The sequence below is a fragment of the Labrus bergylta genome, chromosome 17 (genome assembly GCF_963930695.1).
Source record: "Labrus bergylta chromosome 17, fLabBer1.1, whole genome shotgun sequence".
Classification (NCBI taxonomy): domain Eukaryota; kingdom Metazoa; phylum Chordata; class Actinopteri; order Labriformes; family Labridae; genus Labrus; species Labrus bergylta.
In genome coordinates, this window is record NC_089211.1 from 23,777,535 (window position 1) to 23,921,713 (window position 144,179).

The 144,179-nt window shown below is 41.2% G+C and overlaps 5 protein-coding genes across 7 annotated transcripts; 3 read left to right on the plus strand and 2 right to left on the minus strand.

Annotated features, from left to right (window-relative positions):
- Nucleotides 1–28,662: 28,662 nt before the first annotated feature.
- tor1 (torsin family 1) lies at nucleotides 28,663–34,630 on the plus strand. Of its 2 annotated transcripts, none has more exons than XM_020650914.3 (5): nucleotides 28,663–28,963; nucleotides 30,915–31,180; nucleotides 31,262–31,437; nucleotides 32,032–32,159; nucleotides 32,262–34,630. In XM_020650914.3, the coding sequence occupies exons 1-5, from the start codon at nucleotides 28,765–28,767 to the stop codon at nucleotides 32,504–32,506; spliced, it is 1,014 nt and encodes a 337-aa protein (XP_020506570.1). In that variant the 5' UTR covers nucleotides 28,663–28,764; the 3' UTR covers nucleotides 32,507–34,630. The 2 variants fall into 2 exon arrangements, with proteins under 2 accessions (XP_020506570.1, XP_020506571.1); XM_020650915.3 differs by lacking the exon at nucleotides 28,663–28,963 and adding an exon at nucleotides 29,685–29,983.
- A 2,152-nt stretch (nucleotides 34,631–36,782) lies between these two features.
- Nucleotides 36,783–39,914, minus strand: nsa2 (NSA2 ribosome biogenesis homolog (S. cerevisiae)). The gene is made up of 6 exons (XM_020650909.3): nucleotides 39,754–39,914; nucleotides 38,227–38,414; nucleotides 37,984–38,134; nucleotides 37,644–37,823; nucleotides 37,289–37,481; nucleotides 36,783–37,090 (listed from the first exon to the last, which is right to left on the minus strand). Exons 1-6 carry the CDS (start codon nucleotides 39,754–39,756, stop codon nucleotides 37,023–37,025), a joined length of 783 nt encoding a protein of 260 aa, XP_020506565.1. The 5' UTR covers nucleotides 39,757–39,914; the 3' UTR covers nucleotides 36,783–37,022.
- Nucleotides 39,915–40,347: 433 nt separating this feature from the next.
- gfm2 (GTP dependent ribosome recycling factor mitochondrial 2) lies at nucleotides 40,348–48,936 on the plus strand. Its single transcript, XM_020650903.3, has 20 exons — nucleotides 40,348–40,634; nucleotides 40,713–40,797; nucleotides 41,744–41,789; nucleotides 41,884–41,981; nucleotides 42,073–42,198; nucleotides 42,285–42,373; nucleotides 43,098–43,186; nucleotides 43,659–43,719; nucleotides 43,909–44,094; nucleotides 44,181–44,261; nucleotides 44,349–44,497; nucleotides 45,632–45,772; nucleotides 45,862–45,961; nucleotides 46,055–46,244; nucleotides 46,329–46,405; nucleotides 46,503–46,641; nucleotides 46,992–47,177; nucleotides 47,649–47,764; nucleotides 48,338–48,520; nucleotides 48,599–48,936. The coding sequence occupies exons 1-20, from the start codon at nucleotides 40,593–40,595 to the stop codon at nucleotides 48,725–48,727; spliced, it is 2,313 nt and encodes a 770-aa protein (XP_020506559.2). The 5' UTR covers nucleotides 40,348–40,592; the 3' UTR covers nucleotides 48,728–48,936.
- A 52-nt stretch (nucleotides 48,937–48,988) lies between these two features.
- Nucleotides 48,989–58,521, minus strand: hexb (hexosaminidase B (beta polypeptide)). 2 transcript variants are annotated; one of them, XM_065965869.1, is made up of 14 exons: nucleotides 58,213–58,521; nucleotides 57,899–58,050; nucleotides 56,422–56,487; nucleotides 56,190–56,236; nucleotides 54,705–54,815; nucleotides 54,509–54,610; nucleotides 54,284–54,416; nucleotides 53,908–54,088; nucleotides 53,728–53,814; nucleotides 53,092–53,164; nucleotides 50,524–50,704; nucleotides 50,047–50,137; nucleotides 49,416–49,520; nucleotides 48,989–49,286 (listed from the first exon to the last, which is right to left on the minus strand). In XM_065965869.1, the coding sequence occupies exons 1-14, from the start codon at nucleotides 58,479–58,481 to the stop codon at nucleotides 49,223–49,225; spliced, it is 1,662 nt and encodes a 553-aa protein (XP_065821941.1). In that variant the 5' UTR covers nucleotides 58,482–58,521; the 3' UTR covers nucleotides 48,989–49,222. The 2 variants fall into 2 exon arrangements, with proteins under 2 accessions (XP_065821941.1, XP_020506561.2); XM_020650905.3 differs by lacking the exon at nucleotides 50,524–50,704 and adding an exon at nucleotides 51,793–51,967 and having other exon boundaries at nucleotides 58,213–58,517.
- A 5,330-nt stretch (nucleotides 58,522–63,851) lies between these two features.
- enc1 (ectodermal-neural cortex 1) lies at nucleotides 63,852–82,374 on the plus strand. The gene is made up of 3 exons (XM_020650912.3): nucleotides 63,852–64,200; nucleotides 73,266–75,083; nucleotides 78,948–82,374. The coding sequence occupies exon 2, from the start codon at nucleotides 73,272–73,274 to the stop codon at nucleotides 75,045–75,047; it is 1,776 nt and encodes a 591-aa protein (XP_020506568.1). The 5' UTR covers nucleotides 63,852–64,200; nucleotides 73,266–73,271; the 3' UTR covers nucleotides 75,048–75,083; nucleotides 78,948–82,374.
- The last annotated feature ends 61,805 nt before the right edge of the window (nucleotides 82,375–144,179 follow it).

Genomic DNA, 144,179 nt, shown 5'->3' on the forward strand with positions numbered 1-144,179 from the left:
CATAGCAAGCCAAGAACCCAACATTCATTCAGTCGTTGTACTTTATGTGGGCTGTCAGAAACCTCTTGTGAGAAACCTTTTTTCACAAGCGTTCTGCAGGTTTTTCTTCAGACGGGGTCATGCCCGGGTTCAGACAGGGTCTTGAATGTGAGACTTAAAAGCTTTCTGACATCATGCATTTAAAGACAGACAGACTGCTCCTCCTCTGCCTTGAAGTTCAGCTTCACTGACGTCGGTCTGACAGCCAGGATTCATTTGTCACCCTAAGTGTGTGCAGAACAGGACCACATACTCACACAGACCAGTGTGCATGTATGTGCCCACACACTCACACACAGACAGACACACAGCTTGTTCAAGGTGTGGCTTGGTGGCTTAAACCAGAAAGCAGCTTGAATGGAAAAGTGCATGAACTGCTTCTCTGCATACTTTAATTGAAACGAATAAAGCTTCTGGAAATTTTGAATAAAAATTAATTTTAAACAGAGAGTCTCATTAAAGCTCCTGTGATGAACTCTCAGTGTGTGTTGATATTAGCGCCCCCTGTGGACAAAGCCATACCGGTTATCTCTTTTCAAACAGTCAAACATATCACCAGTTCATCTTTGCTTTGTAAAATGTTTTAAAAAGGATGTTTAAGCAGCGGGCTGTTAATCTTTTGTCTGACAACTACCGTGCTTTCAGGCATTAAAGGAGCAATATGTTACTCTGACACCTAGTGTTTAAAATTGGTACTGCAGTTCAAATTCTATCTCTCCCCCCACCCTCCTCTCTAGAGTCCATGCTCACTCAGGTCACCATGTGGTGGACTCTGAAGCTTCAGTGTTTATCCAGCTCTGCATGGGTCTGTAAACCTTTCTGTGTTCTAACCTCTCTCCATTTTTCAAAAGCATCTCCAATATTGATCCTAGTTTGAGCACGTTTCTGCTCGTGGAGCTTATTAGAAACATGCAGAGGCTTTTTAGGTTGGGTACAATCACTTCTATCTGAACCACTTCTCTTGACCCGCTTCCATCGCTGCAACACCTGTTGGTTTGCACTTTGAAAACTCTCGGCCAACTCTTCGTCCATGAGTGAAACCAACACACGGTTTACCCTCATTTTGGAACACAAGCTTATACACTTGACGTTTCGCCTCACTATGACTTTTTTCTGTTTCTTTGCTGCTACGTCCACGACTATCACGTTCGCATTAAAATCGCTGAATTGCATCCATTTCAAAAATCACCAGCGCGCTGTCATTGGCAGGGGGAAACACATTAACTCCCCGCCCAGAAACATCCAGAGTCAACCAAACATCAAAACCCAGTCAGAGGACCAGACACAGTCACCACCACACACGTATGGAGGCCCATCAGTGACTGTTGTATAAGTCTTTATTTAATTTTTTAGGAAAAAGCTACAGACTCTGTTGTTCACTAAATGAATGTATGCTGAATTTTAAGCGAAAATCTCACCTACATTAACACCATCATCCCAAAAGTTATTAGAAACTCACATAAGAATCTTCAGAATTTGTATAGTTTTAAACTCAAGTTAAGAAGACTATTATGATCTTTAGTCCCTGATTGCTTTAGCGTCTTTTTTCACGACGTTTCTCGTCATATGAAACAGCTGGATTAGATAAAGTGTTTGTTGTCGTGTCATTCTCCAGTATGAATGATCTGAACCCTCCCTGCACACAAAGAACTATTTTCCCTGCGATAACAAAGAGACTACGTGCTGAGGCACCATGGGAACGCTTCACTTCGAGTCGCAGGTTTAGCACACACCGACATGCATTTGATATGGGATGCAGAATCAGTGTGAGGTTGTTTGTGAATGCACCGGTGTGTGTGTGTGTGTTTGTGTGTGTGTGTATGTGTGTGTGCATTAAGCTTTTGTAAGTAACAGATCCAATCGTGGGAGTGTTTCTCTTTTTAACTATTTTCTTTCTTTGAAATCAAAACTTGGCCGGCACAAGCCAAGTCTCTGCAGTCCATGTTCCAGATTTGTCCCAGAGAAGATGCAGGAGGGGAGGGAGGGGGGTGTTTGAGGTGGTTGAGGACGAAGCAAAGCAGCTCTTCCTCTGCGAGAGGAAACAGGAAAAGGCTGGAGGAGAGAGATTCAGGAGCCAGCTCCCGTGGAACAATAAAAATCTCACTCTGACAGGAAAAGGATCTGCGTCAGAGAGGGCCCCGACAGATTCTGCTAAAAGGGCAGTCGCAGTGACCCTGGAGGGGGGCATGAACAAGAGGGCAGCTGACTGTGCCCGACAACAACTCTGAAAAGTCAAAACTCTAAAGCACAGAGGTGAAATGGTGGTTTAAATCTTACATGTTTGTCGACTAAGAAAGCAGTGATCATCAAACCACTCAGGTAGCCATTGTACCCTAAGAGACAGGAAGCATCTGCATTTATGATGCGTTCCCACTCATGTACTGCAGCTAACCCTTTAAGGTGACGCCCCTCTACATTATCTAAAGACAACTGTTTCATATATGTTTGAATGTTGCATAAAACCGCAAATCCAACCACAGCGAGTGCCGCTGTTTGCCTTCATACTGTACATACAGCTCAACCTCAGAAATCTCTAGAACTTTTGAAGGAATGCAAATGTTTGAAGAACTTTTGTATACGGGCGGCTGTGGCTCAGTTGGTAGAGTCGCTCGCCCCAGCTCCTGGTCTGGACAGAAGCAAGAGGTTAGCATATGCTAAGTTGCTAGCTTGGTTAGCAATGTGCACCGTGGGCAACCGTAGTCCAGTGATATAGACTCGGTCTGATAACTGGAAGGTCGAGGGTTCAATCCGCAGCTCCTGCAGCCACATGTCCAATGTGTCCTTGAGCAACCCCAAGTTCCTCCTGCTGTTTCGTCAGCCGGTGTATGAATGTGTTTATATGGGATTAGTGTGTTGAGAACCTGCATGCTTGCTAAAACACTTAAACAATGCATCTGGTTCATCCAATGTATCTGTGATGTCCATGCCAAATAAAGTCTATTATTATTATTACTTCTGATGGACTCTTTACTCAGCATCCTCTAACATCAGTGTGTGAATGTGTAGGTGTAACAGCACTTTGAGTAGTCAGAAGACAAGAAAAGCGCTCTACAAGCTGAAGTCCATTTATCATTTTTACGATTTGCTCAACTCCTCTGATTCAGTCGTGACCCAGTAAAAAGTCTGGAGATGTAGCGTTGGGGGTCTCTGCTGCTCTGTTGGATTTCCATGCTGAAAACAGGACATCCTGCTGTCCAAGGGCCTGCTGCAGATATACCGTCACTTCCTTTTTCAACCTCTGTGTTACACACAGCACATCCAGTAGACATTTGTGCTGGAGGTCCTGTGCTCCACTTCAGCAGCCAACTTAAAACAGACGAGGCAGAACTTCTTAAAGTGCTGAACAAACCAAAAAATATCCCTGACTAATTTTGTCCTTTTGTCTAATTTAGGATGCAAGTAATCTTCAAAACGTCCCTTTACACGGCCTCTCGGTCTCTGTTGTCTTGCGGCCAGCTCTCTTTGCCGGCCTGTCATCAACATTTTAGAGACATTAGAGAGTTTATACACTCTGGAAAACTCTGCGTCTCAGAAACACATGCGAGTCTGATTGGCTTATTTACCATAGTAATCAAATTCTCCAGTGTTTGGATCTGTTGCGAGTCGACTGTGGCCCGCCGTCTCCCTGAGATTTGTTCTTTGGGGTTGTGGAAGTGTGTACACCCACCACGCTGCGATGCTAATCCTCAAAATATTTTACTGTCGCAGAATGATTTAATTTTCTGTTTCTGAAATATGAATTACGGAGACGGCGATGAAGAACACTGTTTCATGAAGAGAAATGTAATATTTCTTGGCTATAAAATCCGTCCTTTCTTTGCCAACTTCCAGCATGGCCGTTTCTTGTGTCGTGAGGGGTATCTTTAGATCTCTGCTGTGGTTTATTATCCAGATGTTTGCAGAAACAGACTAAACAGGGGAAGTGATCCTGGCATGAGAACAGAACTCTTTTCAAAAACGGTTAGAAAGACATGAAACAAACTGCTTAGTTTCATAAAAAAACAACTGTGTTAACATGTAATCAAAGATGTTAGACACATAAAATCCGGCTCATAGATAAAGCTGATTGATTGCTGGAGAGTTTAAAAGAGTTCAAACTTCTTCTGATGCCAGACGACATGTCCAGGGGGATGCTAAAGACATAAGGATATATCATATTGGAACCATGAATGTAGAGTTCTTATTTTTTCAATACAGATTTGGAGATATTTCACCAGATAAGGATGAAACATTGAATTGTTTGTGTTGTTAAATGACACAAAGAGGGATGATTAAATCGATTGTTCATCATCTGGAGGGAATGAACGTCAGGTCAATCCATCTTGAAGTTGTTGCAACATGGCTCTCTTTGGTTGTTCTTAATTTTAACGATGCATTTACTTGTATGCTATAGCATGCCACTCACACTTTGTTAGGGGCCTCACTGCTAATGTATTTGACGTTAGAGAGCTTTATTTGTGGTTTAAGACGAGTAGTTATTACACAGGAACTTTTGGGGCAGCACAGGGGTCATTGATACACATCTTATTCAGTCGACCCAGATGTCTGGTGTAGGACTGGGTATCGAATTCGATACTTTTTTGGCAAGGATCGAATTGCTTTTCAAAATGGCTTTTCATTCGATCCCAAATTAAGATACCTATCATATCTACCATCAGCGTCAGTGAGCTAATATGCATGCAACATGCTTGTTGTACCAGGATTTAATAATGCTGGTGATTGGCTGCTTAACCAGATGGGGCACATGTGTGTGTTGTTGTGTTTTGAGAGGCTTGACTACATTGTGCATTGTGAAGTTTAGAAAAATGTCAACAAGATCAAAACAGACATAAAATGGTTTATATTTTCATGTTATGAAACTGCTTTGAATGTTTTAAAATGCCATGGAGCTGAAAAATAAAACTAAAGATTTGTATCATAATGTGTAATGTAATTTTGTTTTTGTTAAAATGGATTTTATAAAATTGGTATTGAAAAAAGTATCGCTTAGGAATCGGTATCGAAGTCAAGGTATCAGTTTCGGTATCGAAAATTTTTGAACGATACCCAGCCCTAGTCTGGTAATATGTAGCCACGCTGAGTTGATGTGCTTGTATTTCTGTATTTCCAGGTGAGCAACAGTGATGAAACGATGTATAAAAGAAGCGACACAGACGTATGTTGAATGTGAGAGAGAAACAGACTTCTGTCACTGCAAGAAAGTCAAATTATATCAAAGTTTTGCAAGCCACCTGATCGTCTTTGGAGTGCCGAACCTGCCACATGTGGCCTGCTTTAATATGAACTGTGTGAGTGTGCAGAATATTAACAAGATAAGAATCACAAGAAGAGATTGAGTGCATCGTGTTCGTTTGAGACATCTGGTAATATGCAGCCACGTTGAATCGATGAGCTTGTGTTTCTGTATTTCCAGAGAACAAAGTAAAAGTTGATTATAAAACTCATGCACGCTTGGAAGTGTGCAACATTTAAAGTCATCAATTTTCAATCTTTGTCTCTCAGAAGTGGACGAGAAGTTAGCTTACATTTGGGATATAATCCATTTATTTTAGACATGATTCCGCTCGTGTTCTCAGAGTTTGAACCAAGATCTGGAGACAATTATACCAAATGGTTTCCTTTCAACAAGATGACGCCTCATATCTCTTAACAAAACTATTCACTGCTCAGAGATCCTCAGACGACCCCTTTTACCCGCTCACTCATCTCGTCGATCTTTAAAAAACCGGACCGGTAAAAACTTGTCTGTCCTGTGAGGTCTTTGTTATTCAAAGTGTGCTTTAAACTCGGAGGCTCAACGTATAAGTGCAACTGAAGAAGCCAGGCCGGTCAATTTTATGGATCGTTGATGCATCCCAGTCTGCTCTCAAGTATGATGTTCACTGGGAGGGTACTACATCAAACGGGACTGAGTGACATGAGGGAGGAGCAGACAGGGTGGAGGTTTTCGTCTTCAGCCGGGCAGCCATCTGCTCCAGAGCTGTCCTCTGGGTCCATTAAGACCAAGACCACCCAAAACAGTGACAGCTTCTTCCCAAGGAGTACGACTAACTTATCCAAAAGTAATCAATGAAGGACGAGTATGAGGGGGAATACAAATAATCTTTTTATTGTAGATTCTTCCACCAATGTTTGGTTTGTCAAACCAGAGGTGGGATTCCAATTATTATTAACTGAAGTTAACCGGTGTTACGGTTTAAAGAGTGATCGTGTTAACTGGTGTCTTTCAGCTGGATGTGTCTGTGGTTGTCTTATAGTTAAGGTAGTTGTAATATGTATCATTTTTACACAAAATTATCTAAATTAATAAATAATTGCCTAAATGTGTTATATGTTTATTGTTGAGTACTTACATTACCTCAAATATTTCCATCAGTTACCAAAGCCTGAAAAAATCGTAACAAATAGTAACAGCCCGTGGTTTTTTCGCCGGCCGTGCCATGGCAGACACCACATGTTTATCGTTGCCGTGGAAACACCGTATGTTATGTCAAAGACCGCTGCACAAGGAAGCAGTAACTGCAACTGAAAGATTAAAAAAAACGTCATGTAGATTATACTCGGATACATTAGCCTCGTCGGTGAAACTATTCTCTTCCTCAGGTCTCCAGTTTCGCCCGGTCGTCTTGACTACGGTCAACTCGGAGTGTGTTTTCAACGAGGGGTGGGGCGGTGGGGTGTAGTCAAAGACAGAATCATTCCCATGATTCCCCGCCACCCTAAAAGTCATCTTTTGTCATGCAGTTTTGATTCAGAAATTTACTTACTGCGCGTTTATAGACAGATATGATCGGTATTTTTTGACATTCCAAAAAAAAAGAAAAAGAAAGCAGCATTTTTAGGGACACTTTTATTCTTCAACTTCAAGAAATCCACCACTCTTTATATGTGTTTCTTTTTTTCCTTCACATTGTCACTCCATAAAGAAGTACACTTCTGTTTGAATTGTTTTTACATGAAAAGGGAGTACCAGCTCAATGCCCTCTTTTCTTTTTGTTCATGCTTTTTCCTGCAGTCTTAATGACGGCTTCATTAAAGAGGCATCTACAGTAGCTCTCTAACTCAGCACAGATGGTAAAGAAGCCGCTCTGGTTTATCAGACAGCGACTCTGGCGGAGATTTATGCCAAAACCACAGCTGAACCCCTGGAATCCTTGTGCAACAGTCTCAACATTTCAGCTATTTGATCTCCTCGGGCTTTTCTACAGATCCAAAAGCTTCGCTGTCCTTGACGTCCATTTCATATAAATGCGATTATTGCGTGTAGTTAGGGAGAGTGAATCAAGGCAAATCGAAAGTGACAGCTTGTGCAGATTTTCTATAAACGGGTCTGTTGAACTGAAAAAGCACCATCAGACATTTTATCTCCCCCAGACTGGAAGCACTCACAGTATATACCTGTGGTTTTTGTTTCTCCTCAGTTGAGTGTCAATCATTCTAATGAGAGAGTCTGAAAACAGAGATGATGACCTCTTGATCTTTTGGTGAGCCTCGCATGCACCACGGCAATAAACAAGTCAGACAAACGGGCCCTCTCACTGACGGGGGCTATCAGCTACTGCACGCTGCTGCAGCTGCACAGGGAGCTCTCTAACGTCTAATACATTAGCAGTAAAGCCCTAACAAAGTGTGAGTGGCATTGCACCATCAGCAGGACCGATGGCACTGAGCGGACGAGCAAGGAGGAAATGTAATAGGACGGGACAGCATGTACAGAGAATCGGAGGCAAAGGAGGGTGATAAAAACAAAGGAAGGCCGGCTGAGCTTGATTGTGAGATAAACAAACCATCAGCAAAACAATTGTTAGGTTGAACGTGTTTATCTCTAAATGTACTCCAGATTTTTAGCTCCAGCCCATCATTAATCTTGGCAAACTAAAAGAAGCCACTTGAATTGTTGCGTGATGTATCTGAAGTTGTTTTTAAACTGTACCTCTTAAAATGAAGAAGCTTAAAGCTCAATAAACATGTGAACAAACCTCCTGAAAATGTCCCCAAATGTTCTGGGTGAGCTGCATGTGTGAACCCAAACTTTTGAATTTTAAACCCTGACTTTAATCTCAGACATTTCCCTGCCAGACGCTTAGTAAGAAGTCTGCAAATCCTGATTGTTCCTCGGGATTGTTGGTGAGAACGGCCTGCTGCTATGGACCCTGACACTGACAGTCATGCAACGTTCATTGACTGTAGCTTTAGTTTTGTTACATTTTCTCTCCCTTCTCCTCGTTTGTCATCATAGCTGTCCGTAATGACACTACATCTTCTCTTTTTTTTTTTAATAACAAATAACCAAATAAAAATGATAATGACTTACTATAATGTATTTTTTGACTTAATAATTTGACCCATGTACCATCTTTTAAAAGGAGGAGGCGGGGTTTAGGACCTATCCTGCAGCCAGCCAGCAGGGGGAGCTTTAAATCTTTTGGCTTCACTTTCAGGCAGCCGATGCTCCGTCCATCTTAATATACAGAATATGACCCTTATAAACAGGCCCCCCCAAAAAAATCATATCTTTATTTTGAACAAGAAGGAAAGTGTAAAAAGCCCTGGATCACTCACCCGTTTACAGCTTTACTCCCGTGCATGAACTGCGACTCTGATTTTTGACTTAATCTCCTCGTTTATTCTAAACAAAAAGAGAGTTAATATATTTATCTAGATATCATGATTTCTATGATTTGCTCATAGCACATTCACACTTGTGGTCCCAGATATTAGGGTCTTGAATGCATGCAATGATTGTGCTCCACTTTTTATGTTAAAGCTTTTCTTTGAAAACTCGATTCAGGGCCCTAAAGAAATTCAAATTAGTCAGATTATAGAACTGTAGCTGGGAAAATCCCCTCTTTGAATCATATATATATTAAATTGCTGGGGATTTCATGTATGCACTTTTGAGAGGGCGTCAGACGGCATTTGGAAAAAAAAAGAAAGTTTGCTGCTTTTCACTTCAAATCCCTCTGCTGCTGACTGTCGTTTCCTAGAGAGTCATTAGTGGGATTGAGGTCTTTGCTGGAGAAAAGTGGTGGATTTCCGGATGTCTGTGAGCAGAGAAGTGGGCATTATTGAGAGACGTCCCCGGAGAGATATGTACCAGCTTACTAATAAAAGCCTTCAGACGTACTGAGAGGAAGCACGGCACGACTAACATCCTGTCTTCACTGATGCAACACAATGGAAGTGCCAGGTGTTTGGAGCAGTGGAAACATTTTTGTAGAGCTAGACGGTGGTTCAAAAAACAAATACCTGACTTTTATGTAACGTGCCTAAAAGTTAAATGAGAGTTTAATGTGATAATTTAAAAGATTATCCATTTATTGAAACCCTAAAATAGGATAGGATAATACTTTATTGATCCCCAAAGGGCATTGCAGCAGCAAGACAGAGAAATAAGTAATACAAAATTCACAGGATGGATAAGATAAATACAGATAGAAACAACAGGATGTATATACAAAAGAATATAAATATAATTGAGCAATACAAGACAATTACAAATTATGTGTAGTGGATGACAAGTTAAAGTGACCAGTGATGATATAAAGTGACTTGTGTGATCAAAAAGTTTAGGTAAGTTTTAGTAAAATCAGAAAAAGCCTAAAATACTTACACCTGAAACTCACTTTTAAATCACATGACATGCTTTGAGACGGTTAAAATGCCAAAAGTGTGTTTATTTAAAAAAGTTTCTTTGTGCATTTTTGTTTGATTTTAATTGGAAATGGTTTTAATCTTAGACTGATTGCTTCTGTCTGTTATTTATCTCCATTTTTATTTAGGTATTATTTCATTTTTTCACAAAGTAGCTCAGCTGTAATACCTTGCTACCAAAGAGTTTCATAATAATGTGAAGGTATCATTTTAAGGAAGTCAAAATCAAGTTTAGCAGAAAATAGATAGCAGGCATTCATGCAAGAAGAGCCCCTGCTCTGTGGCCGAGGAGAACCTGTAGCTGTGTCAGATGCAGCCCATTTCTATTTCCAACCCCCCCACCCTCCCTCTCTATTCCAGAAGCCGAGGCCTTGTCCCGGCAGCAGAGGGCTCTCGAGTAGACGGGTTAGGGCCACCACCATCGGACTGTGTCGTCCCCACAACCACCGCCGTCCTCTTTCATGCACCGGCCTGCTCAGACCTCCACCGTCATGATACAGTTTGTATTGTAACGCACTGTATCATGAGTTACCCTGCCATTCCCACCCCTACTTTAAACATTTTTTGCACCTCAGTTATTGTTGAGAAAACGTCTCTTTTGACTCTTGTGATCATTTCTCACCATTTTGAAAGGGTGTAAAAAAAATCCTTGCCACATACACAGATGACAGTAGCCTCGTTTATGTCGCTGCATAGACATTTGAAAAACTCTGCAACTACACACACATACACAAAGCAAGTACACACAGACTTCCTTTTTCTGGCTCAGTGTTTATGTCAGAGTGCTGGGACTGCAGGGCTTTGGTATGTCTCTGGACCCCGGCCTGAGACACACACAAGGACAGGCCTGCCACAGGATGTGAGGAGGGTGTGGTGCTCGAGCTTTCTCATTCTCCCACAGACCCTGGGACACACACACACACACACACACACACACACACACACACACACACACACACACACACACACACACACACACACACACACACACACACTCGCCATACAACACACACATTTGTTAAGAAACCATTTGCACATGTGTCAATAATGTTAAAATGTAACAAAAAGCCAAAAGGGATAGAGAGGAAATCATGCACACTCCCCTCCAAATGCATGCATTCATTCACAATGACAAACACACAAATGCACACACACACCCTTTCCCACCTCCGCAGAGGTTAATGAACTTGTTTTGAATTCCTTCACCTCCCGACAGGAACGACATTCCGAGCCTTGAAAATAGCGGCTGCAAACAAAGAGAGGAAGTGATGTGAGAGCACTTCCTCTCGACTCCCCTCTGAATTTATCTCAATCCTGCAGACTCGCTATCGCCTCCCACCCTCGGCCCCACCCTGACAAACGCTAAGAAAAGCGCCCAGATTTTGCCGCCTTAGCCCTAAAATCCTCGCACTTCACTTCAGTTAACCCCGCCGTTTAACATCTAGCGGGGAAGATATTCCAATTGTTCCCCTTCTTTGATCCTCGTCGCCTTTAGAGCCTTCGCTCGTCCTTGCAGCCTGGATGTGATTATCCGTCCTGTTTGGCCCAAACTTCAATTTGTCCGTTCTTCCCTTTGACGTAAATGTAGATGTATCGGTGCTAGAGGAGTGGAGGATACATCTGTAACATGTGTCAGGGTGTGTTTTGGCGCTTGATTCAATGCAAACCTGCTGTGACCTCTGACCTCTCTGAGTCATACAGTAAGGCATTCTGCTGCAGGGACATCAGCGGGCAACGGCAGCATGCAGAATGTCTTTGGCAGAGCCGAACAAGGTTTGCTGTTCTTTCCTCTGAGCTGTTGATTTTGTCACGATTCATTTGGAAATGAGAAATTTTCATCATGCAAACGACTTTTTTTTTTTTTTTTTTAGGAAAATATGCAAACCTAAGCAGGTCCCAAAAAGGAAAATATCAGCGTTTCTTCCATGTACAGTCGGTTGACTGCATAATAAATGAGCTTGAGCATGAATGACGTGATTGTCTTTCCAATGCTGATTATTTAAAATGCTCTGGATTTAACAGCACATATTTGCAAGCTTGCAGTTTCTTCACACTAGAAGTTGAATGACTGTAAAGCTACACCAGGTTGAAATTTATTTTTTGATGACTCAAAGTACGTCACAAAAATAGTTTTAAAAACGTAACAAAAAAATGAAATTTGTAGCCTGATAGTGACATGTTGATATCTAAGGAGTCCTTTCTATTCGGGCATTTTCACACCTAACCTGTTCGGATGGGTTAACCAAAAAATGCTCTCTAATTGGTCAGAATTTCTTGCAGTAAAAATCCTGAAGTAAACAAAGACTAGCAAACTCCTGCCTGGATGTGGATGCTCCAAAGACACTTCACAATATTTTAAATAAATAGATGACTACACGGATTGATGTTGGCTCTGCTCATCGTTTTTTATATTGTTTATATTTGTCCCTGTAGGAAAATGATACAGTTACACATAATACGCACAACTGTGGAAAGAATAAAATATGTTGATGTAATGGAGTGGCCAGGGGCGCTTTTCAAGGCAATTTGGAAAAAGGAGCACGATAATCCTCCTGAACCAGGATCTGCTCATCCACTGAGATTGTCATAAAGATCTGTCAGGTCTGCCTGTGGTCTTTAACACATGTTCAGCAAGGATGAACAGAGAGGCCCACAGTGGTTGCTTCCTGTAGTTATGTCTGACTGGGGTTGGTTCATGTTTTTACAACAACTGAACCGCACCAGTGTGCAAAAAAAAAGTGGGCCGAGATCCACCTTCTCAAGTGGTCTCTGTACGGTTGTTTGGTCCACACCAGGGTTTGATTGACAGCTCAACACCAGCACAAATTAATCACACTAACTCGGCAAACAGACTCCAGTTAACCGAACCAAACGAGTTAGCTGTGAGTTTTGTGTCAATACTGTTCATTTACAACTCGGTTGTGTTAAGTCCTGGATATATATATTTCTTCTCATTCTTAGTTTTGATATTTTTTGTGCTTATTTACTTTGTATTTAATATTATATTGTGTTTATTTGCTTATATTGTGTGTTTGATAACCTGCTGCTGTAATGCCACAATTTCCCAGCTTGGGCTCAATAAAGTAATTATTTTCTATTGTATTCTATTCAATTCTAATCTAAAAAACAACAATACAGTATGGTAACAAAAGAAACTATAGATACGATTACCCAATGAAGTTGAAAACATGGATCCTGAAAAACAAATCATGTGTGAATGAATCTTGCTTGATACTGGATTTGGTATCCATTCCTCATTGTCATGATTTCTTACTGAACATAGAAGATCATTTTCGGGTGTGTGTGCATTTGTGTAGGTGTGTTTGTGTGTGGCTTCGGAGGGTGGTAGGTTTTAAGTTAGGAAATGTAGCTTTGATGTTATCTGGTTTTATTAGCTCTTAATCACATTGTGATGAATAGTAGTGTATTTGTTTTTGTAACATCTGTGTGTTTGTTCCTCTCGGAGTACTGTCGTTTGATTCCAGACAGCTCTGCATGCTCCCAAACACTTAGCATTAATCTAAAGTTTTAATGGATGCATTTGTTTAAAAAGGCTTTAGTATGAAGTTTTGTTAATGTTGCTCTAATGGCTCTGCAGGCCGCATTAGAAGAAGGGGAATAAGGGTTGGGAGACAGGAAGCGTCATTTAGCTACCGCCTCAATCTCCAGAAGCAGATCTTCCGGGTTGACGGGTGCTTCCCTGCGTTAACGCTACAATAATACATGAGTCACAGTGCAGGCTGATGGATGGGGAGATGCACAGGAGGGAAGGGCGGACTGAGACTGGGATAAAAAGGCGTTAAAAAGCACGCTGGGGCAGCAGCAGTGGCATTAGAAAATATGTGATTTCAAAGAGCAGATAGGCAGAGAGGGTGGTAACATTTCATCGTGATCTACAGCTGCTCTGATAACAGTGAGAAAGTATAAAATAGAGTCTTTTTGTTGTGATTTCTGCAGGGGGGGGGGATCTTTGGATTGTGTGGTGCAAAGCCTCATGGAGAGTGAAAAGAGAGATTACATGTACAACACTGTCTATATTTCACTACAGGAGGTACGTGGACATGCCGTCAGTTTATTTTAGAAAATAACTCAACAAAAATAAATCAAATTCTTCCGCGACCACACTGCGTCCGGATTAGGTTGCACTCAAGGACACAAAACAAGCCTGATGACTTGGTTTCCTGCTTCGCGGATGCAGATATTCATGTTTCTGTCCTTCCACCTCTTTAATCGTCCTCTTGGGTCTCTTGTCATTGACACCATCTGCATCATTTCCCAGCATGTAATGCATACACTGAAAAACACGTCTCCCAAACAGCAAAATGTCTCAATGAAAAAACATAATGACGTGCTTTACAGGGAACCCCCTGCAAACATGCACTCATGTGAACACATTAATTTAAGTTTGCGTTTACCTTGGAGAAACCATTCGAGTGCATGTTGCGTTTTGAGCCTGGTGGGAAGGTTTAAAGGCGGCTAATTTGTGGGATATTGACCTCCTGAGCGAACTCCCTCCCTTTTAGGAGCACCATGAGGTCCCCCCCCCCCTTTTAAGAAGTCTCTGCAGGCCCATCCGTCTTCCCAGAGAGCCTGTTAGTCTGCGCTCAGGGATTTATCTGGTTGAAAAATGAACCAGCTCTCACATGAAAAGGCTACAGGGCACTGAGGGACCCAACAGGGTTTTTCGAATGCTGCTGGCAAAGAGGTGCTACTTAACTGTGTGAAAACTCTGTTACAATTGATTTGAACCATAAACATACCTACAGCAATGCCTGAACGAGTTCTTATTCCTATTGTTCACTAGAGTGACCGTACGTCAAGGTTTTGAGTCCCACTAATCTTCGAACAGTCCCTGTCCCGGTTTTTATCCATGCAACACTGATTTTTCTATATTTATGTCAATCAATGTCGTTTCCAAGGCTGCTGCTGTTTTAACCAATAGAGAAACATCACTAGTGCAAGACTAGTCAAAGTTCAATTCTGATTTGTCTGTACATGTCAATCAATCTCAGGGTTGCAGCTGTTGCTTAGCTAGCCTAGCTTATACGAACAGGACTTGCTCTGTGACAACAGGTAGGCTAGCTGTCATGACAAAAGATGAAGTCAGAGTTTTCCAAAGAGCTCCAGGAGAGTTACAGCTTCATTTGAAAAGTACCAGGCGATGAATATTCTGCATTTTGCTCGTAATGCAAGAGTCCATTTTCAATTGCCCACAGTGGAAATGTTGACGTACTAAGCCATATTAAAAACAAGCAAACACAAAGGGTGGATACAGGCTAGAAGTAAGACTGTTAAGATCTACTACAGTGAGGCAAACGTAGATCACAACCAAATTAAAGAACTACTCAAGAGGGCACCTTTGCCTACCACCATGTTTGACCAGTGGATGTTACCTATCTGTGGATCTAAACATGGGGGTTTGCGGTACAATTATAGTGTCATGAGCTATTTGGAGGTTCAAAAGTATGGTCACCCTGTTTTTACTCATGTAGCTTTATTTAGCTTCTGGGTAAGTACAGGGCTACGCTAACCTACAGTGTAGATTAAACTGTCAGATTTAAGATGTTTGCACAGTACTGGAAGAAAGCTAGGATGCTAACTTTAGCCGTTGCCTAGCTAACAGGCTATCAAACATGTTGTTCTACCTTGAAATAAACCTACAGACTTGTGTCATACATGCTTTTGTATTTACATGATGTTGTTTGGGGTTATTCACAGTTGTAAAGACGATGGTGAGTTTAAACAGGAGCAGGAAAACATCCAGACACTCACTTGTTACTCACACAGTCCATTGATCACTGGCTTCTCTTACAGCTCTTATCAGCGTCTCGCTCCATCAGCTGTCTGCACCGGGTCACTTTCACGGTTCAATCAGCACTCCGAGATTGTGACTCCCTCTCTCTCTCTCTCTGCAACATCATTTATTATCCTCGTTTGTGTTTGTGTGTTTGCAATGTGTGTCTGAAGAGGGGGTCAAAGAGCAAACGAGGGAGACTAAATGAAAAGGATTCCCAGAGTTGCGAGGTGTAAAGGTTACAGATGGCTTTAGAGACCTCGTGCTCTCCGTCTTCGTCAAGAAACTTGAAGCAATTAAGTCTTATCTCACAGCTGAGCCTTTGGTGCCGTCCATCCAATCCCCCAGTGTCACCTCACAGCTTTTAGTTGGGAGAGTGACGCTCTGTGTGTGTGTCTGTGCAGAGACGTCTTATCTCGTTGAGACAGTTCCTGACTGGACAGCGTGAAAGTTCTCCTTGGTTTTGGTTTTGGTCTTGATTTCATGGATTTTCCCCACTCGATTGTAAGAAATGAAAGCATACAGGAGGAGAATAAAAACTGGGATTTTCACAACTTGCAAACCGAAGAGTAGATCTTATGAACGCAGCATTGCCATTCTGTTCTGTATTAATAAGTGCAATGATTGAAATTCATAAGAGCTGGAAATAAAAAACGATGTAGTCAGAGAATAAAAACGGCAGGTTACCGTAAGGGATTCATGTGATCCAGAGAGTATGCCTGTGTGACATTATTAAAGGACGATTATTTTTTCCTTTACTTTGAGTTACGTTTTAGGCGTTCTGTAGCACATCAACCGACAGGTACAAATAAAGTAACCCCTCTGCCAGTTGTCAAACTCTCTGTCAGTAGCTGATAGAGGACGGTCAGTGGAGCAGGTGGGTGTGAAACAAGCCCTGTGTTTGTTTGTTTCTCTCCCCCCCTCCCCACCTGCTGCTGCGTCTTCCTCCTTTCATTTATTTTGGGTTTCTTCGTTTCATCTGACACTTTTCTGTCTAGTGGCAGGTTGTTCCCAAGACCCCTCTCACAGCAGGGATTCACAGATGGTGGACAGATAATCCACTCCAGCTTCTGTTTCTGGTTCAGCATTGGGTCCGGTCACATCTACAATTGTACAATTGTACAATTCTACAATTCACTTAGCAGACGCTTTTATCCAAAGCGACGTACATCAGAGAGTAAGAACAACACAAGCAAGGATCTAGAAAAAAGGGAACAATGTCAGTAAGAGCAAACGATCAGCTTTGAGTCCAATTGGACACACAGGTGCTGACAGGAAGTGACCAGAGGCAAAGCACAACATTGAGGGCAGTTCTTGAGAGCTCTAATCAGTATAGAAACCATCTTATAAGTCGTCGTTATCAAACAAAAACCATCGTCATTACCATCATCATCATCATCAATAATATGGAGACCTTCATCATTAAGTTAGTAGGTGTTCATGAAAGAGCTGGGTCTTTAGCTTTTTCTTAAAGGTGCAGAGGGACATCTGCCCGCACATTCAGGTCATCTGCTTTCAGAGGATCAATCTCCCTGCTGAAGTTTCCTTACAGACACCTGTTTTGACAATCTGTGACCCCCAGTTCAGTTGTGTTTATTTAGCTTTTAGCCTGGAAGGACACGCTCGCTAACACACACACACACACACATCCCAGCAAACAATACGGCTGTTAAGTTACCTCGAAGGTCAGCACAGGTGTGTTTGGCTTTTCCTTTCCTTTGACTGTTTCGACACATGAAAAACAGCTTTTTTTGTCTCAGCTGTCACCTTGAAACACCCACTCGTGTTTGTTTGGTTTGTGAGTGACCTTATGACCCCTCAAACACTCAAGTCATTCAAATAACAGGTTTTAATATGAAGGTAACAATGAAACGTTGCTATTAATCAGGTTTCAAATGGTTGTTTTCCCTCCTCAAAGATTTTAAGTTACATTTTAAGAAATGGCCCCACTGCTCAGCTTCATTCCTTTTCTTGATTGATTAGCTCTCACTGAAACGAGGCTCATTTCGGGGGTCGGCCTGGAAATCTAGGAGTGATTGATTTTCTTGTACAAAAACATGTACCGTCCCTAAAGCGTTGTAAAGGATCTGGGAAATGTGTGCATTTGATTTAAAATAACGGTTGCTTTACTATAATAATGCCTCGATCAGATAACAAGCTTTTTTTTTTTTCTTCTCAAAGTTAAATTTAATTCCACGACTTCAACATTTATTTGATCACACTGGATTATAAAACACAGGAAATGAACAATATTAAGCATAACACAGTTGTTGTTTTTTTGTGTGTATGTTGGGACGTGTGTTGAAATGCAGTATAAATGAAGCTTTTCTGGCTTGAATCCAGTTTGGACCTCATGAGGTTTTATGACTGTCAGCCAAGCATGTCAGTCCTTTTCGTTAGCGTGTTCGGCTCCCTGCAGGTTCCTCGGCTCAAATTCATACTTGTTCTGTCGTAATCAGAGAAGTTGTGTTTGCCAACAGGACAGGTCCACAGTGGATATAATATATGTTGGTTCCTGATCTTAAATGATTGTAGAGCGGAGAGACATTTGGATTATGTATGTAATGTAACACTGAGACGTTAGTAAATGAGACTATTTATAAAAGTAAAAAACATGGTACCGGAACATTTACCAGCAACATAATGCTAAGAGAGGTATTTTAATGACGTTTCACCACATGCCCTGCGTCTTCATGACCACAAATACAGCCGCCACCATCAACCATAACAACTCATACCCAACTGACGGCGCCACTTTTTTATCAACTTTTTTTCCCCCTCATTGGGTCATGATCATGTTTCAGACAATTTCAAGGTAAAACAACATGTGCTATTACCAACTAGCTACTTTAAAAACAAGCTAATGTTAGTATTCAATATGGATGACAAGTCCTTTGATGTTATGGATGTCAATAACTGTCAGTGTTTTGCTTTTTAGATTAACATCCAAAGTAATATCACTAATACTGTGAAGTCCAGGAAAATGGTAAATGGTAAAATGGACTTGAGCTTGTACAGCACGTTTATGGCCTTCTGACTACTCAAAATGTGAAAATTTACATTTGCATCAAAGGTAACACATATATCATTGGTATATTTTGTAAGTACCTGCCTTAGGACTACTAAAGAAATTAAGCTATTGTGCTAATATCAGCATATTTACATTTACGCGTATTGCTGATATGTTGAGTAAAGGCTTTATATGTGATTTTTTTGAACCAGCAGATGTCGCCCTTGAGCTCCAGCATGAAACCAAAACAGTCCCTCAATTAAATAACTTTTATACACGAGGGGAGGAGTCAGCCGGCCGTCCAGGCGATGTAAACAAACTGAAGATAGGACTCTGAAAACTCTGAAAACATCACAGACAGTGGGACTCGGGTGTTACACCCATTGTAGACAGTCATGACTCACAGAGTTATTTTCAGAGGAGATACTTGATTTTTATATTTAAGTGTGAAAATCACATATTAAGCCTTTAAAGGCACAAATACAAAATTAATCAAATTTAAAGTGCATGTTTCAGAATACATAAATTTAATGAATGACAATATACTAACTAAGATATACAGCTTTCTTTCGCTGTAAAGTCCAGACTATAGCCCCGTCTTAGCAACGGGTGCTGCCCTCTCTCCATCAACCCCCTCACTTTTATTTGGAAGGGCGGCTGCCGGGAAGGTTGAGCACCTGAGAGAGGAAGTCTGTGGCGGACATTGGAAATGAAATCACTTCCTGCTCAGGGTCTGAATTTAGTCGTGATGGGGTGCAAAGGGGATGTTTACATACGACGGGGGCTCCTGACACAATAGGCACAGCTCGGAGTGTGTTTTGTTGGATGATGGCAGGCATTGTTCTGTGGAAGTGTATGCTCTTTCTTTCCATCTTGCTCTCACAAGTTAGCCTTTTAATGTTTGTATTTCCTTACTGCATGAAGGGATACCTGTGCTCATATTTCTCTTGGAGACACTCAGCTTTCTGCAGGGTGCTGAGGAAGACTATCGAGCGCGGTCTTGACATATATTTGGCAGCCAGCAGAAAAAAACACTCACTCCTGCAGAGATCAGACAATAATCTGGATTCAAACACAGCTCGACACACTGCTTTTGAATTACTTCCCAGCTGGTTCAGTCGATCAGACACTGGGAGCAGGTGTTTAAAGTTATCTGTGTCGAATGGGACTCTTCCTTCCTTTCTGTCTGTCTGTCAGTGTCTTGGCCTGTATGATGGACTCATTCGCTCACCTCGGCCATCTCGGTTACTCTGCGAGATATGAATCTGAGACCAGAACAACACACACAGTTGTTTTGGGTTTTCTGGTTGTGGGAGGATCCAGTGTTTTTTGGAGACTCGGACCACATGTTAAACGAGCTAACAGAGCTACCCCTGTGGTGAGAGTCCGTTGGTTAGCAAAACAAGAAACCTCAGTGACCACCATCCATTTCAGACGACAGACAATAAATGTGTGAAAACACTTTGTGACAAAAGGTAGTAAAACTTAAACTCTGTAGTGTGCTCAACCTCCCTGAACTTCTATAAAACACTTCATATCGGTCCTAAACTTGCATTAAAATTTATTAAGAGGAGGTGCTAGCCTGTTTATGTTTCGCAATCGTCAAATACCGACTCTTTGACGCGGTCCATGGTGTGTGATGCAAACAACCTCCAATGCTGCTTGAGACCCACCAGGCCCTAAAAATGTCTGATGTGTAGTCAGACTAAACTGAAATATCTCCTCTATAGTGGGAGTCATTTTTAATTTAACTCCTTTTTGGTTCTTAGCAAAACCAGCATGACAAATCTGGTCAAATGTGTTAGTGCCACCCTGGCAATGATTGGCTAACTGTTAGCTACCTTCCAACTGTAGTTTCACATCCTGATGCAGAATCACAGGTGTGGATTGTTGGCTGTAAATGGGAAGTGGGCATACCCACCCAGAAGTCACAAACACATTGGTTGGTGGGTTGTTGTTTTATAGCCTTGGGTTGCCTTTTTGGTTGTTGTAATCATCTTGATTTTTTTTATCCAGAAGAGTCCATATTTGGTCTAAAGGTGGTAATGCTTTGATGCTTTGGTGAGCCTCTATCCAGACTATGAGGTCGCTGGGATGGACCAAACGTTTAAGGGTGCATTCACACCTAATGAATGAGCCCTCAAGCAGCTGGGGAGTTTGGTGCATTGCTCAAGGGCACCCTCAGCAGTGGCAGTACTTGGGAAGTGAAGCTTTATAGCTAACGGACCAATTGCCAGACTTGGTCTGCACCGGGACTTGAACCGGCAACCCTCCAGTTACCAACCCAAGTCCTACAGACTGAGCTACTGCCGCCCCAAATTGCATTTAAACTTTGCATCTTGTTATTATAAAGGTGATAAATTAAATTAAAAAACCTGAGTGGAGATCATACTTAACTTTTCAACCTCACCCCTCAGGCATAAAAGTACTTCAGTAGATTTATAGACCAGTACATGTAGATCAGTAAGAAAGTGTACAATAATCTCGTACTCTTTCCACCCCTGCTATTTTCATGACATCATGCAGCGACTGGAAGATTTTCAGGGTATTGAACACTTAACTGGTTAACTATCGCGTGGGAAAAAAAGCATCTCAGAGACACTGTGAACGCAGCATAATCTCATTCAGGGAAAATAACAGTGAGTAAGAAAACTGAAGGGAGGGGGTGCTGACAGAAAAACACATTTTCAGACCAAATCCTCAAAGTATTACACAAACCGAGTCACAAATGTTTTTGATTTGTGACCTCTGGACATGATTTAGCATCATTGGTAGTCTTTACTTTTTCTTTTATTATATTTTTTTGTGTGTGTGGTGAAAGCTTTGTAGTTACTGTAATTGAGTTACTTGTGTGTTCTGCACCTCCCAAGAGGCATCAATATGGCATCATTAGGGAATTCAACCGGCTGAGAAAAGTATTGAGCCCCTCCTGGTGGTTGTAACAGGTACAACAATTCAGACTACAGCATTTACAACCAGATGTACATTTCTACGTGTACCTTAAATTTATCTCTCCTCCTTATTTAATTCCATAATCTTCACCCTGTAGATCCCGTCTTGGTTGACTTCACAGGAATGTGCTTTGCCCCCCCCCCCCCCCCCCCCCCCCAGGTTTGAGTCTTTGCCACCCAGCCTGGATAACACAGGGTGGGGGTAAAGCGAGAGTTAGATGAGGTGAAGGAGCAGGAGTAGGGGAGGGGGGTTTCAGTGTGTTTATACTGAGATTAGGCGCTGACCTATCCCCTTTGTTTCCCCCTCAAAGCTTGAACTGCTTCACAAGTTGCACTCCACTATTCTGTAGCCTCTGAATGAAGCAGCACTGGAGACATTAGTAGGATTGAAAAGAGAAGAAAAGACCTTCAATTAGGCCCCTAAAATTCGGGTTTCCTGACTGGTAAACATCAGTAGACAAGCTAAATATTTTTGCTATGTCAGCTGCCAAATGATTTTTCAACTTGCACAGTGAATTGACATATTTACTCTCACTTGTCTAATGCTGAGAAGATGCCCAGACTTCTCAAGTCCCAGAGGTGGGAGCAGGGAAAATCCTGTTACATAACACTACACTCATAACTTAGAAAAACTAACAGATTACAATGGCTACAATGACATGGCTAAAAAAAGCCCCATCTGTAAAAGTATTTTGGGTATGACTTAGGAGTTTTATAAAAGGAGCAATCAGTAAGATATCTACTGAATAAAATGATAAAGGTATCTTACTATCTGATCAGACATTAAGGAAACATGCTATGTTGAAGTGCTGGCTTCTCTGACAACAATGCAGCAGCCAGTATGTCCTCCTTCTAACTTTAGATTCTGCTCCTGAATGCTCTGGATTTGTTTGGACCAGAGAAGGTTTGAAGGCGCCCTCACACGGCCGTTTTGGACGCCCCTCGTTTGCCAGATATGAGAGCAGTTATCAGGTCAACAGGTGTTGCAATGATGGAAGCGGGCAAGAGAAGTGGTTCAGATAGAAGTGATTGTACCCGACCTAAAAAGCCTCTGCATGTTTCTAATAAGCTCCACGAGCAGAAACGTGCTCAAACTAGGATCAATATTGGAGATGCTTTTGAAAAATGGAGAGAGGTTAGAACACAGAAAGGTTTACAGACCCATGCAGAGCTGGATAAACACTGAAGCTTCAGAGTCCACCACATGGTGACCTGAGTGAGCATCCACTCTAGAGAGGAGGAGGGGGGGGGAGACAGCTCTCTACAATGTTTTGAATTTTGGACTGCAGTACTGATTTTAAACACAAGGTGTCAGAGTTACATATTGCTCCTTTAAGGGGGGACTCAAAATATCTCAACTATTGAAAGGTTTGACATTTGTGGTTTCTATCAAAATGAGTTCAACATTGTGTTTATAAAGTTTATAGCAACAGATAACTCAAGAAACGTCTTCAACCAGTCAGGGATGACGGGCGTTAGACTTCTTTAGCTCTTCTTTTTCCCAGCATTATCTAAGCATACTCAGATCCCTCTTTTTCTCTAGGAATTATCTCTCTCTGCAAAAGAGCCTGGGCTTCATCAGGATTCAGAGTCCCCCCTGGCTGCCCCTTCCTTCCCCCCCCCTCCCTGATGAGTGACCCCAAGGAAGAGCGCTGAATCTGGAATCGGACCACCATTTGACCCCATCCACAACAGGAAAGACACGCCATGACAGTGACAGGCTGGAGGAAAAGGAAGGAAAATCACCACCAGAAGCAGCAAAAACAGAAAATGAAGGCTCTTTGTTTGGTTTGAGCCCCTTGAGAGCGTCTGTTTTGGCAGATTGCAACCATCCTGATCAGGAGTAAGTGCCTGGATCGCTGCGGAGGAATGTACAAGGATCTTTAAATTCCTTGCTGAGCAAAATGTAAGCAATAAACATTGTTAGCTAGGAGGAAATAACTAGTTTACTCGCTTCATTACATCTTGAAATATGGCTTTTCATTCTTCCAAATTTTCAGAATAAAATGTCACATCACTTTGAAACGTGTCAAGCTTTAATCGTGAAGAATAATTATTTTCACTCAGAGTTTTGTGGATGCTTAATGAGCATCTCTACTTTAATGTCATCTTTGAAATGTTATATTTGGTGCTAATTTCCAGATGCTTCATGAGTCCTTTTTTTTTTTTTTTTTTTTACCTGTCATTTCTTTTTAATTTACAAATGTATAGCAAATTCAATCCACTTTATATCCTAAATTTTTGGTCCTTTTTACAATTACATCACTTTTTTTGAAGCTTTCAAATCAAACTGTGTGATCAGTTTGAAATCTGGTCTTGGTTACACTGTCTCACCCTCCACATCCTTCCCTCAAAGTGTGCCAAAAACCTTGCGGAGCCAGCGGCTTCAGAGGCTACAGAGGCTACCCACAGGGTGAGGAACTGGAGGAAACATTTGGTATCTATAAACTACGCTTTCTTATAATAGAGTCAGATCCTGAGAATGAAAACATAAACATGTGGTAAGAAGGGTTCACTGAGAGAATGACCTCAGGACACAAAAAAAAAAAAAAAAACAGAGTGCCTCGTCTTGTAATGTCAAAATATTTCCAGAAAATAAATCTGCCATTTCAAATATATCAAGCCAACATGTTAAGTTTACGGTATTTATAGTCCAACACCGCAAACAATGTCTCAATGGACTCAGAAGGCCACTTCCTGCCTTAACACAGGCTTTTTAAGAAGACCAATATCCCAAATATAAAGAGGGCAAGAGTTTTATTTGGACGGCTATGAATTAAAAATGTCAAAACTACAAGACAAAAATTCCCTTCCGCTCCTATAGGGAATTTAAAGATTTTTTTTGGGGCCTTTTGGGCTTTTATTGGAGGGATAAGAAAGTGGACAGAGCTGGAAATCAGGGAGAGAGAGAGAGTGCAGGGATCAACATTCAGGAAAAGAGCCACAGGGCGGATTCGAGCCCGGGCCGCCTGCCTGGAGGACCACAGTCTCCATACATGGGCCGCACGCACCAACCACTGTGCCACCAGTGACCTGCTCCTAGGGTATTTGAAACAACTGCTTCAGTGGATCAAACTTTTTTGAGGACTTTGACATGTGTACTAAAATCATCAGCATTTTGGCTTTAAACCTTTCAGATTTCGTTTTTAGGCTTTTTGATGAAGTAATAAATCTGTGTGATTAATGCAAGCCTTACATGACCGACTTCTCAAATGATTTTCAAAGTCGCAGACCATTTCAAAAGTCGGAATAAAATCATGAGAGTCTTGTTGGATTTGGGCCGCGCTCCCCTGATCGCGGTCGTTTGTTGTTAGGTGGTCTTAAGTAACACAATTATGAGATCTCTTAAAAGTTGGAGGCTTTTCTTTTCTTTTGTCTTCTTTTATAGTTTTGGTTTTATTTAAGGGCTGCACCGTGTCACAGTGGTTAGTGCTGTTCCCTCACAGCAAGTTGTACCCTGGTTCAAATCCCCATCAGAAAGGAGCCTCTCTGTGTGGAGTTTGCATGTTCTTCCCAACAAACAACACATCACACTTCATCAAGCATAACAAAAAGATTCTCCAGAAAGAGGAATGAGTCAGATCATCCATTTTAAAAAAGTCCAAATTCATGCAATTGCCCCATGTAGAAACCAGCAGGGTAAAACTGCCCTCTAGTGGCAAGTTTGATACTTTATTATGGGAGCAAACCTTTCCTCCCTATGCTCAGTGGATCAGGTCCTGGTATTCTATGTGGGAATTTGATTGGATGTAAAATATTATGGGATAATGTGACATATATTGCAAACAAATGAGTATAAAATATACAGTGGTGGAAAAAGTGCACAACCTCATGACTTATTTCAAATCACTTTAAAACTCTGTGACACTGAACAGGTTTTATAGATTTTTGAGAATGCTTCAATAAGTTGGAGTTAAATTAAAGAAGTGATTGGATTGACCTTTATCAAACTGATGATTTAAAAAATCATTTTGATAGAATATGTTTGTGTGAAATATTGTGTATGTTAAAGAGCTGCACATTCTAATATGAGCTTTAGCAATAAACACATGAAAAATGTCTGAATAAGAAATAATAAATAAACAAATAGCTGGAAGTTTATTTATCACACTTCACGTTATTATCTCTACATTGAAAAATTGTTTTGTGCATCACATTTTTCCTCATATTGTGTGGAACTGAGATAGAATACACCTAAAGTTCAACATAATTTAAGTAGGATTGTAAGATTTAAGTATTAATTGCACATATTTAAGCTTAAAGAAATTGACTGCATTTGTTTGGAATAACTGGAATAAGTTTTTTATTAATGTAGGACGACCCTGATGACGCATCGGTCTAATTTGTTAATAAAGTTGATCTTCTTACTACATGAGTCTGGTGGGGCCCTTTAGGCAAAAATCTATTGGGGGGCCCGCTCTCCTAAAGTCGGTAAAGACGCAATATTCCAATTCATTTTCTTTGTTGATTTTCATTGACAAACTTTTGTTTTTCACAGCAATAATGCATGCAATGCGTAGCAGGGCAACGAGAGTGAGTGCTGTAAGATGGGGCCCGCTTAGGGAGGTTTCCTTCTACAATTCTACAATTCACTTAGCAGACGCTTTTATCCAAAGCGACGTACATCAGAGAGTAAGAACTACACAACGAAGGATCTAGAAAAAAGTGAACAATGTCTGTCATTAAAAACTTTGCACATTTCAGGCCACTGCTTTGGTTTAAGTTTGTGAGCCCTCAGGGGCCCCAAGCAGGTGCCTGCCTTGCTTGTTGACAAGCAGCGCCTTCTGCTGGAAACTTCTGTTAACAATGCAAAAGAAAGGATCATGAGTCAATCAATGTCTTTGTTTATGTAATGGCAATTTCCAATTTTTTCCTTTGCTCCAATTATTGCCATTAATACACAGGTAGGGGTGAAGTCTTATGCAGATGCAAACAATGAATTTCCAGCCGTTATTAAAGTTGAGTTGAAGGTTTATTGAAGTGACTTGATGGAGATATGAGAACAAAAAACAAACCATTTCCAGTGAAGCGTAGCCAGCAGAATGAATGAACTGTAGTTTGTCTGAGTGCTGGTCTGAAACATGAATGCTGGTCTGGTGAGAACTGTCTGTGCTCCCCCTACCTGTGCCTTCCTTTTCCTGTCACCTGTGCTACTATATATACACGCCCCTGTGCATTCAGTGTCCCTATTGGAAAATAATATATTCAGATAAATCTAATTATAAAACATGCCAACGATAAACACAAAATGGCTCCTACAGTTTAGTTAAATTCTTCTTGCAAGTAGAAGGAACAAAGCTTCAGAGTGTCAATACAGTCTGAAGGAAAGCTTGAATATGCTTGGGTTTATATACACATGCTTCACAGAAAAACCTTCATGCATATATAAGGATTGCAGATACAGGCGCAGTCAAATATCATATACTGAGCTGTAAGTAAAATGTGTCCACGGCAGTAAACAGAATTTTTCCATTACAGCCTCTACCCTTCATGCACCTTGCTCATTGGTGAAGTTGGGCCAGAAAATCTCACTTTCTACAATTCACTGAGCAGATGCTTTTATCCAAAGCGACGTACATCAGAGAGTAAGAACTACACAAGCAAGGATCTAGAAAAAAAGGAACAATGTGAGTAAGAGCAAACGATCAGCTTTGAGTCTGATTGGACACACAGGTGCTGACAGGAAGTGACCAGAGGCAAAGCACAACATTGAGGGCAGTTCTTGAGAGCTCTAATCAGTATAGAAACCATCTTATAAGTCGTCGTTATCAAACTAAAACCATCGTCATTACCATCATCATCATCAATAATATGGAGACCATCATCATTAAGTTAGTAGGTATTCATGAAAGAGCTGGCTCTTTAGCTTTTTCTTAAGATAAGATAAGATAAGATATACTTTATTCATCCCAGCAGCCAGCATACATACAAACACACAACACATATATACAAACATATCCCACCCATACAAAAAAACATGAGCCCACAATACAGTTTGATAAATGCAACTCAGGCTAAAGTTTAAATGTCTTCTGTCCTTACTTAAAGGGGAGTCGTTATAAAGTGTAATTGCAGTCGGTAAAAAAGTATTTTTAAATCTGTCCTTTTTGCAGCTTAGCTGTCGTAGCCTCCCACTAAAAACACTCTTTTGTTCACACACGAGATTGTGTAAGGGACGCATGTTATTGTCCATAATGTTCAACGGTTTCTGTATCATCCTTCTCCCCATCACCACCTCCAGGGGCTCCACAGCAGTCCACAGCAGTCCACAGCAGTCCCCAGCAGTCCACAGCAGTCCACAGCAGTCCCCAGCACAGAGCCAGCCCTCCTAATCAGCTTGTTAAGCTTTTTAGAGTCACACGCCCTGATGCTGCTGCCCCAACAGACGGCTGCAAAGAAAATGGCACTTCCCACAACAGTCTGATAAAACATGGATAACATTTTGCTACACACATTCAAAGACCTAAGCTTCCTCAAGAAGTAGAGTCTGCTCTGACCCTTCTTGTAGACAGCCTCTGTGTGGTGCTTCCAGTCCAGTTTATTGTTCATGTGCACCCCCAAGTATTTATAGCACTCCACCACCTGCACCTCATCCCCAAGGACAGAGATGGTGCTTAGCTCAGGCCTGTCCCTCCTAAAGTCCAACACCATTTCCTTGGTCTTTGTTACATTTAACACCAGGTGGTTCTTCCCACTCCATGCAACAAAGTTATCCACCAGCATCCTGTATTCTGTCTCCTCTCCACCACTGACACACCCTACTACCGCAGTATCGTCTGAGAACTTCTGTAAGTGACGAGCCTCAGAGTTATACTGGAAGTCTGAGGTGCATAGTGTGAAGAGGAAAGGGGACAGCACAGTCCCCTGCGGCGCTCCTATGCCACTGACCGCCCGCTCAGACACAGACCTCCCCAGCCTCACAAACTGTGGTCTGTCAGTCAGGTAATCCATGATGTTGTGGTGGTGGTCTACCTGCATCAGCTCCAGCTTCTCACGTAGCAGTACTGGCTGTATGGTGTTTGTTTTTTTATGTTGCAATACATACAATAATAATAATTAGATATTTGCAGTAGATTGCAAAACCAGGGGATCTTTGTTGGACCTCATTTTGGCTCCGAATAAATCTCACCGTTGGACTCTGACGTCATCAAGCCTCCATATGTGCTTGGCAACCAATAGCGCCCCCTCGACCAGTCAGCTGTCCCCCCCCCCCCCCCGCGTTGACTCAGTCCACTTTGGCAAACAGTTTGACTCTCCCTGGCTCTTTCTTTCTGTCTTTTATGCCAAGTGTGATTAAGGTTTGACTTTGAGGCGACATGAGACCGAAGAAGCGACACGTCCTGCTGCTGTGGATGCTGGTCTGCTCCGGCATGACGGAGGCGATCGAGCCCATCAGCACCAGTATAGCTGTGGGCATGGCAGCGGCTCTGACTGGGTTTCTAGCGAGCTACCAGAACATCTTCTACTATTTCCACGAGTGCTGTCGCCCCGAGTGGATTTCGTTCAACAGGACAGGTAAAGAAAGAGGCTTACACATCAGCTGGTGTTTGCGTGTAAAGAGCGACCGTGTTGACTGATGACCTTCCGTCGAATGCGTTTGTGTTTTCCGTACTAAGAACAGTTATTAAAAAAAACAAACACTGAACCAGTCCTCATGGCAGCTTCTTAGCTTAGTTTGTCAACAAATACACATTTGGTTAGTATATTTTAATATTATAATTCAGGCATTCGTGAGGACTCTTTCCGTTTTAATCAGCGCTTGTACGAGAACCACAGCACAGAGTGTCGCCAATTAACACGGTAACTATTTAAACCGTTACACCTGTACATTTGTTTCTTCCGTTTTCTCCAACATCCTCTCACTTTTTATTTGCTAAATATATTTGAACATTATAATTCAGGCATTCGTGAAGACTCTTTCCGTTTTAATCAGCGCTTGTACGAGAACCACAGCTCAGAGTGTCGCCAATTAACACGGTAACTATTTACACCGTTACACCTGTACATTTGTTTCTTCTGTTTTCTCCAACATCCTCTCACTTTTTATTCTCTAAATGTTTACCGAGTGGATATATTTTCTAAATTGTAAGTTACGGATAAGAATACTTCATTCAACTGTATTTATCTTTAATAAAAATAAAAAATAAAAACTCGACAAACATTACTGCTGTTGTGGTTGGGGATGCCTCTTTTCCGTGTAGTGTCTGTGACGTGTGACTTTTTTGTGACGTATACGGAAGTTCCCCGTTGTACAGTAGAAGAAGCAAGCTAGCGTAGCGCCTTTTTTTGCCGTGGTGTTATGTTTAATTTACGACGTAATAACAGTTTTTTCCAGGAATTACGCGGTTGCGACGATGAAACCGGCACACTTGTGTTTGTTGTTGCACGGTGTTTTGACAGCTAATGTGCTCGTAAACGCGTTTGATCCATTCACAACCACCTTGGTGCTGGGGCTCGGAGCCACGCTGGGGCGGACGATTTACAATTATTTACATGAAAGCTGCGATAAGAAATGGATCGCCTTCAATGCGACAAGTGAGCATGTGCAGAATTTACATCTTTATGTTTTTGGTGCTTTTTAAAAAATAAAAAAATAACGTAGAGATCATTTTTGAAGGTTACGATAATAATGAAAGTAGCACGACTTGTTTTGTCTTTCATAACCGTCTGTTTTTCAAAATTAAACATTTGTCCTCTGAGGCTTCCGTCACATCTGATCCCCATCATTTAGAATACATTTAAATCATTATGTTTTTTTGCATTATTTAATTGTATTTACTGACACCAAAGCCACCGCTGTTATATATTTAAAAAAAAAACAGTATTTATATGATTTAATTTCTGCTTTCGATGTTTTCAAATAAAATAGGCAAGGCACGTTTATTTATAAATCACAAGGTAATTCAAAACAAGACATTTAAACAACACAGGAAAAAGAAACATTACAATAGTGGCAATTGTGTAAATTGTTTTTGTATTCCTACTTATTTATTGCCTTGTTTTTGAAACCATTATTTAATTAATATTTTTTATTTAATTAATATTTTCTTATTGTTATGCACTTTAACTTATTTCAATACTGTTCATTTACAACTCTGTTCTTGCACATTTACATTTAATCTTCCATATGTAATCTTTCATATTTAAGACTAGTAATGCTAAGTTAAATCCTGGTTGTATATATTCCCATTCTTAGTTTTGATATTTTTAGTGCTTATTTACTTTGTATTTAATATTATATTGTGTTTAAATTTGCTAACATTGTGTTTTTTACTCATATTGTGTGTTTGGACAACCTGCTGCTGTAACTCCACAATTTCCCAGTTTGGGATCAATAAATTAATTCTATTCTATTCTATAAGGATGGCAGTCATTCAGTCTTCGAGTTCACTAACATTTGACATGCCTCACTCAGATGTTTACCCTCACTAATCCCTGCTGTTGTGTTCTGTTGTGGACTCTGCAGGTCTCGAGGCCGACCTGGAGAGAAAACTGTTCGGACAGCACATCGCTTCACGCATCATCCTGAAAGCTGTGAATGGATTCATGAGCAACGAGAACCCCAAGAAGCCCCTGGTGCTGTCGCTGCACGGATGGACCGGCACGGGGAAGAACTTTGTCAGCCAGCTGATCGCAGAAAACATTTACAAAGAGGGGATGGACAGCAGCTTCGTTCATGTTTTCACAGCTGAGCTTCACTTCCCACATGCGAGTCATTTTGAAACCTATAAGGTACGAAGACAAAACACGATCTGATCTTCTAAAGCGACTCTGTTCTGTCCTTTTACATGAAAGTGTTTCTGTCCTCCTCAGACTCAGTTACAGCAGTGGATCAAAGGAAACGTTACCAACTGTGCCCACTCCATGTTCATCTTTGATGAGATGGACAAGATGCAACCTGGCCTGATTGACAGCATAAAGCCGTACCTGGACTACTACGACAAGCTGGATGGAGTTTCTTATCGGAAAGCCATCTTCATCTTCCTCAGGTAAGAAGATGAAAGTATTCCCTGAGTCAAACATTTCCCTTTGAGCCAAAAACATTGCTGTGCTTGATCGGGTATTAAAGGAGCAATGTGTAACTCTGTTTGAAACGGCAGTCCAAAATTCAAAATATTGGAGAGAGCCGCCTCACCTGGATACATTTGTATTTCTTAGATCATTTTTGTAATCTTGTAATTTATAATAAGCACCATTCCCTGTCAGGCCATGACGTGTTGAGGGGACGCTGGGCATCTGATCTGATACGTATTCAGAGGTCCTCCCCTCAGTGCCTGCCTCCCAGAACGAGGCCATTGTCTTATTTACTTTGTTTTTGACTTTGTGTGTTACATCCTGCCCTGTTTGTTGTTTTAAGATTTTATCTGATCCGTTGGTAAATGTAGTGATCTCTTCAGCAGTGCTACAAACAGTGGTATGTGATCACACCGTGTCTTAATGACAGAGCGGACCATGTGCTTCATTTGTTAAATCATGAGGACGTTTGGTATCGGCTCACTGACATACATCATTTAGACTCTAATGTAAACTGCAGTAACAGGGTACAATCAGCGTGAGTTTCCTGTCTTTAATCTTCCTCTTAGCAATGCTGGAGGGGAGAGCATCATTCAGACGGTGTTAGATTTCTGGAAAGAAGGAAAAGATCGAGAAGAGCTCGAGCTAAGAGACCTGGAAACACAGCTGTCTCTGTCGGTGTTCAACACCAAGAAGAGTGAGTATAAATGTAGTGATGACTTCTTTGTGTTCCTGCAGACTTGAGCTTCACTGTCAGTGAGAAACGAGATCTGATGCATCTCTTTATTTCTCTCTGTAGGCGGCCTGTGGCACACGAGTTTGATTGACAAGAACCTGGTGGACTTCTTCGTCCCGTTCCTGCCGTTGGAGTACCGACACGTCGTCCAGTGCGCCATGGCCGAGATGAAAGCGAGAGGAGTTCGTCCGGACCACAGCGTGGCCGAACAGGTGGCCAGTGATTTAGTCTACTTCCCCAAAGCGGAGAGAGTGTTCGCCGTCAAAGGCTGCAAGACGCTAGAGAGCAAGCTGGACTACTACACATAACGCCGGCACCTGATGGACGCTGGGGATCGAAACACTATGTGCACTTTTTTTTTACAAAGAGAGAAACGCTCTCAGCTGAATGACTCGAGAGGAGGAAGTCGAGCTAGACTGAACTCTGAGGAGGTCTCTGCAGAGTTTTATCTGCCCTGACCTTGAGGTCTCGTTGAAGGTCTCAGCCGGCCTCCTCCGGTGCTGCTTCTCGCTTACACTGAATGAAGAGGAGAGAGCGCAGCTGCTGCCAGCTGAATGAAAAAGTAATAGGACTGGAAATGCAATCTTCTGGAGCTGAATCAAAGGCTTTTATGTCACGAGAGACTGAGAGTCTCTTAACCCTTTTTTTTGTATTCCTCAGAGGCGTCCTTCCATCGTGAATCTATTTCAATGTTCATGTGCTTTTTTTGTTTTTCTAAGTATGTCATCCATTTATCTGGATTTAGGATTGTCATGATACCAGAATCTTACACTTGGATACAACACTAGTACACTTCAAACCTCTCTGGTTACCATGGCAACAAAAATAAAAGTCCTAGGCGCCCAGTATTGGGTAATTTATTGCTTTTAATCACCAGAAATTGTGAGTAAACTGCTCCACACTGTCTTACACAAATGCGTTTGTTGCCGTTGTATTTGTACAATTTAGACAATGTCCTATCATCTGCACTCTTATCTGTTTGCGAGAGACATGAACGTACATTTTGCGTCTTTGAGATGCAAAAACGGACTTGAGCAACATCTGTATTTGCTGACCTGGGACTTTGAACGCACCATGAGTGAGAATTAGAAAGAACGTAGTTTAAAAACATCTGGTATCCACAAGTGTTAAAATAGAGTCACTTTGACGGCCTTAATTCAGATTATCGGTTCACCGCCTTATATTTTCTTGAATTTCTTTATTTTTTTTTAAATCAAACTAAGTTCTTAAAACGTGTCCACTGTGCATTTATAGAGTTATGATTCAACACGCCATGTTTTCAGGAGGGCTGTCACCACACCGGCTTTTTAAACTTTGATACCTTAGTAGTATGAACAAAAACAAATCCAACACCACAGCCAAAGAAGGACGTCTTACTACACAAAATGATCACAAACCAACACATTTGAAACATGTTTAGAAGTATCTAAAGCCATAGTTTGTAGGATAAAAAAAAAATGTATTGTGTATTGTGTCAGTGAAATGTGAGAATGAGAGATTTAATCTTTGTGTGGCATCGAAAGGAAAGAATCAAAGAATGAAAACATGAGCAAGTTCTGCAGCCACATGTTTGTAATGTCTTATCTGATTAAAATGACAGAAGATCACAAATAGAATAATCCAGAAACTGAAGAGGACACACGTCTGGACAGTATATTTTACAGTTTTCACACCAAACTGCGTAACTTTTGGTTGATTATTTTACGATCTCGACTCGTTCTTCTCGTCATCTTCGGATAACAACGCTGGTTTTGTCCCTCGTGATGACGACTTTATTTCACTTAAGTTCTTAACATCTCCAGAAATTAGCTCGTTATCACGTCATAACCAGCGTTATGACCTTGAGGTAACGACATGAATAAGTCGAGATCTTGTCAAATCAACACCAAATGACTCGTTACCATGGGAACATGGAGTAAAATAAAATGTATGGATGTTCTTCTGTGGAGTCACATGCATTGTAAATTTCCATTAATGTTGATGAACTCATGTTGATTTATTTGAAGATGTCATTTGGCCTTACTGTTTTATTGTTTTTTAAACCTTTGTTCCGGAGTTTGGACGCCGTGTATGAACTCAGGATCCTGTTCCTCACAACACACACAGATGTCATCTTTACCAAAACTTCATTTTTTTTTTTTAATCCCTAAATAACTCAATTCTGATGATATTGTATATTACAGAGTGGTTGATCCTACAAGATTTGAAAAGTCAGCTTTTCAACCGTCTTGTGGCAGGAAGTGTTCTGATGTTTGCTCCTCTGTGTCTGATGAGCCACTGTTAGCTCTGGAAACAACATAAAGAAGTTGTGAATCTTCTGTATGTGAAGGATCTTTTAGAGGACTGTGAAAGAAATTGATTCGTGTGGATGGGAAAACAATCTTCTGCTGTTAAATTAAACAAAAAAAAACAAAATAAAATTTTAAATTTTTCATGAAGTTTCTGTTACTGATGCTCACTTAACTTCAGGATAACAAGACAACTTCAAACCAAAGAGGGACAGTAAGGCGGCTGTGTTAGAGTCTGTTGTCTCTGAAAGAGGGACATGTTTTATATGCTCTTCAGTGTGTTGTACATTTCTCTTGTGCATCTTAAGGTTTATTGATGTGCAAAAATTCAGAGTCTGTCAAAATGTTGCTTCTCTGTCTCCTGAGAGAACCAGTAGGTGCATGAAACAGCTCATTCCCTAGAACTACAGAGCCATCAGGGGACAGGGGTGCAAAAAAGTTTTTGGTTTTTGGAAGTATCTCGTGCTCATGAATCAGTATTTAAGTTTTCCAAGAGAATATGCACGCGCAGTAATTCCTCATGAGCACCAGAACGTATGTTGTGAGCAAGAGAGTTTGGTTTTTTTGCACTTCAGAAACTTGTTTTTTCTGCCAATGTCCCCCTTTGGGCTCTGCAGAAAACATTTAACAAAGCTACTCCAATGGAGATTTTGAAGCTTAAATAGCAGTAGTAGTTTAAATGAAGGGTGAAGTTGCTCAGTACGTTCTGTTTCTGAAATATCTAAACCCCAAAGGACACACTATTCAAGGGCAGACTGATGGATCAATAAAGAGCCTGTTGGTTCATGACTGAGTTTGTATAAACTTTGATCCAGCTTATTTTAAGAGCCGTACTATCACTGAGTGTATATTTAGAAGATCGAGAGCTAAATACACACAGAAGTCTAAAGTGACAGCAGCTCATTTGACCTGATAGAAGCGTGATGTAAGAATCAAACAGATTGCCAAACAGTGCAAAGTGCAGCTCCAGGTCCAAGGCTGAACAAAAGAGAGAGAGTTGTAATATCACATGCGTTCACTGGCAGAGCTTTTTATTTGTGCCATAAAGGGCGAGGATGAGACGAGCCTGGTTTGTGTTTAACAACTATTCAAGAAGAACTAGAAAGAAAAATACACCAGTCATCATTTATAAGTCTAAAGGAATCAGTTAAAGTCTGATATTACTCACACTCTTGTCCTGGTTTACTGTATTTGTGTTTATTTTAAGAGGTCTGATAAAATGCAACATAAAGACAGGTAGCGGCTCCAATAGAGGCTCCATGAATTGACACTGTTACCTCGTTTTCAAAAATGTTGTGAGCAGGAAACTGAAAAGGTTTTTTTATTGCAGGGTTAAGTCTTGTATGTTTGGCTACAACATAAATCTTTCTATTGGTTCTTTGCTTTAGTGGCTCTCTACTGGTTTATCCTCAGGACTCACCAACTCCTGCATGAAAAATCACAACCCTAATTTCTGACATTCTTCAACCAGTCAGATTTATTAAAGAAAGATGGTGCCGTCATAAAAAAAAACACGTGACAGAACCAAAACTACTAAATAAGAAAACATGTTTAAAAAGCACTTTTTGATGTCGTTTTCTTTCCAGGCACTCATTCACACCCAGTGAAAATAGCAACAGATTTAAACCATTATATTAAAGAAACAGCTTTTCTTTTGATGTGTAAGTTTGACTTTATTAAAGCAGGTTTTAGTTTCACTTCCTGAACAAGCGTTGAGTTGAATTAAATCCTGGTGAAAGAAACCCAGCTCTGTCTTCTAGAAATCAGTCAGATGTATTGATTCAGTTGGTCAGAAAAGCCGATGTTGACTCCTCTACTGTTGAGTATTTAGTGTATTTAACAGAAAAGCAGGGACGACGAAAATGTCAAATTTCCCCTTAAAGGTCACATATTGTGTAAAATACACTTCACCATGGTCTTCTGTGTGTCTCTAACCTGTCTACAAACCCTAACCCTTTCTCCCCAAGCCCTTCCAGAGAGGGGGCGTGGTCAGACACAGCTCATTTACATATTTAAAGGTACAGACACAGAAACAGCCTGTTCTGAGCAGGGCTGAAATAGAGGGGTTTATAGACATGATCAAATTCCTTACATCTGTTATCATATATGTTTAAAGGAATCTTTAGCTGCTCGACTCTCTCCTTTTCCTCCACTTTTATTAGGATCATGGTCTTCACACTGGACTCACTTTAATCCGCCTGCTTTGTTTAGAGTCTGAAGAATCGGGATACTAACAAGGATCTATTCTGTGTCACTGTTTTAAGTATGCAAAGAAAGGGACAACAAATCCAACATATCTTGTGTGAAATCAGGTTTATTTAAATCATATTTAACACATCATTACCACGTTGTCCTTCTTCTTACATCCTCCTGTTACAAAGAAAACGTTCTGCCAGGTGCAGCATCAGCGACCTTCCTGCTGTTCCCAGAACATGAAGGTCATTGCTCGTCACATCTTCGTGTTGTTTGTAGTCATCGACAGTCCTCGAGTAAAAATACGAGTGACCAGGCACAGTCTGTATAACGGTCAAGAGTCTTATACGAGCAGAACTGCGTTGATGCAGCCATCGTTCTCTGGGTTGTTCGTCACCTGGGCGTATTTACCTGAGAAGAAACACAGATGTTTTAGCTCCCACATTATCACAAAACACTCTTTATTCTCTCTAGTCTTCTTCAGATAAACTCTCAGTGTTCATAAAGTTATTGCACTAAAGGCTCAACTCTTCATTTCTGAAATATCAACAAAAGTAGGAAGTAAACACCGAAGTGTAGATGATGTAAATAAACGAGGAAGTGACTCACCCCAGATGACTTTTCCTCCTTGTGTGACTAAGCCCAGCTCGCTGACATTGACCTCGACGACCGTTCCTTTGGTGATGACTCCCAGAGACGTGTAGAGAGGAGACGAGGGGTTCTTCTTCACCCCGAGGATGGGGAGGCAGAACGTGGCTTTCAGCTCGGGATGTGTGACGTGAGCTTTCTTAAAACGTAAACCCTGAAGCGGAACGAAGAGAGGGGAGATGAATTCTGCAACCTATATGTACCAGTTCTGCACATCACTAAACTTTAGACATTAACAGTGAATGTTTGTGCAGAATGAGATTTGAAGTAATGTTCAGAACATAAATCAAACATTTAGTGTTTAACGCGGTCTTACCATGGGTCTGATGAAACGCTCGTATTTTGGAGGTTTACGAGTGAAGCCGTCGCCGACAAAACAAACTTTGGTGACCATTCTCTTCCACGCCTTCTTCTGTCTCTTTCCAGTTTTGATGACTTTAAGCACTTCCGTCTCTCCCTGTGCTCGCACCTTCGGCAGCGGGACCTCCCATTTGCCCTGAACAAGAACATGACACACTTGTTTTGAAAACCAGAGCAATCAATTGAAGGCAGTTACATCGCCGGCATGAACAAAACACACATTTGAATGAATCAGTGGATGTTTTATTAGACAACCTCCACACAAAAAAGGACTGTTGATTAGGTCTGGTACTTACAGCTTTCTCTTTCCTCTTCTGTTTGATCATGTTGGAGAGGACCTTAGCGCGAGACTGTCCCTCTCTGTCCAACAGGTAGGCCGGCACCGCTCCCTCTGGGGTCTTATCATCGTTCTTCTGCTTGGTCTTTCTCTGTTCATGCATTTTGATGCTGCAAAGAAATGAAACAGAATTGTTATTGATCATGATTTGGTTTTAAACAACGTCACCATTCATATCAATAAGCCGAGTGTTTACACTCACGTCTTCTTCATCTGGATCTTCTCTGAGTGTCTCTGTTTGTGGTAGAGTTTGGCCTTCAGACCGATCAGCTTCCTGGCTTTGTGCGAGCGCTCGTGAACCTCACGGCTCTCCTTCTTCCTCTTCTTTTCATGGTGGTCCAGGCGGTAGCCATGCCGCTTGCGGTGTAACTCAATGTGCTCGTTCTGAGGCTACAAACGGAAAAACAAAAGTCCGATAAGAGTACAATTAAAACCTGGTTTAAGCTTTGACAAAAGTGCAAATGCCTTGCTTTATGGAAGTAAAGAAGCTCCTATTTCTGAGCAAACAGCCCAAAAAACAGATACATGTAAAACAATAATAACATCTAAGAACCCAGGATTTCTCTATAAACGTAACATTAACTTCTTTAAATAAAGCTGCTTAACCCTCGTGCATCATTGTAGACATTTTTGTCCGTTTGGGCACATTTTCCCTCTTGATCTGCCCATCAGTGTGGCTGTGTTAGTGCATATGGCACTGCACCTTAATCTGTATTCACTGCACCTTAATCTGTATTCACTGCACCTTAATCTGTATATTATAATCCTAAAAACACACTTATTTTGTAGCATTACTTATTTATAGCATTTATTTATATTTATTGCATCCCATTAATCCAGCCATCCAGATTTACCTAATAATTCACTTTTTTTAGTCTACATCTGTAAATTTTGTAATTACTGTACATAGCACAGATTCTTGCACTTTCTGCTTATTTGCACTTCTGGTGAGATGCCAAACCTCATTTCGTTACTCTATACTTGTATATGTGTAATGACAATAAAGTTGAATCTCATCTCATAATTTTATTTTTGTAAGAAAGTCTCTCTCTTGACAAATTTTGGATTTACAAATTTATAGTTTTCAAATAGATCAACAGAACACTGACAAAACTATTTACTACCCTCTTCAGTTATTGAGGACAAAATGTCCACTTCCAAAAATCTGCTATAAGAAAAGTACAGATTCATATTTATTCCTCTTAACTGCATTAATATCTTCTGCTCAAAACTACCAAACATTCAATCATTTTGAGGATATTCTCATTAAAAAAATATAAGCATTATATCATCAAACTGGCATTTAAAGGGTTCAAATCCTCAATATAATTGAATGTTTGGAGGTTTTGAGCAGGCTGAAGTGACAGATTTATGCAGAAATGTATTAATGTGTGTTAAGAAACAAAACTGCACACCGAGATTGACAAAACTTAAAACCATCCAGAACCCAGGCGACCTGTTTGAGCTGCTAAAGGGTTAAAGTTATTTTTATCCATTTCAAACGTCTGAATCTGAGAACCACTCCTCAATATTAGTAAACTAAGTATATGTTTAATATTCATCCTTTTCAACTAGATCCCTGCTTCTGGAGGATAAACAGTGTTATTATGAACTCTACACACGTCACTCCACCACATGTGAACCAGAGCTAATGCTAACACGACATGCTACCCCGTTAAACTACCAGATAACAGTCAAATAAATGAGTTAAACTCGGGTTTCCTCTTACCATCTTGTGCGGAAGGAGTTAAGGACCACGGAGAATACGTCGAAGGTGATAATAGGTGGTAACGGCGATGAATACTTGGTGTTTTGACTTGAGGCTGGGGTGCTGTAGATGTTGTTTTCCCCGGAGCCGATACTTAGAGGAAGTACGTCACAGTGACGTAACATCTTGTCCGTTAATTTTAAATGAACGGCTTCGGTTTTTTTTTTTTTTTTTACAAAAGTTATTTTTTTCTATCAGATTCATTTTAAATACATATATTTAAATATGTAAGATTATTCAACTATTTTACAATGATGCTTGTCAAGTCGACTTAGTTTCCCACCCCGGTGTATCGCTTTGACGTGTGACCGTGTTGACTGGTGACTTCCGGCAGACACCGTCAGTGGTTGTCGTGGTTACAACAGACATTGAAAACTTAAAGCGATCGCTAAAACGGCTCTTTGATTAGTCATTCATTGAAGTTTAATTTGACATTTTTAGCTGCTGTTACTATGACAACACAGACTCATTCCTCAAGCCGCAGTCCCCAGTTAGCACGGTAACTTATCAAACCGAAACACCGGAATATTAAGCTTCACGTCCTTGTTTCTGGGGATGTATTTTGGAGCTGTACCTTATGAAAGCGTGACATTTGACAGCCAGAAAGAGTTTTATTGTATTGAAGGGCATTTTAACGCTTTAGTGGCTTTTAAATGAAGTTCATATTTATTGATTAGAGCCTTTAGACTTCCTGTATCCTGTATCACTTTCCTCAGCTGTGCTTCCAGTCTGCAGTCTTCTTGTCCCACAATGGTTCCTCTCAGGCTCGGATTGACTGTGAGGAGAACACTGAGCTGAATATGCCTCTTAGAGCCTCCTGGAGAGTAAGCAGGATGCTTCGGGTAAGCTTTAATGTGCTCTCTGTACAAAAAACATTTCATGTGTTATTTTCAAGTTAACTTGGTTGTTTTCATCAACAGGGAAAGATTTTATTATCTGCTGGACTTCAGTGCTGCAGATGTGAAGTGAGCAGGAGTGTAAGAAGACATTACAGCTTCCTTCCAGGTGCGTTGTTTTCAAAATATCTAGTTTAGTTTATTTGCACATTTTTTTGAAAGAAGAAACAAAAAATAAAAAAAAAAATAAAACACATGTGCAGGTGAGGTAGAAACAGAAACCCATGAGGGCTTATCTCAAAAACATCACCTGAAGAGATTAAACAAAGTTAAAATAAAATACAGTAAAAATAACAAAGTAAGAATATTTACTATCACCGATAAAATTTAACCAATTGAAAATTACATACAAACATTAAAAACATAAAAATAGAGCAGAACATACAGGATGAAGACAATAGATGTTAGATCAATACATGCTGACTTACCTGCTCTAACTCACTGATTGATTGATTGATTGTTCAAACATATAAGAACTAGCTGATTCCAGGTTCTAATCCAATACTTGACCAAATCAAAAACTTTAATTTAGTGTTAAATAATGCAATTATTGTCAGACATTTGTTAGTCTTAGTATTTGAGATTTGAAGTGGCTTTCTGTTTCTTGTAATTGTGCATTTTGTACACAAAACTTGAGGGTTGTAACTTTACACTCAACTCGTACTCGATATCACAATACTGGGTTCATGTTACGATTTTATTGCAAACTTTCGATCTACAGGAAGTTCCTTATTTTATTTCAAAACAAAAGAAAGGTTTTTATCCAAAGATGAAGTAAATCAAACCAAGCACAAGCCGTTACAAAGTATTAAATAAAAGCAAAACTAAAACTTTGTTCAAATGCAAAAGAACAGTTTTCAAACTGGATTGAAAAATAAAATAGATTCTGATTAAAACAATTAAATAGTGTAACTAGCTGCTGTGAATTTTCCTTCAATATTTGACATGATGATTCATCCTTTCACCTTTAAACACACACACAGTTTGACATTGAAACAGACTTAGCATAGCATCAAGGAGATAATGGTTGTTGTTCTTTATGTTCTCTGTCTTAGATGATGTGAAATCATTGCGCGCTGTGGTCAACCCCGATATATCCAAGTAAGTGATTTCATTCTGCATTCACTCGTTTCCTTTAGAAGATGTTTAGATTTAGCTCTGCTCACTTTAAGAGGTGAACTCTTTGTACATGCAGGATCAGAAATATCGGCATCATGGCGCACATTGACGCAGGAAAGACGACAACGACAGAGAGGATGCTTTATTACTCCGGCTACACGCGAGCACTAGGAGGTGAGTGATGTGCTTAAACATTTGTATTCTATCAACTTACCCCCCCCCCCCCCCCCTCCCCCCGTCTCTTTAACTGATGTGTTCACTTCAGATGTGGACGATGGGGATACAGTCACAGATTTCATGGCTCAAGAGAGGGAACGAGGCATCACCATACAGTCGGCTGCAGTCACATTCGATTGGAAAAGTCATCGAATCAACCTGATCGACACTCCAGGTACAAACAAACAGCGTGACGGGAAGTAAACACGTCTGTGGATTACGACTTACTGTTCATGTGTCTGCCCGTGTGTTCGACTACAGGACACGTCGACTTCACGCTGGAGGTGGAGCGAGCACTTCGCGTTCTTGACGGCGCCGTGGCCGTGTTTGATGCTTCTGCTGGTGTCGAGGTGAGCTGTCTGCTTCTTTTTTATTACTACAAACATGTTTGGGATCATTGTTTTCCATCATGTGCCGCCATGACAACCTCTTGTTTAAAGCAGTAAAGTTATTCTGATTAAATGTGGCTGAACGTAAGAGCGGAGCAGATGTTGGAGTATTATCTGTATTTCCTGTACAAGAAAGAAGCCGCCTGCAAACCTTTTGCATGTCACATTGGGCAGAAATGTTTATTGTTTATTTGGATCCCCATTAGCCACTACCTAAGTAGTGACTACTCTTCCTGGGGACAACTCATACGAACATGAGTTTAAAATCCACACATATTAAATTATGAAAACAAAAAAAGTCCAAGACGGAACAGAAAAAGACAAAAGTAGAAATAAATGACAAACACAACAACAGGCAAAGTACAAATCAATCATCAATGCAATCAATAAATACAGTGTTGGACAAATCTTAGAATTATGTTCCTACTTAAAACACAGCAGAGTAACTAAACGATGACATACAAGACAAACATATACACATATGCTGTTTGATATTGATACCATACACTTTATTGTCCCCTTGGGGAAATTTGGCCGCCCTATTGGTTCATTTCTGTCTCCTCTGTAATCAGTTTTATATCCACCCCTGAAAAATCCTCCAAAACGAGCTGTTTTTATTTGATTACTGTGATCTCTGGCCTGACAACGCTTCCTTCTGTGTTTTTCTCCATGAACACACCACCAGGCTCAGACTCTGACGGTGTGGAGACAAGCAGAGAAGCACCACGTTCCCTGTGTCTGTTTCCTGAATAAGATGGATAAACCTGCAGCAAAGTGAGCGACCAAACGGCCCGACCCAAAACACAATACTTTTTTTTTTTTTTCAACATATTTTTATTAAAGAAAGTTCAAGACATACAGTGCAATTGGGATGCAGTTCAGCATTTTTCTTTTTTTTCCCCCAGAAACATTCAAAAACCCAGTATCACTTCTCCCTATAAACAACCCTCCCAGTCCAACAAATAGACCACTTAGTTCACAGACAAGAATAAAAGTGCAAGAGTGGAAAACTCACAAAAAATTAAATACAATAACTTAATAAAAATAAATGGATAAGCGTGAAAAAAAGTACATTTAAGAAGAGTAGTATCAAAAAAATAAATAATAATAACGATACAAAATGACAAGACAAACATAAATAAATGAACAAACAACATTAACAGGAATGAAAGTCAAAAACACAAAACTTTTAACTTTTAACTTTTTTAAATCTCTGTAACCTCTTTTTATTTTTCCCGCCCTTTAGCCTCAGTTTTTCCATCGAGAGCATAAAGCGGAAGTTGAAAGCCAATCCAGTCCTGCTGCAGGTAAGACAATGGAAAAAAATCACAGACAGATTAAGAAAGAGAAACTTTCACATGCTGTCAGAAATATTACTTTGATACGTTTTGCAGAAGCAAATAAAAATTCAGATAAATGACGCTGAAGCCGTGGTTTGTCTTTTTAATAAAGAAGTTGACATGAAAACGCTAACATGCTGGTTTCTCACCTTCTAGGTTCCTGTCGGCTGTGGCAAAAACTTCTCAGGTGTGGTCGACTTGTTAACAAACCAGAAGCTAACATGGAAGCAAAGATCTATGGCAGAGGACGGACGAATGTTTGAAAGCAAACCTCTAGACCAATCAGACGATCCGGAGCTGCTGCAGGAGGTCGCTGAGGCGAGGGCAGCTCTGATAGAGCAGGTACGCGTCACAACATTTACAAGCAGTATGGAAACTAATGATCCAGGTTTTTACTCTCTGATTAACACTTGTGCTCTCCGTCACAGGTTGCCGATCTGGACGACGAGTTTGCAGAACTGCTGCTGACTGATTTTAGTGACAATTTCGACGCCGTTCCCTCCATCAAGGTGAGAGATTTTCTGCGCACTACCACGATGTAATCATATGAAGAAGAGTCAGTGAAAACAGGAGTTAACCCCGATAATGTTCTCCAGCTGCAGGAGGCCGTGCGGCGGGTGACTCTGGCCCGTAAAGGCGTCCCGGTTCTCTGTGGGAGCTCGCTGAGAAACAAAGGAGTTCAGCCTCTTTTAGACGCCATCAACGCCTACCTGCCCGCACCTGATGAACGCCACCATGACCTGGTGTGAGTGTGAACTCTTCAACCCCGTAATTAACTTAGACCAGAGATTTAACCGTGCTGATTGAAGGCATGACTTAAAGTCCATCTTAAAGTGTGTTTTCTGTTCTTTGATTTGACTTTTCTTTGGAATTTTCTGGTTTGGTTGTTTGTTTTTTTTAAATCAACAGCAAAGGTTTCATTTTCTGCTCTATTTCAGCTTCATGGACAGAATGTTTTTTGGTTTCTAGACTGATTTGGGATTTGAACATAACCGTCGAGTAAAAGCAAATATCAGGAGGTTTTATTTCCACCTAGGGCTGGGCGATATGAACCAAAACTCATATCTTGATATTGTTCAGCTGAATGGCGATACTCGATATATATCAATATGTATTATTAACAGTGAAAACACATGGAAAAATAAACTACCTGATTGTGAATTTAAAAAGTAATATTATAAAATAAAAATGTTCCTTAAATACAATAAAAGAGAGAGAGGAGGAGCAGGGTGAAGAGGGACAGACAGTCAGTCATCATCAGTGAGATGAGAAAAAGGTGACCTGGCACCTCTGTGACGTTATTTTAATGAAACATAAACTTTATCTATATTAACGATATTGTCTTACCCTATATGTTGTTTGAAAATATATCAATACATCTTAAAAACTCGATATATTTCCCAGCCCGAATTTCCACTGTTAAAGTAAAAGTAGCAGTGACGGGAGATCTCAACACCTTAGACGTTCAAAATGTAATTCAGTTGACTCCTTCTCTCAGGCAGGATTCAGATAAAGTCCTGGAGCACATGAATCACTTCAGGCGAATCTATGAAGGTGCAAAAGGACTAACGTTTTGATGCACTGCGACTTCCTCAGAGTCAAACAGTTCAGGTTCAGATTTGAAAAAGGTTATTACACTCCTACTCACAGCGAGTCATCACTCATTGGTTAATAAAAGTGAGAGGTAAGCAGAGAGTGAACTGTGACTGTGAGACGGAATCACAGGGTAACTCAATATGATGAGATTCAAACAAGTAAACCGTCAAAAGTTAAGTTGATTGCACGGTAGACGGATAAAATGAGCCAAATACATTTCTGTGTGTGCATGTAATAACTATTTTTAGACCTTTAGCTCAAGTTTGAATTCATCCTCCTGCAGGCGGTGGTATAAGGACGACTTGTGTGCGCTGGCCTTCAAGGTCCTCCACGACAAGCAGCGCGGCCCTCTGGTGTTCCTGAGGATTTACTCCGGCACGCTGAAGCCTCAATCAGCCGTCCACAACATCAACAGGAACAGCATGTAGGTCACTTTTTTTATTACAGACCCATAACATGCCAATACATAATGACAAAAAATCATAAATTTGATAAGGATGATGTCGTCTGTAGTGAGCGTATGAGCAGGCTGCTGGTGCCGTTCGCTGATCAACATGTGGAAATCTCCTCGATGACGGCGGGGAACATCGCTCTGACTGTCGGACTGAAGCAGGTACAGATCTAAAAAAATCCCAGTTTACTATTTTTAAGATTTTTTTTTCCCATAAAGAGGAAGGTTGATTAACCCCCCCCCCCCCGACCTCAGACGGTCACAGGGGACACCATCGTTTCCTCCAAGGCGTCGGCAGCAGCTGCGGCCCGCCGAGCGCAGAGCGACGGCAGGGCGGAGAAGAAACGCGGGGAAAACACCACCGGTGTGATCCTATCAGGGGTGGAGGTCCCTGATCCGGTCTTCTTCTGCACCATAGAGCCTCCAACAATGTCCAAACAGGCCGGTCAGTAACTGTGATCGTAGTATTTTTACATGATGATTCAGCAGGATTAGAATAACTGATTGTGATTGTGTGTTTTACTGGAAGATCTCGAGAACGCGCTCAACTGCCTCCAGAGAGAAGACCCCAGCCTCAAGGTCAGGGTCGACCCTGATTCTGGACAGGTAATGCCATCAGTGGATTATCCTGGGGCTTTTCTTTCAGTCAGTTCACCTTCCACCTGTGAGTCGGCTAAATGTGCGTCACTCTCTCCGTCTTCAGACTATTTTGTGCGGGATGGGAGAGCTGCACATCGAGATCATCCACGATCGGATCCGACGAGAGTACGACATCGAGACTCACCTCGGACCCCTTCAGGTGGCCTACAGGGAGACCATTCTCAATGAGGTCTCGACTACAGGTACAAACGTGGTCGTGGTTTTTTGTTAAAGCTTTGGTACTCTTACTTTTAAAACACATGGTACCGAAAATGATAGAAAATCTGGACCAGGGTATGGAGGCTGTAGTCCTCCAGGTCCAACCCTCCAGCCTGGGTTCGAGTCTGACCTGAGACCCCTTTCCCACCTGTCATTCCCTGATCTCTCCCTCTCTCTGATTTCTGACTCTCTCCACGCTCCTATCTCTAAAATGAAAAAGCGTAAAAAGCCCAAAAATAAAGCTTAAACATTTTTTTTAAGTCATGAACTGGAGAGGATTCATTCTTGTGAAACTACTTGCACTAAACTTTCTTGCTGTCATCTTGTAACTCAGACATTCTGGACCGTACTGTCGGGGACAGACGGCATGTTGTGAACGTGGAGCTGACGGTCAGACCCGTGGACATTTCCTCTTCTGGATCCTCGTGTGAAATAGATTTCACTGAAGAACTGGCGGCTCAGCTGTCTCCAGAAACTAAAGAGGCCGTGGAGAACGGAGTTAACAGCTCGTACCTACAAGGTATCATCATTGAACAGATGTCATTATTACAAACTGGATTGATGGATTCCACTAAACTGTGCGAATGAAGACTCAAATAAAGTATCTAAAATATCTGATATGGAAAATTTCAAATATTAAGATAAATATAAACCTGAAATATTTAGCTGGGAGGCAGAGGTGTGAATGTGAGAATGCAGAGATCTGGGGTTGTAAATGTGCAATTTACATGCACACACTTTAATCTGTTAATACAGGGATTCAATCAATCAGAGACTAATGCACACCAATAAGAATTAAAATATATATATATATATAAAAATGAAAAAATAAAATATGATGCATAAAAGAAATAGGATATTAAAATTAATACATAGGAGAAGAATATTTAAAATTGTAGTATAATTCAGCGAGGTGTCCAGGGTAGGTTATTTCAGTTAAGAGGCATTTTTCAGGAGTAACTCAAACACTAATACATACCTCTGTCTTCAGGTCCTCTGTTAGGTTGTCCTCTACTGGGTGTGTCCACGCTCATCCAAAGTGTCAACATGGAACCAGGAACGTCTCCCACCATGGTGTCGGCCTGTTTGTCTCGCTGCATGCTCAAGGTAAACTGTCATGGTGTCCTGTGTCAGATAAGTTACTGCAGGATAATCGAATGAATCAAGAAAAATGTAACAGAGAGAGAGGAGTACAGAAAGATGAAGTTAAAGCCAAACACAAAAACGTTTTCAACGGCTTGCCTGAACAACTCCTATCCCCTTTCCTGCATTTTATCCCATCTCTCCCCCTATCCCTTTCCAATCCCGGCGCAGTCTAGGCCTTTGAAGGCTGTTTCCTCATGAGCCGGGGATCCAGCCAAAGATTTCTGCCTTTTAATAAGGCAGTTTTTTCTTGCCACTGTAACTTTTGCTTCTTTGCTAAAGTGCTCATGATGGATAGGCCGGATCTTTGTAATATAGCAATAAGTAAGGTCTTTTACCTACTTTTTGTGTCTCGAGATAACACTTATGAGTTGACGCTATACAGATAAAAATGTATTGATTGATTTTCTATAAAAGACATTTGTCATGTCCGAGGATGCTTTCAGGTGTTTATTGAACGTCGATATTTATGACTTGTGACTGGAAGAGGTTGAGAACCACTGGATTAATAAAACCGTCTTGTTCATTTGGACACAGGCCATGAAGCTAGCAGGAGGTCAGGTCCTGGAGCCGATGATGTCCCTGGAGGTGACCGTCGAGGAGGAGCACCTTGGCTCCGTTCTGGGGGACTTAGCTCAAAGACGAGGGACCGTCCGAGACATCCAGAGCCGCCATGACAGCAAGGTGCTGCTGGCGAATGTACCGCTCGCAGACATGATGGTGAGAGGACATCCAGTTCAGAAGATTTTGTTTCCCCTCATCATTTTCTCACTAGTTATACCCATTTTCCTTCTAAAGGGCTATTCCACCATCCTGCGCACGCTCACATCCGGCAACGCCACCTTCTCCCTGGCGCTGGACACGTATGAAACCATGAACCCTCAGGACCAGAACACCCTCATTAAACGGATGGCGGGTCTGCTGTGATTTCCTCGTCCAACACTGAGCGACCGTTCAGCAAAAGGGAACAATGGACTTCTGAGACAGAAGCATGTAACCAGGAAGTACTTTAAACATTGAGCACGAGAACTGAGAGAAAGCTCGAGTAAACTGCTGTTTAATGCACGAAGCAGAAAACGCAGAAGAAGAATATTTAACAATGTCGTAGCTACATAAAAAGTACATTTGCAGCTTAATGTTTCATGACTTTTTTTGGGGGGTTTAAAAAAGAAATACTTGACCAGCGACTAGAAGTGTACATTTTTTATTCACAATCATCATAGAAACATTCATAAAAAAAACAAAAGAGTGCAATCATAAAGTCATGACATTGGATGTGATCAAAGGTTGATGAGTCTCAGATGTTTTATCAGCACAGTAAGCAGTTTAACATGTGATTTCCCCAGCAGTAAATGAGTTGATTGTTTATGGATTTGCTTCCTTTTCCCTTTTTTGTGTGTGTGATCCTGTGGTCGCTTGTTCTCAGAGGCCTTTGTACTCACGGGGGCAGAAGCTGGAAAACAGCGGCTCAGCTGGGATCCCACGCCTACGATGAAAAAAAAAACAGATAGTAAGAATATTTAGAGCGTTACAATACATACAACCACTGGGGGGAAAGAATCTGATAATCTAGGTGAAGATACAAATGAAGAATAAATCAAGTTCAGATACTTACTCCACCATACGACAGCGGTGCACAGACAGTCTGTTGAAAGCGTCGTTGATGTCTGTCACGTCTTTGGCAGACCACAGCCGCTCGGCCACAGCACTGGCACGAGGCCTGGGGGGGGGGGAACAGCAAAGAAAAAAAACTAGGACAAGGACCGACAGCCGATGATCTCCTTGGTGTGTCAGGGCCTTAAAGGCTTTATATGCGATTTTTTTGATCCAGCAGATGTCGCCCTTGAGCACCAGCATGAAACCAAAACAACTTGCGCTGCATTGTTGTGTTAGCATGCTAATGCTAGCGATCTTTATTATGCTCGTCTCTTCACACTGCATGTAAATTTACCTGAAATGAGCGTGATCTAGAAACACAGTTAAGCAGTGAGTACAGTATGTTATTATTCTTTTCTCTAGTCCCTCAATTAAACAACTTTAATACGCAAGGGGATGAGCCGGCCGGCCGGGCCATGTAAACAAACTGAAGATAGGACTCGGAAAACATCACAGACAGTGGGACTCGGGTGTTACACCCATTGTAGACAGTCATGACTCAGAGTTATTTTCGGAGGATATACTTGATTTCTATTACATTTAAGTGTGAAAAATCACAAGAGTTTAGTGAGGAATCAGATGAGCCGTACCAGAGTCTGGGTGTCAGGTTGGTGGCGTCCACATACTCCCCCCACAGACAGGCTTCTCCACCGACTACGAGCTTCTTCTGTTCGTCAGTTCCTGTTTTTAAATGCAATATGTCACAAGATCAGCGGGTCTATGGAATCTTTAACTCACATTAGAAAGAGCAATAAATGTATTAAAGAAAGAAGTGATTCTGATCCCTCTGATAGTCAAACATTTTTCTTTTTCGTTCAGCAGGCTTACACATATTTGCAAAGGAGCGACTTTAAAGCACTGAAGGAAGCGTCCAAAGTCAAACAACCCAGCTAGTAAAATCTGGGTCAGACCAACAACAGACCAATAAAGCAGTCAAATGATGGCGATAAGGTTCCAACACTGTTAACATAAAGCACAGAGAGCTGCATAAACTGCATATCAAAGGTTGTAATGGGCGGGAGAAAGACAGCCAAGCTTCAAAAACAATCAATAATGCAAACACCAACCATTGAAATCCTGAGGGTCGGCCTTGTAATGGCCCCTCCAGTCCTGGCCGTAGGAGATACGGTTCAGGTACCAGGGGGTTGACAGCAGGGTCTGGTACCCTGCTGAGGTAACATTTGCCATCTCATTCTGGTATTGCAGCTGGGTTCCTTTCCAAACGTGGATTATTGTGTCTGGCTTGAGCTACACAGCACACACACATACATGGATCAGTGTCAGTACTGGCAAGATGGAAAGGAAAAAAATGGGGGATTGGAATGAAGACAAAAATGTCCCAGCTCTCTCATCTTATTATAATGTTTTAAGGAAACGTGTTAAATGTATAAGTATGATCCAGCTCTCCAGCAGATTTGCTCAAATAATAGTCGGTCTCTAAAAATGGTCAGGGTGTTGCCAACACAAACAGGCTCATAGCGGTTTGGTTCAGAACACATTTATTGATGTTTCCTTTGTCAAACGTTGGGATTGCTACCAAACTAACTGATACGTACCGTCCTACTTATTGGTTACCCTTCTGTTGGGGTATCGAGTGTAGCGACCTGACCTTAAGGGCTGGAGATCGAAACACTGCAGTCCACGTATTGGTCAAAAGAATCAAAGAATCAACACTTCCCATGTGACAATGGTAATAAAGGACAAACAAAAAACATACCATAAATATCTCATGGATTTTGAGCTATTTACTTTTATTGGGTTTTTGTTTTTTGTGACTAATGTCAATGTGTAGCACCGCCTCGTGGTCTACCTCAGAGGTGCAGCCCTCTGTTGGATGTCCTCCATTGTTGCCCTTTGTCAACGGTATGCTACATTATATCCCACTGCTATGATGTCAAGCTAAGGTAGCTGACGCGGTTATCGCCATCCGGCTTACACTCCGCTTACCAAGTAAAGGTACGATGGGCTGTGGAAATGCAGATCAGGGTGTACTGAGCCAAACCAGGCCACTAGGTGGAAACCGGGCTTAAAAACAACCAATGACACTGTTGTAGCAGAGAGAATAAAAAACAAAACCTTGCCTCTTATTACCTGATTCTAATTACCGTTGTCTTCAAGGCTTTAGTCTCTCATTCGGGACAAAGAGGATTATCCATGATACATTTGACAACCACCAACCACACTGCCCCATCGCCATTGTCACAACTGTGCAAATTTAAGTGTAAGCCTGTTCAACAAGAAATCTGCATACGTTTTCACAACAAGGCCCAATTAGAATTTCCCCTCCACCAAATTAATTGATTCGTCATAAGAAGTAATATTTGTTTAAAACTGACCGTTGAAGTTGAGTGGTTCAACCTTGTAGTACTTCTGCCAGTCCTGAGCGTAGCTAATGTAATCTAGGTACCATGGGGCGGAGAGGATGGTGGTGTACCCTGCAGCCGTCACCCTGCCCATTTCATCATTAGAGCCGCCGCCGATCCACACATGCACTACCGTGTCGGGGTGTAGCTGGAATAATTACAGACCATGCTACTGTGCTACTGTTAGATACTCGAGGACAATTAGGGGTAATACTGTATTCACTTTCTTGCTGATGGTTAAATGAGAACATTGATACCACTGTCACGTTTTCTGCCATGAAGCTACCATAAAATTAGCTAGCTAGACGTTGCAAGAGTTTAAACGGTGAAACAAATAGCATGTTTATGAAAAGGCAAATTTACCTACTTGAAACGCCTAACTAATTCAGTCACCACTTAACACACAACTATTAATGATTTCTATGATTCTCGCTAACAGGCTAACTCTGCTCATTGTCTGGTGCCCAAACAGTTAGCAAGTTTACTTAGCCAGCTAGCTAGCAATACATAGCTAAATAATTATTTTCAGACTTTTAAAAGTTCTTGTAGTCAGAATGGATCATGCTAGGATAGAGTCATGCTAGCCTTTTCTTTTTGTTTTGCTAGGCTAAGCTAACAGGCTGCGGGTTATAGATTCAATTGTAAATGAGCTGTAGAGATAAGAACTGGTTATCGACCAGACTGTAAATGTGTTTATTTCTGCTGTAAAAAAATTGACATTTTAATATGGGCTCTACTGGCATTTTACTCGACTTTTGCAGCCAACCTCAAGTGGACACTCGAGGAACTGCAGTTTTGCACTTCTGCATTAGCTTCATTTTTCAACACTGGAGGTTTCAGACATTATAGTGGTATCAAACTGTTCATAAAACTATAGAGTACAAAGAGAACAAAAATAATGCCTTTGATTTAAAGCCATTTGGTTAATAACACAGTGAAGAAAAAAAATTATATCCACAAATCTTGGGTGGTCTGCGTAGCAAAAGTTGCACACTCTTTAATCCACAAAAAGTAAGAAAATTTGGGTTTGGTAGATTTGGTAGTTTTTCATGGGCGCAACCCACATACTCAGCTCTGCTACTCATCCCACAAATGCACGTTCCTTACAAATGTGGCACCATTTAAAAGAGAAATAACCAGGGTTTCCAAATGTATAAGATTTATTGCCAAGAAGCATTGTTACAACAAAGAAATAATCTACCAAACACAAATTTCCTTACTTTCTGTGCGACGTTTATATAAATCAATAGACAAAATGTATTGTTTGTTTACCTTAACGCCATTGTCAAAGACCTCCTGCCAGATCATGTAGCCCTTCTTGGTAGAGGTGACGATATTTAATAGTCTATAAAATAAAAAAAACGTAATAAAGAGAACATAAAGCCTCTTTATTTTTGACTTACTATGCTGATCCCCATTTGAAAACTCACACAGTGTTACAATGCTTGATGCCCAAACTAAACATGGGCAGAGATTCAGATCATGAAGTAAACGTGTGTTGGAGGAGTCCCAGGATAAGCCTGCAGAGGGCGCTAAATGCGATAGTTCTCTGATTTCACAAGACGGCTTCAAGCCTCTACATAAACTGTTGAAATCTGTTACATAAGCTCTCCTCTCCAAACCCTGAAAAGCAGCCCTCCCCTGGCAGCCCTGCAGCGTTCTGCCCCCGGAATGTTTTTCAGAGAGCTGGCCAATCAGAAGAAAGTGGGCACGCCGGGGACACGTGGGGAGGGGGTCTTAAAGAGACAGCAGCTGAAATGAGGGTTTTTACAGACCCCAGTGTCAGATAAATAAGGAGTTTTTGAGCTGCTAATCATGCGAAGCTACTCTCTACGTTTCACAGAACATGAAAGGTGAAGATGAGCTTAATATGCGATCTTCCAGCATCCTGTTTAAGTGTGAACACACCTTTGTATATAGAAAGACTCCAGTTTGCTGAAGTCTTGTCCAAAGCCTTGCTGAGCCATGAACTTCTGAATGTCCGGGTTGGACTTCCTGCAGAGGGAAAAAAAACCAGCAACTAATCTTAACATCTGTCTCATCTTTAACGCTCAAATTACGTTATTGACACTGTGCAGAAAGTCTCACCAGCAGTTGAAGTCCACCTCATCTCCCCCCAGGTGAACGTAGGCATCGGGGAACACAGTGCTGATCTCCTTGAAGAACTGGGACATGAAGTCGTAGGTGGTGTTCAGGATGGGGTTGACTGGTCCAAAGGTGCCGGACGGTGTGGCGCCGGAGTAACAGGGTGTGAGCAAATCCTTCTGACCTGAGAAGGGACGGATTAAACATTGTTATTTATGATTAATCACCGTTATATAAATCCTTTCTGTTCAACAAATTTAAGAGATTCATCAGCAACCTGCAAACATCATGCCTCCGACCACGGCTGTCATGGACACAAAAATTCAGAAAAAAAGTCACAACCGAGAAAGTTTCTCCCAGCAGCACTTGCAAAACTCACCTTTGCCCCAAGACTGCGTGTGTCCTGGAGTGTCGAACTCGGGGATAACGCGAATGCCTCTCAGACGGGCAAACTCAATCACCATCTTCACATCAGCGGGGGTATACACATGTGTGTAAGGGTGATAGGCTCCCTGTGGCACAAGGTAGAAAAAAAATGTTCAAGCTCTTCTATCTGATCACAAAATTAAAAAAAGAGTCTACTTGAGCCGTCGTTCTTCCTGACCTGCTGGCTGAGCTGTGGGAACGTTCGGCTCAGGTAAGGGAAGGACTGATCGTCCACAATGTGCCAGTGGAAAACATTGATTTTGTTCATCGCCATTGTCTCCTGTGGGAGTGAACAGAGCAAAAAGAGGCATTAGTAATAGTAGGCGTAACTAAAAAACGAGGAAACAAGAATTGGACGTTGTTAAGTGACGCACCAGATTAGCGAGGATGACTTTGATGGGCAGGTAATGGCGCGAGGTGTCCAGTAAAATCCCTCTGTGTGCAAACCTGGGGAAGTCGCTGATCTGTGTTGCATTGATGCTTTTCTGAAAGATGGAAAATTAAAAAAAAAATCAGCCTGAAAACAAAAGCTAAAAAGATTCTGTATATACATAGATAGATAGATTTAAGTTACAGAACTGAAATATTATCATGAACTCACAAATGATGATGTCAAGCCAAATAGTATCATAACCTTTTTCCACATGTTGACACTGGCTGTAATTACACCGTTTTAACAGTGAACTTGACGTCAAGTAAAGTGGGACACTATTTTTACAGATTTTCTCAATGACAAGTGGGATCGGCTCAGCGAGAGGCGGGGTTACACCCTGGACTTTTCACCAGTCAATCACAGGGTTGACATATAGAGACAGAAAACCTGCCATAATCACAATAATAATAATCACACCTTTTATTTATAATTTAGAGTCACCAATTAACCTAACAAGCATATCTTTGGACTGTGGGAGGAAGCCGGAGAACCCACACATGCACAGGGAGAACATGCAAATTTCCACACATGTACAGGGAGAACATGCAAATTTCCACACATGTACAGGGAGAACATGCAAATTCCACACATGTACAGGGAGAACATGCAAATTCCACACATGTACAGGGAGAACATGCAAATTCCACACATGCACAGGGAGAACATGCAAATTCCACACATGTACAGGGAGAACATGCAAATTCCACACATGTACAGGGAGAACATGCAAATTCCACACATGCACAGGGAGAACATGCAAATTCCACACATGTACAGGGAGAACATGCAAATTCCACACATGCACAGGGAGAACATGCAAATTCCACACATGCACAGGGAGAACATGCGTTCTCCTAAGTTTGATAATCAGGCCTGTGCATCAGGTGACACAATGGACCCAATGACACTTAATCACAATATTCATAAACATTCAAAAAGCCTCCTTCATGTAAAGGACAGCGTCGCCTCAGTCTTAATGTACAATGGATTTACAAACATCTAAGTGCTACAAAAAATCCCTCACTATTAAACTTCTGGATCAAACTCCCAGAAAACTGCAGGTCTGCTGGAACTCTCAGCTCTTTTAAATCGAGGCTCAAGGCCTCACCTGTTTACAGCTGCCTTTAATTAAACAGCTTTAATACGATTTTAAACTCTAACTCTGCACTGTAACTTTTAACTCTTTTTATATTTTTACTTCAATTAATTTAATTTGAATTATTTTTATTTTAACATATTTTCAGATTTAATAATTTCAGTGATTTTTATTTTTTTCTATTTTAATGTTTCTTTTCTTTCCTCTGTCATGATGCTTTTGATGTCTTGTGTGAAGCACTTTGAATTGCCTTGTTGTTGAAATGTCCTATATAAATAAACTTGCCTTGCCTTTTTTTTTTTTTTTAATTATATATTGTTCTATACTTACAGCTCCGTAATCATCTTCAAACACCAGCTGGCTGAAAGTTTCCAGACCTAAAAACACCAGAAACACAAAAACACATCATCTGCATAGACTGTATCAAACATGGTTGAGTCTCAGGGACTCAGTCCCTCATTGGTTACTGAAGAGTGACTTTAATTTGATAAAAGGGAAAATAATTCAGATTTTGCTTTGGTGAAACAACAGTAAAAAAAAAAATATATATATATAATCCTACCACGCAGGGCTCCCCAGACCTTTGGTGCCCTCAGGACGGCATACGGCTGATCCACTGACAGCTCATCTGTGGACACAAACGGTTGTTCACTGCATGTGTCCTCCTGTAAGTGTTGAAGCTCTGCAGGTGGTTATTATATTGTTAAAGTAAGGGTCTTAAACACTCAGGGGGGCTTTGAACACTCTGTGTTGACCGTGTTAATCCTTGTACCTACACTATCATCCACCTAAACTCCAATGGAAAGTCGTTTCATATAATGTTCACTAATCAGATAAATGCCCCTTTAATCAAAGTATTCAGATGCATTTTTAATGTGAAAGTAGCTGTAAACACTGTCTCTATAACAAGTGAGTTTTGGAATGAACATCAACCTTGAAAAGAAGAGAAACCTGAAATACTAACATGTGTATATATCCTCAAATAAACTGCTATTGTGCAACTGTCTTTAATTTATTAAAGGTACATATTCTGCAAAATCCTCTTCCCCATGTTCCTCTTAAACTAACATGTGTCCCTAGTCTGTCTACAAACCCCTCGATTCATGAGAAAAGTCCATCCGCTCCGTCTTCTGCCTGCTCCACTTTTCAGAAAATGTGTGCTCAAACGGGCCGTTTGGAGATTTTTCCTTCATGACATCACAAAGGGCAGTAACCCCTCCCCCAGGTGGGTGACACTACCAACAGCTTGGTGTTTGTTCTGACCCTCTGAGTGACAGTTAACGCAACATCGGACGAAATTGTGAACGGATGTGCTGAATCACTTTCCCCCGGAGCACAGACTCACTATGACTGTGTTATCTGCAAACATCCGAATGTGTCAAACAGGGTGGAAGCTTCTGCAATTATCAGAGACCATGTTTACTCGCCAATTAATATCCTGGTGTAGACTTTGTTCAGGATATAAACTTTAAATGATGTTTATCCTTTTTTTAACCCGTATGAGCTTTGTTAACTTTATTTATTGCTGATCTGTCTGCATCGTTTGTTATGGCTTCACTCGGGACTCTTTGAGTGCACTTTGGATGTTGATATGTGACGAGTGTGTGTGTGTGGTTTGTTTTTTGTGCTGTGCTGTCATTCATGTGACTTGGGTTCACACTAGTTTTTTCTTTCACAACTGAACTTTAATAAATTTGTGCTATACAAATAAAGATTGATATATAATCGTTTGACAGCTATAATAATTATATATGTTATAATAAAAAAACTCATAATATGGCAAATAACACAGCCTGTACATTAAAGATATATTCCAGTATTCTAAAGTTGTGTTCTAGGCAGGTGTATAAATACATAAAATTAGCTGTGGAAAAGACAATACTCGAGTTTATCTGTAAATATTTGTATCTGTGTGGGTCAAGATTTAATTTAATACAACAGCTTCATGTTTTTGGGAAGATCCCCTTTTCATTTCTGTAGCACACAGAATCAACAGATCCTGTAGAAATATAATAAATAGAGGAAGAGAGGAGACTCACATGACTCGTCAGAAGTCACACTGGGGTACCCGTCACAATCAGAGTCAGGTGATGTGATCAGCACCTGCAGCTCCGTCAGCTCCGAGGGGCCTGTTCTCCTTCTTTTGTTAAGCTGCTGCCTTTTGGAGCTGCCAAACATGTATTCATAGTACCTGTTGAGCGAGACACAGGAGGTGGTGACTGCGCTGTACTGTGCGCTTGTCGGGTCCCTGAACGCAGCACGGTGCATTGTTTCTTAATCACAAACGACTGCAGAGAAACAAAACACAAATAAATTAAATAGAAATAAAGCTTTTTTTTTTTTTTTTTTTTACCTCCTGTAGGCGTCCTTCAGGAGGCTGCAGCTCGGACCAGCCGACGACTCTTTGGCGTCAACTATTTTGAAGCTGGAGCTCGTTAACTTGAATGAAATCTCAGACATTTGGATTTTTTGCGGAAGAGGCCACAGAGAGCCGTATTTTGAATCCGCAGAAACGTCCTCCTCCTTCGGCTCTTCCTCATAATCATCGATGTAGTTCAGCTGCAGCCCCGCACCAAAGGACAGGGTCAGCAGCAGGACAGCAAATCTCAGCGCTGTGTCCATGTTGACAGAAGACTGCAGAGTCACAAGACCTGCTGACGACCAGGCAGTGAACGCGAACCGGAGTGGGCGGGGCTTAATAGAAGTAGTGGTAAGTGGTGAAAAAGATTTAAAGGGGAAGTGCAGCCATTTCCTGTTCATGAATAACTCAGTGGTGTCCAAACTTTTTTCTTGCAGGCCAAAGTTGTCGTGTTAGAATCGCTCGCGGGCCACAGGTTTTGTTTTTCAGAATATAGTTGAAATAGTAAATAGTAAAGCTTTGTAGATCAGAATCAAAAGGCTCGCTAAAGAAACCCTTTAATAAAAGGAAATCAAATATTTTGATTTCTTCGTTCTACTTTATTTGTTTTTTTTTCTCAGAATCAAGCCTGTAACGTGGTTCATTCAGCTCAGGTCATTAAATGGTTAAACAACAGTCCGCTTGTTTGCAAAAACTTTGCATAAGTTTTTTTTCATAGTTTTTTTTTTTTACAGAGTCTGTGCTGCTGCAACACTCGAATTTCCCCTCAGGGGATCAATAAAGTATTATCCTATCCTTATCCAAAGATGATGACGCTGTATCACATGGAGTCAAATAAAAAGCATGGATATATGTCCCCTTAGGGCTTCCGTAGATATGCATATAACGTCTTTGCCTGTAAACAAAGAGTTAAAAGAGCAAATGTCAAGCAGACATAATGTTAATAGTCAGAGAAAAGGAAGTTAATTCGGCTTAATGAATCAAAACGAGCAAACACACGACATAATAATACTTAGCTTCAAGTGTGACGACCCTGTCACCAGGCCGCTGGTAGTCTTTGGCTTGATTCTGTTGCACCTGAGCCCTGGTGCACTCTGGTCTACAAAGATCTGCTGGTTTCTCTCACTCACTCTCTGACGTCTGATCTCCCTCAGACTGACCAACATTTGAACATTTGTTTCTTTAGTTTATTATGTTAGTGCACTCTTCAACACCTCACACCACGTTATGCTTTCACACACATCCACACGTTCACCACTGATGATCCAGATTAACACACCTCATAACTCTGGTCATTTGTCTTCTGTCATGACCAATGAGCTGAGTCGCTTGAAAATGCTATTTAAGTTAAAGTCAGAAGAATTGCTGCAAAATGAGGAAAATGAAAAAACTATGCACAGATATAATCTATAGATGATTTTTTTTATTGTTCTGCAGACAGTGCTGAGAGTACTGTAATCTATTGAGACTTCTACTACCAGGCTTTGTTTTCAGTGTTATTTGTTCAACAGAAAAAGTTAGCACACATAGGAAAACAGACGCTGCAATACCAACACATGTGTGTGTGTGCCTGATAATATCAATCAGCTGAGATATCTGAGCTGCAACTTCTGCACTGACTCACTCTCCCAGAACACACACTATGACTGTGTTTCTGCAAACTTACGAATGTCTCAAACAGGAAGAAAACTTCTGCAATTATCGGCCCTCAAAGGTGAACAGAGACCCACGAGCCTACTTCAGAAAGAGGAACAACAACATTAAATAAATCATCTGTTCATTGGAAAATACGTTTTTTTAACGCTTTTGTATTATTTTCAAAATATTAAATTGTTTTAATTGATTTATAAAAAGTGTCAGAAAATATTTTAACTAAGTCAGTTAGATGTTATAATTATGATCAGCTGGAGGTGAAATTCTGAAATGTAGCTTTTTGAACCAGACTCCTCAAAACATGCAAACTTTCCTTTTGGGAACCAGAAAATGTTCAACACGATTATAAAATCACCATTTAATACTCTCAATGGAAAACCATCCATCCGTCAGTCCGTCTATCAATCTATTCATCCATCAATCACTCCATCTGTCCATCCATCCATCCATCCATCAATCACTCCATCCATCCATTACTCCATACATCCATTACTCCATCCATCAATCAATCCATCCATCCATTACTCCATCCATCCATCCTTCCATCCATCCATCTGTCCATCCATTACTCCATCCATCCATCCATCCATCCATCAATCAATCCATCCATCCATTACTCCATCCATCCATTACTCCATCCATCCATCCGTCCATCGTCCGTCTATCTTCCGTCCATCTATTCATCCATCCATTACTCCATCCCTTCATCCATCAATCAATCCATCCATCAGCCTGTCTGCCCATCCCTCCATCCATCCATCCATTACTCCATCCATCCATCATCCCTCCATCCATCCATCCATCCATTCATCCTTCCATCCATCCATTACTCCATCCATCCATTACTCCATCCATCCATCATCCATCCATCCATCCTTCCATCCATCCATCTGTCCATCCATTACTCCATCCATCCATCATCCATCCCTCCATCCATCCATCCATCCATCCATCCATCCATTACTCCATCCATCCATCCATCCCTCCATCCATCTATTACTCCATCCATCCATCCCTCCCTCCATCCATCCATCCCTCCATTACTCCATCCATCCATCCCTCCATCTGTCCATCCATCCATCCATTACTCCATCCATCCATCCATCCCTCCATCCATCTATTACTCCATCCATCCATCCCTCCATCCATCCATCCATCCCTCCATCTGTCCATCCCTCCATCCATCCATCCATCTATTACTCCATCCATCCATCCCTCCATCCATCCATCTGTCCATCCATCCATCCATTACTCCATCCATCCATCCATCCATCCATCCATCCTTCCTTCCATCCATCCATCCCTCCATCTGTCCATCCATCCATCCATCCATCCGTCCATCCATCATCCATCCATTACTCCATCCATCCCTCCATCCATCCCTCCATCTTATTTCTCACCCTGAAAAGACTGAAAACTAACTTTTTCAGTCTCTCTCTCTTTGGGATTTCTCTTTTCTTTTGGGGGCTTTTTTGGGATCCAAGTCCGAGCGAGAGGGCTCTTTTTTGGGGAGAGGAGAGGTAGTTTCACCCCCTCTTCCTCTCCTCCTCACATTCCTGACTAACAACCCTGTCACTTCTTTCTGAATTTTGTGTTTCTGGCTGGCTGGGATTCTGTGGAGGATTTTTCTCTTTTACTCATTCATTAGCATTTTGGGTGTTTTCTTAATTAAAATTACATTTTTACAGGTTTTGAAAATTGTCCTTTTATCACAACAAAAAGACATGCATGACGACTGGTTATTTACTTTTTTTATGATGATGGGTATTTTATTATTAAAATGTACTTATGCATGTCTGCTTAAGGCTCATGTACAAAAGTATGCAAACAGTCATATTTACACATAATGTGATTTGATCTTTGCAGTTACTTTTTTGACTAATCACACACAATGCAAGTTGAGGGGGGTTTGGCCTCTAGTGTTTGTTTCCAATCATTTCAGCGTTCATCTTTACTGTAATACACATTTTGTCCACTAGAGGTCTCTCTTATCTTAGCTATGACACCACTGAGTTCTTCTCTCTAACTGAACCCCCCCCCCCCCCCCCCCCCCCCCCCCAAGGGTCACAGTGCGGTGTTGTTTTTAATATGGAGCTCCAGTAATGATTGTAACAGAGTAATTTCCTCCTTCCGACTAACAGTTGATGGGAAATAAACCTGATGTGAGCGTGTGACCGCTCTCATCACCACAACAGAAGTACACTGCACATAAAAAACAAACAAAATAATAAAATGGTGCCCTGGAGGGTCGACTGAGGAGTTTAGTTAAAGAGAGCAAACTGACTCACACAAGATGACCCGGGATAAAAATGGACTTCCCGTTCCCAGCGACCAAAAACCACAATGTCTTTGTAATGCTATAGGATTTACAACATGTCTGTGTTTACTGTGACTCACCCAGACTGTACCGTATATACTATAATGTACTGTTTTCTTATTACAATGAGTCCCTGAAGCACAAAACAAAGAATCATTTGACTTTTCTTTGTGCCTTGAATAATCACATAGCTGGATTTTATTAAAGGGTTTAATCCACACTGGAAACAATTGGCTCATGGTGACCTCTCATCAGCTTCTGTGGCACATTTAGCTTTTAAATTAAAACCATACCAGACATGCTGGACATTGTTTAACTGGATTAGAAATAAAACAAGTCAGACTAATCCTACAGTCACACTTTCAAATCAGACTGTGTTAGCTTTACTTGGTACCACAGGCACCCAACTTTTGCCCATTGTTCTGGGGCGGCTTAGTGGGAGGGAGGGGGCTGACGACCCATGGGCCCAAATGGAGGAAGGGCCCCTTAAAGCAACATTATGTAACTTTTCCACCTTGAATTATCAGAATGATACTTCCCCCCCACAAAATTCACAGTGAGTGATACAATCAAAGAGATTTTTCATCATAAATACACTTTACACGTGCAGAAAAAGATCAATAAAGAGACGTAATATACCACTTTGTCCACAGGGGGCGCCAAAACCCACACAAAGTGAAAGTTCATGACAGGATCATCTGGTAAAAAAGAAGTTTGTGTCACTGAAGAGAAACTGGTTAAAGAGACTCTGAGGTTTGTGTAGTTCAAAATGTGAATACTCAAGTGTGTTTGTAAGTTTTTAAAATACAACCCCATTCCTAAAAAAACATTGAGACGTGCAAAATGTAAATAAAACCAGAATGTGATGATACACAAACCACTGAAACCTCATGTTTAGTTAAGAATAGAATAAGACAACAAAAACTATTCTCCCATTTTAGATTTGATGGCAGAATTTTTATTTTTTTAAAGAATTTGGGACAGGTTGTTCTTTGAGTCCAATGGCCAAAGAGGACATGCATCCATACACTTTGCTTTACTCCGGTTTCCCATCAAAACGAGCTATTTCTGCTTGATTCCTCAACTTATTTATGTCATAATTTCAAATAACAATGCTGGATCTCAAGAAATTTGATGCATGTATCCCGTGATAATGGGATGTCCTTTTAGGGCTTCTGTACTTTTTGCATTTATGTGACCACTGTCCCAGCTTAACTGGTATCAAATTCAAAATGTACATTTCCAAGTTTCAGCTTATATGTCTTGTATTTGTGTGCAGTCAATCTTTGTCTGATTTAAATTCTGTTTAGGCTATTTACAATTTTCACAGCCTCCTAACTTTTTAGAAATTAAACGAGGGAACCTAATGAATTAAAAATTCTGACATTTCCTTTAAAACTGAAAATAAAAGTTGGACTCTGACCTTAAAGGATCTTTTTTTTTTTTAAAGCTGAATTTGACTAAACTTACAAAACAATCTTCTTTAATTAGATAAACTTCAACCCTAAAGAGTTTGAATTCTCTGAGGATGTGTGGGAAGACACTCCACAGCTTTTTCTACACCCACCACCACCTCCTCTCTCTCTCTCTCTCTCTCTCTCTCTTCATTTCCTGCGGGGTGACGGTCCTCCCCCTCTCTCTGTAAACACACCCATCGCTTCCAGTGAGAGGAGGACTGGGAGCGCAGGAGGAGGACCGTCACTGTAGGAGCAGAGCCGCCGCGACGCACAAGCGACGCCTCCAAACACCTCTCCACCTCTCTCTCACTCTCTGTGTGTTCATCCTTTTTTTTTTACGCTATTTCGCGTCCGTTTTTTGTTTGAATCGGAGTTTGCAGACATCTCGTTGTGTCTCGTTGTGTCTCCTCATCCTGACCGCCCTCTGCCTTTCTTGGAAATATCCGCGGAGTTGTTCGCGCTCCCCGGGCGCAGGCTTGCATCGTGGCTCTTCCAGAAGTGGCATGTTCGAGGGATACTGCGGGCACTATTGAACTCCTGCTTTCACCTAAAGAGGTAAAATTAAACTCTCAATACCACCTGTACACATTACAGTTTCATCTGTTTTACCTGAGCAACTGCTGCACCCTTTTCTGACCACCTAATGATGGAGAAATCAAGAAAACGCAACAGAAAACAGGCTAAAGGACGCAGTGTTATAATGACATCCATTCATTTTTTTAAATATAATCTTATATGTTTATAATTAGCCCATAGAGAAAGCAATTTTTGTGTGTATTTATACTAATAATGCTCCAGATCTTCCCTGTTCTTTGTGCGTCTTTTTCCTGCACTCTCATGCATGCTCGAGATGTTTTACATATTTTAAAAGGCACATCAGGTGTCACGTGCTCTCCTCGCTGCTATAAATCGATTGACAGTGTTTTTATAAGTGGCTGTGAATCACTCAGATGTGTGTGGACAGGCGTAAATGAGAGATTTATATGAACGCAGACGTGCAGATCAATAGCTGCTGGATTCTTCTGCTTTTTTGCATCTTGTTTCATCTCCTCTTCCTCCCGAGCAGCAGCAGATGTAGAAAAAAAAAAAAAAAGCCTCGGTGGTGTTTACTTTTGAAGTCTCTCTCTCGCTCTCCCTCCCATCCCTCTTCCTGCATGAGTCTCTCCGGTTGACTGTGAACACCTGGCAATGATTTTAAACAGACTTGAGAGCCAGCCCAGGCCCTCAGATGGAGAGCAGTCTGCTGTGTGTGTGTGTGTGTGTGTGTGTGTGTGTGTATATGTGTATATATGCCTTTCTTCTGTGTGTGATTTCTTCTGAGTGTGGCATGTATGTACTTTCCGGTTCTGGATCTGTTTTTCTGTGAGGGGACCAGGATGATAACTCTTAAAAAACATCGAACCCAGACACTCCTGCTGACACTGAAGACATGTTTAGTGTTCAATGACAAGTCACAGAAATATGAGCGCTGATGTAAGATAAAAAATAATTGTAGGGGGATTTAGGGCTTAAACTCCGTCAGTATGAGTGAACTGCTAAATATTATATTTGCAATTTGCACAGAAGCTCCTGAGCGGACATGCATTGGTACATTTGATTTCCTCGACTTCCTCGTCTTTTGCCTCACAACAACAAATCTTGTTTTCCAAAATAAAGCAGTAATTGGTCTCATTATCTCCAGATAACAGGATCATTTTGTCCTCACTGATGAGATAAGCTAGGTTTTTTTTTATTTTGCAACTCTGCAGATACGAGATAAATGAGTTAGGATCTGGAGAAAACAACCAGATATTTACTTGTTATAACAGAAGCACAGAGTTTATAAAATGTATGGGTGCATGTCCGCTCAGGGCTTTTGTAAATTTGTTTAATATATTGCATCTGTAAAAATATAAATGCATGTTTAATGAGTCCTCAATAATGTCCTCAAACCGCTTCAAACCCTAAAAGTAGTCCGTTCACTTTGATTCATGAGAAAGAAAAGCTGCAAATTGTCACATTTCTGAAGCTAAAGACAGAAAATGTGTCTTTTTTTTTTTAAATCAATTTTGTTTCAAACTGAATCAAAGGTTTAGCAAGTTGTCAAAAAAGTTGCAGATTTTTTCTGTCAATCTCTGAGGAATTTAATTAATGCTGAAATCAGCGACTTGAAAAGTAGTTTGTCTGCGCGCTGTTATTCAGAGCTTTCAGTGATTTTTAAATAAACAGGCTGAAAAAAAAAAACACCATGCTGCCATGAAAGCTTTAACAGCTATCACTTAATGACTCACACTTTCTGCCAATTATATTCTCCAACACAAGTTATGTAAATGTTACTCAACTTGTTGTCTAAATGATCACTGTACTCAGAAGCCCTGTTCACACACACACACACACACACACACACACACACACACAGACAGACACACACACACACACACACACACACACACACACACACACACACACACAGACAGACAGACAGACACAGACAGACACACACACACACACACACACACACACACACACACACACACACACACACACACAACACAAGCTGCTGAAGAGACAGCGTGCAGGACGTTCTCGGGTCTTGTGATGGTTAAACGTGTCGTCCGGTTGTTTTTTTGTTGTTTGGGTTATTTTGCAGTTGCTTACATTCTTCTGTGTTTGGGTTGTTTTGCTTAGTCATTTTGATGCTTTTGCTTAGTCTGTGGAGGCACATTGTAAACCTGTGTTTGTTAAGGTGCTTTATAAATAAAGTTTTTATTATTATTATGACTAGGGATGTGCCGATGCATCAGTATCAGCCGATATCGGCCCTGTTGACAGACGTCGGCACATCTGCAAATAATTTGGTATGATCACATGTCAGTAGTCGATGTTTATTTGTTTTGCCAAATCAATTAAAAGCTGGCATCTACCTAACTACTGATTCAGAGGAGAGGTTTTAAATTGGGCAGATGAACAAACCCTGACTTGTTCGTCAAACATGAGAAAAAATGTCGGCATCGTGGGAGTCTCACTCCAAACGAAGTCAAAATACAAACATCTGTATCAGCATCGGTCTGATTACCGGTGCATGTCTAATTATGATTTAAAAAAACAACGCAGCAGTGGCAAGATGAAGCAACAGTGCAACCTCTGTTCCACGTGATCCAAAGTATCCAAAAGTGCTAAAGCTTAAAAAAAAAAAAGTCAGCTCTCTAAGTCAAATTTTTAATCAGTAGCTGCTGCGAGCGAGAAAGAGAGAGAGAGCAGCAGTGGTCTGTTCAGATTCACAGGTAAACACTGTCTCAATTTCACTTTGGCAACGTTTCTTGCGTTGTGCAACTGAGACAGTGAGCTGGGGATTGACGCCTGCAACACTTGGTGATTAGAAACAAGAAAATTACCCAACATTGGCTGCCGAGGATGTTGCCGTGGTAACGCAACTCAAATCGATAAAGTTCGACTTTTTAACAGAATTTTTACAGAGACAACTCTTATAGTTAGAGACAAGCCTTTTAAGTTCTTAAAATCATCTTCACTTTTCTCAGAGGTCGACCTTGATGCTTCACAACATTCGGTTGTTTTGTGGAAACTGTGGACATTTTCTAAAGCAGCCGGTCGGTTTCTGCTTTGTCTGAATTTTGACGTCCGCTTTGCACATTCATGTTTGTTTGTGAACCACTTTGTAAAGTCGTTTCTTGAAAGGGAATCTTTGCTTCCCTTCTCATTGGCAAGAAAGGTAAAAATGACATCCCAATTTCTGAGTTTGACCTTTGACCTTTCTGACGGTCCCAAATCCAATAGGTTCACAATCCCCGGTCGCACGTGTGATAAGCCAAACATGCAGCCATATTACACATCAACAAATCGATTATTCCAGCTCTGAGCTGTTTTTTTCTCTTCAAGTAGAAGAAGTCGTTGAAACGTGAGACGTTGAATGTCAGCCAGACAGTTGTCAGGAATTTCACGCCGACTTGTTTCTCTTCGGGATGTTTTGCAGCGAACGAGCAGACCAAAGCAATAATGTGATCTGAGCACTGAAACAGGATTTAGTTATCTGATTTCCCCATTAATCTGTGTTTACGGACGTGTGTGCTAAATACAGCCGCTTGTCTTAATGAGAGCTTTTAAAGAACGAGAGCTGGAACACAACTTCTGCAGAAGTCAGTGTCGTCCGCTGCACAGATGTTGATGATGTTGGGTGATGGCTCGTTTTTTAACAAAGGATAAACTCTCATTTAAATAACAAATGTATGAAGACCGGGGATCCAGGACCTGCTGGCTGAGTTAGTAATCCAGGCTTTATCCTTTAGTATGCAAATAGTTTAAGTATCTGGTTTTCTGCCTTTCTCTTTGTGCAGCTCTTACTGTGTGTGCTCGTGTATGTGTGTGTGTGTGTGTGTGCTCAAGTGTGTGTGTGTGTGTGTGTGTGTGTGTGTGTGTGTGTATTAGAAGGAAAATCGTTGATACATCAATACTTTTTGATACCACCTGCTTTCTTTCCAGAGGTTTATTTTTTGGTCTTTTTTGTGCTTTTTAGAGATAGGACAGTGGGAAGAGAGAGAGAGAGAGAGAGAGAGAGAGAGAGAGAGAGAGAGTAATGACATGTGGGGAAAACAGCCACAGGTCGGATTCGAACCTGGGCCGCGCACTTGGAGGAGAACAGCCTCTGTACATACAGAAGCAGAAGTTACGTTCTTACAAACGGCCAGAGAGCAGAGGAGGTGAAGCACTGCAACGTTGCCAATGCTACTGTGCAATTTAGTGATTTACAAAAAAAAAAGGTTTACAAGCAGCTCTGGATAAATGTGATGTTATTGTTAGTACTTTTGCTTATAAAGGATTCCACATTATTATTCCTTAACAAACAAGCTAAGCTAACATAAACAACAGTCTCTCCTCACATTGTGAGTCTGAAAAAAAAGCCTCCCAAACGATGATTTTTAACATGAATCGTCTTCCTTTGTGCTTTTGCATCTTTAAATAATCAATATTTTAAATAAGGAACACAGAGAATGTTAAATTCTGTGAGTAGAAAACAGAGGGCGCTGAAACGCTGCTAGCTCTCTGGCTAGTGTTAGAGTGTACTTTAGTTATTCACCAAAGAAGTTTTAGTTTATATCACTGCTGTGTTGGCTACTGTTTTTGAGAAGTAGAATGAATACTATTTTATTCAAAGTTTTCATAAATCACTGTGTTGGGAAATTGTTGTACAAGCTCATATCTGATTCATCATTTTAGGCTGTGCTAGAGGCATTTAGCGGTACTGGTATTGGTTTCCAACAACAACACCGATCTCTGCAATGGGCGGGAAATTAGCAAATTTGGAATAATCAACACTGTCCTTGATGGGTTTAAAAAAAAAATTGATCCTGTTGGACCAATCAGGGTGTCTACTTGTCTCTCAGCGTCTGTTCTTCATACCTGCACCACTCAAGCTAATAACATGCTAATTATTAGCATATGCTAAACCACTCTGATTTAGTACCTCGTTATAACGACCACTCATCAAATTAAGGCGCTTACAAGTTCCAATTAGAGAACATAAGCTGCAGTATCAGTGTGTGTGTGTGTGTGTGTGTGTGTGTGTGTGTGTGTGTGTGTGTGTGTGTGTGTGTGCGTGTGTGCATGTGTGTGTGTGGGAGGTGACACATGCAGGTGAGAGATTCTCGTTATAGCTCAGCCAGAGGCCACTAGATGAAGGGTTTGCCAGTTTTTGTCAGAGCTGGAATGCAATAATTCCTGTTGAACCAACATCGCGTTTATGTTTTTCTTAATATTTCATCAAGTTGTGATTAATTACATTCCTTCTCCTTTGAGTTATTATAAATATTTTTTATTACTAAGAGCTTATAAAGAGTAAAGTGTACCTTGGAGCTGCGGTGGAAACACCAGTGAAACATTAACCGGTTAGGCTGTTTATTCTTTTGGTTCTTTGGAGCTTTTTTCACACCTACTGTGTAAGTGATTGAGTTTCAATATTAAACCAGATTCTTCTGTGATGAGTCATTGACGTGACTTAGAGACCTCAGCTGTGTTTGCAGATTTTGACAGATTTATCTTTCAGTTGAAATTTGTTTTGATCTCTTGTCATTTCTCACATCTTTGCTCCTCTTGGTCTCCATTTATGAAGCTGGGTCCTTGTGTTGTTGTGTTGTTGTGTTTTTTGATTGTGTGAGTTGGATTATTTTTGGCCTTGGCTTTTTATTATGCTGTTGTGTTCTCATGATATTTTGGCTATTTTGGTGTTGTGTAACTTGCTGTTTGTAGTAATAATTTCACAGTTCTGATTCCAATGACACAAGATCTCACAGAAACTTGTGCGATCATGACATGACTTTAGTAGAAAAACAAATATGGAGGACGATCAACGTTGTCAGCTGGCTGTCCTTCCTCTGTGATGCAGCACAATGAGAAACATAATATGGGTGAAATCCTGGCTGAGAAGACAGTATAGAGCGTACAGTTGTGTTCATCTTCCACTCTTGATTGTGAGCTGTAAATAAACAACAACACAATATCCGGTTGGTGATGCTTCCCCCGTCTGCTCGCTCTCATTGGCTATTGTTTTCTGTTAGAGGCAGTCCGATTTTAGATTGGGGAGACTGCGACTCGATCGAGCGCTGTAAGATAATTTGTATTGACAACACACACTTGAGGTTCATTCTGACAAATAATAGGTATCGACAAGCCTCGAATCAGGTCAATAGATTGTTTTGTTTGGTGGGGGGGGGTGCTAGTTGCAGTTTGTCTTCAGAGGAACATGAATGTATTTCCTAAATTTCCAGGCAATCCAACCATCAGTCAATGAGACATTTCACCAAAAAACTACAAATATTACTTCAGAAAGATGCTGGACGGTTTAACACCAAAGCACCATGAATGTGTTGGTGTAATATTTGTTGAGATATTTCAGTAAGAATGAAAGTAGTTGTTGTAAAAAGTGTCTGAAAACACATGTACTTCTTACTCATTGTCCTTCCCCACGTTTCTGGTCTTTACCTCCAGGCCGCGTTTAAAGCTTTTTTGTGTAATGCATCTTCGGTCATTTAAATACAGTCTGCTAAATCATGCTGCAGGTGGTGTTTTCTGCGTTGACAGCTGAAATAAAAACAGGCAAGTTTTGGTGTCTTGCAGTCAGAAAAATAAATGTGTAATAGAGAGCAGCTGGTTTGGGGCGTTACCTAGAATGTAATCATGCTCCCAGAACGTAAAACAAGAAACAAACCCGAATGCATAAGAACGCCTCTTCGGCCTTTCATTTTGTACATGCAGGGTTCACATCTGCTTGTCTATTCAGGAGACGGCATGGAGAGGATTTTTGGATTCACATGATGCAACTTAGAGAAAATTAAAACTGTCCTCACCCCTCGGTTGCATCGACATCGGTGTGGCAGAGGAATCATTCATGACCCACAGGAGCGTTTGAACTCTATTTGTCTTAAGAGTGAAGGATTTACAAAAAAATCAATTTCACCACCTGGAGGTTTGTAAAACATGTTCTCAGTGGCAGCTCTGGTTAGCTTGACTCTTTTCTGTTGTGTTGGTTTGCAACCAGTGTTCCCAGCATGCAGCAAAATCGAATCAAAACACATATTGCCTCAGAATTGAAAAAAAGATGCAGTGTCTCTGCCATGTTACTACTCTTGAGTCTCTGCAAAAAGCCAATATTTAATTGTATTTTGGCATGCAGATAAGCAGAATATTTGGCAAAGATTGATGAGTGTTTAAAGCAGTTAAATGGATGTTTCTAAATCTTTTTTTTTGCACTGAAAACTTGTCAGAATTGGATTAAAGTTTAACCTGCAGATTTATGGACAGATTGTGAACAGTCTTAAAATGTATCCGTCTTTGATTACACCTTTTTATACGTTTTGAGAGACCTGGAAGAGAACTTAAAAAGTCTTTAATTCTGGTCTAGTCAGAGTATCTGACAGATGTACAAGGTCAGATGGGGACTTGGTGCTTCTGGAAATCGAGTGCATGATGCACTTGACATGTCTGGAAATTGGATGGAATGAAAGCGAGCTCCGAGCGAGGACAAGGCAAGGACAGAGAAGATGGGAGAGCTTGCGACTTTCCAGAGAGGGGGAGTGGAGTAAATTCTGTGCATTTCTCAGAGGCTTAAAAGACTCCTGCTGTCTCTTTCTTTCCTCTCCTCTTAAAGAGCTCTGCAAAAAGGGACTCTTGCATGTAAATTGTGGTATCTCAAAAAGAAGGGGATTAGCAGTGCTTGGGATTGAAATGGAAAAAGCCTCCCAGTATCTGCGAGGAAGACAAGTGTTATCTACTTGACCTTCCTAACTCCCAGAAGTATGCTGTTTTGCAACTTGTAATCACTGGATCTCTTGCTAAATGTCTCTCTATCTCCGGGGGAGGGATTACAATACTCCTCTGAAAAAATGCACATCATTCATCACATTATGGTGGAGCTGCAGATGTAATGTTTCAGCAGCGACATCTCAGTGTGAGCATGCACAATAGTTCAGCTGAGGGTACAATTCAATAAGGAAAACGAGGCCTCCTATAATACTCGAGCAGTCTGCTTTTTCACGACTTATCTCAAAGACAAATAGCAGTCTCTCTGGGGAAAAAAACCTAAATAAGCCTAAATTCACAGTGCTTAACATACAGCTTGTGTCCAATACGTTTTCATTTTAAATCTCAGGGGAAATAGTCGGGCCATAAATTTGAGACAGAGTACCATAAAAATTGACAGTTCAATGACAGAAGAGGAAGCAAAGGGACTGGAAATCTTTCGAGAATTTAGGTCGAGTCTAAATGAAAAGCATAACAATTATTTGAAACCCCGATGATATAAGTTCTTCTCTTATGCTGTGTCCTCACATCAAACAAACCCACAATTTACTGAAAGTTTGCCCCCGTCTTTACGGGAAACTCATTATTCTGTTGCTAAACTCTCAACTGCCACCAAGAGAATTTTAAAATCTTTCTCAACTAGCAGACCTAATTGCAATGAGTCACTCTTTAAACAGAGAACCTTCCCCTCGGGTGTCTTCCTGGCAAAGCAAAAGGCACTCTTATTGAATTTCAAAACTGATTGAAATTCTTTAGTGGATCTTTTGCGGCACTGGGGCGGTTTGCTTGAGGCCAAAGTGAAAGTGCCTCTTCTAGTGACAAGAGATACCAGAGTCAAGATACCAGAATTTCAGCTATGAAATGATACTTGTAAAAATCAAACCTGTTTCAATACCATGGCAACAAAAGGGTAAAGAAGTAAAGAAGTTCTAGGCACCAAATTTTAGATAATAAAAAATTGCAGGCAGACTCCCCTCCCCTGAATTACACAAATATCTGAAACATTGCCAACTTATTAGTGCAATTTAGATGGTCTGCAGATTTTCGAGGAATCTAACAATCTTTCCACAGTCAGTTCTTTTCATAATGGAAGCAATATCCAGCAGAAATATTTATAGATGACTCTGAGCAGTTTTTATGGAGAGAAATGCATGAAGAATCCCAGAGTGTGTATATATATATATATATATATATATATATATATCTGTCATGTACAACCCACACTGTGACTCACACCAACCATAAACAAAACACAGTTGAACCTTGTATGATGGGCTTTCTGTGTAAAATGCATTGATGAGAGATTTTTCTTGTCTTTTCTTTTTTTTCAGGATTCAATGAAAATGTCCGTGTGTGTCCATGAGAACAGGAAATCCCGAGCCAGCACCGGCTCGATGAACATCTACCTGTTCCACAAGTCGTCCTACGCGGACAGTGTCCTCATGCACCTGAACTCGCTGCGGCAGCAAAGACTCTTCACAGATGTCCTGCTTCACGCCGGCAGTCGCTCCTTCCCCTGCCATCGCGCCGTGCTGGCCGCCTGCAGCCGGTACTTCGAGGCCATGTTCAGCGGAGGGCTGAGGGAGAGCCAGGCGAGCGAGGTCGACTTCCGAGACTCCATCCACCCGGAGGTTCTAGAGCTCCTGCTGGATTACGCCTACTCGTCACGTGTGGTCATCAATGAAGAGAACGCAGAGTCGCTACTGGAGGCCGGGGACATGCTAGAGTTCCAAGACATCCGGGATGCCTGTGCCGAGTTCCTAGAGAGGAACCTTCATCCGTCAAACTGCCTCGGCATGCTGTTGCTGTCCGATGCCCACCAGTGCACCAAGCTGTCGGAGCTCTCCTGGGGCATGTGCCTCAGCAACTTTCCCGCTATTTGCAAGACAGAGGACTTTCTCCAACTGCCCAAAGACATGGTGGTGCAGCTTTTGTCACATGAGGAGCTTGAGACAGAAGACGAGAGACTCGTTTATGAAGCGGCCCTCAACTGGATCAACTACGACCTGGAAAAGAGGCACTGCCACCTCCCAGAACTCCTGAGAACAGTTCGCCTGGCACTCCTGCCGGCCATCTTTCTCATGGAGAACGTCTCCACAGAAGAGCTGATCAACTCTCAGGCAAAGAGCAAGGAGCTAGTGGATGAAGCCATCCGGTGTAAGCTGAAGATCCTGCAGAACGATGGCGTTGTTAATAGCCCGTGTGCCAGGCCGAGAAAGACAAGCCATGCCCTTTTTCTTCTGGGGGGGCAGACCTTTATGTGCGACAAGCTGTACCTTGTGGACCAGAAAGCCAAAGAGATAATCCCAAAGGCCGACATTCCCAGCCCAAGAAAAGAGTTCAGCGCATGCGCCATCGGCTGCAAGGTGTACATAACTGGCGGGAGAGGCTCGGAAAATGGTGTGTCCAAAGATGTGTGGGTCTACGACACGGTTCAAGAGGAATGGTCCAAGGCAGCCCCCATGCTTATTGCGAGGTTTGGCCATGGTTCTGCAGAGCTGAAACACTGCCTCTACGTGGTGGGAGGTCATACCGCTGCGACCGGCTGCCTCCCGGCATCTCCGTCCGTGTCCCTCAAACAGGTCGAGCAGTTCGACCCGGTTGCAAACAAGTGGACAATGGTGGCGCCTTTGAGAGAGGGCGTGAGCAACGCGGCAGTGGTCAGCGTCAAGCTCAAGCTCTTTGCCTTCGGCGGAACCAGCGTCACCCACGACAAGCTGCCCAAGGTGCAGTGCTACGATCCCCAGGAGAATCGATGGACCGTCCCCGCTTCCTGCCCTCAGCCTTGGCGCTACACAGCCGCCGCCGTGCTCGGAAACCAGATCTTCGTCATGGGCGGGGATACCGAATTCTCTGCGTGCTCGGCCTATAAGTTCAGCAGCGATACCTACCAGTGGACTAAAGTTGGCGATGTGACGGCCAAGCGTATGAGCTGCCAGGCCGTCGCGTCCGGGAACAAACTGTATGTGGTGGGCGGATACTTCGGCACGCAGCGGTGTAAAACTCTGGACTGCTACGACCCAACGCTGGATGCTTGGAACAGCATCACTACTGTGCCCTACTCGCTCATTCCCACCGCTTTTGTCAGCACTTGGAAACATCTGCCTGCTTGAGCCCCAAAAAAACCTCTGTACAACCTTTTTCATGAGGTGAGTTTGACCTTTGTTTTTCCTCATATAAAAATCGGTCTCTGGTGGATTGATATTGATTCTTCAAAACTTGCACATATGACAGTGATTTAGCCTCACCGACAATGTTGTAGAAGGGAAAATGGTGTACTAATGGCATTCTCTCTTTGAAGTGTTAGACATCTGCACCTTCTCCTTTTTCCTTCAGCCATCTGTAAAACATTGATATTCTGTTGTATTTCTATGCATTTCTCATGTATTTAGTGGATAGACCAATCTGTGTGGACTTCAAAGTGAGATTTCTTGGCTTATATGACAGATTTTTTACAAAAAACCCCTCAAAGAAACAAAATCTTTTTGGCAGGGATACTTAAGATCTGGCAAAGATACATATGGAATTAGCCAATTTAACATTAACGTGTCACAGACAAGCCGACAAATCAATGAGGCCTATTGATCTGCTACTTATATGCATTTGATGCTTCTCTAAGGCTTTTGGATTTTAAATATAATAGAAAAAAAGACAGGAGAAGCATTGTCCTCTATAAGAAGAAGAAAAAGAAGAGGAAGTCACTCGAGCAGGGAGGGTTGACCGGTGGGGGGATTGATAGAGGCTTGTGTGCGTTAGTTAAGTGAGTTATGTAGCTGTGGGGATGGGCTGAAGGACACAGAGGGTAATTGAAAGAGAATAGGATACTTTTATTGCTCCTGTGGGGGAAATCCCTCTAAGCGGGTCAAAAAAAAAAAAAGGGGGTCTGCCAATTAGACAAGCCACACACCAGCAGGCTACAACACCATGGCGAGGCTAATCCACTCCCAGTCGCCTCGCTTTGATGAGGTTATGGTCTTTACGCTGGGCGAGAGGAAGGCAGCCAGCGACTCACGCGGCGTCGGGAAACCATTCATCATCAGTTACAAGCAGAGGTGTCTGAGAGAGGTGGCAGCAGGAGAAAAGCGAGGAGGGCGAGTTGTAGGGCTAGAGAGCGTAAGCGCTTTCCTCCTCTGCTCGGTCAGACACACATCATCCCCACAGAGCAGTGGTACTGTTTAACTCAAGTCCATTGCACGTCGTCTTGGCCTCGTTCAAACCCCCTGCTCTCCTGCTCTGACGATAAACAACCCGGACGTATGTGGAGCATGGGTAGTCAGCTGGCAAAACCTGAGCTTTCCTCATGCTGCAGGCTCTCGATCACATCACATCGTGCAAGTCTCTGCAGCCCACACTGATGCCCCCCCCTTCACTTATCCATGAAGGCTGTCCTTTTCATTTATCTGTTTTTGTTGAAGTGGCTGAAGGCCCCTCAGCTCCTGAGAAAGAAAAAGGAGGGAATTAGAGTGACTCCCCAGCTGTCCAGCACGGCACAGCCTCTCATTCGATTATGCTAGGAAGCAGCTCGGAGGAAACTCAACTGCTGCAAGACTGTGATGCTCATCCTCTCCACGGGATGAAATATTTTTTTTTACCACTCATTATTCCCTTTTCTTTTCAGTGACTCATCTCTGAAAGAAAGAGACTAAGACTGAAGGTTTTAACTAACTCTAAGCCAGTTGAAACACAGTTGCTCAGTGAAGGGTTTAATCCTGCAACTGATTTAATACAGAATGTGATTTTTGGAGCGCCTGCCTGTCATTGCAACTGACAGTCTTCTCCGTGAAAAGAAGAATTTGTTGGAATGGAAAAGAAGGCTGAGTGTTTAGGGGATGAAAGGGGAAAGGAAGTACGCTAGACCTCACAGACGGAGATTGTAGCTGCGAGGCAAAAAAGAGAAGTTCTTAGTTTTTCTCGGGGGAACAACTTTGTCTGAGATTCCTCCTTTTCCTTAGAAAGCTTTCAGTAAAAAAAAAAAATCAAATAACAAAATTCATGACTTGCTTCCTTGTTTAAAGTGTCACAGTATTTTCAGCATGACTGTTGGTGATGTTTTGATTTAGAAAGGTATTTACACACAGAGAAACTATTATGAGTAACGTGGATCATATGAACACCCACGTAATCGTTTCTTACTCACTTTGCTTAGCCTGAAAGGAGTAAGTATTTGAACAAAAATGTAGCTTTCAGGCCAAGGAATGCTAACTTTAAGGCTAAGGGAGCAACTTAAATGGGTCTATCACGAAAGAATGAGAACGTCTCTGTATGTGATTTGGTCCTGTTTAGCATCATCTGGTTTCGTTTTACCATGAGAGTTCAAATCAATCACAATCTAAAAGAATGAGCCAGGAGTAGGCTGTGACATTTACACAGTGTTGAAGAAATATGGTGTCATTTAGGGTAAAAACTTTTGCTGAATATGAAGCCAGAAAACAAACAAGCCGAGCCTAAACTCCTGGAAATTTCTACTCCTGTCCAAAAAAAAAAAAAAATCTGGGATCTTCCCCCCCCTGGAAAATTGAAAGACATTGTTACACTTGTTACAAATGTTATCTCGAGACACTTTAGAAAAAAGACCCGACGTTAATCAACATTTAGCAAAATGACAGTGGCATGTAAAAAACTTTACGAGGCAAAACCCGACTCATGACGAACAGCCATCTGCTGAAACTGCGCCCGGGTTACAGTGTTACCCTCGCAGAGACAATACTCGGACGATCCGTCCAGGTATATTTATGGCCGCCCAAGTATATTTCTGAATTGCTGCGTGTATGAGGGAAAGAGCGAGAGAGAGCGGTCCGCCGTCCGTCCGAGCTATCATCCAGTAATGGAACAGATTGAGGTGCAACACTCATGTCAAAACCTGAAGCTTCTCATGCCTTCATTTCTATATTTTTGTGAAATGGGTTTTGATCAATAAGCCTCCTCTTACTTGGATCACTTTTCAAAACGCGAGTAATACAGTACGGTGGGACGGGACAAGCTGCTGTGTGTAAGAGAGTGTGGAGAGTGTGTGTGGATAGGAGAACCCTAAGTAATAGAATAAAGCAAAACTATTAAAATGTAATCTAGTAAAGTAAGCTAGTAAAAAAGGTTTAACCCTCCCGAATAAATCTTGTCCCAGTATATCTTAAGTGTCACTACAATAATCTTCTGCCATTTTTGAAAAGTGCAAGTGAGAGCAAGTGTTTACTTTTGATGCACCAGTGGCATTTTAAGAGAAAAGTTAGCCCGCTCTTCTTTTTTGGCTTCATCAGCAACAAAAGCTTTCACTCATAACCAGATTGCCACTGAGTATAAAGCACTCTTCAGGGTTCACTCAAACAGCAGTGGAAAGACCTGCTGTGCAGAGATAGCTGATTATATTACATTCACAGTAGCCACACATAAGACCTGCCGAGTGTGTGAGCCGCACGGATAAGTGCGTGTAAGTAAAAGCTTTAAAAAAAAAAAATTAAATCACAAAAGTCAGATTGAAATTCTCGTGTTACAGAGTCATGCGTAGGCTGAGGTGGAGATAAAAAGCTTCAGGGCCAGACTGAGGAAACAGTAGGTGGGTTCAAATCTATAGAGAGTGGATAGAACATTAGTACTTTAACAATGAAAAAAATCCTATCCAAATCTCCATCTCTGTACAAACCCAACATTTTAAAATAGGGGAAAATATGCTAAATGAATTTGGATAGAAAGTGGGTGGAGTAGTGAGTGTTGAGAATGACATGGGAGGATGCACAGGTCAGACTTGAACCCGGGCCGACAACTCGGAGGACTACAACCTCCTACATGGGGTGCGAACTAACCGCTAGGCCATCTGCACCCTGGAAAATGTTTTTTTCTTGAAGTTGCTTTGGTGATCAATGAGCATAATGCATGCTCTTTGTTTTCCCAGACAGATTGTCTTAAGTCGTCTTTTTGTACTTTGAATAGTCACCTTTAAAACATTAAACGTTGTTTCTGTCTTTATGCATCTCATCTGCTTATAATTTTTTACAAATGATTCCTTTTCTCCTCCTCAGATTTCCCTGTTTTGCATCATCTACTGGACTCCGACTGTGAAGAAAGCACACGTCATCCTTCTCTCCGGAAAAGAGACACACACCGAGCAGTGATGTACAGACACCCGCATTCATCTCAACGCTGCAAAAAAAAGATGCAGACGGAGACGCGCATAACAGCCGGACACTTTACTGGAATGATGTCACGTCTGATCCCCCCACCCCCCCCCACCCCCCACCGAGAAGGAGGACGTACAGTACAGCCGCTCACTTAAACAAACAAACAAACCAAACAAACTGCTGCTTGTTTATTTGAGGCACAGAGACTGCGACTGTGTGGCACATCAGGCTTTTCATGCTGCCATATGAGGACTGCAAACACATCACATTCCCCCCATTTAGTCATCACAGGCTTGTGAGGATAATGTTTTTTTTTTTTTTCTAAATAAGAAGAAAAAATGCTCTTTTTCATGGAGACTGCAATGTAAAGCATGATGGATGTTCTCTTTAGATCGATGGGAGGAGAAGGCAATGATTGGTGTGCTTCAGAAGAGAAAGCGACTTCGTTTGACTGAGTGTAGCTGATTTATGAAAAGGCACAATGAAGGAGCTAATCTCCCCCCTTCTTTCCTCCTCTAATAAGCTCTTTTATTTGACCCTTTTGTATCTTATTTTCCTTCATGTTTCTAACTGCTTTGACATAAAAAAACAAACCTTTTGAGTGTTCCTCTCATGAAGGCTCTGGCAGTTTGCTGTCGCTGCAAACCACGAGGTGTTGATGACCAACACCAGCTGAGGTTGAGGAGGACGGCAGGGGTGGAGGTGCCTCGGGGGGTTACGACCTTACATGTTTGCTGTTTTGCAGCTACGCATTAACGCCCGCTGAGCGCCGGTTAACTAACCCCACTTTGCACACACAGGGGCGGTATTAAGTGTCCGGATTCAACGCTGTCGCATTCAGCTGTATGCTTATTTGCTGTAATAGACCGGCTGTGCTTCTGTTATTCCGAGAAAAGCTGCGTCTCGCTTGCTGAGTCACAGCTGAATGGTTTTTAGAGCATGTCCACTCATAGTGATTCAGTGAAACTGGCATGAACTCTTCTCTGTGCTCGCTGAAATACTGTCACCTTAACCCCCCGAACTGAGAATGAATCAGTTTCTTTTGCTGCAATGTAGTCTTAATTTATATGACAATAATAACTCTTGTTATGTTAATATGTTTAATCCTATTTATTTCTTCTCTGCCTGCATTCTTACGTGAATGTATGTCTGGGTTATGTCATGCATGGCCAGGTGTTGTGTGTTTTTTTGTTGTTTTTTTAAATCTCAGTTGGGCTGCATTTTGCACAGTTCAGTCTTTCCTAAGAGGAGCTTGTTCTTTTTTAAAAATAAATCCTCTCAAAGGATTTTCATTCATGTGTGAGTGTGGATGGAAGAGGAAGACTGGCTCGGGTTACTGATGGTGTGAAGAAGTTTAGTCCACAAATTAGAAGTCCAACACTTAAACAACCAGAAATATAAAACTACTGGAACGCCCAAATTAGTCATTTTGACTTTTTTTTTAATTGAATAATTGCACAAGAATTGCAATAATCGAAATTAAATCTTTAATGCTAGGATAGGTAATGCCATAGCCTCTGAAAGGGTAATAAAAACATTACAAAGCAAAATGTATATCAAGAAACAAGCTGACTTAGAAAGCTATATGAATATACATGTTATAAGAAACAATTACAGGTTCAAATGAAAATCAGGCAAGTGTTTTCCTTTAAGCAGGCTAATTTGTAGCAAGGCAGCATTTAGAGCACAACACTTCCTGCACATGTTTAAACTTAATGCAAACAGCTAGAGTTAATAAATTGCAAAAAAATGTTTTAGAGCAGATAGAAACATTTGAAAATCTAGGAATAATCTATAGGTAGCCTTGCAACATTTTAAAAGAACCAACTGGTAAAAAAAAAAAACCTTTTTAAAAACGCAGTAAAAGAAGAATGGAAGTATTCATCTCTAAGAAGGCTAACTTGAACAAGGCTGCAATTTTAGCATCTTCCTGCTCAGTTTTAACCCTGGCGAGAGTTAGCCTTGCAGTATTGTTAAAAACAACAACAACTGGAAACAACAGCTTGTTGCTAGTTAATGGAATAGTTCCGCCTATCTTCAATAGCAGGAGCATGAAGGAAACATGAAAAAGATTATGGAAAAACTACGATTAAGACAGTAAAGGCTATTTGAAGGAGAAGTTCTCTAAACGTTGTTTTTTGTAACTTAAAATGAAACATAAACACAAAAAGAGTCAAATTGACTGCTTTGGTCGTTCCCAGACGTCCTGTATGGGCCTCAACAAAGCATGAAGATATGAACCATAAACAGACACGGCTGCTGGAATGATGCAGCGTGTGATCCAGTATTTATCAGAGAGGTTACAGAGCGACCCTGACGCGGTGAAGAATGCGACAAGTCTCTGCAGCTGTCGTCGGGACAGCTGGAGGGACAGTCTCAACGTGCTAACCTTGGCTTCTTGAGAGAGCATTAACCCACAGTCTTCCTCACCATTAGACCGAGAAAGAGTTGAATCCAGTAAGCTGTGCATTGATAAGGGCAGACACCGCAGTGCTTTTCACCATTGTGTCAATAATGCACATACGTAGAAGTAAAAAAAAAAAAAAAAGGAAAAAAAATGGCAAGTTCCTAAAGACCAAAAAGAGAGAATGTCTTAAAACAAACTTGCATATTTGTTCACTCTAATCAGTGTTTTGTCTGTTTGTCCGTCTACGTGACCTGAACATTGACGCTTTGCATTTGAATATTAATGGAATCATTGAATTTCAATGTAAGAGGTAATGTTTTTGGTGGATTATATGTATATCTTTTTTCAAAATGTCTTTCCTCGTGGAGTCATGAAACCAATCAAATCTGTGGGCATAATAAAAAAAAGAAGCTCAGTGAATTCCTGCTCAGCTCCTTAAGCCACCACCCAAGAGCTCTTCCTTTTATTGGCCTTTTCCACGGCTTCTATAGGGACCCTTGAGGCTCCGTAATGTTGACCTCCTCCGACCACTGAACACAGAGCCTCTGGCCCCGACCAATCAGATAAGAGCGTCTCCTTCCCATAGAGCCCTAGTTTCCCCAGCAACAGCGAGTAATGAATGCCCCCCTTCAATTTGCACCTAATTGCTGAGTGGCATTTCCCTATATCTGCTCTAGCCCTCCTCTTATTATCCTGTGTTTTATCTGGAAATCCAGCTGGCTCACATTGGAGCGCAATGCCTCATGTAATGATGTAAATTAGACAGAAAAAAAAGACACTGTCAGCGTGCATCAGTTTCATTTCTTTTGTCATGTAAGAGTTTAATTTCTATTTTTATGGCATTATTTTGTACATGTGATTTTTTTCACAATGTGAAATTCATGGCTAATAAACATAAGAGTTTTTTCCTCTTGACTGTAACACCGCGTCTCCGTCTTTTGTCTGGTTATATGTATGGATTTAATAGCGATTAAGCCTCAGCACTGCTTTCTCATTATTGCATTTTCCGAATATTTCGGCCGCTTCAGAGTGAATTCAGCAGCCTGAAGAGTCCTGAGGTATTTAAGGCAGTATATCATGCGTACAGCTTTTGTTCTGTGGAGGAGGGACTGAAATCATCTTATCTGTGCCTCTGGCTCTTTAAGCTTGCTGCACATGAACAGTGCAAAAAAACACAGCCAGATACTTTCCCTTTCTCTGTCAAGTCACCTTGGCAACGGCAACCTTTATCTGCAAACTGTGGGGGCTGGAGGAGAACATGAAATCTTAAAAAGCACCTTTTCTCTATTCTACACCTCCCTCCCTCCCTCCATGGCCTTCCAACCCTTTCACTTCCTACGCCCCCCTCTCTCACTTTTCAAAAGTGAAATGCATTGTGAAGCGACTGGCCGGTTCAGTTTGCGATCTCTGGTTTGTAACACGTCTAACATCCCATTAGTGAGTGACTGCAGAGCACACTGCCACTCGCTGCATTCCTGCAGCTCCAAGGAGTCCAGCTCTGTTTACATTCTTCGCCCTGACGTGACTCCTGAGGTTGAGAAACACCAGTTTTACAGGATCCTGACCCTTATGCATGCACAAATAAAATACAGCCATATACCAGGAGAAACTTTTTTTTTAGCCGTCACAAAATGTGCTGGTACATTTAAATGAGCTGTTAAAAATCGTATCTACTTTATTCCACAAGCTGGTGTTTCGCAAGAGAGAAAAACAAGGGTTGACATCCGAGGTGAAATGTGGGAGTTCTGTGTGCGCAGAGGCCCCCTCAGCGCCTCCGTGTGATCCAACAGTCCCCCCATTAATCACGACAGGAAGTTGAATTTCCTGTCCGCCAGGAAGTAGGTCTTATCCCCTGCCACCCCCGACATCCCCTCCCCCTTCCAAGAACATACCGCTGATGGTTCAGCCCTTCAACACTGTGAATCCTTTGGGTCCTGTTAGCTTATGCAGAGCTTGGCTGAAGAGACTGTAGTCTAGTATTTTTGTGTGGGCAGTCTGCATGTGTGGTCGAGTGTGATAAAAACAATGTACCTACATGTCACCGTTGCCAGGCAACGCAGGCATTATCCCCGTTTCAGTCATGCGAGCGCCTTACACACACAAACACACACATTCAGGCAAACATTTTCCGATGTGAGACAGTATATCACTTACATCAGATATTGTCATTAAAGGTTCCCCAAAGATTAAAAAAAACAAGTGTGTCTAAGTCCCCACATCATTATTAAAATAGGATGTTGTGTGTCAGTAAAAGCCCATAAAATTATTATTTATTTGTGTCAGGAAATGTCTCCATTAGGATACTCAAACCAGGCAAGCCTTTCCAAGTACCCACAATGAAACAAACAAGAAAGCTTCTGTCAACTGCCCCCAATAATATTTAAACCAGATAAATTAAGATAGAGAACAATCCCAACATTCATATATAAACTCTCAAGTGTCATAAAAAGTCCCAACAATGATTTTGAACCAGGTTCGAACAATTAAAGTCAACTAGACAGTTTTTGGATGCATTCCTATAAACTAGGAAGTGTCATTATAAGGCCCCACAGTCATAAAAAACAGAATATGTTCATCATAGTCAACAGAATGACATAAAAAAACAAATGTAAGTCCCTTGTTTTTCATAAAAACCAGGAAGTGTCTTAAAAGTCCATATAAGGATATGAAAACCCGGGTGTGTAAGGTTATGTCCCCACAGCCCTGTTAAACCCAGAAGCAGGGTCAGTAAAGGTCCTGGTGGTGAAACTATAAAGCATTTGTCTTAGTCTCCTCCATGATTTAAAAAACAGAACGCATAAGTCGAAGTCCCCACAAACATATCAAAACCAGATTATGTCAGTCAATGGGTGTCTCAACAATACAGGATTTATGTTGAAAGTCCCGACATTGATATAAAAACCAGAAAGAGTGTGTCAACAGAAATCATATAAAAACCAATACAGTTTAATTCTCAAGCTGCATAATTTTAGATACACCAGAAAGTGTCAGCAATATCTCCAATATCTGGATTAAAACTAAAAAAGGATGTTCGTGAAAGACTCCAAAAAGATTCGAAAAGTAGGGATGTTGTTTTGAAGTCCCCACAGTTGTATGAAAACCAGAAAGAGTGTTTCAGTGAATATTAAGATTTGGTCACACTATGTTTGGAGACAAAAATGATTTGTTTGCAGGAGAGATTCATCATCTTTAAAGGTCATATTAAACTCCTTTTCAACAAGTTTAAATAAATCTCAGAGCTCTCCAAAACATGAAGAACAAACACAGAGCAGTGGGAGTGTCACCCCCCTGGGGGACGGGTTACTGCCCTTTGTGATGTCATGAAGGGAAAATCTCCAAACAGCCTGTTTGAGCACACATTTTCTGACAAGTGGAGCAGGCAAAAAACAGAGAGGATGGACCTTTCTCATCATTGGGGAGTTTGTAGGCAGACTAGAGACACAATTTAGTATTAGAACAACATGGTGAAGTGTATTTTGCATTATATGTGACCTTCAAGTGTTTTCATACCAACTGATGTCGCTTGCTGATGTATTTTATGTGCTTATTAAGATGCTGAATCTATAGTAATGTGCTTGAAAAGTGAAAATATTACAAATATTTCTCTAATTATACTGCATGAAAATAAGATCACAAAGATCCTTAACAGACCATTTCCCCCTGGATTTCTGAGGATTTCATCAGCTGGCCCGAGGCGCTGAAGAAACCTTGTGAGCTCCTGAGCTTTCACCCACCCACAAAAAAAAAATATTCATACTGCAGGGTGGAGCTGGTTTAAACCATTACAAACACACACACACACACACACACACACACACACTGTGATCAAGTCAGAATGTTTTTAAAATGAGAGAGCTGTCTACTGGGCTGTGCTCACTCTGACCTTTGAGTTACATCAGCATTCACGCAGGCAGCTGAGGATCGGATCGGCCTCAGGCAAGGGGACTGTGTCGGGGCCCAGTGTGTCGCTGTCTGATGAACTCAGCTGAAATTTAAAGCAAAGATCTTATGGAAAAGTTTTTAATTAGAGATAAAATCATCTTCTGTTTCTACTGGACCATATTTCTCATAATGCCAACTTTGCCTTGTGGAATAAGTCTCATTGTTGAGGCACTGCACCTTAGTAAATTCGCCGCAAGTGATTAATGTGCTCCGGTACTTTCTTTGGACTCTACCTGTGTGAAGGAGTCCTTTGAATTATTTTTGACGTCTTATTGTTAAGGTTAAGTCTGGATTATTAGTGTTAAACAGAACAGTATCCCCATTGGATCCCCATCAGTCGCTACCAAAGTAGCAGCAAAATCCAAAATGGAACAAAAAAAGATTCTAATAGGAAAAAGAGAAAGTCCAAATATACACAAAATAAGTTAATTTAATTACGATTAATATTTGTTTAAGTAATAAAAACCATTATGGCAATATTACAACGACTACCTACAATCAGTAGATATTTAAAAATTAAAGTAGCATATTACTAAACCCGACCCCTCTTTTATTAGAGCTTTATTAAACCTGCAGGAATTTACAGAGCCATGTTGGGCTAAGAAGGTGTTTAATTTGTTTGTAAATGTGTGTTTCCATTTGTTTAAATATTCATTTGTATCTCTCCATGGTTCTTAAGATATTTTGTTGTGTATGGCTTCAGTAGTCCTCTGTTTCTCCTTCACAGCATGAGCCCCTCCCCCGACGTTATCATGAGAATACTCCGTGAAAATGGATGAGAGGTAATTAAAGTCTGAGGAGGTTTGCTCAGAGGCACAATGGCTTCTCTCTTCATCTTCTTTTCATTATTTTCACCCATTCCTTTGTCTCTTGTGGCATTACTTAAGCCTCCTCCCCTGGTTAACCCCTCTGACCCCCGTCCTTAACAAATTGTAGCTACCCAAGGAATTTTTTTTTTTTTACTTTGCGGCCACAAGCTAATTTACAACCTGAACATCACCTGAAGTGATTCCCATCAGATGAGGACATTTAGTAAAGCGATGTAATTAACGGGACACTTGGGAGCAACAAATACGTGACTGACCTTGACGGCGTTCCTCTTGACTGATTTTGGACACTAACTTTTCAAGGCAACAAACTTAAACTTGGAGGAATAGTGAGGATATGGTCTTACTTTCATTCTTTTATTGGAGATTAAAAAGATTGATATTTCTCTTGTATCAAAAATAAGAAATTTCAAACTCAAACGTAAATATGCTAGCTGCTCTGTGGGCTTCATTCACAGGGTGGCTAGACTATAATCAGTATGCTAACATGCAGATATTTGTTAATATCCAATATTTGTTAATTTCTTGTTTTTATTTACCAAAAACTGCAGGCAAATACCTGCACACTTCTTGAATTGCCCAAATATGTTGGTGACATTTTGGTTTAAAATGTTGCCAACATATTTATGCAATTTAGACAGAGCTCTCTGTCTTTTGCTGATGATCTGTAGTTTTATTTTTAAAGCTTTTGACTTTTCATTGCAATATCTCATTACATAAGAGAGATTGTATTGATTTAAAACATGTAGTATCAAAAATTACTGAAGTGATGACTGTTCAAAAACATGCAGAAGTAAGGAATATAATCCAGAAGTGTCATGATTTAAAGAAGAAGGTGGAGTTTGAGGGACACAAGGAGTTGGCTAACAATAGACAGCTAACACAATAGGCATACTAAGCATAGAAGCTAACTGGTCAATTGGTGGACATCTAACTGGTAAAATTATGAAACTAACTGGTAGTCGTTCACACCTGCAGTAGTCAGTCTTCGGCTGGTAAACAGCTTGGCCAGCTTGAGCTAGGTGGCCTACAAAAAGATCCTGCTGGTGTCACCAACTATCAGGTCCTTGTCTGCTGATACGCTAGCTAGCTCAAACTTGATTTCTGACAGCTGCAGACGTATGAACATGTAGATCAAAACAACATTGCACCCTTCGAATACCCTTCAGCTTTAGCAAACTTTTTGAAGGTTTAAGCACTTCCACATTTGCTAACAATTCCATAAAAGCTGCTCCATAGCTATTCTTATGGGCAAGAAGTTGAACTAAATGCTAAGCACTTCATGCTAACATACTGACGTTTAGCAGGTATAAAACTGATTAGGGTTTTAGCATGCCAGCATTTGCCAATTAGCTCTAAGGTTTGAGTATTTAATTTAGCTCAACATGTGCTCATTGGGACTGTCTTGAAAACCAGCTCACATTTTTTTCTGACAGCTGCAGATTTACGAGCCTGTGGATCAAAACAACATTTCACCCTTTGGATATCCTAAAGCTTTATCAGGCTTTTTCATGTCGATAACATGTGTTTGGGGGTCATTAGCACATACTTATTAACCGCTCAGTGATGCTTTTAAGGCCACTTAGCTTCCCTCAGCGATCTCAGGCTTATCTCGTTGCTGAAAACCACAGAGAGATGAAACGCCGCGCGGCCTCATAAGGTGGATGTAATAACAGTTTGGGGGGTGAGTCACTGCACGCTGTGTGCTCATAACATTATTTACGTTCTCTTTGAAACTGGGCTGTTGGGTCTTTTCATCAGCGCAGCTCAAAGGCATTTGCCCTGCAATTTCTGCTGTTATAAGGATTTTCACTCGGGTGTGGTTAGACGCTGGGTGAGGAAGGAGGGAGGGATGAGGAGGGCTCGGCGGTTAAAGGTGGGACGGTGCGGTAAACTCACTTAACTTTAAAGCAGCATACCTCGAGTGCAGTCTGCTCCACAGTAAACATTATTTTCTCCTGATGTGAATGGGAAGCCAAAACAATCAATTAACTTCAGCCTTGTAATTAAGAAGGGAATCCACGAGCGAGGTGGCGGGTGTTAATGTGCACTGTTATCTTCTTTCATTCCCTCGTCGGCTGCCCTTGTCAAACAGACAACAGAGGGAACTCGCATGATAGTATACGTCAGTGTTGACCTATATCACTCTGACAAGATGTGTGCTTTTAGAGAGCCTTCAGAATAACCAGCGGTGGACGAAACAGTCGAAGCATTTATTTTAGAAAAGCAAGCAAAACTTTCAGAAACTCTTAAAATCACTAAAATAAAAAGTATAAAAGTACACATGTAAATTACTTTACTGATAACTTCTATAAAATCAAACTGTTAACAGTGTCAACAGGTATAAGCTGCAAGGCAAGTTTAAAAGCTTGACAATTTGTTGCTAGATTTAAACACTTCACTTAGAGTTTTGTAGTTTAGTCTGTTGAGTCCTGACCTCGGGGTCAAGCGCCTCGAAAGGTCCTGAGAATAATCCTCGGGGTCGTGGGATCATTATTGGAAGTAAAGAGAGAAAAACCATTCTGCCACACCAATTTGTGCTTATTTAAAAAAATATATTTTCTCTTTTTGGTGTTTTTAATGAATACTTTTTACTTACTTGCAAGCAACAATATCTCTCTTGGGAGAAGACAAGGACGTGAGGAACAATGGGAAACATAGTTAATTAGTAAGTAAGATTGAATTGATTTTAATGTAAAAGCTTGATCCAAATAGATGACTGGCTACTTTAGTTATACTGACGAGAACAACATCTGTCCGAATATGAGGTTAAGAAAGAAGACATTTTCAGTATTCACTGTACAAGTATACAAATAACGTTAAATACATACAGGGAGCTGAACCTTATGGCTCAGTCGCTTTTCAAAAGACAAGTCATTATTATTTTATTATTTTCATTTGTGGGGCCAACAGCCTGGCCCACACTTAAGTTTTTTTTATAAATCTGGACAGATGTTGAAATCAAAAGAGACCCCACACATTCCGACACATACTGATAGAATAAAGTGTTTTCAGAACAGCAGGATATCAGAAAAATCAGAGTGAACAGGACACTCTTCAGAGCAGATCAGGGGAAGTTAAATCTCTTAATTTTACAATTTATTTTCTGGAATTTTGCCTCTATTGGACAGTTACAGTGGATATGGTATGAAATCAGGAGGAGAGAGTGGGGTGGACATGCAGGGAAAGGATTCACAACCAAAAAATGTTTTAAATAACGCCACTCAGTTCCCCTTGTTAAAGAGAATTTTTTGCAAATAAATAAATGCAGGAAGTTACTTTGCACCACATCAACAGAAGGTCTGGATCATTGTAATCTCTCACGCACTGCAGATGACAAGAATCTTCAAGAAACGAGATGATCCAAACTCTGTATTACTCATCATGCTTTGCAGAGTGACCCTCCTCCCTGATCCCCGGAAACTACCTGTAAGATAAAGGTCAGCTCGGCTCTCACTGTGACAGGCATGTCTGCACAAACAACTCCAGGCTAAGACCTTAATCTGCAAACCAAAACACGGAGCTTACTGAGGAGGGGTAAAGAAAAGAAAATCAAGAAAACAATAAAAAAAAGTAGCTGAAGGGATGGAAACCCTGTGAGGTAGCCTCGCCGCTGCTAATGAATGAGCGCCACGGTTGTGCTGAACTTCAATTTCTCTGGCATTTTTATAAGCACTCGAAGTCAGGCTGCGGTTTTTGAAGTTCTTTTTCATCAATTAGGAGAGCCTCCTTCACTAAACGCCGGGCGTAAAGACGGAGCCGAGGTGAGGCCGGGACGAGCAGTAGGTGGGGGAGAGGGGAGTTTGTAATTAGCCGAGTAATGCGGGACGTCAGACAGCTGGTTTAGGGTTTTGACTGTTTTGATCCTCCGCTCGCCTTCCCCCCGTGGCAGGTTGTTATCTTTGCCTCAGAGAGATTTCATTGACCCCCTGAAGGGTGCTGTGGAACTGTATCTCAGGCTCCGACAGCAGGGGGGGAGGGGTGGTGGGACCCCTAAACTTTTAGTATTAATCACACAAAAGGATTCCTCTCTTGACTCGAGCATGTGGTCCCCATTGGAGTCTCAGCAAGCCTGAGTGAAGATGAAAGCCTTCCTCTCCTTCCTGCTCCCGATGTGTTGTGCACACGCCAACTCCGCTGATGAGTGTCCGCCGCTTTTTGTTCTGGACCACACACACACACATACTTAAGACATAAACTCTGCAAACCGCACATGAGCTTCAACACACTTCCAAACACCCACAGTCACACTCGTTTAGCCGCAGTCACCCCGACACCCGGTCCCCCCCAGTGTGCTGGGAAAAACTTCTCAAAACACAAGAGGCTCCTTGCACAGCTTCAGCTGCAGCTTCAGCATGACATGTTTGAAGGTGGCTTCAGAGGCCACATCAAGCCCTACAGATGTTTCCTTACAGATGTTTCTTTCTGCTTTACTTTGCCTCATGAGGTCTGAGCAGAGGAGACAGAACTCTGGCTTATAATTGTGCTCTCATGGCTGGTGAAAAATTGGATTTCCAGCAAAAAAGCAACAACATGAAACAGCTTAAGATGAAATGAAATTTAAACCACCCAAGTGATCGTGAGAGGATTGACTTCCCAATTCCAGAATAATTAGATTTCCAACTTTGAATTTTCAACACAATCCTGGGAATATTGAAAAAATATATACATTTGTGAATTCTTTTTTTTGCGATGGTATAGAGCAGATGTGAGAGAAAAGCAGATCCACATATGGAACATGTTTGAGGATAATGCTTGTTAAGCGCTGTTAGCTTCAGCTTGTGTATAGTCTGGAAGGAAAACCACAACAAAAGCGTGCAGGGAGCAAACAGACCCACAAAAAGAATAACAAGGTCACATGTGCAACTTCATCAGTTAAAACCGACCGCAATCCCCTGAGAAATCTCCCTCCACTCAGAGTCCTTTAAGGGTAATTCAGATATGTATAAACCAGGGCCCTATATATAACATATTTTGGGGGTCAAAGTTTCACAATTGCTCCTGTAGATCGTTTCAGCTTGGTTTGTTTGAATCATTATGAAGAAGATGAAGATGCTTTTTGTGAAGCCATTAGAAGTTGTTAACCCCCTTTCTTCAAATGAACCACATCAAATAATATCTTACCAAACAAATCATATCTGACAAAAATAACCGTTTTACTTTGCAGAAAATGAGGAAAAAGCTAAAGACCCAGCTCTTTCATGAATACCTACTAACTTAATGATGATGGTCTCCATATTATTGACGATGATGATGATGGTAATGACGATGGGTTTTGTTTGATAACGACGACTTATAAGATGGTTTCTATACTGATTAGAGCTCTCAAGAACTGCCCTCAATGTTGTGCTCTGCCTCTGGTCACTTCCTGTCAGCACCTGTGTGTCCAATCAGACTCAAAGCTGATCGTTTGCTCTTACTGACATTGTTCCCTTTTTTCTAGATCCTTGCTTGTGTTGTTCTTACTCTCTGATGTACGTCGCTTTGGATAAAAGCGTCTGCTAAATGGAAAATTGGAATGGAATGGTAAAATTGTAGAATTGTAGTTGCTGCTCTACTCCTGCTGAAGGTTAGTTTTTATGAGCTAAAGTAACTCCCATGTTCTGCAAGGTAAAATCTTAGTTTTTATATCCAATGGAGTCTGGTGGCATGAAAGAGAAGGACACAGCTAACAGCTTCACCTGGTGGATCGATGTTTGCTTAATGTTGTCAGAGAATCCAACTAAACAACCCGAACCTTTTGCAAGTTTCCAGTTTCCCGAAGCTCCGCCATCACTAACCCGTTTTACTTTTCATTGATTCTGCAACAACTTTGTATTAGTGTCCCGGTGTGTGATTTTACATCAGAGATGCACAAACACAAGTGCACACAACGCTGTTCTGTCCTGCCCCCATTACGCCTCTCTGTGGGAGGCTGTGGCTGAGAGTTAGAGTCAGTCGCTAAACCACAAGGTCCTGGGTTCGGTCCATTATGCTCCATAATGTTTTAAATCTGTGGAGTTTGCACAAAAAAACGCCTACAGGCCAGTTTGGGTCCGATTGAGGAGAGAAGAGCAATATTGCGTTATCTAGTTGTGATAGTCAGACTTTGAGAAATTCAACTTAATACTACTTCAACATGTTTTACATGTATTTTGAAAGTCCAGTTTCTGTCAGACCTGCACAGTAAACGACTTTCTCTGACTGCATGTAAACATACCGACTGTGTCAAGTCGGCCCTTTGAGGTACAGTCAGTGGCAAAGAGCTGATCCAAACACAAGCTCTCCAGTGACTGCTTTAGCCACAGTCCGCTCATTATTAGGGCAGTAATTATAATTGGCCTATGCCTGCTACTTCTCAATCCTCAGACCTTGTCATCTTAATCTCCGCTAATCCTCCTTTGTGTTTGCAGAAATTAGTTTGTGAAGTGGGCTCAATCTAGGTCAATCCTTTCGGGCACTTTGGAAAGACTCTGAGGGGGGGTTGTACATATATGTGTGTGTGTGTTTGTGTCCCCCATGACAGATTTGATTGGAGTTTGCATGGAGGGAGGACAGAGCAGGGGCGCAGTGATGGGCACTGAGTTGGGCAAACACCTATTATCGCCATTTTAATTGGAGATTAGCGGGAGGATTTAGCCGCAGAGTCTGCAGGGAGGCAGACAGCAGTGGGTGCTGGCACCGTTCTCTGCGGGCAAGGCTCTGTGTACCCTATATAAGCCTGCAAATCTGTTTATGCTTCACACGGAGGGAAATAGAGAAGAGTCTATTTAGGGGAATGCTTAGAAGGCTCTTCCTCTTTCTACATCTTAAAAGATAGAATGCAATAGGAGACAATTTTTTTGGTTTAGGTGGACAATCGAGTTGTCCTTTAACAAGGTCACAGACAATCGTCTTATGGTGGATCCCTGAGATCAGTAGCAGAAATGTAATACTGATGTACTGGCTCCCAGAGATATTCATGACAATACAGAGAAGAGGAGAGCAAGATATCAAGTATTGGCACAGGAGTCATGCTGTTAAAAGACCCTAACTCCTGTCCAGTGACAAGAGGTGACAAAAGGTCGGACAAGAGAGGGGCAGGAGGTCTCCTGAGGCAAGGCATGACATTAGAAGAACGAAGCGGAAGTGGCAGAGGAAGCTTCAGCGTCTACTATAGGACGCTATAATGGGAATATTTGCCTTTAAAGCAATGCTATGTGTTGTTTGATGGAATCAAAAATATCAAAAAGAGTGAAGAAGAACATACTGGAGAACAGAAAACATAATGTAGCAGTTTAATCACGTGCACAGAGATGGTAGCGGTCATGTGCATACAGTCTATGGTCTTGCATTGATCGCAGGAAATAAACGTCATCACCCCCTCGAGGGGAATTCTCCTGATTATATCCTGCTGAGTTCTCACATAAGCTCACTCAGACGTCATGTTGTTAAAATACTAAGGAGCTGGCAGGAGAAAGTCTGGATAAAGTCAGGGTGAAAAAATGTGGCTGTTTGCGTTCACACATGCAGCTCCCCAGAAGTGACGTTTTTCCAGGAGTTTTGTGCAAGTGTGAAAGCACTTAAACTCTGGATCTGCTTTCACACATGCACAAAAACAAAAACAAATCCAGAACTTTTTGGGGTGAGCTACATGTGTGAACGCAAACAGCCAAATATTTCTGTTCCCCCTTCCAGCCAATTGAAGATATCATTTTGGTGAAATCTTTTCAGACTGAATATTTTCTGAAGGTTTTTAGGAGTGCATGAATGAAAAGTGTTCTTGAGCTGTGCTGGAAGGACAATTTTGTGAGCTATGGGGGCAGAGCCAGGCTTGTTGATTTTCCTTCTTTCCTCACTCCTGCTGGTGCGAAAGGTCATAAAAATTAGCCGACATGAGCTAGATATTGATTTATGAATGTTACTTTCACATCTGAACAAGTTTTATCCCCTCTAAAAAAAAAATCTTATAAATTCTGCTAGTAAAGTTGAAGGTTTTCAACAGATAACACATACCTGCATTATGTCCCATCATATATTTCAACTAACACACCAACTATTTGAATAAAAACAACTGGAATCTGCCTATCTGAGCACACACAGGCTGAATCAGCAGCCATAGTGCAGCTGCTAATTGATAAGAGCATTTTATGTCTGTTATCTCGTACGCGCAGCACCTTCGGGTGTTACCTTCTGACTACCGTCATGCGGCTCCAAGGTGAAAAGTGGACTCGGTTTTAATCTTGCATGTTCAAATTGCTGGAAAGTGCCGTGCCATAAACATGCAGGGATGTAACCTTGGCCAGAGTGTGCTGGAGTGTGATAACGCACAAAAAGAGCTCAGTGCTAATGGCTAATAGGCAGAGGAGCTGAAGGGGATTTAGCATGATATACTGTAGCTTAACAGGGTTAATGTGCTTGAAAGAATGTCTTTGTATGGCGCTTATTTTTCCCACAACTGAGCTCATCTTTCCATCCTCCCTGCGTCTCATTTCTCACTGTCCTCCCAACATTTCCCAGCTATGCTCATTGGCATGTTGTTTGGTGTGCCTAAGCCTGTTTGAGAAACGATAGGAAGAAGGTCAGATAAGACCGGCTTTTCTGTTCAACAGGCCACTCTTGAAGACAGATTTTTACATGTTATTCCTAATGCATGTTATTTATCCTAGTAACACATGTAAATGAGAGATAAAGGAGCATGTCAGTGTCACAAAATGTACAAATCTGTATCTAAGTTCAGTACAAACCAAGGGGTTAATGACAGGAAGAATGGATGGATGTGTATAAAAAACAATAGTCACTTAAAAGGAAAATGGTTGGTTTGAATAAGTGGGCCAAGCACAAGAATGTGATGCACAGTTTGTTTCTAGTGTAAAACCAAAGGTCCATCGTGATTGTTTTAAAGATATATTAACATAAATAAATCAAATCAAGGAGTCTTGATGTTCTCATTTTATTCTTTATGGAGCGCCACAGGAATGAGTCCTAAAACCCGGAAGTAAGTTAGCATATGAGCGCCATGGGGTCTAATGTCTAAAAGTCAACAGGGATGTTGAATGGGTTTGTGGTTAGACGCCTGAAATAAGGTCTGTGGTTAACACAAGCTGAAGAGATGTTGGTGTTTTGTTAGAGCACATAAACTACGTTAGGTAATACCTCCACTTGTGAAGTTTGAAGTTTTTACTCGTCTTTAAAAAGGCGGTTGCTAACAAGTGGCTAAATGTGACTACAGTGGTTGTCGGGGACATTAAAGGTCATCACGCCGTACACAGAGGGCGGGAACTCTCTCACTAGTCGGAGATGTCTCCTGTAGGTTTAATCTTTAGGTTAAGGTCAATATTATGTTAGTAAACTATTTATTAAACTACGTGGATTAGTTTATCGGAGATCGTCTGAAGCATAATGCTAGTGATGTCACAATCATCCGACCGTGGTGTAGTTAGCTTGTAGCATAACGTTAGCTTTTTACTTCTGTCGTCCGCATTAACGCTTCGAACATCATAAAAATGGCGTTCATCTGTGAAGATTATCCTGCTGAAAGAAATGCCTACGCTTCAGAAACATGCGTTTGCCACAGAGATTATTTTCTGCAATGATCCAAAATCCAATGAAAACATCCCAGAGGAGAATTCTCAATAGACCCCATGACGATGCTACTTCAGGGTTGGCCAAAAAAAATACGTCATATGGTTTGTTCTCTATTTGATTTAATCTTTGGATACAAGTGAATGTTGGCTGGGGTGTTTCTGTGGAAGCCCTAAGCAGACATACATCATTTATTTAAACTCCCCCGGCAGTAGCTCATGCGGTGTGTTGGGAGTGTCGCTGGTTCAAGTCCCGGTGTGGACCAAAGTATGGAAGTTGGAGAGGTGCCAGGTCACTTCCCGAGTATACTGCATCAAACCCCCAACAAGCTCTGACGCGCTCCCTGTGTAGCAACCCCCACTGTAAAAAAAAACAAAAAACAGAATTAATAAAGTGTTAACGAGTACATTTTGGTGGTCTCACAAAATAATTGTGATCACCGTCAATCCAGCATTTTGACATAATTTTGACAAGGTGAGATTTGTTAAAAAAAATCAAAAAAATCCTTGTTATATTGGGAAAATGGAGGTAAATAAAATGTATTGATGCTTCTCAATTTACAGCTTCTGTAGTTTCCCAACACTTTCAATTGGTTTTCTTTAATGGTACTTGTTGTATTCTTTTTAATCCAAAGGTATTTCCGGTTATTCCATTTGTCCATGTTTTGAAAATGAAGAATGGGTACAAAACAGGTTTGGAAATGTGCCCTTGGATCATGAATCAAATGGTTGCAAGTACTCGAGGTTACTTTACAGATGGAGCTTTGATGGTAAAGAGTAGATTCAGTTTTTGACTGTGAAATCTCGTAGTTGAAGTCGAATCTGATTTGGCGTCGTGAAGATGAAATAAGGATACTGGGGGTTTTGAAAGTACTGAAACGACCCTTCAAGTTGCATGAATTCCCTCCGGTAAGAGAGGAAATTATCTTCACAGCCGTGTGTCAGTTGCAGTGAGAATCAGAGGAATAAAAGTAATTTAGGTCGTTTTGAAGATATGTGGCTGCGGTATGAAGATATCCCCGTATCACACCTTACCTTTGCAGTTTCAAATCTCTACCAAAAAGCTGCACACCCATGAATCCCCAGCAGTTAGAAACTGGAGCATTTGATATCGAATGATAAAAGGCTGGGAGGCTGCGGGAATGTGAACGCACAGGTGAAACTCTTCCTAGCAGGCGCTGGATGTTGTTGCCCATTTTACAAATCAAATTTACAAAACATTTATTTTGCAGTAATCTCCAAACTTCTTTTTTAAGTTTCACTGGAATCTAACAAGCATCTTTATTTCACCATCCATCTTTACTCTTTGACCCCCCCCTAACCCTTCTCTTCTCTTTGTCTCGGGTTTTATCTGCATTTCCATCCCAAGAGACACTGACCCTCTCTTCAACTTTCAACTCTTCCTGACTCTTCGGTGAGATCAGCAGCAGCAGAAATTCTCTGTCTATAAGATCACAGATACAAGCCCACTCCTCCCTCATGACTAATCAGCTGGAACAGTTTCCCCTCCTAAAACACCAGCACACCACCCACTCCCTCAGACTGAGGGGCGATCCACTTTATCTCACTTTACACCATATGGATTTGACCCATACTGAAATGTCTTATGAGCTCCAACAGCCAACTTTAAGAGTGTAAACTCTACCAAGTTAGCATTTCCCTTCGATAGCATTTCAGATTGTTGTTTTCTTAACAAAGCTACCAGAAACATGGTCTTTAATATTCTTTATGCATTCTTTTCTGCCAAAGGTGCCTACAATACCCACAATTCTGTTCATTACGCATCCTTGAGCTGCAGGCCTCCAGATGTTAAAGAGCTCAATGGTGTGGAAGTAAAAATCCCCTTGAATTTTATCAGCCATGATGTCATAACCATCCGAGGTAGACTGACCTCGAGCTGAGTATGAAACGATGAAGACACAACACGTATGATACCAACCTTGTTTTGAGATAAACACGCTTCTTTCACAATCTTAGGGAAAAAAAACTACTCTACCCACAATCCTAGAGTGTCACAGCAACGTCTCTGATTGGTGGAGCCCGCTGTTGCCATGAAAATGTTCAATGCAAGTTCAACACAAACTATAAACACAACTATATATTACAACATTATTATTAAGAATATAAACACTACTAAAGATACATGTAGAAAGAAGGTCTGTGTACGTTCAGAAAAAAGCGGCAAGCTATCGTTTTTCGGTATTGCAATGGATTGTGGGATGCGTAGTTCCTGCTCTCTCTGATATAAAATATGTAAATTTGTCTTGTTTTTGTGATGAAATAAATCACCAGTTTCAGTTATTTTCCTTGCCTGCTTTTTTCTAACAACCTTATATATTTTAATTTTAAATGAATCCTCTTTTCCCACAGCACTCTAAGAACCTTGTATATGAGTTTTTTTCCTCTCCTCTGATGTCCATTAGCCCGCTCTAAGTAATGCTGACCTGCTGACAGAGCCAACACTTTGGCCCTGGTTCAAGCCTCCATTTGTGATGGAACAGGTTCACTATACCGCCAGCGATCACTCAAGGTCACCGTTCAATACTCTGCTTCTCTGTCCCCAGAGGCAGGTCATATAATGTGCTTTTTTTTTTTCTCTTCCAAATAGAGCTGAACCTTTTTCCGGTGTCATTAAAACGTCCTGGAGCCCGAAGCCTGCAGGCTGACATTCCTGTGGGTTTTATTTGCAGCTTGTGATGCCAGTTTGATACAGTAGAGCGGTGTGTTGTGACACTGGAATGTTAATTGACCCAGAAATCACTAGGTGTGTTTGTGTTCAGCTCCAGAGACTGAAAGATATACAGACGTAAACACGGATTATACAGTTACCGTACTTTTGACCACTCTGCATCGTCAGAGTATCAACTAAACCATTATGCTAACTAATGAACAAACTTGCATTTCCTTTTAATGTGACAGCACAACATTAAGTCACATATCGGACTCTTTAACAGCATCACCACCTCATGCTCATGTGTGTTTTTTTTTTATAACAATAACCCTTTCCTGTGTAGTTACTGTGTAATTTTCCATTATTGTATTTTTTTTATTTAACTGATGTAAATATGTTTGATTTGATTTTAACTTCTATTTTTATTTTTAATAATTATATTCCCGTCCCCTGTTTTCTGGAGCTGCTGTAATGCACAAATTTCCCCCACGGGGGATCAATAAAGTTTATCTTTATATTTATCTTTATACCGTAAAACATATATCAGCATCACAGGCTTTAGGTTACTTCAGTCCATGGGCGGTTCTAGGCAGTGGCCAACAGGGGCCCTGTAACTGAGCTTGGTCCCCCCTGTGGCCACCCCTCCAAAAGGAAGAGCCCCCCTAACACATACACAGTATTTGACTCAACAACCGGACTCATAATCTAGTATTTAATACTGTTACTGAAACAAATATAAATCATGGTATTTAATGATGTGCGCTATTATTTGGCATAATATATTTTTTTAAAGCGATCATCTTTGTCTATTTTTCACCTGAGTTTAATGTTCCACTCTGACAAAACAACTGGCCCCAGTTTGGCCCCCTCAGTAAAAGTGGTCTAGAACCGCCACTGCTTCAGTCTATGAAGTGACCCTGCCTTTATTAATTCTCTAACAAATCTCATGCACAGCAAATATGGGTAAGTCTATGAAATTGTAAAATTTCACCAGTATGGATACTTAACAGGGTGAATTAAAGTTATTTGGTCTCTTAGAAAGAGGCTTTTTCAGTTTCAAGCAGACAATCGACAAACTGCAGGATTTTGCACTTCCGCATCGGCTTTTGATCACCTTAAATTTGAGAAATCTAATTCTAGACTTTTAAAGGATCTGCAGGAACCCCATCGTCACTAATATTGCAACAATGGTGGCTTAAACTGAGTCGATCAATGGCAGTAATGGGATGAGTCTGGTGATATTCTACACCTTTGTTAATGTCAACAAATCCCACAAAAGGACAAAAATCACACAGTGCATTAGTCTCTCTCTCAATGCTCTCCTGATCCAGCAGCTCGTCTGTGCGCTCTCTGCCAAAATCCCACTTTTATTCCAAAAGAAAGAAGAAAAGCTTTGAAATTGGGACACAAAGGGGGTCAGCAATTTTCTGCAACAGTAAACGTATTCAAATGGGAGTAAACAGTCTGTGGATACTTTCAGAGGAAGATCAATACACGTTTGTCGCTGGTTGAATGTCGTATGTGGGTTTGATTCAAAATAATCATTTTAAAAGAGCATCATAATGAAGTTATGTGTCACTTATTGTCACAGGATCCCTCAGATGTATTTCAATTCTTTCAATTATTTTTAACGAGTTTACAAAAGATGCATATAGCATTCACGAACGCTAAAACACCAAATCAGTGGTTTTGAATTCGGGGTCTTTCTTCTCTACTTGCTGCAAGCTTAATTAGCGTCGCTATACAATGATTATCTTTTATACATAAAATAAAGTGTAGACTGGAAGATATTGTCATCCAGTATCCAAAAGTTTCCATTCCATGCTCGGCAATCATTTGGACTTCCTGGTCCGTGTCGTTCCCTGTTCTGTTCTGGCTTCACATGACGTTTCAAAATCTGACTGTCAACTAAATTTATTTGATAAAGAATCACTTCTGTTAGCGATTTTTAGCTAGTAGCGGCTGTAGCTCATTGATGGAGTTGGTTGTCTCTGAACTGGAAAGTCGGGTGGTCGATCCCCAGCTCATGCAGCCACATGTTGATGTGTCCTTGGGCAAGACACTTAACCCCAAGTTGCTCCCACTGCTTCATCGGCGGTGTATGAATGTGTATGAATGGATTAGTTACTTCTGATGGTCTCTTTACTCAGCAGCCTCTACCTTCAGTGAGTGAATGTGTAGGTGTGACCTGTGGTGTAAAAGTGCTTTGAGTAGACTAGAGAAGAACTATACAAGTTCAAGTCCATTTACCATTTGTGTCTTTAGGTAACATGGATTATATTATTAGTTTGTTGACTTTACAAAGGTAATTTAGGTCTTTGCAGTTTGGATGCTAACTCCATCATCTGTCAGGATCAGATGAGCAGCTGAAGACGTGCTTCACACATATAAACTGATGCATCTGAAATACATTCAGGTTTGCTGAAACTACTGCATCCCCCTTTGTACCGAGAAATACAAGCAACTCGTAATTTCGAGATAGTGATCTCTTGAGTTCCGAAAAATCAACTAACAGAATCCCGATGTCTTTTTGAACAAATTGCAAATGGATTATTCAGAAAACAGTCGAGTGTTAGCACACATTGGAGGGAAACAACGATCTGCCTTTTTCCTAAAGTTGTTTATCATCATTTGTCTACCTCTGAACTTTGTTTTATTGAACTCCTGTCACCTTACTTTACCTCTCAGCAAAAGTGTTTTTCTTTACTTTCTTGTGAATCTATTTCCAGCGTGACAAAATTGTGTTGATTCAATCCAGTTGTTTATTTATGTTGCTTCAGTTTGTTCCCGTATTGATTCACTGTAAAAGAACTTTAATGGCCTGAGCTCTCAGACTGTATTTAGAGGCTCGGTATTGAGTGCCTCCTCCAGACTACACCCCGCTTCTCACACAGTCGGAGCGCCGACCTTTTTTAGCACCCGCTAACATCTTTATACATCTAGAAACATTTTAAAAAATACACCACATTCATATTATTTGGCAGAACATGTTGGGTGTATCACAGGTATGCAGGTATCTGACACACCTGGAATGTGAACTGACCCAAATATCGATGCGTGTTAATGTGCTGAGAGGTACTTAAAACATGCACACACACCTGCCAGCGTGCTTCAGGCCGCTTGCCTCATTCAAAAGATGGAAATTCCAGCAGTCACATCTCATGCAAATCAACCCCGTGTAAGCTGCTGCTGAGAGGGTCACGGCGGACCACAGGTTACAGTTTAACCCAGCTTGTAACAGCAGTCAGGTAGCGGCATATTTCTCCCCTCTCCCCTAGCACCCCCCCTCCTCCTGTGCTACATTTCCACACTAAAATCCTAACAAGCCTATTGCGATTCAGGAGAAGGCGTTTAATTTGCCCCGGAGCCAACATTTTTTTTTTCCCCCTCTCAGCATGTGTACACTGTAATGAGATTTCCACTGCATTTCCCTGAGCTGTGAAACCATTCTCACCACCATTTGAATACAGAAAGAAAGTGCTGCTATCCCCCAGAAATAAAACTTTATGGTGAATAACAATAAGTACTGTTTGGTTGTCTGTTGTTTTTTTTTGCATCACTCTGCTGCTCCCGGGGTCTGGAGCCTTTGAGGAAAAAGACTCTGTAATATAATGCCTTGTTTACTCATTACCGGTAGTCTGCTGAGGAGAAAGAAATGAGTCACGCTGCAGCAGCACTGTGGGCTGGGCAGCTTATTGTCATTTGTTGTTTATTGGCCTTGTTTGGTCTAGGAAGTATGACTAATTCCTGCTGCAGTTACATGGGGACGTAAAATAAATGAAACCAATCAATCTTCAGTCACGAAAGACATTAAAGACACAACACAGAGCCTCGGCAAGCAGAAGCAAAAAAAATTTAAAAAAACGATTGAATTGCATTATTATGAAAAATTTGAAGCTTTATCTTAAGATAAAAAACCTGCAGTGCAATATCCAACTATTCATCCAAGTGACAGCAAAAGGAAAGATAGCGCTGGTGGGTTAAAGCTCAGCCTGAAAAGAGACACAGATAATCAATAACGCAGCAGAATGAGATCAATGGGTTCATAAATTATCGAGTTGGTATAGCACATACAGTATGAAGGCCAAGCCATAATTTCCAATTAAAAATGTAATGACGCCCAGATCAGAATCGTGTCCTTTGCACATTGTAATCTAAAAGGTATACACATTCATTTTAACTTCCATAAATGTACTCAAAAAACAAAGCTTTCATGTTGAAACTTTAAATCTACAAATAAACAGTTCATGTTTCATATAACGTTTCTTTAAAATTTGGCCAGATAGCCATTGTTCCATTGGAATCTTTTAAGTCCCGCCTCAAAACACACTTCTACATGTTGGCCTTTGAGTCCTAGTTAGGTTGCTTATACTTCTTTCCGATGTACTTCTATCAAATGTCTTATAATATTATTGTCTAATTATATTGTTAGTATTCTGTGTGCATGTGTGTAGGCAAACATGTATGTATGAGTTTTGTCTTGTTATTTTTGTTTTGCTTTTTAATCTGTATTGCTCTCTTGTGCAGTACTTTGGTCAGCTGTTGCTGTTTTTAAATGTGCTCTAGAAATAAATGTGATTGATTGATTGATTGTTCCATATTGTAACCTATAACCTTTTGGGGGAAAATGGTTTTAAATTCTACCAGTTAGTGCGCCCCAAGAATGTAGTCCCAGGTTCAAATCTCACCTGTGGCCTTTCTGCTCGCATGTTTTTCCCCACTCTGTCTGTCCCTAGTTTCCAACTCTATCCACTGTCCTGTCTCTACAATAAAGGCACAAAAATGCCCCAAAATAATTCATTGGCATCTATACACATTTTTACATTTCCTTACAATCTTGCCATCTTTATGTTACATTATCAAAGTCCAACCATGTTTTACCATTTTGTGTTTAAATCAATAAACTCACAAATACAGCATATTATTTCGTTGTCACTTCATCTATCTGGTCTGACCCCATGGCTGTGTTGGTTTACAACTACAGTATGTGACCAGTAACACCAGCATGGCCATGCACGAGTTAGACCAGTATGAGCATGCTGCTGGTTTGAAACCATCGGACCAGTTAGACCAGCTTGGCCGTGCTGGTCTGTCATCAAATGCCGTTACACCCGCATTACTACCACGACTGCTGACCTCTCAACCTGCTACCCAAAGCTGGTCCAGCAGCTAATCACCAGTTAAACCAGTTTGGGCCAACTGGCCTATACCAACTCAATCCAGCAAGACCAGCTAAGATTTGAAGTTTCAATATAAATACTTATATACCTTTTTATGTTGACATGAAATGTAATCTATAACATTTATTGGCAGCCGAAGAGGTTCATAATAAATATCTGTAAATGGTTGGACGCTAACAGAAAAAAAACAGTTATGGTTAATAATCAATGTGGAAAAAGTTTTGATAATTCTGTTGATTGAAGGTAGATAGTGAAAATGATCCATCCATCATAGTAGTAATGAGCCTGTTTCTGCTGCTTGTAATTAAAAAAGATGGCAAGCTCTGTCTAGATAACAACCAGATGGTCAATGGTTAAAAACAAAGTAAGTATTTAAGTGGGATTATGGTCGCACGCAATGATATCATTGGAAAAACAAAGCCTCAAGTCTCTCACATGCCCAGATGTATAAGACCATAAAGCACTGAGTCAGAAAAGATGAGGGCGGCTGGAGAGAAATAGACCCTGAGAGCTGATGTATTGTCAGAAAAAACAGTCTCCCAGAGCTGAATTAGTCACACCAATACATCAGCTGAAAAACATCAAGAGTCACATTTGAAGCAGCCGCTATACAACCTGACATTACAGCCCTACATCACCCTCCCCAGCCCCTGGCCAGGGCCCCATCTGTCATAATCACTCACATATGTTTTGGGAAACGGGCCTGCGGGGGCCGTCCTCTAAAGGCACCCAAACATGCCCTACCTCCCCTGATTAATCTTCCACAGAACAGACACACTTGTATGATGTTTCACACAAATTCTGTCATGTCACACTTTTGATTGGCCAAGACCGGAAGAAAAACACACACACTCCTGCCCATCCCCCAACCATATGGCTCATTCATACAACTTCACATATGAGAAAAAAGGATGTAAACATTTGACATATAACTGATAATCTCACAGGGACTTAATGTGTTGTTGCACGAGGTGATGGAATATGAATCACTAAAAAAGTCCCTGATTGCTGCCATGATAATACTTCACACAAACCAACCGATATCTGGGAATTTTATGTCATCTACTGCTGAATTGTAGCAACTTTTCCTGCAAACTTGACCACGCTTTTCCCCTGTGAGCGATGTCATGAATGTCACTGGACTAAATCCTTGTTATTCAAATTATAATGATGTTGGCTTGGCAGTGCAGTATAAAATCTTTAATGGCTTGGAATGATATGCGATATGAGAAGGTGACCCAGGTCAATATCAAACAGAGGCATAACGGGCCCGTTTTGCCTCTGTACAGGGTGCATGAACTTTCAGAAGATGTTAAATCGAGCTTGAACTACTTTCAGAACTCTAGCCATTACAGTAAAGGTCTGAGTCTAAGATCAGTGGGTTTTTTCAGCTGGCAGTTCCCAAGACCTCAATTTCCAAATGCTTCTCACTGGCACTTACTTCCGCTTTCCTCAGTAGTGCAGTCAGATATTTTAGAAATTGTTTTGATGCTTAATATTTGCTTTTATTTAAGAAAATGTCACCAAGAAGACATGAAAACAAAGGGAAGGAATGTGATGCAGTCCTGGCATTAGATGAAGCTCCAGACCTGGAAATCATATCTGGATATCAGAAGTCCCGCCCCTTTTTGGTTTTGATTGGTTGGGGATGGAGACATGATTTTGACGAATGCAGAATTCTTCCAAAAGTTTAACTATTTTCATCTAAAAGTGAACGCAGCGACAAATAAAAGCTGACGCTTGAGGGTGTCTTGAGTGATAACACTCCCTATCTTGTTGTGATTAATTATTCATTTTTTCATGTTGAAAACTGTCACATCTATCCCCAAAAAAACCTTCTTTGAGTCTGTTGTCCAATCAGAGGCTGTTTTCTAACTTTGTAGCTTGTAACTTGAGGGGTTATTATTGGTAAGGTTTCTAAGAACAATCACCAACGTTTCCACCGTCTTTTCAGTGTTCATATACATTAACATTTCCGTGGAAACTTGGATTGGAAGTTTTCCAAAGAATGCAAAAGAAATCTGACATTTTTAGATTGCAAACCTCTCCGAACAGTCCTGGGAAATCCTGGAGCGACCAACTGAAGAATAAGGCACAGACAAACATCTGAGTTCATGTTTTTGAAGAGACAACATGACCTCATCAATGGCGGCCTCTGGCACCTGCTGCTTCTTAATTGGAGAAGGTTGGGAGTCTTGATTTGCAGAGCTCAGACCCACATGTTCTCTCACCTCTCCTCTCACTGATACACCCCCGTCCTCCATAACCTCATCACCCCTTTGGCTTTGTTGCTGCCGGTGCCACCCGCTGGGACAGACTGTCATCTACTTGTTAGCTCCCTGCTGTGCGCCCATTTGGTGAACTGAAGGGAAAAACATAGTGGTGTGATACGCTGAAGTAGCTTTCGCAATTGAAAAAGAAAAATCATGGATGGCGCTACCTTTGTTTTCAATACATGCCTCGATCTTCTTGTTCTTTCGCTCTGGGTCTGTCATAGGGGAAAACATGGTGGGAGATGGTTAAGGCCCATTGCTCTTAATTATCTTTAACCATTTCCAAGCATATGAACAAAAGGCCATGGGTGAAATTCTTAGAGGTTGGTTTAATAGCCACATGAATGAAGTAACATTTGAAAAGACTCATTGTCATATGAGGAGTGTTTTCAATGCAGTCTAAATGTTTTATCAGAAGATTACTAGAAGTGTGGAAACCTGCAGTTCCTTTAGTGTCCACTTGACATTAGCTCCACAAGGGAGTCAACCCTTATTAGATCCCATGCTAAAATGTCTATAAACATGTTTACAGCCTGGTGAATTTTTAGTATAACTTGATGCATAATCAGGGACGGCTGGGTCCCACTTTAGCATGGTGAAACCCGAATAAGATACTGAATGCAGAAAAGTTCAGACACATCAAAACCAACCACCCTGTTGACTATTATCAAGACAACTCTCATACTGCTGTGTTTGTGTTGTCGCACTGCAATATTAAGCTCAGTCTCAGGTCCAGACTGCACCATTTGTCTTTAAATATTTGAGCAATGGGTCCGTTTAAAAATGAATAAATTGGGTTGCCATTTGTAAGGAGGATGTTGTGGGTTTCTGAGGCTTGATAAGTTGAGAACCACTGATCTAAACCATTCTCCAAACAGGATTTGTTACTCTCTTTCTCCATGTTGAGACAAAATGAACAAAACCCTGCACGTGAGTTGTCATTAACACTTCAACATTTTTCGATGATCCCAGTTTGTGTAGTTGCATGTTTTTTCTGACTTCTGTTCAGTATTTTCACCATGTAACTGTACTTTATGGAGGTTGTTGGAGTGCGCTCTGAGTGTAACTACAGATCCAATAACCTCACCTGTCTGTCTGCAGCTGTCAGAGGTTTCAAAACCTATAGGTGCGGAACAGTTTCAATAATTCACTGCACCCTATGTGTCAAAGTTGTGGTGTGCGCAGTAGGAGTTGTGGGCGTTAATATTTGATGTCCTCTTTTCTATCTGCGAGCTGCTCTGAGGCTGATGGATGACCCCTTGATGTTTGTGCGTGTCAGTGTTATTGATCAAACTAATGTGGGAGAGGGAACGAAAGAGACGGAGACTCATTCAAGGGTCAGACGAGGTTTTTCTTGCATTTTCCTAAACCTCGACTCTGTCAAAAGAGTGGAATCTGAGCGCACCTCAGTCTACAGATCAATCATGAATTATTCATCCAAAACCTTACCTTTCACCTATAAGGCTTTATCTGTCACTCAGACCGAGCTGTCAGCTTGTATATGGGAACAATAAGAAGAAAACAACAAATAATACACAAGATGAATCTTTAATGTCCCTGTGGTGAAACTGAGAACATAAACATTGTATAAGAGCTGCAGCTCATCCCAAACCGATTATGTAAAGATCAGGATTAATCTGCTTAATTCATCATGCTCAGGGTGGGAAACCTAAATGCTAACGAGTGTAAGGCTACAATCCACGTTTGAAAGATTGTATAAACAAAGTAAATCAGGCAAACTGCAGGAATTTATCACTTCATCCCCCCTTTAAGACAATACATAAAACCTTCAAGCTAGCAAACATTACTGTTAACAATAACGTTAGCTTGACCACTCAACCTGTTAGCTAGGTTTTTGTGCCTTTCCAAATGGAGATAATGTCGTAAAGTAAAAAAAACTGCTAGCTGATTTTATTTTAAGCTAACATACCAAAATATAGAAACCACATTTTAGTAAGCTAACAGCTACTGCTAGCTACATGACTCGTTAGCTTGGCGTTTATGGCTTTCTTTAATAACTCGTAGGCAACACTGTACTGCTAACAAACTTAACTGGTAGATAAGATAGACAAGATTTGGATAGGGTTTATTTTCCTGAGTATTTAACTCTATGAAACAGTTATGTTAGCTAAGAAATGGTTGACTACAACCAGTAGCTGTTGTCCAACAGTGTCAAAAGGGTCAATTCGGTTTTAACATTAAAATTTTACCGATAATTTTCCTTAACTTTCACTGTTTGGTTGCTGATTAATCATGAGGAAACAGATCCAAAACTATTTGTCAGATACACACCAAAACAGTGAGCATTGTTATCTAGAGATTAAGAGATAAAAATGACTAAAGTCCATTCAGGGCTCCTGTAGTTAAGATCTATGAAAAAAAAGATAACACACCTTAAATAAATTAAAGCACTGTTTTCATAAAATCTTCTGTTGATTATGGGAACATAACAAAACAAGGTGATGAACACATTTCCTCAAATCACCTGTGTACATGTTAACACTTTTATCCTGTGATCTGCTGATGTTTTTTACACTGTCACATGTCAGTACATACCAGGACTAAGGCTTCTTATCAGAAAGCTCAAAACATAAACACACTCAGAATTAGCTGGTAGTGGCAAAGGACTTTTACTTTAATCTGAGTTCTTTTTCCAACCAAAGAACCCAGGGTGACAGTCAAAGGTAGATGCATATCTTCGCTCATGCATTTCTTTTTCTTAATCTTATCATTGCCCATGAGAGAGATGGCCAGAGATGAAAACAAGAGTTCAAGCGTTAAGACAAGTGAGGGGAAGCTGCGTCGACTAATCAGGGCACAGGAATGAGGTCACGTACTTTTTCAAATTAGAGCCCCACGAGCCAAAGTCACATAGCCTAAGGAAGTGGACACAAGATGCATCAGGATGAGACAGAGAGGAGGCATGAAAAAAACGGCTTGATCTCACCTTGAAACAGGCTGCAGCCACGACCTGATAACAATGTGAATACAAGAGTTCTTTTTGGCTGGTTTCCTGCCCTGAGCTGGCTCTGATGTTTTTTGCAGAAGAGAAAATCTTCCCAGTTGGAGCTCAGAATCGTCCATCCTGCTCGTCCGCTCTCCAACTGTCTGCCTGCCCGACAAATACGTGACTGGAAAAACCTAATCAGGCAGATCCCTGTGTTTCTGCCAGAGTCTGTGGAGCCTCACAAGAAAGTGTGCCTGAGAAATGACTTAGTTTTTGGACATTTTAAAGGCTTGGAGGGGAAAATCCCCAATTTTCCAATATGGCAATCTCTGTTATTCATATAGTGTGAAAGAATGCCTGCAGTTGCTGCAAATCTGTTGTTATTCCAGCAACAATCTCTGCATGTGGACATACAGCAAACTAGCAACACTACACCCAAAATATCAAAGGCATACCAAAATATGAATGCAGAGGATGTTATAAATACAATTGAACAATATATAAGCTGATTTAGATATATTTCTTTAAGCCAGAGTATACTCACAAGCAGGTGAGCTAAGCTTCCTCTGGAAAGGTTGCTTAAAGGTCACACATGTTAAATACACTTCACCATGTTTTTCTAACACTAATACTGAATGTGTCCCTCGTCAGTCTGCAAACCCCCCAATAATGAGAAAAGTCCATCCTCTCCGTCTTCTACCTGCTCCACTTTTCAAAAAATGTGTGCTCAAACAGGCCGTTTGAAAATTTTCCCTTCATGACATCACAAAGGGCAGTAACCCCTCCCCCAGATAAGTGACACTCCCACAGCTAGGTGTTTGTTCCGCCCCTCTGAGTCTGCCTTCTCACTGTAAACAGTCAGGCATTGAGCGAGAAAACCCGAGCCACCTCAGCCCTTCCAGAGAGGGGGCGTGGTCAGACACAGCTCATTTACATATTTAAAGGTACAGACACAGAAACAGCCTGTTCTGAGCAGGGCTAAAATAGAGGGGTTTATAGGCATGATCAAATACAGGCCGTACTCACCAACAATCTTGAGGAACCAGGAGCTCCCAGGAAAATATGTGGTTAGTAACTAAGATTTATACAGAGAGAGAGCGAGAGATAGGAGCTCAAAGTGCCAGTTCCCCTGGTAGTCTAAGTCTATAGCAGCAGTAAGCACTGCGAGTAATTAAAATGACAAAACTAAATACAACTATTACTCTCCATATTCATGTTTGTTTGTGTGTTTTTAAGTGCTGTGTTGATAAAAAGAAAGAGAAAGTCCTTGGCACTCAATAACGTTTCAGTTTGTGTCCTCATTCTGTGAAGCTCATCTGAGATAACACAGTGTAATTAAGCATCGCTAATTCATCATTTAGGCCAAAACTCCCCGAACAACAAAACGTGGGATTCATTGTTGACTTGAAAGTTTCACTACTAGAAACCATTTGTTCCAAGCTGTAGTTCGGATGTTCACATTGTGTCTGGCTTTTGTCCCCGGTGGAATCAGATCAAGAAATTGGATCAGTGTTCTTGTAAGCTGTGATTGATTAGAATTCAGTTTGGTTTTTGGATTTTTAGATAAAGACAGTATAAATGTATGAGAATAAAACATCAAGGCCACCCATAAGGTTATGATGATCAGCCCTCTGCTGTGCTTGGACCTACAGTAGCTCTGCAGCTGTGTATAATAACTTGACACAACAAGAACAGCCAACTCCAGATCTCCACATGTACAGTAAACCAGCAGCTCACCCTCTATGTTTTTGCTGCAACAACACATGCAAAACATACCTACATATTTTTCCATCTGGATATTTCACTGCATGTACAGTAAGACACAACGAGTTCATAGAGGACGAGGCAGCCAGGTGATTTAGTGTCCCTGTGCAGCGCTGGGGGCTTGATTGGAGGGACCGAGGACTACCAGTGACACTTAATAAATCAACTACATCTCTCTGACAGCAAATCACCCAGGTTTAGACTCAGACTCCTCTCTGGACAAAGCTTACAGGATGCTCAATATTTTATTACCCTCAGTGATGCTCTCCGGAGTGGGAGCCACTGTTTTGAAAAGAAATGTGACTGTATATCATTCGTTCAAATTACATCTCGATCATGCTTGCTCCCTGTCCAAATACATTTCTTGACTAAATTCTGAACATCAGTAAAAGGTGTTAATACAGTGCTGCAAATGTAGCATCTATTGCCAGACACTGATATATATTTTTTCTACAGTCAATCAGAATAGGTCTCCATTGAAGAGGTTTCATAAAGACATTCAGTCGTAACCTGTTCGTTGGTTACAGAGGGGAGCCCTCAGCTCATATAGGAGGTGTGTGTTATGTCAGTGTATTAACACTTCCTGCAGATTGAGAACGACAGGAAGATCCGGGAAGAACATGTGATTTTCAAACCTCACGGGAATACATTACCGCTTCTGTCGATGTGCGCATTAATAAAACTTGCTGAATTCAAAGGCGAGAGAAGAACACAGAAGTGGAAGGTGACAGAGGGAAAATAATGAATGAATGGAACAAAGAAAATCATGATTTCATCCTCAAACATGAAGGAAATCCCTGTGGATGATAGTTGCATTAAAAAAAAGACTTGATGGTGCCATAGTCTATGCATTTAAATGAAATACATTTAAATTAAATCTCTGCAAGAAAGGGAATATCTCAAATCGTGTTAATTGATTGCGTCTTAATCAACCCCCCCGAACAGCAATTTTCCACTCATAGCTCTGAACTCAGAATTATTAATCAGTGAGCGTTAAAAGAACTATTTGGAGTAGTGGTCATGAGTACATCACAGTAGTTGCGTGCGTCTTGAGTTAATTTACTGTGAGTGCCGGAATTGTTATTTTCTTCAACATGTGTAGCCTATACGTAAAATGTAGATATCAAAGAACTCTTTTCTCCATCTTGCTCATGATAGAAATGTATTGTTGCTGTGTTTACGAGCACAAAACACCAAATACAGCAAGCTAATTTGTAACAGTGTACCTGAACAATTTGTCAGGCTTTCTTTGATTTTACGTTACATGTGGATTGTTCGTATGCAGATGATACTGTCTTTTACTTATTCTAAGTGAAAATTACTGTTTCTAAAAGTAGCCTTTTTTGTATATTACTTTTATTGAATAGAAAAGAACGTGACCAGTTCAGTCGACCCTACTCTTTTTGATTACCATGATTACAATTTTGCTAGCTTGAAAGACTTCCAGTTTGTATATTCTCTTCACACTGTACAGGTAAATGTTCGCTCTGTGAAAACCCTGTGAATACATGCATGAATGGAGGAAAGCATGAATGGATCACCAGATGGATCAGAGAACAGAGAGGGGAGCAGAGATGAAAATCTGAGGTGAGAGAAAGAGAGTGAACCTATGTAATCTCTCAGCTCGGGAGTCGCTGAGTGGAATTCTCCGTTGGCCGAGAAGAAGGATCGTGCCATAAAAATGATACAGAGTGGAGACTTTGGCCACAGCCAGGGGAATATACATTATAAATGTCCCTTCTTTCATTACGCCTCAGCACAGTGTCTTCTTCTCATCTACTTCCTCTTTATTGCCTCCATTTCTCACTCGGAGAATTCATTAGAAATTGACCGCGTGACAAGTGTGCAGAGCTTAAACCACTTAATGGATGCAGGAGATAATAGACATCCCTCGTTGTGTGTGTGCAAGAGACACAGTTGGGAGTGTTTGCATTAGACTCTTCTACACTTTATTTTCACACATTTTCCTCTGACGTCATACCAAGGTTGGGATGCAAAAAATGCTAGTTTGTGTAAATGCCTGGTTGTTAAGAGTTTGTGTTTCAGTGGAAATCAGGTGGATTGGTTGATAAACCTTTAACTATAGTCAGAATAGAGCAACTTAATAAAACTACAGTGAGGTGAGAAGTAATCTTTATTTATTACATATATAGGTCAGAAGGCAAGGTAAGTGTATTTATAGAGAACCATTCATAGGAAGAGCAACTCCAGGTGCTTTAAACAGCTAAAAACTGAGCAGGAAGGACATTCATCTGCACAAATATTACTCCAAAATGCAAAATATATGATAAAATTGGCCTACTATTTACTATTTCATCACCTTAAAACAATTATAGTAGTAATCTTAATACACAAATATTGTATAAAACTGCAGAATCTGTAGGTGCAGACCCTGTTTTGGTATTTAAAGTGGTTTTGTTTGTTGTACCAGCGTTATCGTCCATTTTTGAATTTCAGGTGGTATTTGTAGTACACTGAAGAATCGTCTGTGTGGAGTGTAAGAGGTGCAAACAGCAGTCGCCATAATTCTATTTTTGAACCAATCTGCAGTCATCTGATGACAGTGTAACTTGATTGATTGCATTGATTGAAGTCTTTCATCAGATATGGTTTTACACCACAAGTCACACTTACACATTCACACACAATGTCAGAGGCTGCTATGTAATGTGTCAATCAGTATTAATTAATCCTATTCATATACATTCACATGTTGACGACGAAGCAGTAGGTAAGTGTCTTTCACAAATATACATCGGACATGTGGCTGCAGGAGCCGGGGATCGAACCCCCTACCGTCCAGTAGAGAAACAACCAACTTTACCACTGAGCCACAACCACCCATATCTGAATGAAAGTATGGCTAACAATCCCCTCTTAGATGTCATTTCCCAACACCCAATCTTTTTCTTGTTTCTCAAGTTACTAACAAATCTGTAAACAATGGCAACCCATTGAAATGTTTTTTGCAGAAAACTGTCGGCTACACTGGAAGAGATTTGGTCTTAAGTGGCTTAAAGCTAATATTATTATAGTTTTACACAATACAATAGGAAACTTAAATTCTAAACCTCTCCAAAACAAGGCTTAACCTTGAAGTTAGCTCAGAAGTAAAAGCTGTTGACTTTTTCATTTACCGGCTAACGTAATGTTAGCAATAATATTATCTAGGACGTCCTTGAAAGCAAACACAAGCTGTCATCGAAAAGTAACCAATGGGTAATGAAAACATGTTGTTTTACTGAGTAATACAACCGAATCTCCCTCGATGATTTCTTTATATATTTGAAGTTCAGTTCAAGTGGCCAAAAGACAAGTATTCTGGAGTTAAAATATACAATATAAAAAGGTTAAATAGTTAACTAGTTACTTTCTAGCTAACATGACGTTAGCTAACCTGATGTAATGTAGGAAGTGCTTGGACACAATCATGAGCTATCGTCTAAAGGGAGCTTAAAAAAATGTGCTTTTACATTAAAAAAAAACATCACATTCCCTAAAGGTTTTCATGTCTGTTCAGTTGCTGATTTACTGCGGAAGTAATGAAATGATAACCCAACATTGATATGACTGAGTTTGGAATAGTAGAATGACATATTAACAGCATTGTGCTTCCCCTTTGAGAGATTTTGGTCAATGGATTCATGAATATGTTAGCTTGTCTGACTTTCTTTTAACATGCAGCACTTTCTAACTCAAATGCAAAGGTGCAATGCCACACCTGCCTGAAGGGAGAATGTGAGATAAGAACTTTTTTTTTCTGCACCTTATCACAAGCCTGCCAGGCAACTGTGCATGTTTACCTGTCACACCAAATGCATGACGCCCTGCATGTCATGTTTGCCGCTAGGGAAACACTGATTACAGGCGGCAGATTGCAAGCTGTGTTTACTTTATGCTCCCAGGTCTGAATGGAATGATTGTTTGTCTTATGCACTGATTGGCATTAAAGGGACGGTGGCATGAAAACACGAATAAATCAGGAAACAAGGCCATGTGAAAAATGTTACGAGTGAATGCTTTTTTGGAGGTAAATAGCAATCGTCTCTGAGGCTTTGTTAGAATTCTTCTCTTGAGGAACTGAGCGAAGTCAAGCAGGCAGATGACAATCAGATAGCAGATGCTCATGCTGAAACTTATTTTGCTATAAAAAGCTCACAGATTTCACAATGCTTTGAGATAGAGCTTGTTTCAAAAGAACAGAGCTGGACACATTTAAAATGAAGGTGATATTGAGGGCACACTTCTGCAATTGGTTTTCCATAATAACATGAAGAAAAGATTTCATTGATAGAAAGCATGTGTCATAGTGTATGTGTTTTTCTTTAATTGTAGGGAATGTAAAATCTGTTTTGTCAGGTTTATCATCACTAAAAGTTTCTCAATAGAAAAGCTACCCTTGTTCTGAAAACACATAATCATAAATGCTAAAGAAATACTATTTTAGACAACCCTGCTCTGATTTAGAAAAGGCAAAATGCTTGTTGAGAGGCTAAATGCAGAGCCGATCCACTGACAACAGAATCGGTTTTTCGTTTGCCTTTTTAAAAAGTTCTGCGTTCAAAGAACAATGTTTTGATTTAAAAGAAAAAATGGTGTGCCAGGCCAGTGGTTGGCGGTTTGTTAACAGCCCCTTGCGTACGTACTCCTTCTTCTACAGGTAAGGTGTGAACTTGGAAAAAGTAGCTAATGCATGATCGTGTGGACAGACGATGAGGCGGGGTTGCGGTTCCAACTGACCCTGAACAACAAAGCCAGTTAAGTTCAAGTTCAAATGTTGACTGACCAGTCGACATTTTCACAGATAGAAGTCAGGAGTCGGCCATTGTTGTTGTAGTCTACCGGCTCCTGCTAGTCTGTTGGCATATATGAGTATTTTATTTTCATGTCAGGTCATTTTCAAGACCCATCCCACATTATTCTGACACATTAGCTGGGAATCAATCAAATGTTCCAGCCTGTCATTTGGCCAAAATCACATCAGCACCATTGACATGAACCAACCCCCCAAATAATAACACTCCAAGAGGTAAGATACTCGTGCATGACTACTGACTGAAACTGTTTTGTACATGTACCAAATGTCTCCGTTTTCAGCTGAACTGCTTCTTGCCAGTTTACACAACGACAGAGGCAGTGACATTTTCAAAAAAAAATCTGCACTCTGGAACCGGATTTTCAAAAACTTTGCGTTTCAGACAACCAATTCTCTCTTGTCCTGTAAACGAACAGCCAATTGCAATAAAAAGCGTGCTGTTTTCAGCTGAGTGTTGTTTGTGTAAACAGGGCCTTAGAGTGTTTTCACAACCTGTAGCTTGTGTGCTTTGTGAGGATTCAGATAATGGATTGATTCACTGTTGTAGTTATCACTTGGGTCGTTTTGTGTCCACACTGCAATACTGTAAAACCCGCTAAAGCACGGTCCAACAAAGGGCGGTCCTTACAACATTACGTCACAGCTACCTTTCCCCGCCGCATAGGTTAGAAAAGGCCATGCGAACTAATTGCACTTTGCATTGTGGGACGCCTCAAAACGCTTGTTAGCTTGTTAGCATACCAACGAAATGAATCGTGGCTTGACTTGGAACAGCAAAGAAGGACACCAATTACAAAAGTACGGACGTAAACAAACGTGTGCAACAGCACATGACCGAGAGTGGCTTTTAACGCTCTGCCGGTGTTATGGGATAATGTGTGACCCTGTTAACTGGTGTCATTGACAGCCATTTTTGTAAAAACTTTTCAGGGACCGTGACTAGTTAACACGAGGCCTGCCCTAGCTCCACCTCTTTGCCGGTTCCTGGGTCATTTCCAACATGGCGACCGCCATTGTCGGGCTTCATCACTGAGACTATACGTCCATGTTTTATACCCTCTATGACCAGATGTGGCATATACTGTTTCTAACTTTGACTGCGTAGCTCTGGTCACACAGTGCTGTTCCTTAAAACATAAAACAACTGAAATCAAGGCCTCAATGTCACAACTCCTTAAAGGGTGTTGTCTTAAGCTTTTATAGTCAAGTCATTATGTAAACACTGAATACTCTTTTTACACCCTTTAAAGACGTGTGTGTGTGTGTGTGTGTGTGCGTGTGTGTGTGTGTGTGTGTGTGTGTGTGTGTGTGTGTGTGTGTGTGTGTGTGTGAAGACAGAGACACACACTGGGAGAACAATGAGCCATCTGGAAGGTGAGCTCACTCCTTAAAGACAGCACAGGGTGGAGCCGCAGATAGAGATTGTATATGGATTCAACCCAGACTGACATAGTTATGACAGACTGGTAAATCATAATTCACACACGCACACGCACACACACACACACACACACACACACACACACACACACACGAACCCATGCACTCAAATTTGCACACACATCATGGAAGTGGCTAGCCAATCCTACTTGACTTGAGCGTGGCCTCTTTGCAGAGATACTTATCTCTTAAAAAACTCCACACGCTAGACAAACACACCCTCTTCTCCCCGCAGTGCTCGTCTTCTCCAGAAGTGACCCGGGGGGAGGAGGGAGAATGTTATGTTTTCATAGGCCGGCCGCCAAAGCCTGACCTCCGTCGGCATGCAGCCAGGGTGGAGACACTTGACTTAATCCAACATGATGAAGTGGCGAGGCTGCCCAGTCACACTGGACTCCAGAGGCGGGGCGGGTTTTTTCCCCACAAAGACAAGAGGAACTAAAACAATCGTGAGCAGAGGATCCCCGAGGTCGCTGACTCTTATTGGACGGGACAGGGGGGGTGGGGGGGTGGGAAGGAGGGCTACAACCACCAGAGAAAACACAGAAAAGATTGAGAAAGTACATGGAGTCACACTCTTTCATCATGCGTCAAAACAATGTGCTTCAACTTCCTGCAGTTACTCATAGAGAATATATTCTGGAGCTGCTGCGGTGCGTGCAGACTGAAATCAACAATGAACTCAGGGGTCACGGAGATTAATCACAGCAACATCTGAAGACAGCTGCGTTAAACAGGAACCCCTCAACACACGGAGGGGGAAGAGGCAGACAGCCAAAATGTACATTAACATGTTACACATATGTTTATGAAGCAGGACAGCAGTAGATGAGTTATAACCTACAGCACTGTAGGGACTAAACTACTGCGTATTATAATCTGAATTTAAGAGATTGGAAGGTGATGGACTCCTTGTCACAGAAAAATGAAGATGGAGGCTTAATTAGAGCAAGGACTACAAAAACCACACATAATAGTTTTTACATATGCTCTTTGTTCAAATGTAAAGAGGTTTGTTTGTCCTCACTTATCAACAGCGGAAAGCACAAGGAGACCAGCCAATAAAACAAAACTTCCATTTGAATAAATCAAAACATAACACTGATTTAAAGCACTATAAAATGGAAATTCATCAAAACAATATATCTTTCAATATGGCAATTAAAAAAGGACTCTGCTGGGAATCTGTGTTTGCATGTTTTTGATTGGCCATTTTAGCCTCTTGGAGATGAATTTGCAGACAAAATAAACAGCAGATTTTATTTCCATGCTTGATGATCCTTTGTTTCTGAGGGAACTTTCTGTGTTTGTATTTTGCCATCTACAAAATTTGCATCAAGGCAGAGTCAGTAGCTTTTAAAAATAATAATAATAATAATAAAAGCACAAAAGTAATCACGTATGGGGATTCCAAACATGTGTGGTGGTGTCTGTTGTCCTCTGTCTGGATTTTGATGTTTTTTTCTTGACTCTGGACGTTTCTGGCCGGGGGGGCTATAGTTGGCTTCTCCTCAGCCAATGACAGCGTGTTAGTGAGTCAAGGAGTGGCTACAATTTTTGCAAGTGGATGCATTTTAAACCGGTGATATGACGGACCTGGACTTGGCAGCAAAGAAGAGAAAATATAAACACAGTGAGCACGCCAAGTAGATAAAGCCGAGGCTTGAACTTTGTGTTAGGACGCTGAGTTGACCTGCTTGCTGTTGGACAGGTAGGTGACAAACAGTGGCGGTTAGCTCGTGCTAGCGTGCGGTAGCTTTCAGTGTAGGTACAAGATATAAACATACACATTACGGCCTACAGTGAGTTTGAGCTTCTGGGGGCGATGAGCCCGGGAGGAGGAGGGGCCCAGATTGAATGTTTATCAATCAATCAAACTTTATTTGTATAGCACTTTTTTATACAACAAATGTATCCCAAAGTGCTTTACATCAACATTTACTCAAACAGCAACAACATGACTCCCTCCCCCACCCCTATCCCACAATCCAAAAACTAAGGTAAAAATAAATAAGATAAGAACAGGTACTGAGGAAACGCTATCATTTATTCTAAATGAGGAAACACAGGAGATTCAAAATGTAATAAAACTAGATGAAATGAGATTCAGTTAAAAGCTCTACTAAAAATTAGGTCTTGAGTTTGCTTTTTAAAATGTTTACAACAAACAATGCTACTGTCTCCTCTTTACTCAATCCAATGAGCGGTGCAGCTTTTTCAATGAGCAAAGTCAATGTGAGTGTGACTTTGCTTTAAACTCCAAAAATCAAGTTTTCTGCACTTGAAGGACTCTTTAGGACGATGCCTGTCAGCTCTCCTGGCGTCGCCTCGCTTTCAGCCCCCGTCTACAATGTTTGTCTCTGTCTGCTGTGGATTTCTGAGGCAGTTGACCCGCAAAAATCATATTTTTTTCACTCTCCCTGTGTTGATAGATCATCCCACTTTCATCATTAGAGGTTATTTTTAGTAAGAAAGATGTTTGGGGAGGAAAAAATCAATCCAACATCAACAAACAGCTTCATGTGTGTTTGTGATTTATCATCCAGCGTACAGTACATATGCATGTGTTTCATGATCACACCAACCCCTCCTAACACACACACACACCCACCGCCACATCTTCTACTACTACACACAAACACACAGTCAACACTCGAGGAACAACCAGGATGTGATTTATGAGGCCGCTTCTGTACGCTGTGCTGCAGGGTAATGCATTAAGCTCTTATCTGCCTCTCCTGGAGAAGGGAAGGCCTCATATCATTTAGGAGAGGAGAGCGGCCCTATAAAGCACAGCCACTGGAGATTCATACACCCACAGAGCTGCAGACAGAGGAGGGAACTCAACAAAAATACTTTCTTATTGATGGGAAATCGACGCGGCTGAGAGCGGTCGAGTGGGTGGATGGAAAAATGAAGAGCGAGGAGGTAAGAGAAAAGAGGGTGAGCTGGTAAAAAACCACGAAATAGCTAGGACAGGTGATAAAATATAAGAGGTTATGAAGAATTATAAAAGGTAAAGCTGCCTTATCGGTGCTGGGGAGGCTTTGTGGCTTCAAACAGATCCAGCTGGATGAGATTCAATTTCATAAACTCCAACATAATCCTCAGTCTTTGGTCTTTCCAGAGTGAGACGTTAGCCAATTACAAAAAAAAAGAAAAAAAGAAAAATGTATAGACGTGAAAAGAGAGGAAATAAAGTCCTCAGTTGGATGTTACAATCAATGAAGATCAGAGGTCTACAGTAGAGTGAATATTTTATGTGTAGGTGGACTATACAGAAAGAAAGAAATAGTGTTTACTCTTTCAAGTCTGCAGCAGCATGCTTCCAGTCTGTTCACGTGGGAAGTTTACTGTGGGCTCATTCAGGATTTCAATGGATGAAAGCGTCTGGGTGTGTTTCCTACAAAAGTCTTAGTTTAGGTGTTGGGAGTTTTACACATGAAGTGTTCATTGTCGTTACAAAAAAGTCAACACAAAACTGCCAGGACAGAAAAATCAGACCAAAGTTTCTCGCACTTCAACTAAATGTTTAAGCAATAACATGTGATAGAAATAGAAATTTGATTGATAAAGCACATTTCATTACAGGTAAAAATTGTTTCCACAGTCAAGAATAAGATGCAAAAATCAAATCATTTAAAATCACACACACACACACACACACACACACACACACACACACACACACACTACTGTTGTAGTACTCGAAATCGGTCTGGTCTCCAGACCACTTTCTGAAGGTCTCATCTCAGAATCAAAAGCATTTTTACTCTCCATCTCAGACTGGTTGGACCGGTCGAGGTCACCACTGATCGGCTATTTCTGCATCATCACTGTGATTAGAAGGAAAGAGCTCCCTCTCTAAAAGAACAAATCATTTCAATTTATTCATTATTTTGATTGGGTCGGATTCGAAACTCTCGGGCGACCACCTGGAGGACTTCAGTCTCTGTACATGCTACGCTACTGGCACCCCAAGTAGAGACAGTTCTGATGGAACTCAGGTCAACATGATGCTAGTTCCAGAGAGAGGGTCCACAGTAACTAAAGGCCCCCTCTCCGGACTCTGATCTAAATCTGAGTAAGGCTAAAAGACCTCCACCTGATGACCCGAGGGGCCGGGTCCGGCTGTGAGCAGGTCAGAAATGTACTCTGAACCAGGAGCTGAACCACTGAGAGCTTTACGGCTTACAACAGGATTTGCCACACAATGGAAATTGTGGCAATTAAAATATAAAATTTGGATTGCTGTCCTTATCGTTTTTCTTATTCAAATATTTTTTGGGATTCAGCACCCAGTCGTTTTTGTTGAAAGTGAGTTGAGCGTGTTTTTTGTCTATAATTAACAACAGGATTTAAAAAGTGATTCTGTGTTATGGGGAGCCAATGGAGTGTTTTGAGGATCCGGAGTGAGGCCTGTGTAAAGGTTTTAAAAAACACTCAAAGGTGATAGAGGGAAAAGTGCAGTCCATTTGTTTATTTTGTAGATGTGTGAATTAACTATTTCTGTCATTTCTCTGATCAGGACAAACATATAAAGATGTATTTTTATTACAATTAGACGAAAAGCTTTTTAAGGAGGCGTCGTTTTCCCTCCCACACTCTGTCCTCTTCTCTCTCCGTCTCTGTATTCAAGTGGACGTGAAGTGAAAGCCTCCGAGATAAATGGAAAGCTTCCCACATTTGTCTCTGTCAGGTTGTGTCCCTCCTTCATTTCCTGCCTTTGTCTCCCCCTCCCCCCCGGACACTTTTTATTGTCACCGTTTGAAAGTAAAAAGATAGAAACATACTCGGTTAGCTCGTCCACATTCAACAGAGAGAAAGAGAGAGAGAGAGAGAGAGAGAGACCTATGATTGGAGTCATCTAAATTCATCTGATCTGTCCCTTTAGGTAGAGTAGAAGTTGATCTGCTCTCCTCCTGATCTGATTGGTTAGTTAGAGAAGCAGCAGATGTGTCTATGGATCTCTGACTTCTCCGTCGAGGTCAACACAGACGGCCAATAGAAACTCTACAAACTCTAGAAACAGATTGTACCTGAAGCATAACTGAAGGAAATCAAAGCTGAAGTTACATCATCTCAAGAGTGGGTAAGATAAAAGACAAACTCATTTTAGTAATGCAACATGAACCTTTTTCTCAATAAAGTTTCATTTTCTTGATTCCAGAGGAAATTTCAGTTTTTCTTTCTTAAGACGTAGAAACAAGTCTCCCTTTGTATAACTGCCAATTTCTGCATCCACTCTAGTCAGGACTTTTGTGTCTACAGCGAGTGTCGCAATCTGTCTCCAGTTATGCTGCGGGTCGGGGCGCTGGTGGCGCTGTGGTTAGTGTGTGCGCCCCGTGTATGGAGGCTGTAGCCCTCCAAGCAGGCGGCCCAGGTTTGGATCCGACCTGTGGCTCGTTCCCCTCTCTATCTCTATCTCTACAATAAAGGCACAAAAAAATCTTTAAAAAATGCTGCCGGTCTATAGCTGATGGAGCTCGCTGCAAGCAGGCGTCAAGGTGGACAGGAAGTCAGACAAGGAAACGCGGAGAGCATCCGGTTAATTTCAAAATAAACACAATATACAATATACATACATATATATATATATATATATATATATATAGACAGCGACCACAGAAAGACAAAACAACATGTTGTTTCCTAATAATCGTCATTGCATCAGTGCATAATCATCCAAGTCCGCATCACGATGCATCGTAGAAACAATTATTTGAACAACCCTAGCGCTAACGTTAGCAATGCTACTAAAATGATCCAAAAAGAAAAATAGCCATTCCTAGTGATCAGAATCAGATTTATTGGCCAGGTATGCTTACACACACAATGAATTTAACTTTGGTGAACTGTGCAATATAAAATAACTGTAAATAAAAAAAACTGTGAAATATGATGGTCAGTTTAAAAGTGTCAATGTGCAGAATGCCCCTTTAAACCTGGTCTGTCATCTTTTGAATGCAAAGAAGATTTCCTGCAAAATGTGCATAAAAATAGAAATTATGATGCAATGAAGCTGAACAGTCAGTCAGTCAGTCAGTTCAGTCCCTTTGTCATATTAAATCTGAGCAGTCCGACATCTTTCTGAATTAAAAAACCTTCCTACACAGCAGCTTAGAGAGCGTGATATTCCTGCAGCGTCTCGTTTCCTCTGCGTGCTGTGTCTGTAGCTCACACAATCAGGGCTTTAAGTGCGGCCTTTAAAAACGTCTGCGCTCACATCGTGGTGACTCACACTCTGAGCTATGTCAGGAAGTCAGGCTTCATTTGTGTTCTTTTGTTCAGAGGCTCATTCTTCTCGTGTCCACCTGATTCTCAGCGTGAGCGGTTAAAGAAAAAGAAGCTCTCTCACCACATCTGCCAAACATGATCTCTTATTCTCAGAGCAGCTGAGGAGGAGGAAGTATTCAGATCTTCAGATGAACGATGCCTCCAAGTGAAGATATTCATGCACATGTACAGTTAAACATGCATTCAAATGTGACTGAAGTCAAAATAAAGACGAGGCGTCAGAGAGGATATTTAAATGGAAAGGTCAAAGTGTGCTTCTTGCAGATTGGCCCAAAATGCAATAATGTACAGAACAATATTGGATTATAGTTATTTATTTATTTATGTGTACATCACTTAGATATTGCAGCAGTCAAAGGTTGAGCTTCATTCATTGCATTCAATTTGATCGTGTGTAGGACATGTTATGTGTATTTTTTCTTTAATCCCAAAGGAGCTTGAAAATAAAGCAATTCCACATTTGCAGTGGAGAAAGAAGGACAATAGTTTACAAGCCAACTCCTAAAAATCCCTGTTGATTGAAGAGGGAATGACTTAATCGGGGTACACACAACAAGATAATCGGGTCGCCTTTAGGCCCGTTTTTCCCTTTCCGACCTTATCTTGCCAGATGCTCCCGTGACGTGAGACATGTTGAGAGTGATTTTAACCTCCCTGATCTGCTCTGAAGACGATCAGGGCCACGACAATTTGAAATCGTAAACATTAAATGTGTTCAGTACTTTCGATTAGACACTTGTTGTGTGGAGAGAACAGCCGAGCAAGGACTCTGTGAATTTTCAGGTAGAAGGGAACAATAGCTGGATGTACCAGCTAGTTAACAGTTAGCCACATTTAGCTCGACCATCATGTTTGTTTACTCTTAAATCGCGTTCGACCGCCCGAGATGAAACGCTTTGAGAGTGGAGACTCTGGTTGTAGGTAAATTAATCTGTTAGTGTGTGGTGAGTTGAGTTGGTCGTCTCATTGCTCGCCACGCACTATAAGAACTGAACGGTTGATCTGTCATCAAATCGTTTTAAAAATCTTTTACTGTGTGGGAAGCTTTAGCATAGCAGACTTTAGCCAATAAACATTTTGGAAAATTACATATTTTTTTCAAATACAGAACCCCAAAAGGTCTCTATCCATTTAGAGTTTGTCATTTTAAAATATGATCCCCTGGAGTTATGGAGGCATCGTTTACAGAAAGAAATGTTGCTGTCAGCTGACAAAATCTCTGTATACTTACATTTAGATTACAGATGGAGAGAGACGACCGTCACATAGAGAGGGAACTCAACACAAAAATGTTTGTGATATGGGTTGACTGACTCTAAAATAAAACCCTTACATACTAATATTGGGCTGATATAAATGCATGCAGTAAATTCACAGACTTATGGATGTTGCTCCCACAAAGGAACACAACAAAAGAAGTGAACGACCCTTTCAAAGTGTGTCCTGAAAAGTCGGAGAGGTGATACTTTTGTACTTCTGCAACACACCAGAGCTGATGAAATAAACATGAAGGAGTCCCACGGGACACACAGAGCAGACTGAGGCAACGGCATCTGTTCTGCAGACACACACACACACACACACACACACACACACACACAAACACACACACACACACACACTAATATGAATCTTTGACTTTCGCTGCTTTCAGTACTTCACATTTCTGTGATTTCTGAAACTTTTCTCTCATTTCGACTCCTTTTCAAAATAAAAGTTGAGCGTCCAGTTACTGATGTGAGGAAAGAAATGCATACAAACACACTAAATACTGTTGAGAATAGCATCTGCTAAACTATACAAACAGAACTCTTATCCTTGTACATATTGAAGGTTTTCTATGTTGTCGAGTTTGACTCCTGGAGAATTGAAAGCTGTCGCTCTGACGGCTCCATCAGGGAAACAGGAGAGACTCCCAACTATCACCTTACTATCGCCACAAAGAGGAGTAGAGTTTCAGCCAGGATCAACAGGCGGGTTTCAAATGAAGACTTCAGACTGACAGTGTCCTCAGATGTATACAAAAACAAATATTTAACGGCACACGTTAACACATACAAAGCTGAACAGACAGAATCTGAGGCTCTTTTTTATAAACACACCATCTTAATATCAGTCTGCAGATTCCTCCTGAGTGAGGTCGCTGAGGTCACATGATCAGAGGTAACCAGGAGCATGTTAGCGGTACAAGAGGCTAAATCATACGGGAAGAAATTGCCTTTAAAAATGACTTTGAATGACTGAACTGGGCAACAAAGCAGCCTGAAAACAAACAGAAAATCTTCAGTTTCAAACAGAATTCTCCTAAAAAAATGTTTAAAAAAATGTCTGACTGATTCTGCACCTGTTGACAACACGGCCCTTACGGATGGATGCAAAAATCGGCGATATACAAATTGTTTCTGCCATATTTTTGCGCTGTCCTGGGAGGTGCGTGCAATTCTCGGCAGGATGCATTCCTCACTGGCCATGGAGGGGAGAGAGAGAAAGTTTGGTTTTTATTCCGGCTCTCATTGGCTAAGCTGAATGGAAGGTCCTGATAAATATGATGTGTATTATACATTTTGCACCAAAAGCGGAAGCTGAAGGTGAGTTTGTAAAATATGCAACATCCAGTTGGTGATGCGTTCCAGCCTGCTCACTGCGGCCTGATCTGGAATTGTAAATATCAAACATGTTTGATATTACAGAAATAGAGCCTAAAATCCGGCCTACAATCGTCGATTGTTTAGAAAGCCTGAACAAAGATCGAGAGTGTCATGTCATGAACATTTCTCACCCAGTGAAGATGAATTTCTCAACTCACAAAGATGTGAAGGCGATATTTCCATCTCAAGCGGGTATTTTCATCTTATTATTAACTTCAAATGAAATCTTGTAGATGCTTTTGGTCTGACTGGAAAATGAACAGCGACCCAAAGAATGTCTGATTTTTTTTCTTTTTTTTTTGATGTTTCATCGTCTGCAGTCTTAAATCTTAAATCTTTGGTTTCTCATCCAGAGTAAATATTTCTACTCACAGCTCTGCAGCTTCTTTTATCAGAACATAAACTCAAAATCTCCAGATATATTTTGATTGAAAGTCTAGATAATAACTTCAAATAAAACTATTTTTTTCCCAAACCGTTCACACTATTTCGTCTCAACCCTCCTTTTTCTTTATATGAACTCAAGCTTTTTCTCGGCTGCTCACAGCCCACATTAATCAACTTTCTGTCTCGCTTACAATACAGCCATTGTACATGACATGGCTGCAGAATTTTAATCTACAGCCGAGCGGCACTATCTCTGCGAGCTCTGCCCTCCTTCCCTTGAACCGCCGATCCCTGAGTGGGGTCACTCAGCCGGAATAGGACCGCAAGGACGAGGTGCAGGAAGTTCAAATGAGCAGATCTCATTAAAACAGTCACATAAAGTGGAGCTGTGGACGGTGTCTGTGTTTAATGGAAGGGACTTCCTCTAACCCACCTACTGCAGCTGACTCCCACCATGGTCGAGGATGAAACCGGCGAGGGGAAATGTTTGACAGTGCAGGCAGGCAGACGGCTCTCCCCGTGAACCCTCTCTGAATGATGCTGTCAGTCTCTCGGTTTACATTGTCGGCGTGGGTGTCAAACCGCTCTGTAGGTGGATTAGATTGTGTTTGAACATAACTTACCCTCGGGGGGGAGGACCGCGATGAAGTGGATTTGGTTAATGGGAATCTGTCCATCACCATATCTCAACTCGCTCTACATTCAATTACAAAGCTGCCTGCCTGCCTTGGCTGCCGGTAATTATTTACTGATCTGGCCTGACAGAGCTTTCAAGTTCAAACGGGTGGATGAGGAAGAGGGGGGGGTCATAACTTTAGAGGTGGTGGGTGGCGGATGGAGGGGGCTGATTTTACGACAAGATAGGGGCAGTCATGTGACAGTCATGTGACAGTAGGAACAGTATGCCTTCTTGAGGGTCTCTATGGTCCAAGCCTAAAGCCATTTAACTTCCAAGGGCATTGGATTTTATGTTTTGACAATTTGTTCACTACAAGAGCACGAAATTGTTAGAAAAGAACAAAGTTTTTCATACATTTAACCTCTTAATTATGCACAAAATTGATGCATCTAACTTTAAAATGTACACATTTTTCTCCCCCCTAGAGGGTTCAATGTCCCCCCACCATAGTCTCATGAAATCCTATAGGAAACACTGAGATGGGTTCATTTGCTTCACATAATTTTACTAATTTGAAAAAAAAAAAAAAACAGCTAAAAAACTACACCGAGGTTAATGTACTATATATTGACAAAATTCCCAGTAATTAAATTTCCACGACACACACAGCCCCTTTGTTTTCGCACTACGGCTGCAAAGGACGACATGTTAGCAAATTGCTTATTTCCACACAGAAAGAAGTCTTTGCCCACGCTGAGGACTTCATCCTCTTTGGTGAATCAGAAAAAACATTTCTCACAAACATCCGTCTCTGAAACCACAGCCGTGTTGTTTTCAGGATTGTTTGGTGATGAATAAAGTTGCAGGGAAGCGAGGTTTAAATAGAGACAGACACATTTGCCCACACAGTCACCGCCCTCCCTCCAGTCAGACTGTCAGCATCAATCAGTGTGCGTAATATTTTAATAGGCCGGGGTAATGTATAGCCGCTAATCGAGGGCCCGCTGACATCCAGCTGGCGGGCGGCCAGGTGGGTTTCCCCTCTCAAAGTCGGGCCTTCTTTTCTCTCTCTCCCCTCTCTGTCTCTCATTACAGTCTTATCGCAACTATTAATCTCACACAAGTACTTCACTCAGCACGTCTTATTGTGAGAGCCACCTGCCCAGAAGTGGAGGGGGGTAATGAATAGGAAGATCAGGAGCCTCCATCTTTTTCCATTTTTGTTTTAATTCTCAGCCACTCTGATTTGCGTCCTCTCTCTCTTCTTGTTGAACTGGCCCCGGATCGTTTTCACCCACTGACCCTCTAAAACCTGACACCTCAGACCGTGTTTACAGGCACTGGATTAGGATGGCATCATCGTGTTTCCACATGATGGTATCGAGTTTGAACAGCTGACGTAACTCGACAATGTTTCTTGTCATAACAACTCGTGCCCCGGGACGGCTGGGAGGGCGGAACACGACGCCTGAAATCATTAAACAAACATCCTCCACTGTTTCTCTTTCCCAACTAATCTCATATCCTGATAACATAGTTTTTAAAATTAAAACTTTTCACACTCAAACACATGTTCTCTGTTATGTCTCTGAGTGTTTCTACATGTGTTCTGAGAGTACAGACAAAAAGGAAAGAGGACATTTTTATGTGCACGTGAGCTGCATCTCCTCATTTCTAACTTTTCAGGAATAAAAGAGAAGCTGTTTTTGTTTCATGCATCACCCTGCTAAGCATCTTTTTTCAGTTTATCCAGTGGGGATATCAAAGGGTTTCATGAGACCAAATGTGGTAAAGAGGTTTTCTGCAGCTGCAGAGGAGCATGTAATTCTCCCATTGAAGTGAAAAACATGAAAATCACCAAAATTGTAGGCAGATTCCCACAGGCCCGTGTCATGTCTCCGGCTGTAAATCCTGCGCTTTTGTTGCAGAGAAGAGGTTTTAGTCATGCCTGTTGACGCCTACAGGCTCACTCACACTGTGGGCCTATGTTATGTAGCTTTTACACAGAGACACGGAGAGATCAGAGAAATGTACCAGTATACATATATGGATGATCCAAAGCTGTGAGGTATTATCTCGGTCCAAAGTGTTTCAGAGTTCATCTCATCACACTTTGCTGTTGCAGCTTGTCTTCACTCCGAGCTTGGAAAAAAAACATGTCAGCTTGGACAATGGCCGTACACAGTAATGGTAATTCTTTAAACCAATATTAGTTAGATATTTGAAACACAACACACTATGAATGAGAGCTGGTTTGTTGCAGTACGACGGAGGATGATTAGGGCCACGTTAAAGGCTCTATATGCAATTTCTTTTGATCCAGCAGATGTCGCCCTTGAGCACCAGCATGAAACCAAAACAACTCGCGCTGCATTGTTGTGTTAGCATGCTAATGCTAGCGATCTTTATTATGCTGGTATCTTCACACTGCATGTAAATTTACCTGAAATGAGCGTGATCTAGAAACACAGTTAAGCAGTGAGTACAGTATGTTATTCTTCTTTTCTCTTGTCCCTCAATTAAACAACTTTTATACACGAGGGGAGGAGTCAGCCGGCCGTCTGGGCGATGTAAACAAAGTGAAGATAGGACTCTGAAAACTCTGAAAACATCACAGACAGTGGGACTCGGGTGTTACACCCATTGTAGACAGTCATGACTCACAGAGTTATTTTCAGAGGATATATTTGATTTATATTACATTTAAGTGAGAAAAATCACATTAAGCATTTAAAAAAAATCAAAAATTTACGAGAATAAAGTCGTTATTTTAGTCTATATCAGAAGAGCAGCAGTCTGTTTGAAAATGCCGAAACGTGGAGCATCTTGTTATACATTAGTAAAGGTATCAGTTTCAAAAATAAGGATAGGCTACTTGCTTGTGAAGTCGGTAAAAAAAAAAAAATCGCTTAAAATTTCAAAAACGTGTTTAAAATCAAAACTTTTCCTGCTGTGTGAAAAAACAGTTCCACTCCTTGTTTGACATTCGAGAGACGTGATGAATGCTGAAGGTGCTCCAGAGCTGCTTCAGCTCACTCTTGACAGTAGAGGAGGTTCTGTGTCGGCTCACGTCAGGTTTCACCTCATCCTCTCGCTGTCAGAGGACTACAAACCCAGCGGGCTTCACTCGGCGGGTTCATAACACCTGATGGAGAAATCTGAGAGCTGTTCAGACCGATATGTTTGGAAATCCTTCACAGAGAACAAAACTCTGCAGTCTGCTCTGTGCAGTGACTTTGTGGAATTATTCAGATGTTAAATTATCAACAACAAGGTGGGTCCAAAATATGAAAATGAAAAAATGTTACTGGCCGAAATCTCTCTAACTGGTCAAAATATTTAGAATAGGGCTGTCACATGATTACAAATTTTAATCACGATTAATCACATTTAAATCACATGTTTGAAATTCCATTATTTCATATTAAAAAATAAAAGTTGTTCGGCTCTTATTTTGAATTTTTCTTACGTATCTTAAGCTGAGGGTACTTTACCTTCAGTTTGAATTCAACCCTGCTTTTATTTTGAAATTTACAGTAAGGACTGTCTGGTAGACTGAAGGTTAAGACATGAACTTCAGCACAAAAACAGGAAGTGGTTAGGGATCCCAAACTGACATCCAAACAGCTCAAAAGGAACAGTAACAAAGGTCAATGTGTGATGTCATAAGGTCAATGTGTGATGTCACAAGGTGGATATTACTCTGGACTCGTCAGCCGAGCTGTCTGAGAGTTTGTTGAAGTAGATGAAATAGTGTCCTTCTTTTACATCACTGTGACTACAGGGAGACACTGAGAAGTACTATCTACGGTGAGCCTGAAGGGACAAAATAGCATGCGATTAATCTCAGTTAAAAAAAAAATGCAAAACTTAAAGCAGTGGAATAGTTTTCAGGTGATTTTACTTGTACATGTTTATTTCTTTTGTCTTTAGAAAGTTTTACTGCAGCCCAAATTAGAGGAAAAAGATCGTATTGTCCACTTTGTTTGATCAAAAAGCATCTAGCTGGTGGTCAGTAAGGCTCAGTGACTTGCAGTGAGGAAAAAAAAAACAGCATGTGTTCATCAATTTCAGGTATGTTTTTGTATTGATGAGAGCCCTCGCCGACGCAGCCTGCCTGACCTCACTCGGTTTATTCGCTAAATTAGCTTCATTTCCTGCATGCTCAGTGACCGGAGTGACTCACTTCCTCCAGCACTTAACATTTGATTTGTTTCATCAAGCTCAGCGCACACTTCCTGCAATAATCAGCGTCCTTCCACTTAAACTACAACGTTTATTCTCCCCATCTACCCTTTTGTACAAAACTGCATGAAAAAAAGGTCCCTGTTTTTTTAACCCAGTGTTCGTTTTGTTTAGTTTTTTTTTATTGCTGTGTGCCCTTGTGTGTCACCCGCTAGACAACATTTCCATTTTCTTTTACTGTATATAAATTCTCCCTGCCTCTCTCTCTCTCAGCTGTGGTTTGCTTTTTCTCCATGGCAGTTTTCCAACAGAGAACATTTTAATTTCTGCATATTTTATCTTCCTTGTTAACTGGTTGTGAGTGGACGCTAATATCAGCATTTTAAGGTCGGCTGTGGCTCAGTTGGTAGAGTCGGTCGTCCCTCAACCAGAAGGGCGGGGGGTTCGATCCCCAGCAGTATCGTGTACATTAACCTCAATGTAGATTTTTAAAGTCCATTTACCATTTGCAGTAATTATTTTTTTTACCTTTATTTAGCCAGGTCTGTCCCATTTAGATCACAGATCCCCCCCGCACCCCCACCCCACCTCACCCCCCTCCCAAGCTCACAGCACTCGCTGACACTCACTCTGACATCTCTCCTAGTGCGTGTCCATAGCATCCTGTTTGTGTGTGTATTTCAGCCGATGTGTGTCAACAACAGAGTGTGAAATTGAATTTCCCCTCGCAGGATTAACAAAGTATCTTCTTCTTCTTCTTCTTCTTCTTCTTCTTCTTCCTTCTTCTCCTCCTCCTTCTCCTCCTCCTTCTCCTCCTCCTCCTCCTCCTCCTCCTCCTCCTCTTCTTCTTCTTCTTCTTCTTCTTATAGCAAAGTAGGGAAACATTTAAATGGTCTATTTTTACTGTCAGATAATTAAAATGAAAAAAATCCTATTTATCCAAATTTACTTCAAAATTGTTTCCTGGACCCATCGTGATGCGTGACTGATCACGAGTTGTATCTTCAGAATCACAGGGATGCACCCCCATACATGGCCGTGTGCTGATCTGCGTGCTGTATGCCTCTCTGTCTGTGTCCTGACTCCTTGAACAGGCGTTTAAAAATCGGATCTTTGGACTGTTGTTGTTGGAGCGCACTCCATGACCCCGTCCCCCGGCCAGGCTCCCTGTCGGCGGGACAAAGAGCGTGTTGTTATATGAGGGGCTTTAGATGTGTAATTACCCCCAATCTACTCTGCAGGAAGCTCCATAAACACAGAACTACATACCTCCCTGCACCTGAGATTCACACCGAGCAGCTAGAACAGAGGAATTCTCTCCACACCGCCACATAAACATGACTGACGGCAAACAACCCCCCTTTTCTTTACACTCAGCTGCAGAGCCATGAAATCAGATCAGAGGAGGCAAAAACAGTTACACACAGGCCCGCCTGCAGAGCTGGCTGGGCCCCTGGACGGCCCGGTGAATAGGCCCTCTGAGGATACGATTTAATCAATGCATGCACATTCGATCAGTACTGTTATAGCCCTATAGCATCTTGGCTAACATTAGCGCCCTCTGCCTGGATCCCATCAGACACTGGAGCCGACTGAAATAAGTTTGTTTACAAGTTGTAGTTGGGGTCAAAAGCCCGAGTCAGCTCCCTCCTGTTCTTCTTTCCTGTCCAGCATCCTGACGTTGTGCAGGACCTGGAAAGGCTAAACTCACTCCAACATAACTAGCATAACAGTTCAGTTCACTGGGACGGTTTATGTTGGTAACACTACAAAGAAGGGGGGGGGCTTGTTTTTGTTGCTTTAAAAGGTAATAGTGAGTATTTAGGATAGTCAGAAATCAGAGAGCGAGGGAAACGGGCAGCCACAGGTTGGATTCGAACCCCGGCCATCCGCTTGGAGGACTAAAACTTCCATACATGGGGCACTCACTAACCACGAGGCTACCGCCGCCCAAAAGCTGTTTTTTTTTTTGCTTTTGCCCGAACCAAATTTTTTTATTTTATTTAAGTTCTCTCTTCTGCAACCTTCTCTTCGACCGTCACCAAAGCTGCAGGTTTTGCAGAAAGCGGAAACACATTTGCAAATAAAGTTCAATATGCTGAAACAAAATAAAGGGGGGGGGGGGGGGGGGCTTCATTTTTGCACTAAATGAAAGGTCAGAGAATCAGCTTTATTGGCCAGGTATGCTTAAACACACAAGGAATTTTACTTTGGTAAACTGTGCTCTCTTTGTACAAAGGTATAACATTAAATATCAACAATAAACAGAAAAAATGAACAAATAAGCAAAGACTAAGACTAACCACCATCCAGCTGCAGAGTCATAAATCAGACCTGAGGAGGTAGAGTTATTACAGTCACTCATGTTATTCTCCACATTTCACATGTAAGAAGACCTTTTCACAAAAATTAAATCAAGCAATTATATTTTCCCCAACGCCACTCCGATTTGGGAGCGAAGTAATTTGGTGCCTGCAGGCTGCTGATATTTGCTTTTTTAAATTTGCATATTGAGCATTGCAGGAAAAAAATGGGCGACCTTTTCCTTTTTGACCCTGAGGGCCATCGTTTACATTCCAAATTCATGTGAGAGGGGAAGAGCTGTGCAGGGTAAGAGAGAGAGAGAGAGAGAGAGAGAGAGCGAGAGAGAGCAAAGAGAAATTAACAAAAGGGTGTGTGTGGGAAACCTGCCAAAACAATAAATCACTGTCAGCCTATAAATCATACACACAGCTGTGATCTCCTGTGAATTTTTTTCAAACAAATTCAAAACATCTCCTTGCACAATCTGAGAGAATAATCCAGAAGTGTCTTTTCTAAGTGTTGATGATGTGTAGAACTGTTATTTTCTGCGGGGGTATTTTTCAGGGTTTTATCCTTTACAGGAGCTGTGTGGCGTCCCCATATGTTTTCTGGTCTCCTTCCTCTTGAGTCATTGTGTTTAATTTTGAAAGTAAGGAGGCCACAACAGGTGAGAAATGTGAAATATCCTGTTAAGTATTTCTGTGATGTGCAAATTGTTAAAATGAGACATGCAACATTTAAACATCCATGCCTTGAAGCACGTTAAGCATTGCTTCTATTATGTGACTTTCTTTTGCATTTTTTCCCACAGCAGCATCAAACAGCGTGCCAAGAGACCGCATTTAGAAATAAAAGACAACGTCCTCTGAAAGAGCAAGCCGAAGAATCTGGATCAACCAGTCGGCTGTGGCACCGAATAAATCACCAAACTTTCACACACAATGACACAGAACAAATAATAATAACTACACACAAACCCAAGCACCTTCATCACGCGAGGAATTTTTCAAAGCGTTCGGCGTTTGGTTTAAACGTGCTCTCGCATGCGGGAAAGCTAATGACCTCCAGCGAGGATTTGCATCGGAAGAGAAATCTCGCTTTTGAAGATGCGCGCCCCTGACATACGAGCTGTTTCAAGGTGCTCAGCGCTCATTGTTCTCCAATCATTTTCTTTCACGCTCTGCTCCACGTGTGGGCAGGAGGGCACACAAATGATGCTACGTGTGTTTCTTTTTCCCTGGAAGAAGATTACAGGTTTTTTAATATGTATTGTTTCAGGAGACAAACAGTGCCAGGAACGCAGGCAAGTTGTGAATTCAGTGTTGTTTGTTCCTTTACCAGCTGTGATCTGTTACTCAGGAGCAGTAACACTTCATTGAACTGCAGCTAGAGTGAAATATGTAAAGGTCAAAGTGTTGGGACATGCTCATGATCCTGATAATCTTTAATGAGCTAAATGCTAGTTAGCTTAATAAGGATTGCAAGGCCCCACCATGGATTCATGTATAATTTAAATACATTTGTATTGATCTAATGTCGTCATAACCCCAGTGAGCTATAATGACAACAACAAGGTAGAATAGTCTCATGATTCTCTTTTAAAGAGAATTATCTTCTGAAGAGAATCATGCCGGGGCCGCCGCTGGGGTAGCCGCTGGCCGGCAAGGCCACCGCTTGCCGCAGCAGCCAAGACATAAGGCCTGCCTGTCGGCGGCTGTGAGGACGAGGAGCCGGGGCCGGCTCGAGCTGGGGCGGACTGGTAGTGTCGGTGCTCTCACTGTTTGTCTATGGACACAGACATAGAGTCTGTTTTCTGCTAGGAATTTCCCAGATGCCAATTCTTTCTAGAAGAAATCTCAGAATCAGTTGAGGAAACGGCCTTATGTGTTGAAGTAAATATGTCTGTAAACCTGACCTTAGTGGGAGTGGCCTGCGGTGCTGTGCATTGTGGGATTTGGTGTCTTTCATCCACATGAGCCATGTCGGCACTATTACTTTTCACTGAATAACTATGTGACTCTCTTAAGAAAGGTCACATCACTGGAGCTATTTTTATTGATTTTCGTAAAGCTTTTGACACCGTGAACCATCAAACCCTGCTTAACAAACTTCACTCATTTAAACTGTCTCCATCTGTGATTGAAATGCTTTCTTCTTATCTGAGAAACAGGTCGCAAGTTGTCAAAATTGATCGTGCAACATCCCAACCTTTAGTCTGTAATATGGGTGTTCCACAAGGCAGCATTCTTGGACCCTTACTTTTTCTTTTATATATCAATGATCTTCCTCAAGTGTGAAAATATTCAAAATGCTTACTGTATGCTGATGATACTGTTATTTTTCTCTCTGACTCAAATCCTAATGTCATAAATTTCAAATTATCATCAGATCTTCAGTTCTTACATGATTGGTTGAAAAATAATCATTTGACTATCAATGTAAAGAAAACTGAGTATATGTACTTTCACTCCCCCAGAAAATGTATTCACTGATCCCATCACCTTTGCATCCAAGATCTTGTCATCACAAAGACCTACAAATATCTTGGTGTGCTACTCGATTCACATCTTACATACCGTGAACACACCTCTAAACTAACTACTAAGCCGAGTCAGAAACTTTGTGTATAATAAGATCAGATCATATCTCTCCTTCTCTGTTTCTGAAACGTACGAATTACTACTTGTAATTGTGTTTTCATCAATTTCCTACTGTCTTTCAATCTGGTCACTTACCACTAAGGAGATTACTGAACCAATAGCACGACTGTACTATCGAGCTCTTAAAATCCACAGTAACCTCCCAAAGTAGTCACACCATTGCTCTGCAATCACACGCTCAAACGCCTTGACTTTCCAGAATTACATACACAGCCATGCTATTACATACTATTTTCAGATTAAAAGCAGCACCTCACCAACACTTGCTGCACTTCTACCGACACATGATATGAGACAAGTGCACCTCACTAGGTCAGTCTCACAGGCACTCATCCCAGTCCCTGCATACAAAAACAACTATGGTCGAAAGTCCTTCTTTTATACATACACCAACATTTGGAATGACATTCCCCATCACATTAGAACTTTACCATCTACCTCATATTTAAAAAATACATACAAACGACACCTTCTCCACACTTACACCTGCACTCATTAATTGTTCATGTACTGTTCGTAGTATCTGTACTGTTTGTTTCTATTTGACTGTATTTGCCTAGCCCATGCTAATGTCCTGTAAATGTGTTTGTCTTGATGTGTCATGACTGTGGTTTATGTTTCATGTTCTGCAGAACAGGAACCTGCTGGAAACCAGTTTTTAAACTGAGTCAGGCCCGTTAAACTGTAATTTAATGTTACTTTTAAACTTTCCTGTATAATAAATGAAATGAAATGAGCCAAAAAGACACTTTCTGTCTTTTCTCGGCCAAGAAAGCACCAACTTCAAAATTTATTTCACATTTCTACTACATTTATGACCCAATGTCAATACAGATTCATGTTTCAACGGGTGAAGTATCCCTTTAAATGTTACAGCACCATTGTTACTGTGCGTCCATGTCAAATAACAAACAAATAAATTTAAATAAATTTAAAAAAACAGCACCCAAGTGTCTATACAGACTGCTTTAGGTCTTGCAACTGCAACAAATGTTAAATGGACTTGAGCTTGTATAGTTCTTTTTTAGTCTTCTGACTACTCAAAGCGCTTTTACACCGCAGGTTGGACACACACACTGATGGTAGAGGCTGATGGGTAAAGAGTCCATCAGAAGTAACCGTAGCTGATGAAGCAGCGGAGCAATTCAGGGTTGGTCTTGCCCAAGGACACGTCGGACATGTGGCTGCAGAAACTGGGGATCGAACCCCTCGACCTTCTGGTGGAGAGAAATCCGACTCTGCCAACTGAGCCACAGCCGCCCCAGTAACAATCCCATGATGCAATATTTGCGGATCACTTCTTCCACATTTCTTGAGGAAGAAATTGAATGTATAACCTTTTAATATAAACATACCTGCAAGATGAACCTGGATTTAGATCTGCAGTGCATTAGTCCAAATCAACCAAGGTTAGTTTTTTTCCCTCTTACTGTAGGTCGTTTTTAGGGGAAGGTTCCGAGAGCGACAGCACATAGCGAGGTTGACACAGTGCTTTCCCATCTTTTGTTCTTTTTGGCCGGGGTCTCCAGCCGCTTTTTGTTTCATTTGCTTCATTATTCATCTTTGGATATTTTCTGGAGGGGGGGGGGGAACTTTCGGGGTTTAATCCTTTGAAGAGAACTGTGTGGCGTCCCCATATGTTTTCCGGTCTCCTTCCTCTAGAGCATTTGTGTTTAATTGTGACAGTAAGGAGGCTGTAACTGATGAGAAACTGTCAAATATCCTGTTAAGTATTTCTGCATATTTCTGTGATGTGCAAAATGCTAAAATGACAAATGCACCATTGAAAAAAAAAATGAAATGATGAATTACTTATTCATGCCTTAGAGCACGTTGGCATCGCTTCTATTATTGGATTTTTCTTTTGTATTGTCCCACAGCTACATCAAACAGCGTGCCAAGAGACATACACTACTTCAACTTGCTTTCCTAAAGATCATTATATATGGAGAGTATTCACCTGTGACTTCTATATAGATTAATTGATCATTTGGCATAATTGAAAAAACACCTTGAGTGTGACGGAATTCATTTGGGTCTATTAAGCCTGATTGATATTTCTATTTCCTCTCATCCTGCTCCATATTTATGCCCAAAAAAGATAAATCACCACATTTCCTCGACTCTCCTGCAAAGCTTGATGCATCTTTATTCCACTCTTGAGCCTTCACAGCGCCGACCTCTGACCTCTGAGATCAGTCATGTTGAAGCAGAGTGTGACCGATTCTTTCTCTAGTGAGGACGAGATGACAGAAGCGGGCCCCATCCTTCACGTGTCACAGCGAGGGAGACCTAACTCAGCCCGTGAAGCACCTTCCTCCTGCATTAACATTCCTCGGGCTGGACCTGACACGGCGTCACGCCTCTGAGCGCAAGTTCAACCATGTCCAAGTTGCTTATTTTTGCCCACATATTGAAAAAACACGCAGGCTGCATTCCTTAACGTGTGGTTGGAACATCACACTCAAACCCAAAGCCACAAGAGCTCCCACTGAATCTTTGAAGTGGAATCTGTATGTGACGTCTCAAATGAGCTGCAGGGAGCTTTGCCTTTTACCAAATCTTTGGGACACTCATATTTACACCCACCACACATTCTCCGCTCTCCTACCGTTTGGCTAATTATCCGGTAAGCCTCGTCATCTTTCACCCTTTCTTTTAGAAGTGCAAACATGAGGGAACAGTGTTGTTTCACTTTGTGACAGGGTGCCAGTTCGGTTTGCATCCTAACATTAGTGGAGCTCGGCTTGTGTGAGTTAGTATCTGTAAAAAGTCAACCAAACTTTCATGTAATTTGAAAATCTTCCGGTAATTTTTACCTTCCATCAGCTTTTTGTTTTATTTTTCTGCTTTTCTTGCAAATATTCTCACTGCATCTAAATTCTATTTTATATATTGTAATAGCTTCTTATACTGTATTATTTAAGTTGTTGCTAGTTCTGCTTTATTTCCTTGTTAATTGTTTAGCACCAATACACCAAGTCAAATTCCTTGTATGTGTAAATGTACTTGGCAATAAAACCCGATTCTGATTCTGATTCTGAAGCTGGCAACACCCTAAATGATTTTAGGCCCAATTTGAACCCCTAATGATCGAAGGGGCGTGGCCCGATTAAAGGCATGTCACAACTGATTATTTGACCAAAATAATCCTCAAGTGTGTTGTGAAAATATGATTATTTCACCGCTCCTGTTAAAGTCAGAGCCTCACAGATCTCAAAATTTCAATATTCTTGATTCCAGGTGAGGCTGCAATAAGATAGATGTTGCATACTTTTACAGCTCAAAAATTAGAATCAGAATCAGAAATACTTCTTTAATCCTAGAGGGAAATTCGATAAATATTGCAGTGAACATAAAACCGACTGTGCCCTGATGCAAGTGGAATTTTGAAAAAGAAGACCAGGGTGTTGAAGTTTAGGAAAATACACAAGTGCCTTTATAATGTATCATGCAACACATACCACAATAGGGCAGGACAGTCAGCTGACGATGTCGATCGTCCTCCATATTTGTTTTTCTTCTGAAGTCAAGTTTAAATCATGCAGGTTTATGTGAGACCTCGTGTCTGTGAAATCGTTTCTACAAACGTCAGGTGTGTGCTGTTGTAGTCTGGGCAAATCATCTTGTGTGTACGTTCAGAGGATTAAAAAGTTAAAAATCTGTCTGTGGTCTCCCATGTTTTTAAAATCTAATATATTTGAGAATCGTGTAGCAGGCCTCAGGTGGTTGTCAGGTCGGCTGGTTGTTTTCCCAGAGGGTATATCTGAGTACATCCGGTGAGGTGCTGAATTATGACTCATCTGTTGATATGGGAATGTCGCAGGATGTTTACTATACAGCAAAAGTTCTCACTGCAGCAGCAAAGTTTATAACCTCTCAGAAAGTGGAGACGATGGGAAACATAAACAAAGGAGAGGTGCAAATGTGCAACACATAAAACATCGCGTCCTCTGGGAGAACGAGCGAGGGAACGTATAGACGAGAGAGGGGGGGCGAGAGAGGATGGTGATGCAGTGACATGAGTGCTGACATTCAGGAGAGGTGGATGCAGCACAAGGCTCCACTGTTAGAGGGCAGGACGAGGAGAGAGGAGCAGCTGTCTGCAAGGGCGGGGAGCGCTACGCCTCCCCCCCCCAGCTGTCAGAGCCCGGAGAAATAACCAATTCACACACAGCACATTGGGTCAGTGTTCAAGGACTAATGGGACATCCATCCACCCACCCCCACGCATAACATATACAGGAAGGTGTGTGTTCCTGTCAACATTAAACACACACACTCATACTGTATCGTAGCGAGTGCATTTGTCTCATTTCTAGTCTGAAATATATCATTACACGCAACATGAGCCACAGTCACCTGACAAGTCCAAACAAACATCTTACTTCAAGATACAACAAGCGAAAAGAATAAGCCTGGGTTATTTGTAATAGGTCAAAATATTTGCCAATGCAGCGGCAAATTTGACCTGTTCTGACTCACTTCTGGGCCTCCGAACATGTGTGGTGGTGTCTGTGTCTGCAGAGACCCTGTCCTCTGACTGGATTTGGATGTTTTGTTTTGGTTAACTCGGGACATTTCTGGACGGGGAGATAGTGTGTTTCGCCCAGCCAATGACAGCACTTAGGTGAGTTTGGGTAGTAGATATAATTCAGCAATTTAAACTGCAGATATGATGGACGTGGATGTCGATGAAAAGGGTAGAAAATACTAATATTGGAAATGGACTTGAACCTGTATAGCGCTTTTCTAGTCATCATACTACTCAAAGCACTTCTGCACCGCATGACACATTTACACACTGATGGTAGAGGTTTCTATGTAAAGTGACCATCAGAGGTAAATAATCCCATTCACACACTGCTGACGAAGCAGCGAGAGCAGCTTGGGGTTAAGTGTCTTGCCCAAGGACACATCAGATATGTGGCTGCAGGAGCTGGGGATCGAACCGCCAACCTTCCGGTTGAGAGCGGACCTACTCTACCAACTGAACCACATGCTAAGTGGGTAAAGCTCGCTCTGAAACGTGGGTGAACCTTCAGCAGGCTTTTACCCGTGGACGCAGAGTTGTCCTGCTTCCTTAAGGACAGGCAGGTGCCAATGACCTGTGGCTAGCTTGTGTTAGCATGCAGTAGGTTGCATTGTTGGTACAAGCAGTAAACGAAGGGTGCGTTTGAATTGTCCCTCTTATCTCCTTTCACTATCCACTTTACCTTAACCCCGCGAAAACGTCATGAGGTTAAGGAAAGATGTTAGGAGAATTCATAAAGGACTTAGGGAAAGGCGATCTCGTTGCTCTGACAATCCGACCACATTTTCCACTAGGCCACGTTATTAAATGTGACGGGCCGGCGGAGGTTAATGACGTGGGTCTGCCGTGTTGAAACTACAATGTTCAGAAAATGGACTACAAAAAAACGCATCTAAAAATCTCTTTCTATGCCTTCTTACCGGTGAAATAATCCTGATCACCACAAGGTTGGGATTGAAATAAAAGCAATATAGAATACCAGGCTACAAGTAAGAAAAGTGAAACCATCAGCTTCCTGTCCAATCAGAAATCAACATAAATATGATTGGATGAAATTAATTGTTACATTTCTGCAAGATATAACCTACACATAATGTTTTAAGCATACAAATGTACAACTGCACAAAGCATTCTTAAGAGAAGGAAATATGTAGAATCAAACATCATCTGATAAAAATGTCTCTTATCTTTTATCTCTTACATGATCTGTGTCACTTTACGATCATCGTTCATTTCCGTGAACAGTCGGATGCGCAACTCGCTTTAAATGTTGCGGCCGCAAGGAATTGTAGGGCATCATATCTCATCTCCTTTCCTAAAGGATGGTCCAGTGTATCCTAAAGGAGGTTATAAAGGAAGCATTGACCCACCATTCCTTAACTTTTAGAGAATTCGAACGGCTCTTATCATGGCCGCCACTTAAATGCTTCCGGGGTTAAGGTAAAGTGGAGAGTGAAAGGAGATAGGAGAGACAATTCAAACACACCCTTAGACACTAACCCTGCAGTGAGTGCACACTTCTGGGGGCGATGAGCCCAGTTTGAACGTTGTGTTGTGTAAGCTGACTCCACCTTTAAGCTAATGATACAAGAAAACCTGATTGGATCATGGCTCTCAAGGCATTACAAAAAATGTATATGTTGACAAAGTACAAACACAAAAACAAAGTTAAAACTGCCTCCTAATGAGACAAACAATATGATAATACAGGTGACATTATGAAAGAAATAAAAAACGGTAATTATTTGTGTTAACATAGAGGAGGCCGGTCAGGAAATAACCTTTCAAAGTTTAATCTTCAAACTGGGGATATCTTTAAAGACGTTACAATAAACAACCAAAGTGCAATAAGGAAAGGGCAAAGCAATGAACGTGCATTAAAGAAATGTCAAGGAATGAGCCTACCTTTAAATACCAAGACAATAACTCAAGGGAAACAGTCACATAACACCACTTATGGACAATTTGAGTGATTCAATTGGGTATATTGACCACAGACTTTGGAAAAAAAAGCACATTTTAGCAACAAGGTGATTCAAAATGCTTCTCAAAACACATCAAAAGCATCAAGACAAAGGGGAAAAACTTGAGATAGAAAATTAAAAAACCATGAAAACCAACCATCAAAAAAATCACAGAGACGATAAAATATGAAAATATGTTTAAAAAAATGTAATAAGATCCAAAATAAATGCAGCAATTTGACATAAAGCAAAAATAAGACATTAAAATCTAATTTAGTTACACCATATTTTGTTGAATAATAGTGAATGATTATTATAAGGCACACAAGAATCCAGTGCTCTGAAGTTGCGGACCACAGAGTCTTAGGACGTACTCACACTAGGCAAAGTTGTCCTGACTGTGCTTAAGCAGAATCCACCTCAGAGCATCTTCCCGAGGATTTAGGCTCAACGAAGAAAGACAAAATAACCTTAGATAGTTTGACATAAAATCAAGGATCAAATCTTGACTCATGGCTCCTTCAGATGAACAAAATCCTCTTTTTTTCCCCGCCCACCACAGTCTTGTCAAATCTTATTTATTGGTTGCCCTGACAGTTGTCAAGGCTCACACCCAGACACTTGTTTGTCCTGACAGGAGGCATTGTGCTGATGTGAATAGTGACAAAGAGCAGAAGACATTTTGTGTCTACAGCAGCTCAGTCTTGTCAGGTTTCAGCTGGAGGTGGAGGGCAGACATCCAGCTGGGGATGTCAACCGGAGAGACACGATGAACACATCAAGAAGTGTTTGAAAAAAATCAAATAAAAAGGGGGATTGAAGGGTAGAGTCGAGTGTCATCAGTGTAGCAATTATCATAGATATTGAATGTGATTATGGAGCCGACGTGAACAGTCCAAAGGAACCCTGTGGAGAGAGAGCAGAGGGGAATACAGAAATCTTTTTCCACCATCCTCATAAGATTCAGACACATGTTGCAACAGAGGTTAGCATACAGCTACATAGAAAGTTGTCAATAATGTGAGTCATTTGCCATTTTCAACCAGGAAAAACATTCCTCTCATCTTCAAATTTTAAAAGAAGCAGCGGCTTTGCGTTTGTAAAAACAGGTTTCCGAAGCTTTCTCAAGTTTATCAGGAATAATAAAATAATAAAGGTGACTTTGCCCGTGATTTAGACATGGATACATCTCTGAGCTGTCACTGAACATTTCAAAAGTTGACTTGATTGAGGATCCAAAGAAGGCTAAAGGGGCCATTAGCTGAACAAACAGAGACAAAGAAATGTATGCAAAGCTAAATATAAAGATATTTTCAATTATCTGAGATGCGTCCAACCATCTGAAACCACAACACAATGCAGAACATCTATAACAGTTAAATTCTGACCATCCCTCTTCTCTTAATTACAGGCTGCCAGATGATCGACTTATTTCCACTCTATCTTTGTGCCGCATCTGTCTTGTTTCATTTCAATTAAAGAGACACGTTAATTGCATCTTTTTCTGTGGGTTACGACTGGGACATTCATTTGTGTCTTCTTCATAATGACATCAATAGCATTATCATTCGACGCACACAGTTGCAGATATGAAGATTAATTGTCTTGCCGTGTAATGATTTCTCTGCTATCATTATTAGCCGTTCCCATTGCAAACAATCCGTCTCTGGTGATCGCTTGAATGGAAAGCCTTGGGCAAAACATCCATCATATTCACAGAGAGGCA

What these genes read in the sequence shown, in the direction of transcription:
- tor1 (XM_020650914.3), top strand. Translation starts at nt 28,765, where the DNA reads ATGAGACCGAAGAAGCGACACGTCCTGCTGCTGTGGATGCTGGTCTGC. An exon ending in GTCATTTTGAAACCTATAAG is followed by an intron (nt 31,181 to 31,261) that starts GTACGAAGACAA and finishes TGTCCTCCTCAG; the next exon opens with ACTCAGTTACAGCAGTGGAT. An exon ending in GGTGTTCAACACCAAGAAGA is followed by an intron (nt 32,160 to 32,261) that starts GTGAGTATAAAT and finishes TTCTCTCTGTAG; the next exon opens with GCGGCCTGTGGCACACGAGT.
- nsa2 (XM_020650909.3), bottom strand. An exon ending in AAGATCCAGATGAAGAAGAC is followed by an intron (nt 38,135 to 38,226) that starts GTGAGTGTAAAC and finishes ATTTCTTTGCAG; the next exon opens with CATCAAAATGCATGAACAGA. An exon ending in AGCGTTTCATCAGACCCATG is followed by an intron (nt 37,482 to 37,643) that starts GTAAGACCGCGT and finishes GTTCCGCTTCAG; the next exon opens with GGTTTACGTTTTAAGAAAGC.
- enc1 (XM_020650912.3), top strand. Translation starts at nt 73,272, where the DNA reads ATGAAAATGTCCGTGTGTGTCCATGAGAACAGGAAATCCCGAGCCAGC.
- hexb (XM_065965869.1), bottom strand. Translation starts at nt 58,481, where the DNA reads ATGGACACAGCGCTGAGATTTGCTGTCCTGCTGCTGACCCTGTCCTTT. An exon ending in TTGAAGATGATTACGGAGCT is followed by an intron (nt 54,816 to 56,189) that starts GTAAGTATAGAA and finishes TCCATCTTTCAG; the next exon opens with AAAAGCATCAATGCAACACA. An exon ending in GAGTCTTTCTATATACAAAG is followed by an intron (nt 53,165 to 53,727) that starts GTGTGTTCACAC and finishes TTTATTTTATAG; the next exon opens with ACTATTAAATATCGTCACCT.
- gfm2 (XM_020650903.3), top strand. Translation starts at nt 40,593, where the DNA reads ATGCCTCTTAGAGCCTCCTGGAGAGTAAGCAGGATGCTTCGG. An exon ending in GAGTAAGCAGGATGCTTCGG is followed by an intron (nt 40,635 to 40,712) that starts GTAAGCTTTAAT and finishes TTTCATCAACAG; the next exon opens with GGAAAGATTTTATTATCTGC. An exon ending in AACATCAACAGGAACAGCAT is followed by an intron (nt 45,773 to 45,861) that starts GTAGGTCACTTT and finishes TGTCGTCTGTAG; the next exon opens with TGAGCGTATGAGCAGGCTGC.